At 38.3% G+C, this 142,692-nt stretch overlaps 12 protein-coding genes and 1 non-coding gene across 16 annotated transcripts; 7 read left to right on the top strand and 6 right to left on the bottom strand.

Annotated features, from left to right (window-relative positions):
- The first annotated feature begins 2,916 nt into the window (after positions 1-2,916).
- Positions 2,917-4,640, top strand: LOC122014367 (anthocyanidin 3-O-glucosyltransferase 7-like). Its single transcript, XM_042570583.1, has 2 exons — positions 2,917-3,536; positions 3,616-4,640. The coding sequence occupies exons 1-2, from the start codon at positions 2,939-2,941 to the stop codon at positions 4,509-4,511; spliced, it is 1,494 nt and encodes a 497-aa protein (XP_042426517.1). The 5' UTR covers positions 2,917-2,938; the 3' UTR covers positions 4,512-4,640.
- A 16,149-nt stretch (positions 4,641-20,789) lies between these two features.
- LOC122016825 (histone H4) lies at positions 20,790-21,344 on the top strand. The gene has a single exon (XM_042574241.1). It carries the CDS (start codon positions 20,858-20,860, stop codon positions 21,167-21,169), a length of 312 nt encoding a protein of 103 aa, XP_042430175.1. The 5' UTR covers positions 20,790-20,857; the 3' UTR covers positions 21,170-21,344.
- Positions 21,345-21,821: 477 nt separating this feature from the next.
- Positions 21,822-21,892, top strand: TRNAG-CCC. The gene has a single exon. It is a non-coding gene; the product is annotated as a tRNA-Gly (tRNA).
- A 4,936-nt stretch (positions 21,893-26,828) lies between these two features.
- LOC122014454 (probable receptor-like serine/threonine-protein kinase At5g57670) lies at positions 26,829-28,826 on the top strand. Its single transcript, XM_042570685.1, has 7 exons — positions 26,829-27,147; positions 27,240-27,500; positions 27,587-27,744; positions 27,833-27,912; positions 27,996-28,131; positions 28,208-28,360; positions 28,482-28,826. Exons 1-7 carry the CDS (start codon positions 26,940-26,942, stop codon positions 28,626-28,628), a joined length of 1,143 nt encoding a protein of 380 aa, XP_042426619.1. The 5' UTR covers positions 26,829-26,939; the 3' UTR covers positions 28,629-28,826.
- A 2,124-nt stretch (positions 28,827-30,950) lies between these two features.
- LOC122017545 lies at positions 30,951-33,224 on the bottom strand. Its single transcript, XM_042575190.1, has 3 exons — positions 32,960-33,224; positions 32,707-32,886; positions 30,951-31,390 (listed from the first exon to the last, which is right to left on the bottom strand). The coding sequence occupies exons 1-3, from the start codon at positions 33,145-33,147 to the stop codon at positions 31,192-31,194; spliced, it is 567 nt and encodes a 188-aa protein (XP_042431124.1). The 5' UTR covers positions 33,148-33,224; the 3' UTR covers positions 30,951-31,191.
- Positions 33,225-34,694: 1,470 nt separating this feature from the next.
- LOC122016681 (neurofilament heavy polypeptide-like) lies at positions 34,695-36,592 on the bottom strand. 2 transcript variants are annotated; one of them, XM_042574062.1, is made up of 2 exons: positions 36,289-36,592; positions 34,695-36,082 (listed from the first exon to the last, which is right to left on the bottom strand). In XM_042574062.1, exon 2 carries the CDS (start codon positions 36,067-36,069, stop codon positions 34,795-34,797), a length of 1,275 nt encoding a protein of 424 aa, XP_042429996.1. In that variant the 5' UTR covers positions 36,070-36,082; positions 36,289-36,592; the 3' UTR covers positions 34,695-34,794. The 2 variants fall into 2 exon arrangements, with proteins under 2 accessions (XP_042429996.1, XP_042429997.1); XM_042574063.1 differs by having other exon boundaries at positions 34,695-36,079.
- Positions 36,593-36,695: 103 nt separating this feature from the next.
- On the top strand, positions 36,696-44,240 carry LOC122016680 (general transcription factor 3C polypeptide 5-like). The gene is made up of 14 exons (XM_042574061.1): positions 36,696-36,922; positions 37,008-37,251; positions 37,360-37,452; positions 37,610-37,700; positions 38,285-38,351; positions 39,193-39,235; positions 40,167-40,338; positions 40,549-40,647; positions 41,611-41,679; positions 42,444-42,594; positions 43,187-43,391; positions 43,477-43,610; positions 43,699-43,729; positions 43,932-44,240. The coding sequence occupies exons 1-14, from the start codon at positions 36,764-36,766 to the stop codon at positions 44,105-44,107; spliced, it is 1,734 nt and encodes a 577-aa protein (XP_042429995.1). The 5' UTR covers positions 36,696-36,763; the 3' UTR covers positions 44,108-44,240.
- Positions 44,241-68,669: 24,429 nt separating this feature from the next.
- LOC122015522 (WRKY transcription factor WRKY51-like) lies at positions 68,670-70,017 on the top strand. Its single transcript, XM_042572468.1, has 3 exons — positions 68,670-69,480; positions 69,559-69,684; positions 69,764-70,017. The coding sequence occupies exons 1-3, from the start codon at positions 68,798-68,800 to the stop codon at positions 69,906-69,908; spliced, it is 954 nt and encodes a 317-aa protein (XP_042428402.1). The 5' UTR covers positions 68,670-68,797; the 3' UTR covers positions 69,909-70,017.
- A 12,626-nt stretch (positions 70,018-82,643) lies between these two features.
- Positions 82,644-88,757, bottom strand: LOC122016676 (coatomer subunit beta-1-like). 2 transcript variants are annotated; one of them, XR_006121174.1, is made up of 5 exons: positions 86,436-88,757; positions 84,292-84,801; positions 83,605-83,690; positions 82,937-83,520; positions 82,644-82,851 (listed from the first exon to the last, which is right to left on the bottom strand). XR_006121174.1 is itself a non-coding variant. In XM_042574057.1 (4 exons), the coding sequence occupies exons 1-4, from the start codon at positions 88,485-88,487 to the stop codon at positions 83,313-83,315; spliced, it is 2,856 nt and encodes a 951-aa protein (XP_042429991.1). In that variant the 5' UTR covers positions 88,488-88,757; the 3' UTR covers positions 82,644-83,312. The 2 variants fall into 2 exon arrangements, 1 of the variants encoding a protein (XP_042429991.1); XM_042574057.1 differs by having other exon boundaries at positions 82,644-83,520.
- Positions 88,758-102,391: 13,634 nt separating this feature from the next.
- Positions 102,392-103,219, bottom strand: LOC122014161. Its single transcript, XM_042570341.1, has one exon. It carries the CDS (start codon positions 103,217-103,219, stop codon positions 102,392-102,394), a length of 828 nt encoding a protein of 275 aa, XP_042426275.1.
- A 4-nt stretch (positions 103,220-103,223) lies between these two features.
- On the bottom strand, positions 103,224-104,549 carry LOC122014160 (protein SMAX1-LIKE 4-like). Its single transcript, XM_042570340.1, has 3 exons — positions 103,456-104,549; positions 103,284-103,370; positions 103,224-103,230 (listed from the first exon to the last, which is right to left on the bottom strand). The coding sequence occupies exons 1-3, from the start codon at positions 104,547-104,549 to the stop codon at positions 103,224-103,226; spliced, it is 1,188 nt and encodes a 395-aa protein (XP_042426274.1).
- Positions 104,550-127,211: 22,662 nt separating this feature from the next.
- Positions 127,212-129,556, bottom strand: LOC122017173. Of its 2 annotated transcripts, none has more exons than XM_042574713.1 (3): positions 129,177-129,556; positions 128,654-129,005; positions 127,212-127,650 (listed from the first exon to the last, which is right to left on the bottom strand). In XM_042574713.1, the coding sequence occupies exons 1-3, from the start codon at positions 129,239-129,241 to the stop codon at positions 127,636-127,638; spliced, it is 432 nt and encodes a 143-aa protein (XP_042430647.1). In that variant the 5' UTR covers positions 129,242-129,556; the 3' UTR covers positions 127,212-127,635. The 2 variants fall into 2 exon arrangements, with proteins under 2 accessions (XP_042430647.1, XP_042430646.1); XM_042574712.1 differs by having other exon boundaries at positions 127,212-127,580.
- On the top strand, positions 129,290-130,964 carry LOC122017172 (transcription factor bHLH35-like). The gene is made up of 5 exons (XM_042574711.1): positions 129,290-129,420; positions 129,556-129,727; positions 129,819-130,037; positions 130,129-130,299; positions 130,663-130,964. The coding sequence occupies exons 1-5, from the start codon at positions 129,350-129,352 to the stop codon at positions 130,759-130,761; spliced, it is 732 nt and encodes a 243-aa protein (XP_042430645.1). The 5' UTR covers positions 129,290-129,349; the 3' UTR covers positions 130,762-130,964.
- Positions 130,965-142,692: the final 11,728 nt, after the last annotated feature.

Raw genomic sequence — 142,692 nt, 5'->3', positions numbered from 1 at the left:
GAGGGTGGTTGGTCAACTTCCTGAGAAGAGGGAGGGGAATGCATCGTGTGGGGAAGCGGTTGGCAGAACGCGGGTAAGACAGCGTAAAAAAGAAGGGATAGCATGGAGAAGCGACCTTAAGGCTCCTTATAAAGAGGAGTAGCAGCTAAGTCAAAGCAACTACGTGGGCGCGGCGCCCCAAGCGACTGGCGACGCAATACATGAGGCATGGCATCCCAAGCGACGCGACACAAAAGTTGACGCCTGAGGCAGGAAGCAGGGCGCGCAGAGATATGCTGAGGTCATAGAGATGTGCTGAGGCAGAAGCACAGAGATATGCTGAAGTCTCAGAGATATGCTGAGGTCGTAGAGAGGTGCGAAGGTCTAGTTAGTCAGACTGTCGTCCTCCTTCGACTAGACTTGTGAGGGAGGCTTGTGATACGGTTGGTAATGGAGGGGCCCATGAGGAAAGGGTTAGAAAAGTCAAGGCTATATGGCGGTCAAAAGTCAAGAGGACGTGGTGGTCAATAGTCAAGGTGATGTGGCAGTCAATGGTCAGGCTGACGGGGCGGTTAAAAGCAAGCAGGTGTGATAGTCAGAGGTCAGGCAGGCTGGTCGATCAAGGGGGCAAAGCAGCCGGAAAACGAGGAAAGTCGTCAAGCGGAACACAAGTCACGGGTCGGCATCGGCAAGGCTGTCCCGAGGGAGTCCGAGCTACAAGCCCTTGATTCAAAAGGACTGGAGGTACAAGTCACGGGTCGGCATCGGCAGGGATGCCCAGAGGGAGGCTGAGCTACCGGCCTGTGATTCAAAGAACTGGAAGTATAGGCCAATGGGTCGAAAGCAACAGAGCTGATCAGAAGCAGCCCGAGCTACAGACCTGCGGTTGAGGGCCATGAAGTACAAAGCGCGGGATACAAGTCGGCATCGGCAGGGATGCCCAGAGGGAGGCTGAGCTACCGGCCTGTGATTCAAAGAACTGGAAGTATAGGCCAATGGGTCGGAAGCGGCAGAGCTGATCAGAAGCAGCCCGAACTACAGACCTGCGGTTGAGGGCCATGAAGTACAAAGCGCAGGATACAAGTCGGCATCAGCAGAGCTAAGTCAGAGGCCAAGAACTGGAAGTATATGCCAATGGGTCGGAAGCGGCAGAGCTGATCAGAAGCAGCCCAAGCTACAGACCTGCGGTTGAGGGCCAGGAAATACAGAGCGCAGGATGCAGGTTGAAGATCAGCGTAGTTGTGTCTAGACAGCTAGGGCTGCAGGTCTGCGAGTTGGAGGCCCGGAAATGCGAACCACGGGTGCAGGCCGATGCAGGACACAATGGATCGGAAGAGCTAAGTAGCACGGGTGCGGAGAATCTCAACGGTCCGCCGAAGAGAGTCATTACATATCAACACTGCGGGCGAAAGCGGAGATTCCTAAAAACGGAAAGATGCTTGCACAACAAATGGCAGTACGACAGGCGTCCGGAGGGAAGCGAAAAAGCCCAGCGTCTAACGTTTTTTCTGACAGGATGGCAGGTTCCAAAAGGGGGAGGCATAAAAGGCGAGAAATCCCTCGTATGCAGGTACGTGCATACACTCCCTCGTCACTTTTTTCCACAACTGTTTCTTTTTTCTTCTTCTCTTTGTTTTTTTCTGGGGAAAAAGGACCTGACTTAAGCGTCGGAGGGCCTGATCCGGGGACTTTTTCCCTGGGTTTCGGTCTCTAACGTGAAGGGGGAGATCGTCTGAGTGTGCGCAGGGTCCTGCAGCAGCGTCAGCCACCCGTGGGAGCCGAATCACCCGCGACTTCCTGTCAACAACCAGGCCACCGCGACCAGCCTCCGTTTGACTCAGCCTCCGGACGAGATCAAATAGGATACGTTATTTGAATATTATAAAAATTAGGTACATAATTCAAATATTATTTTTTTATAACGATATCCATATCTTATAACTGGATTAATCCAAGAATAGAGGATCTCACATTATATTTTACCTATCTAATAAATTTATAGTAAGCATGACAGCTCTTGACCTCGTACACATATTATCACAAATTTGATCGCCGCATATGTCTCGTGGTGATTCAAATATTATCATGTTACAAATTTACCAAATGATTATCAGCTCAGCTATCCCGAGTGATGATTCAAATATTATCTAAACCTGTTTAAGTGTTTAAAAACATTTGGAATCGTTAAAATTCTTAATGATTTTTTTTCTAATTTTTTATATGCTACATCATAGACAAAAATATATTACTTTCTTCATAATAAAAAGAACCCTCTCTATAAATTTTATTATTAATTATTAACCCTACTCATATCGTTAATTTCCAAGAAAAAATCAAATTAAAAATCTGGAACTAAAAATCTTAAATGTCATGCCTATAATAATTCAATTTTTTTTTATTATTTTTAAAACCTCTTTACAAATCTTGCTTTGGATGTTCTAAGTAAATGCCAATAGGCAACAGCTTGGGCAGTTACGTGTGAAGCTGTGCCATCTGATTGATCAGTGATCGAAACTGCTAACGCTCTATAAAAAAAAAAAAAAAACAAAAACAAAAAAAAGAAACAAAAAGAAATGAATGCCCTAGACCTTGGTAGCGCCTAGCGCGTACCGAGGGCTTCCATAATGGAAACCATAATAAGAGGGAGCTCCATGGTTTTAATACGGAGCCGGTCCTTCGTTCATTTTTTTTAATATTAATTTTTTTAATTTTAATTTTTAAAAATAAAAAAATAATATATTAAAAAAATTAGTGTGGGATTTATATGAAAGAGTTGTTAGGAAATTTTTTTATAATAAAAAATATATAAAATTTGTTTACTTTTAAATATGATAATAAAGGAGATGTTTTAAGTACTCCGACACTGTTACGTGGACGCGCAATCTTCACACGATTAGCTGTTAGGCATTAGGTAACACGAGGAACCACGCCATCCGACGAGGCGGTGGTGGAAATTTGTATGCGTGTCTGTATATATACTTTATCGATATCCGCTGTTTTGTTCGTCACACACTGCTCGCCGATCTCCAACTGCACCCACCATCGCCAGTTCGCCACCGCCATGGACTACGTCAGCACTCGCTCCTGCCCCTCTCGGCACGTGGTGCTCGTCGCCTTTCCCTTCGGCACCCACGCCGCCCCGCTCTTCGCCCTCGCCTGCGCCATCGCCGGTGCCGCGCCTGCCGTCTCGCTATCCCTCATCAGCACCCAGCGGTCGCTCGAGTCCCTCCCCCCGGCCCCCGTCAGCCTCTCCCTCGTCCCCATCGACGATGGGCTGCCGGAGGCGGCGGATCCTCCGGCGAGCGAGCAGGAGAGGATCTCGCTGTTCCTTTCGGCCTTGCCGAAGACCCTGCGGGCGGCGATGGACGCGGCGGTGGAGAAGGCGAGAGGTGCGGTGGCGACCTGCGTGGTGAGCGACGCGTTCATGTGGATGGCCGGAGATGAGGCGGCGGAGGTGGGGGCGCCTTGGATCGCCCTGTGGACCGGCGGGCCCGCGTCTCTGTTCGCGCATCTCCGGACCGATCTGCTCCGGGACACCGTCGGCGTCGGCGATCAAGGTAGATTACGTTCATGGAGCGCCTTAGTGTCGTCTTATGCGGCTCGTCCATTGATTAAATCTCGAGTAATTAAATGTAGTCATCGCTCGGCACGACGAATTGCTCAGCTTCGTCCCTGCTTTATCGGCGCATCGAATCCGCGACCTCCCCGAGGGCATCGTCTCCGGCGAGATCGACTCCCTCTTCTCGCGCCTCCTTCACCGAATAGGCGAAAACATCCACAAGGCCGCCGCCGTCCTCTTCAACACCGTCCGCGGCTTCGACCCGGTTATCGATGCGGAGATGGAGCTCTGTTTCCCAAACCCCCTGCATCTCGGCCCTTTGCACCTCCTCGCTCCGCCTCCGGCTTCCTGCCCCGCTCCTGATGCGCACGGCTGCCTCCCGTGGCTCGACGGCCACGCCACCGCCAGCGTGGCCTACGTCAGCTTCGGCTCAGTCGTAACCCCGTCACTGGAGGAGCTTGCGAATCTGGCGCAAGGGCTGGAGGCCAGCGGCGCCGCGTTCCTCTGGTCGCTGAGGGAGCGCGCGAGGGAGCTGCTGCCGCGGGGGTTCTTGGACCGGACCAGGGAGAGGGGCCTCGTGGTGGGGTGGGCGCCGCAGCAGGACGTGCTGCGGCACCCTGCGGTGGGGGTCTTCGTGACACACTGCGGGTGGAACTCGGTGCTGGAGGCGGCGGTAGCCGGCGTGCCGATGGTCTGCCGGCCGTTCTTCGGCGACCAAAGGCTGAACGGAAGGACCGTCGCGGCAGTATGGGGTATCGGGGTGGGGTTCGAAGAAGGGTCGATGACGGAGGAAGGGGCGGTGAGGGTGCTGGAGACAGTGCTGAAGAGCGAGGAAGGAAAGACGATGAGGGCGAAGGCCGGCGAGCTGAAGGCCTCAGCGGCGAAAGCGATGCAACCGGACGGGAGCTCAATGCTTAACTTTAATACCCTTTTGGGCTTCGCAATTAATAGTTTAACCAAACCGCACAAATAATTATGGAAATATTTATTTCACCCTTCTATAAACAGCAGTCCGAAAAAGGACGTCATTTAAAAATATTTTCATATTTGACGTGACTCCGAATAATTGCAGGAATCAAATTTTATGGACGTTTGCACTTGACAGTCGATCTTTTAATTTACCTCTCTTAAAGGAGACGGCTTACCAAGTGTGAGATGAAATAATCACTTTTACTGTGAATTTGAACAGATGGTTGTTAATTTCTATAATACTATATTATCATATACTGGTTTTATTTATTAGAGAATGATAATTCATTAAAAATAAAATTTTAATAAGTAAAATCAATCAAGAGTACATGGTGTCCACTGTATTTTAAATAAATACTATTTAATTATAGTAGACGGTAAAAATTAACTATAAGTTGTCGTAATTGTTATCTTCATCCATATTATATTTCCTATTCAAAATTTAAAATTTAGATCATATAAATTATTTTATTAAATTTAGATATTCAACTTTTATGGTATTATATCTTTACTTTTTTATTTCCTTTATTTTTTTTTCTCTTTTTTCAAAATTAAATGATATATTAGGTGGTGTTTATTTGAGTTTAGGGATAATAAAATGAATTTATTTTCAAAAATTGTGTTTAGTTGATGAAAATGGAATTAAAATTTTTGAATGAAATTCAAAAACTTACGTATTGATGAAATCTACCACCTCTTCCCTTGAGTTTTGACGAGAATGAGAATAAGTATAAAATTTTGGACAAAATACCCTTAGGGTGCGTTTGGTTCAAGTTATTATGTATAACCTTAGTTATGTGATTACCAGGTAATCACATAACCAAGGTTATGGGGAATAAAATATAACCAAATATTGTTTGGTTCAACTTAGGTAATGCAACAAAAACTTGTTTGTTTGAAGATTTTAATGAATACCTTAGTTAATATTTTACCGTATTACCCTCCGTTACAAAATCAACTAAACATATTATTATTATTATTATTATTATTTATTTTTTATGTTTTTTTACTTTTCTTTTTCTTGTATATTTTTTTACGTTTTTATGTGTTTTTTATTTTTTTTAATGTTTTTATATTTTTTATATTATTTATATTTATATTTTTTTATATTTTTACCGTTTTTAAATTTTAAATTTTATTTATTTATTTTATTTTTAAATTTTTAAATTTTTATAAATTTTTTTTTAAATTTTTTTATGTTTTTAAAAATTTTAAATTTTTTTAAATTTTTAAAAAATATATATTTTTTTTAAAAAAATTAATTTTTAAAAAATTTTAAATTTTAAATTTAAATTTTTTATTTTTTTAAATTTTTTATTTTTAAAAATTTTGAAATTTTAAAAAAATTTAAACATTTTTTTATTTTTTTACATTTTTTAATATTTTTTTACATTTTTTCTCTTTTTTCCATGTTTTTTCTTATCGGAGGGTATTTTTGGTAAAAAAAATTCGTTAACCCCGGAATCAAGAAAAATCTTAGTTTTCTGAGGTTTTCCGATTCCGGGCTGCATGACCCTTTTGCTGACGTGTCGGACATGGAACATTACTCGGGAATCATCGAATACTTAAACCAAACAAGGTTTTTGTTGATAACCTTGGATGGATAACCAAGGTTATCAAGAATAACCCCGAACCAAACGCACCCTTAATGTATTTGTTTAATATTTCTTTCATATCACTCTTTTCTTTTCTCTTTTATCATACTTTCTCTCTCCTCAGTCTATCATCACACTTTATCTCTTTTTAATCTCTCCCGCAATACACTCTCTTTACTCATTTCTCTCATCACACTTTCTCTCTCTTCATTTTCTCACATCACATTTTCTCTCTTATGACACTTTTTCTCTCCTCATTCTCTCTAATCATACTTTCTCTCCTCTCGGGACAGTCTAGTGGCTAGCACATGAGGTGGTGCTACCATTGTTGGTTGCTACTGGGAATATCGTACCGGTTCCCCTGTATAAAAATTTTGTACAAGTCCTGAACCATTCCTATCAACCTATTATATTCTTTAGAAATTAAATTTGAATCATGAACGGAACTTAACATTATTGATTCCAAATTCAACTTATTTGTTCTTAGTGGTTTGGACTTGGATCGCAGACGATGCTTAACATTATTGATCCAAATCCACCCATGTTACAAATTCAATTAACTATTAATTTCAGATATTGGCTTCCAGGTTAAACATGGCGAGACACTAGGTCTTCTTGGGTATGGGAACATCCACCACTTCTTAGACAAAGTCTTTCAACGAAATTTAATATTTAATTTCCTTATAATAACCCTAGGTTTAACTAAAAAGAACAATCGTATCACAAGTTAAAAAAAAAACACAAAATCGAAAACATAAATTCGATAATCCTAGATTCATTAACTTCTTGTATTTGGTATTTCAAGATCTAAATAAAAGGATGAACTAGTTATGATGCAGAAACTAATAACTAGTTATACCTTTTATAGCTTATAGACCTCACGATCTTCTATCGTATTCTTCTTTTTATCTTGGACGTCGTGTGGGCGACGATCTATCGAGACAAGAATCCACCCAAGCTTCCTTCTTCTCCAAGCAAGTTTCGGTCACCACAAGAACTCCAAGAAAAGATGAGGTTCGACCACCGCCACCAAGCTCCAAGGGATGCTAGAAACAAAGCCTCTTTTCTCCACTTCTTCTCCAAGCAAAATCCGGCTACCAAGGACTCCCCAAGAGTTGATGTCGCGGGCCACTAAAGAAGAAGAAAAGGAGATGAAGAAGGATGAGGGTGTTAGGATGTATACTAAAAGCCTAGCTTTTGGTATAAACATTTATCTAGAAATAAGAATCACATTGGTCAAATGTCTACATTTATGATAAATGTAGTTGTTCAATTAATTTATATTGTAGATAACATGGTGTGTGGTGTCACACACAGAAGATTATGTTATCAGTACCTTATAAATTATAAACAGTAGCTCACGACCAAGATGGAAAGAACAAACCATTAGAAGGTCGTAGTGTAATTAGGTATTAGTTTATCTTAACTATATAATTACACTAGTACACTTAGAGTGTATTGAGTAGAACCATTAGAGGTCGTTTCTTTTATACTGACTTTATAAAGGAACAAAGACCTCAGTTATTATGGAAGTATGTGTTCTTAATCCTAATATAATAACAAGCACATATATTTGATATTTATTTCTTTAATTTATCAATGTGTGAGATTTAGTTTGATAAATCAATAAGACCGATAAGTTGGGAAATAATATCACTTATAGTGTGTGTTGTTGATTATAGAAGGAAACTGTGTCCTAGTAATCTAGGTTGAGAATGTCCTCAAGAGGAGCTCATAAGGATTGTCATGTTAAACCCTGCAGGTGGACTTAGTCCGACATGATGATAAGGTTGAGTGGTACTACTCTTGGACTAAGATATTAATTAAATGAGTCGTCAGTAACTCACTTAATTAGTGGACATTCGACATCTTAAACACAGGGAGACTAACACACTCATAATAAGAAGGAGCCCAAAATGTAATTTAGGATTGGTGCGGTAGTTCAATAATAGTTCTCTAGTGGAATGAATTATTATTGATAAAATTAAGTTGTGTGTTCGGGGCGAACACGGGATGCTTAATTTTATCGGGAGACCAAAACCAATTCCTCCTCTCGGTCCCTATTGTAGCCTCTTGTATATAGAGATTTATACCAACCACATACCCATCTTCTTACCCATCCAATGGGGCCGGCCAAGCTAGCTTGGAACCCAAGCTAGGGCCGGCCAAGTCCAAGTGGATGAGTCAAGTTGGTGGCCGGCCAAAGCTTGGGTCCCAAGCTTAGGTGGCCGGCCACTAAAATATTAAAAATGATTTTTATTAAAATTATTTCTTATGTGGATACCATGGTTTTAAAAGAAAGTTTAAAAATTAAAAATTTCCTTTTATAGCTTTCTACAAAAAATTAAGAGAAGAGATTCATCTCTTTCCTGATTTGTAGATTAAAAGGATGGTTTTAATTTTTTCTTAAAAACTTTCCTTATTTGTAAATCATCTACATGTTTAAAAGAGAGTTTAAAATTTGAAATCTTTCCTTATTTGTCAATTAAAAGGTGGATTTTAAATTTTTTAAAAAAATTCCTTTTTAACCATGTTCATGATTTAAAAGAGAGTTTAAAAATTAAATATTTTTTTTTATAAGTTTCTACAAGAGATTAAGAAAAGATTTGATATCTTTCCTTATTTGTAGATTAAAAGAGATTTTAATTTTTAGAGATAACTTTCTTTTTATCCACATGTTTAAAAGAAAAATTTTAATTTATAAAATTTCCTTTTTATTAACCAATCATGAAGGGATGAAAATTATTGGAGAAATTTTTTATAAATTTCTGGAGACAAATTAGGAAGTTTTAATTAATTAAAACTTTCCTTGTTTGTAGCTTTAATATGGCCGGCCATTATAATTGATGAGAAGAAAATTATTTTTAATCAAATAAATTTTCTTTTTCAATGGCAAAAGAATTAAGGAAGTTTTTATTAAATTTTCCTTATTTGCCAAGACCAAGGATTATAAAAGAGAGGGTAGAGGAGACTTCATTGTGAACATCTCTATTCTACTTTTCCTCTCTTTTCTCCTTGGGTGTGGCCGGCCCTTCTTTTTCCTCTCCTCTCCTTTGTGTGGCCGAAACCTTCTCTTGGTGGAGATAGCTTTGGTGGCCAAATCTAAGAAGGAGAAGGAGAAAAAAGAAGCCTCTTTTCTAGCATCCCTTGGAGCATTGGTGGTGGTTGAAGCTCTTCATCCTTGGAGGTGCTCTTGTTGTGGCCGAACCTTGCAAGGAGGAGAAGAAGGTGCTTTGGTGGTTTCTCATCTCGGAAGATCATTGCACACACAACGTCCGAGGTTAGAAGAGGAATACGGTAGAAGACCTAGAGGTTTTTGTTTGTAAAAGGAAAGGTATACTAGTATTTAATTTCCGCATCATACTAGTTTTATTTCTTTGTAAAAATATCAAATACAAGAGGCATGCGATTCTAGTATTTCGAATTAGTTTTCAATGATCGTTCTTTTGTTTTTCTTTTCCTTGTGATTTGATTGCTCCTTTTGGTTGACCTAAAGTTATTTAAGGAAATTAAATATTAGCTTTCCTTAAAAGGCTTTGTCTAGGCGGTGGTGGTTGTTCCCATATCCAAGAAGGTCATGTGCCTCGCCATGCAGTCCTGAAAACTAATTTTGGAAATTAATATTTAATGGAATTAATAACCTAGATGATTTGGATCGAACGTGTTAAGTTCCGCAGAAGATCCAAGTCTAAACCTAAAAGAACAAGTAAATTAAACTTTGGATCAAACGTGTTAAGTTCCGCAGGCAATCCAAGTTTAATTTAAAAGAACACATGGTAGCTAGGAAAGGTTTAGACCTTTGTACAAAATTTTTGTACAGTGGAACCATTAGATTTTCCGAGTAGCAACCAACAGAGGGTCGACCACCACCAAGGAGGAGAGGAATAATAGAAGTATTGTTATAAGGTGAGGCACCTCTACCCTCTCTTTTATATTTCTTGATCTTGGCAAATAAGGAAAGTTTTAATAAAAACTTCCTTATTTTCCTTGCCATTGAAAAGGAAAATTTAACTAATTAAAAATCCTTTCTGGCCGCCCATATCTAATCCTCCAAGGAAAGAAAGTTTTAAACACAAAATTAAAACTTCCTAATTTGTTTCCGAAAATTTTTAAATAAAAATTTCTCTTTTAAAAATTCCCTTCATGGTTGGTTATAAAAGGAAACTTTTATAAATTAAAATCTTGGATGATTTACAAAAAGAAAATTTTTCTCTAAAATTAAAAGCTTCCTTTTAATTTAAAAATAAGGAAAGATATCAAATCTTTTCTTAATCTTTTGTAGAAACTATAAAAAAAAAGATTTAAATTTTAAACTCTTTTTTAAAATCATGAGGATAGTTAAAAAAGAAAAGTTTTATCAAAAATTAAAATATTCCTTTTAACTACAAATAAAGAAAGATATCAAACCTTTCTCTTAATCTTTTGTAGAAAATTATAAAAGGAAAGATTTAAATTTTAAACTCTCTTTTAAAATCATGACTTCCACGTAAGAAAATATTTTAAAAAAATAAAATCCTTTTATTTTAATGTGGCCGACCAATTAATCTTGGGTTCAAGCTAGGGTCGGCAACCAACTCACCTTGGTTTGGCCAACCCTAGCTTGGGCTCCAAGCTAGGCTTGACCGACCACCTTAAAGTGGGTATGAGTGGGTATAAGACTTTATAAAGAAGATGCTACGACAGAGACCAAGAGGAGGAATTGGTTTTGGTTTCCCGATGAACTTGAGCTTCCCGTGTTCGCCCCGAACACCCAACTCGAGTTCATCAATATATCTCATTTCACTAAAGAGTTATTATTGAATTACCACACCAATCCCATATTACTATATGGGATCCTTTTTATCATGAGTGTGTTAATCTCCCTGTGTTTAAGATATCAAATGCCCACTAATTAAATGAGTTACTGACAACTCACTTAATTAATATTTAGCTTCAAGAGTAGTACCACTCAACTTTATCATCATGTCGGACTAAGTCCACCTGCAGGGTTTACATGACAATCCTTATGAGTTTCTCTTGGGGACATTATCAACCTAGATTACTAGGACACAATTTTTTTCTATAATCAACAACACACACTATGAATAATATCATTTCCCAACTTATAAAGCCTCTTGATTTATCGAACTAAATCTTACCCATTGATAAGTCAAAGAAATAAATATTAGATATATGTACTTGTTATTATATCAGAATTAAGAGTACACACTTCCATAATAACAAATGCCTTGTTCTTTTATTCAGTCAGTATAAAAGAACTCACCTTAAATGGTCCTGCTCAATACACTCAGAGTGTACTAGTGTAATTTTATAATTAAGATAAACTAATACCAAATTACACTACAACTATTCCAATGGTTTGTTCATTTCCATCTTAGTCGTGAGCTACTATTTATAATTTATAAGGAATTGATAACATGATCTTCTGTGTCTGACACCACACATCATGTTATCTACAATATAAATTAATTGAACAACTACACTTAGCATACAAATGTAGACATTTGACCAATGTGATTATTTATTTTAAAATAAATGTTTATAAAAAACTAGACTTTTAATATACGCTCTAACAACCATGAGGTCTGGAGTTCGAATCTTGGCAAAGCCGAGGTAAATGTTTCCCTTATGTGCTAATCACTATTCCAAAGGCTAGTAGCCGTCCGTGATTTACCTCTTCCATGTTGGCCCTGGGATGGGTTGGCGGGAGCGCTAGGGGCGAGCGTATTTGCCTTTTGCCACCATGCTTTCTCTTCCATTGCCCCCACAAGTTGAGTTGGTAAGTGGCAGGTTGATTGCCACATGAGATCTTGAGGTCGAATTTCAGGCTAATAGGGTGTAAATCCCTACAACCTGTGTAAACTCACCCCACTTGTCACTTGCCTTGTCAGTTATCGTGATTTACCTTCTCCCTGTTGGTCCTGGGGCGGGCTGGCTTATTCGCCTTTTGGCCACGTGCTTTCTCTCCCATCACACTATATTTTCTTATTCTTCCTCATTACAATTTCTCTCTATTCAATCTCTTCCATCACATACTCTCTCCTTATTTTCCTTTTATCATACTTTCTCTCTCTTCTTTATATCCCATCACATTTTTTCTCTCATCATATTTTTTCTCTCATCATACTCTCTCCCATTGAGACCCCACGAGCTTAGCTGAGTTGGTAAGTGACAGATTAATTGCCGGATAAGGTTTTAGGGTTGAATCTCGGGACTACATGGCATAAATCCCTATAATCCGTGTAAACTCACCCCACCTGTCACTTGCCTTCTCAATCATCGTGATTTACCTTCTCCGTGTTGATTTTAGGGCCGACTAGCGAGGGTGTTGGGGCGAACATATTTGCCTTTTGTCTGATGCTCTCTTCCATCACAGTTTTTTTTCTCATTTTCTCTTATTATATTTTTTCTCTCTTCATTCTTTCCATCATACTTTCTCTCTCATCACATTTTCTCTTTCTTCATTCTTTCCTATCACATTTTCTCTCTCAATCATATTTTTCTGTCACATTAAACTTTCTCTCATATCTAATTTTTGTTCTTATTTTTTTAAGGATATAAAAGAAAATTTTAATTTTTATTCCTATTTAGATTCCTAAAAAAAGAATCAAACACTACCTTAATATTTAAAAAATAAAATTTATTTTCTAAATTTAAAAATATATTATTTATATAATCTAAATTTTAAAAATAAATAAAATAGATTATACAAAATTTTTGTTACATAAAATCTAGAATTTAAAATAAATTTTATATTCAGATAAATTGACATGGATACTAATACTTGCAGCAAAAGGTGAAATCCTTACCCCTAGGACCCCCATCGATCGGACCCATGATCATTATGAGAAAAATAAATCATAACACCCGAACTAATATGGGACAGACCGGGTGAACATGGATACTAATACGAACCATCAGTACGTATTCGGGTACTTACCTTCAAATGTGACGTCAATTTAACTCTTTTGATTTTTGATTTTTTTAATCTATTTTTAACTATAAAAAATGTCTTTTTTATTTTTTTTTTTATTTTAAGATTTGTTTGAGGATCCACGTAGTATACCTACAGGGCTACAGAAGCTCAGGTATGTCAGTTTAACCAGCCGATCCGGTACAGACAGTACCCTAAAGACAGTGTATATTTAAACTTTTTTTATTATGATTTTTTTTAAACTTCCTATTATGTTTACTTTTAAAAATTAAGGATTGAATTATAATATTAAGTAAAAATAACAATTTTTTTTTTTTTTATGTGTACCCACCCAATTCTATCACTCTAGAGTGTGCATCTAATTTTTTAATATTATAATCTAATTTTTAAATTCTGAAACTAATTTTTTATAACTGTCAATTTAAGAAAAAAATTATAAAAAAATAAAATAAATAAAAAATGCCTTGCGCGACTTCGCACTGTATACCTACGGCACTGTCCGTGAGGCAGGATCAAACCCTTAGGTGGGTCCATCGTATCGTACGGCAGGTACAAGAAAAGCGTGGCGATCGAGTATTAAAAAAAAGTGTAATTTTGGGAAAAAAAATAAAAAAGGCAAGCCCAAAAACTTCTATTTATGTTCCAGCCCCGCCTCGCGGCCTCCGAGTCGTCCCTTGCTCGCTTTTTTTTTTTTTTTCCTTCCCTTCTAATTCTCGACAAAGATCGTCTTTTCGGGTCTTCGGAGAGAGGTCGGAGCATGCAGTGCGAAAGCGACCTCGTGGCGCACGGAGGCACTGAATCCTCGATGAAGAACGCGTTCCCGTTGGGGATGCGAGTGCTGGCGGTGGACGATGACAGAGCTTGCCTCAGAATGCTCGAAACCCTACTCGGACAATGCGGATATCGAGGTTGATTGTTTTTCTTTCGCTGTGGATTCGTCGTCGTTGATTTCTTTTGGTTGTCTACCTTTTCTTTTGTTCCGTATCTGGGGCTAACGCCAGGTGATTCTTGGTTTTCTTTTTCAGAAAAAAAATCGTGGTTCTATGATTGCGGTTGATTATTATTTTTTTTTTTACCTACAGAGACCCAAAAAAATCTCCGCTTTAAAAGGTTTTGGTGAATTGAATGAAATAGCTGTGTCTATTTTTTTTTGGCTCGTTAGGTTTATGTTTTTCAAGAACTCGGCGATAGAAGTTGAAGGAGTGCGTTGCTTGGGTTCTATTTCAACTCGTCTTAGAATCACGAGAATGACTAGATGGTTCTGTATCTGGAAACCCATAGATATTCTTCAAAGTTTGTGAAGAAAAAATTAAAGGCCAATCTTTGACTAATAGTCTTATCTTAAAATTCTCTGAGATGACTTTATTTAGGTAGAAATTCCAACTTTGTTTTCCGGTAGCATATGTCAGTGCGTGAAATTTGAACTTGATGATGCACAATTTAGGAAAAAAAGGAGCATTCATACCATGAGAAATCTTATACATGAAATCTGTATAGTTCATCAATCTCAAAGTAAATTAATTACTCAGGGATCTACTTCGATTAATGTGTCCAAGTAAACCATTTCCTGCATTAATTATTCATTGGAAAAAGGTTATCTCAATTGCACTAACAGAGTACAACTTGCAGTTACAGCAGTCCAACACGCAATGGCAGCTTTAGAACTTTTAAGAGGGAACAAAGGCTACTATGACCTTGTGATAACTGATGTTGAAATGCCTGACATGGATGGCTTCCAGCTTTTAGAAATTATTGGTCTTGAGATGGACTTGCCTGTGATCAGTAAGTTTACAAATGTATGTTATAGAACTCTATTTTGTTTTGTTTATTTTATAATATGCTGTTGTTTCTTCTGCAGTGTTATCCATCAATTCTGAAACCAGCTATGTAATGAAAGGTGTACTTCATGGGGCTGTTGACTACTTGGTGAAACCTGTTAGGATTGAAGAACTCAAGCTCATATGGAAACACGTAATCAGGAAAGCACTATCAGATAAGAAGGGGAGTAATGAACTGATCGGCAATAACAATGATATTAAGGCACATGAGGATGAATGTTTGAGGATTTCAAATTCGTGCATCAATGAAGTAAACAAGGGCGAAGATTGTGCTCATGAAATAGCAAAGCATAAAAGAAGGGTCTCAGGTGGTGAAATAGCAAAGCATAAAAGAAGGGTCTCATGGTCCACTGATTTGCATTTACGTTTCATTGCAGCTGTTAGAACTTTAGGCGTTGACAGTAAGAGATCAAAGTGCTTTATATTTGTAAATCATAATTAGTCAAACTTGTGTTTAATATCTCTAGAATCTCAATTTGCTTCTATATATTTCACAGGGGCTTTACCTAAGAAGATACTTGAACTCATGAATGTTGAAGGACTCACTCGAGAGAATGTTGCAAGTCATTTACAGGTCTGTCCTTATGTTCATTATGTTACCTTTTATTTTGAGTGAAAGCCTTGCAGATTTAGTTTTCCTTTTTGAGGGATTTTTTTTCTAATATCTAAATTCTGAAATGAGAGTTTTACACGTTTCAAATATTTATATTAGTTAAATTATTTATCTTTTCAGATCATTGCTTATTTTAGCGATTTGCTTAGTTATTCAGCAGCTTATATATTTGCTTGGGTCCTTATGTGCAGAAGTATAAAAAAACTCTGAAGAGGAATGATGGGTGTCATTTTAACGGCCTCAGTGTGGATTCTTCAAGTTCTGTTTTTTCATCCTTTAGCCAGCAAGCTCATGCTAAAACAAGTTCTTGTAAAAAATTCAGATTGGGTGAGTATCAGGAAGATAAAGTGATTGCTTCATCAGATCCTCCCCATACTTCCTTTGGGAGCTCTGTCTCTTCACCGTACCGGCAATTTGCTTCACACTCTCAAGCAAGCTTGAGGCCAGAATATCTTTGGTTTCCCTCTGATTTCTCAAGTCCAGAATTGACTTATGAATCATCCAGGCTTGATGTTTTCAGCTATCCATCCCTAACTTCAACATCTGATCCAGTTGATATTTGTCCAACTACTCAGACCAGTACGAGCAATCAAGACCTGAATTCATATTCCCAGTTTCACTGTCCATCTAACCAATTTTCTGTGTGGACGTCATTATACAACAACATAGAACTCAATGACTCAGCACATCTGAATACAGAACTGTTATGTAAGTTATTTTGGTCATGTAGCAGATCCTCTTCATTTTTTTTTTGCCTACTTTTCTATCAAAAATTCACTCTTCAAAACCTTTGAATTTTTTCCCCAGTAATTCTAATTTTAGATATATTCCTTGGTTGCATTGTAGCTGACATAGGTATTACAACAGTGGCAGGAGGCGACATTGTGGACATGCAGATGTTTGGCGAAGTGAATTTCAACTATACTTATCATTTAGAGTCGACTAAAAACCAATCTGAGGATTCACCAACAGAAATGCTGTTCCATCTTGACCGATGCAGTTCTGAAGATGACCTTAATACTATTCTTAAGCAGGTATGATTTGTTGTTTCTTTATGATTGTGAGTCAGCATTATAATTGATTTACATGATAATATCATTAAAGGATGTGTTTCAAGTGTGATAACCTTTAACTTCTACTGTTTTCCAACCTTTTGCACTTTAAAGTAATTATGGGACCCAAGTTAAAAATAGGGTAATTTTGCATGCAGTCCCTATTGGCAAACAGATCTTTGCATGTAGTCCCCATCCATGAAAATCTTTGTTTTCACTCCCCAGTCAAACATCTTTACCTAATTGCCCATGATATTTTTAGGTACAAAAAGTCTAAAAATCAGTATAAATCCTCTTAAATTGAGTATATTAACTTAGAATCTAGTATATTTTCTATCAAATTGAGTACGATTCTTTTTTCACCTCAAAATATACTCGATTTTAGTTTAATGTGCTGAATTTAATATGAATTATACTCATTTTTAGACTATTTGTACCGAAAAATATGAGGGTTAATTTCAATAGAAAATATACTCGATCCTAGTATAGAGTACTAGATTATAGTATAAAGTGCTGAATTTAACATGAATTATACTTATTTTTAGACTTTTTATACCTAAAAAATAAGAGGGATAATTTTGATAGAAAATATACTCGATTTTTAATATAAAGTACTGACTTTAAGAAAAATTATACTCATTTTTGGACTTTTTGTACTCAATTTTGAAATTTTGTACCTAAAAAATTTGAGGGGCAATTTAGGTATCAATATTTGCATGAGGGAGTTGAAACAAGTAATACTTTGCATGCAGGGAGTGGAAACAAAGTTTTTTGGACATAGGGATTGCATGCAAAGTTAACATTATGATTGGAGATTTTTCTCTAATTTACCGTTAAAAATATATTGTTTGTTTCTTTGTATTTTCTTATTTTGTTATATTCTCTCTCATGGAATAGTAAAGCTTTATGCAAGGAAGTTCCTTTTTTTTTTTTTTTGTCTTCCCTGTTAATATGTGGTTTCTCAACAGTTGCTTTTAGTATTTCTTTGATCATTTGATGATTCTCCCTTATGTCTAGTTCAACTTCTCAATTGACAACCTAATTCAACAACAACAAAAAACCGTAAATCCTAGTTATTGGGGGATTGGTTACTTGGATCGTATGCTATATAGTTGAATCTTACTGAACTATTATGGCCCAAGTTTATAAATTCATCCTTAATTTTCTTAAAAAAGAGTTTTTTCAGTTCCCTCTATTCTCTGTTACTCTAGTAATCGATTCAATTCATCTAACTATAAAATGTAATGATAAACTTTGTTCATTTTTTTAACATCCAATTATCTTTTACTCCATCCCATAGTTGTTAAAAGCAAACACTTCGCTCCCTTAAGCGCGAAAAGCAGCTAGGCACAAGCCTTGTGCTTCAGAGACCTAGGAAGCCCACGCTTCACTGTGCTTTGCGCAAAAACACACACGTTCACTTTTGCACAAACCGCACATTGTCTACGTGGCTCAAGCGAGGGAGCTCCCTCCTACTATAGGTGGGAGCTCCCTCATTTTTGACAAGAAGCTATTCCTTGTTTAGGGAGTCGTTCCTTGCCTTTTTATTTTTTTAGTTTTTTTTTAAAAAAATAAAAATAATAAAATATCAAAAAATAATAATGTATGAGAAAATGTGGGACGCATGAAGAAGTTCTTGGGAGGTCTTTCTTATAGTGGAGAGATGTGTGAGGTTTTTACTTTTAAGTTGGCGCTAATGTGGCATCGAGGGAACTCTTAGAGAGCTCTCACGATTGTGGGTGCTCTAAACTTTCTCCTTTTTTGTAGTTTAAAGCCCTAGACCCTCTTAAAATCGATCATTAAGTCAATTGGTCTGCCTTTCAGCACTAGAAGCATTTGCCTCTCGATCATTGGTAAGTTATTTTTTTTTTACTCTTTTGCATATTCTGACGTTCTGGAGGCGTCATGGGATACCTTTGGCGCTATAGGAAGCGTTGCGATGCTCGTGGTTACTGTGGGACTCTAGACGATCGAAAACTTAGGTTTGCGGATTTGATTAATTCTCCCAACTAAAATGGGATAGTTCGAATATGTTTCATAAATCGTAATTAAATTATCTCAATAAAATATATAATATATATTTAAAATTAAAAAAATTCTAATAAATTTTATTAATTCATATCAATCAGATTTATATTTTGATAATAGGTCTTTTGTTCATTACACTTTTTTCCCGTAAAATATGCGCTTAAAACTACAAGACCCGTAGACGGGATCCTCTGGTCCCGTCTGTCCTAGTCCGTCCTTGGATCAGGGGCAGTGTTTGGAGGGATTCAATGGTCCCCACCTGTTTAGCATATGGGGATCATTGAATTCCTCCAATTATTACAGTGGGCCAGGGCCTGATCTGCTTTTAGCGTACCAAAGGATCCCTGCTCGAGTGTTTTTTTTGCGTCTTGCGCTTTTGACAACTATGCCCCATATATATATATATATACCTTAGTGTTCTTATCTTTTTACCATATCAACTTCATTTTTCATATATGCTATTTCATAGTTCCCAACATTGACTCATAAAATATGGCTAATTTGTAGATTTTCTTAATTTCCTTTAAGCCAATGACGGGCAATCCACTTCATAAGTTCCTCTTGCTTTTGACCATCCACCAAAATTCATTAATAATAACCTTTTTATAGCTAAACAATAGACTGGCGAACTGATGGATATTGATTCTCTCTAGTTCGCCCATGGGCAATTTCCTTACTTTTCAAACCAATGTCTCAACTCGTTAGCTTTTCTGTTATTCATTTGCCTAAGATGTTAACGTTTTCTAGGATTCTATGTCTTGCCTTTTCATCGAACGAAGACACAATTGGCCACGACCATAAAGCACCTGTTGGTTTACTAATTCTTCAATGCCGAAGCAACTATATATTGGAAATGTTTGGCTGGATCCCATTATTTGAGCATAAACAGTTTATTTCATCTTTTCTGATACCTTTAAGATCTCACCAGGAGAATTAATTTCGATGAGTTACTTTATGCCCGCCGCTACATTTTGATTTCTGCCTACAAATAAAGCAAGTTTATTACTCTTAGCAAGTCTTTGCTTTCTTGTGTCTTTCATCATTTTTAACTGAGTTAAGAATCTTCCACAGGAATCACATTCTGACTTTTATCTATGTGCAGTTTCTACAGTAGGAGTGCGGCTAAGCTAGTTAGCTTACAATGGCCTGTTGCTGCTAAATTCTCAGTAATGTCCTGTTGCTGCTCAATTCTCAGTGCTAGTCGGCAATATGAACTTGTACGAGTATGTTTTTACGTCGAAACTGTCAAGGAGATTTGCTTAGTTGGTCACTTCACACTGTTCAAGCTTTGTGTCCCCATGGATCAAACATTCTTCTTCCTATGGTTAAGATATTGAAAGCTGAACTTCCCAACTCTGAGGTTTTACTATGTATCTATGAAGATCGATCAGTTGAGCAGCTGTGATCGATCCAGAACAGTCAATTAAGATGCTAGAATAGAATAATAGATTGGATAATTGTATAAATATATGAGGTAGAGAGAGATTCTTTGATGTAGGCTAACACCCGACACTGAAAACTATCAAGTGATTCATTTAAATGATTAAACGTCGTTTGTACATTTAGAGTGATTAGTAGCTCATCAATCATTAATTTGTAAAAAAAATTAAGAGAAATATCAAATGGCTGTATCTATTTTTTTAAAAATTAAGTGGACGACCTTTGTGATTTGATTCCGAAAATATCTTTTTATCCAACTTTGTTATAGTAATTACTGATAGCTAACAACGTGTAGTAGAATTAGTAGCTGTTATAATGAATAAAAGTTATCCAGTAATTATTACAATATGTTTAAAGTAAGTTATTTATATTATGTTTAAAGTGAGTTTAGGATTTAAATTTTAGGGTTATAGTAACTACATGATAATTTCTATAATTATTTTAAAATAATTTTAATAAAATTTAAATAATTTCTAACAAAGTTGATAAATATTATTTTTACATAATAGTATTTAAAGACTTTTGTTTTCGGATGAAGGGATATTTCGGGAAAAAAACAGCGTCCCTTTTATTTTCAATATTTTTGTCGTCCAAATATTGAGGGAGAAATCAATAAATTGATTAAGCAACTCTTCTGAATCCGCTCGTCGTTGTTTAGACCAATGAGCAGCCCGGATTTCTGATCGGATGGTAAGGAATGAAATTGATGCTCTTCCCACGGATCGCCAACCCATCCGACAGCCCACGCTGCTCGCCGAGTCCCTCCTCTATAAATACAACCCAAATCGGCTTTTTTCGTAGTCTATCGCTTGTTGCCCCAATTCGTTGAAGCGAGAGAGAGAGATCGATAATGTCGGGCCGCGGAAAGGGAGGAAAGGGGCTGGGGAAGGGCGGCGCCAAGCGCCACCGCAAGGTCCTCCGCGACAACATCCAGGGGATCACCAAGCCCGCGATCCGGCGACTGGCGAGGAGGGGCGGCGTCAAGCGTATCTCCGGCCTCATCTACGAGGAGACCCGCGGCGTCCTCAAGATCTTCCTCGAGAACGTCATCCGCGACGCAGTGACCTACACCGAGCACGCTCGTCGCAAGACCGTCACGGCCATGGACGTAGTCTACGCCCTCAAGCGCCAGGGCCGCACCCTCTACGGCTTCGGCGGCTAAACTTCATCGATGTCAGATGCTGCAAGGGATTAAAGGAAGCATCTTGTCAGATCGTCTATTGTATCCTAGGAAAATGAACCTCGAGTGTGCTTTTAGTTTTGTTCCATCGAATGTTGATAGATGTGGTTTTCAACTTTTCCTTAGAAGCTAATGGAACTTTGGTTTGGCGTAGCAATCTGAAAACTCGCCTTTTTTTTAATCCGTTTTTGCAACTCTGGATGGTGAATTGCTATGCAATTTACTGATCAAAATGAGCTTGCTTCAAATTTCTGCGAAGCATCTTAGATTATACATCTTAGATAACACCTTTGGGCACTCCAATTCCTTGCAGGATAAGTCAAGCAGGACAATCTTCTTTATCGATGTACAGTGATTCAGTGAACTCTATTGGATTACTGTTCTTGAGCAATTTGAGTTGGTAAACTGTCATTGTGAAGTTGATGTGGGAGATGGAATAGGGTGCGTACGCTACTTTGATATCTTGAACACTGCGTCGTTGCACGAAAGATCGTTGTATGTAAAGAAAGAGCAAGATTCTTTACAAATCTGATATCCTAAAATCGGTTCTTCAAATTGTTTCTTAGTAAATGTGTTGTGCATTCTTAGCATTTGAAAGATTGTAGAGAGTAAATGTAGGCTATTACATCAACAGGCGCATCTGGTGTAGTGGTATCATAGTACCCTCCCACGGTACTGACCGGGGTTCGATTCCCCGGATGCGCACTTGTTTTTACCTTAAAACTCTTATAATTTTGGTTTTTTATGTTTCAGAAATAAAATATAATTGGTTTCGTTGAAGCATATAGAAAAACATGATAAATAAAGAAACAATTCTTTCTTCTGCCAATTAATTTTTCTCCCAAAATTTTTTAAAAACTTTACTCCAATTTCACGAGGATTCTCTACGACAATCTAATATTACAATGATTCTTTTAGTACGTGAACTCAGTTCATGTTGGTTTAACTTAGGGCATGATCCTCCTGAGCCCATTCCCAGACAGTTTATTGAAGATCATAAAACTTCATCATTTTCACTTTGTTACTCTGCTCTCTAATTCTTTTTCTTCGTATTTGACTTAGCATTGGAGAGGTCAAGCTAAGACACGGCTTAACCCCTTCTAACGTCTTTTCTTTTTAAGTCTTTTCCGTCATCATCGACAATCAACCCGACAAGAAACAACCCGTAATAAGCCTACTGGCTAGAAGCTGACTCAGCGAGAGATGATCTGTCATCCGCTAATCCGCTAGAAGTCGACCCGTCATAAGTTAAGTCGACCGAGCAAGAGTCGACCTGCTAGATGCCAACCCGACATAAGTCGACTCAGCAGGAGACGACCCACCATAAGCTGACCTGCCCGAAGTTGATCCGTTCGAAGGCCACTCGCTAGAATTCAACCCAACAAAAGATGATTTGATTGCAGTCTTCATCCTTGATCTTATTTTGCATTACAAAAAAGTTATTTCACTCGAATCACAAAGATTGTTCTTTTGACATATCAAAATCATTAATCTTTTTGGAACACGGAGTTAGAAAAATCTATGACACAACTACGAGATGAGATCATCTGTATGTCCTAGATTCTTGTATCTTCATATATCTTTACCAATCAGATAAATTAGATCATATCTCAAAGATGTAGTGTAAATCATGCGGATGTCATTGTTGATGCGGAAAACATCCGACGATCGAACTTATATTTTGATTATGTCAAAGGGATCAAAGTTAATATGTTTTGTTTTCTGATGTGTTGAATGAGTTTTACTGGAAAAGTCCTAAGTATACTTAGGCAAAAATTCTAATTACGGTTAGACAAGTGGAAAACCATAGGAGACGGTAACCCTAGGTCATAGGGGTGGTACCCTATTCAGAAAGTCTTGACGGGTCGGAGCTTCGGACAAAAATCTTGAGGGTGGTAACCCTAGGTTAAAATCCTGGTACCGTGAATCGGGTAGAAGTTTAGACGGGTCGTGGACCGGGCGTCCAGTATGAAGACCGGAAGCATCGAGCGCCGAGCAAAAGTTCTGTCGGTCTGGAGGACCAAACTGGTAAAAGGTAAAACTCTCCTGAGTGGAGTAGGTGAGGGTGCGTTCCCCGGAAGAGGGAACAGTAGACGTTGGTTCGACCTAGGGTTTCTGGTCAGAAATCCGAAGTCAGAATCGGACAACCGGGATGCTGTCAAACATTTCACTTACTATGTTTACATCTGTTCTAACTTTGTCTTGCAGAGCATGTTGTTGTTTTGGAACTAACGTGTTTTACAGGTACAAAAGGAACAAGCTAAGCCTCGGATGAACAGTGTTCAAGGCGCTTCCATGGAATTTGGAGGCGCCTCGGGTGCAAGACTGAAGTTGGCTGTGTAGAGGAGCTGGAGGCGCCTCCATAGAGCTTGGAGGCGTCTTGGACTGCTTCTTGGAGGCGCCTCCATGGGGCATTGGAGGCGCCCTCAAGCGGATAAGAGACAGTGACGAAGGCTTATCACAGCAATCAACTCGGGATATAATTTTGGATTCGAGGCGCCTCCATGGGGCATTTGAGGCGCCCTCAATGCCCAATAAAAGGCAGTCTCGAGGCAGCAACAGGGTAATCAATTCTCAAGTTATCTTTCATCAACGCGCTGCTAACAAGACGACCTAGGAGTGCTGTTTCAAGTCACCGACAACTCGGAGCTTCATTTCCTTAATTTTGTTATCGGTATTGTTTTAATTTGAGCTGTAACTGTTATACTTGTACACTTTCTCGATATTATAGTTGTTGCTCACCGAAAGCGATCAACGATCGCGGGCCTTGGAGTAGGAGTCGTCCTAGGCTCCAAACCAAGCAAACCCTTGGTGTCTCTCTATGTTTGTACTTATTCCGTTTATCATTTCCGCTGCTTTAACTCGAACGTTTTCTGAATTCGAAGTGAGTGAAAGCCACGAATGTTATTCACCCCCCTCCCTCTAACATATCTCGATCCAATAGTCATGACCGTCCGATCGATAAAGAAACATAGAGACACAAGAATCTAGGGACAGAAGATCTCATCACGTACAACTATAGTGAGCACAGTGACATTATTGATACGAGTATCAATGCAATCGAGCCAATTGATCTCCTCAAACACCAGCAACATTGATGAAGGCAGTGACTTATTATCAACCATCGGTTCCACTCGTTTACTTTATTTATACAAATAGTTTTAATTAAAGGACGAGTTTTACACATGTTTACTAATCAATCATATATTTAAAAATACTCCAATCAAACAAATCCTTAATTTGTCCTTTTAGGTGTGCAATTGCATAGATTCTCCAATCAATTCGATTCATTGAATGAACCTGACTAATTAATCATAACCTAACGCTTAAATGAATTAATCAAATTCACAACCAATGCAATTAAATAAGCATTCTTTAATTCCCAATGCCACAATTCACAATCAACTCTTATATTTTTTTAATCACTATTTAATTACTTCGATTTGATTTGGACATTCCACCGATTTATTGTCCATAATTTAATTGTACAAAATGTCAATTAAATCTTGTCCTAGTATCTTAGATTAGAGTTAAGTTCATTCCATTCTAGATGATAAGTCATTTAAAAAATGTTATCCGTGTGAAATTAATAAGTATGGAGAATTTTAAGCAACAATTTAACATGAATTAGAATCGAATTGATGTTAACACGTAGGAAACTATATATTTTTTTTGTTTCTTCAGTTGCAGCAAAGGCCTCCTAGGATATATAAGGGAAGTAAATTACAAAGACTTTGCATGACATAGTGACCCTTTGCATATATATATATATGAAAAATGATTTATTGAAGGAAAAATAGACATCTAAAATGGTGGACCTATAAAAATGAAAATAATGAACTATGAATTTATGTATGTATGTATCCTTGAAATTTTTTTCCTTATATATATATATTTTGAGAATATTTTTTTTAAAGTTGAATTATATAAAATGGTTTTCAGTTTGGTTGTATTAAAGCATATTTTTTGATAATTAGGGTCAATTAACTGACACACTTTTAGAGGTTAAGTTGCACAAACTTTAAAGTGATAATATATATATTCATAAAATTTAAATGGTCACCCAATCAATGGACCATCTCACATGATGCATTTGTGATTTTTTAAAGTGGAATGATAGACAGATAACTATTTGATTTCCTAGTTTGTGGAGAATAACGATTGAGTTTAAAGAAAAATAAATGAAAAGATTTCTTCAAAAGTAAACTTAGGAAAAATATAATGTATTTACGTTAACATAGTTGACTAAATTTTGAAAAAGATATAGAACATACTATGGCGATCATGTTTGAGCCAAAGTAAGATGAGCATCAGATTATGTTTTAATTAAAATATAGTCCACTGTTAAAATAATACTAGTATTGTTTTTTAAAAATAATAAAAATTTTAAAAATAAAAATACATTCGTTATCCATATATATAAAGGGTGATAAATATACGTACATAAGTATTAGACCCATGATAAAATTAATTTTTAATTATTATGTCAGAGATATCATGTATCTATTACTAAAATAAAATCGAAAAAAGTTCATAGCAAACATTCCATCAATTCAACATTTTTAAGTTAATCATTATTATTAAAAAAAATTTATCCATTAATTTATGGAATTTGAGATTTGATAAATATACAAGAAACTATGAAAATATCATGTTGATGTATCATTGGGACGGATTCATGTGCCCTCCGATTATAGTATAGTGTTAAATTGCCATTTATATATTCCTAGTTTAATCTTTAGCTAAGAGTGAATCCTCTAGTCCGTAATTTACGGATCAGAAGATGATCCCTTGTATAGGATTGGATAATTTAGATGGACCTTACCTATTTACAGATGAGATCCATTCAAATGATCCAATCCTATACAAGGGGTCATTCTCTGATCCATAAATACGGACTAGAGGATCCCACCAGAGCTAGGGGTGTAAATGAACTAAAGGTTCGCGAGCTATTCGCAGTTCGATTCGGTAAAAAGCTCATTCGAGTTCGTTCGTTTATCTTATTGAGCTCGAGCTTAAGGATATTCGGCTCGTGAGCTCGCGAACATGTTCGTTTATAGGCTCGCGAGTAAAAAAAACAAGCCTTAAAACGAGCTCTAAAACGAGTAAAAAATTTGAGCTTTAAAATGAGCCAAAAACGAGCCTTAAAACCTTAAAACGAGTCCGAAAATGAGTCCGAGCTCATTTAACGAGTTAGGCTCATTAATTTTGATAATCGAGCTAATAACGAGCCGAATTCGAACAGTTCATGAGCTTGATAATTTCAAAACGAGTTGATCTCGAGCCTTGTGATAAAAGTTCGATTTGAGCTCGAGCTCAGCTCGAGCCCGTATATAACTTAAATGAGTCGAACTCAAGTTTAATACTGTTTGACTCGTTTACATCCCTAACCAGGGCTAAGGTATATTTCTAAAGATTTTTTTTTAAAAATGAAATATATAATCATAGTGAGTATTTTTCAATGTATTATGGCGGTCAATGAAAATCCGATAATAAATATTAGAGACGGTGAATAAAGTTAAAGAAATATTGTTTTTGAAAAATAAAATATTGGACTTGTGATATCTTGTGTGACAATTTAACCTTTTGCATTAAATGCTTCCTTTGCATTCCTTGGAAAGCAAAGCATCTCCTCAGGTTTTCTATGTAAACTGTATGAGAATCCATTAATGCCATTCCATCTCCCCCTCTCCTCCGCCTCCGCCTCCGCCTCCTCCCTCATCTTCAGTTGCAGAGAAGAAGAAGAAGAAGAATGAGGCAGCTTTACATCCGAAGCCGAGGTCTCAGACGCCTCCTCTCCTCCATCGGAAGGAGTAGGAGCAAGGAAGAAAAGTGCAAGGAGGAGGACGCCTCCGCCTCCCCTGTTCCCGAGCCGCTCGACGAGAAACCGCCGGCCAAACCGAGCTGGAGATGCTTCTCCTACGAAGAAATCTACAAGGCAACCGACGGTTTCCACAAAGGTCAGTCTTTTAAACTTCTCCGGCCATGTTCCGACCCGCATTGTTCTTCAAAATACGATCTTGGCTAGTGACTGCTGGGTTTCCGTCCGCAGATAACCTGGTGGGCAGAGGCGGGCACTCGGAGGTGTACCGGGGCGTGGCGGCGGATGGGCAGGCGATCGCCGTCAAGACTCTGATGCGGGATTCGTCGGACGAGCAGAGGGAGAAGGATTTCCTGACTGAGCTCGGCACCGTCGGCCACGTCCGCCACCCCAACGTCTCCTCCCTCCTCGGCTTCTGCATCGACCGCGACGAAGACCTCCACCTGATCTTCGAGTTCTCTTCTCGCGGCTCTGTCTCCTCCAATCTCCACGGTAACTTCAGCACGAACCAAACACCACCCGCGCGGCACGATCGACCTTCGATGGATCAAAAAACTGTCTTGTCGATGTACTTACAGATGAAAATTCACCGCCGATGCCTTGGAAACTGAGGTACAGCATAGCGTCCGGCGCCGCCAGGGGACTTCATTACCTGCACAAGCAATGCCGTAGAAGGATCATCCACAGAGACATCAAGGCCTCCAACATCCTCCTCACCACGAATTTCGAAGCTCAGGTAGCAACCGCTCGTCTCTTGCTCGCTGCTAAATCAACCATTAGTGTGTTCTCCAGGCCAAACCCAAAAAGGAAATCCTCCGTCTCAGATTTCAGATTTCGGCCTCGCTAAATGGCTCCCCTCCCAGTGGACTTACCGCGCCGTCGGCCCGATCGAAGGCACATTCGGGTACACATCTCCAACTTCGAACTCAATTCCAGCTCAAATTAGCAATCCGATCAGATAAACAAAGTCGATGACGACATCCACAGGTGCTTGGCGCCGGAGTACTTCACGCACGGCATCGTAGACGAGAAGACCGACGTCTTCTCCTTTGGCGTGTTTCTGCTAGAGCTCACATCGGGAAGGAAGCCGGTCGACGGCTCTCACAGAAGCTTGCTCAGCTGGGCGAGCGCCGCCAGCCTTTTTTCTTCTTCTCTTTTTTCTCATTTTCGATTAATTAACCAGCCGCTTTAATTTGCAGGCAAGGCCCTTCGTGAAGGATGATTCCACAATTCAAATGCTGGTCGATCCAAGATTAGCAGATGATTACGACGTGGAGCAGCTCAAAAGGCTCACCTTTTCAGCTGGCCTTTGTATCAGAGCTAATGCAGCTCTGCGACCTTCCATGACTGAGGTAAAATTTGAGCTTCACTGACTTTTGTCACTGCTTGTTTGCCTCTAGTCATCCCAAGCTTCCCTTTGTCCTCACAGATGACTGCCGTTGTGTATATAAAAAACTATGTTGGTTTTGGCAGGTAATGGAGATCTTGGAAGGTGGCGAGATTTCACAAGATCGATGGAACATGCCTGAGGAAGAGGAGGAAGAGTTTTGGGGCTTCGATGATCTTGATGACGACGACAGTGATTGTCATACTGCATCTGCGAAGTCAACTGGAAGTTAGGGAACACAATTTTAGTAGTACTGATGTAGATAGTCATAGTTAGTAATGTTGTAAGGTTGATGCATTATCTTAATTTGAGTCGAGGCCTTCGATCACCAAATGCATGTCTGATTGCTGTAAAGAAGGAAGATTGAGGCTAGTGGAGCAGGATGTAGTAGTCTCTTTTGGATAGGAAAATGGAGCAGTTTTGATTTAAAATAGGCTAAACAAGTGATACTAGTGAAGGCTAAATGATCAGTGGTGGTAGGTTTAAATGCCTACTCTGTCTGTTTGGAGAGAAAAGTTTACATATCTGCCACTTAGACATTAGTAGGAACTACTGCAAATTTCACATACAATTAACAACAAATCATAACATGGGCATTAGTGTTCTTGCCAGTAGCTGCAAGGGATTGAGAAAAGGTGATTCACTCATCCCTCATTGTCGATCCCATAGCGAAATAAATTAAGTAAATTATGGTAACCGAGCGGTTTTTCTAGGTGGAAGAGATTTTATTTTTTAAGAGATTGTTCTCCTGGGATCCGATTTCTACTTTCACATGGTATTTTACCACCTAGTTACCAACTCGACTATGCTCGTGGGACAGTAGGTGATCAAACGTGCCAAAATTGACTCGCTTATCCCAAATGCCACTCACCGTCGGCTCCATTGTGAGTTGAAGGGAGTAAATCATGTTAATTGAGCGTCCTCTTTAGGTGGGAGAGATTTAATTTCCCAGGGGATTATTCCTTAGGGGATTCAATCTCTATCCTCATGTGATAAACTGATAATCTATCACTCAAGTACTAACTCGGCTTTACTCGCGGGGGTAACAGATGATCAAACATGTGGTAAAAGGTGACTCGTTCACCTTAAGTGCCCCTCATCGTCGGCTCCACAACAAGATGAAGGGGGTAAATCATGATGATAGAGCTGCCTCTCTAGGTAGGAGGGATTTTATTCTCTTAGGGATTTGATCTCTGCTCTCATGTGACAATCTACCACCCCAATACTAACTCGGCTATACCCATGGGAACAACATATGATCAAATATGTGGCAATCTACTACTTAAGTACCAACTCGGTTATGTTCGTGGGACGGTAAGTGATTAAACATTGATGCAAAACGTGATAACGCTCATGCTAAGTGCCCCTCATCGCCGATCTTATGGTGAAATGAATTGAGGTAAATATGACAGAGAACCTTCCTAAGTGGGAGAGTTATTTGCTGCAGTTGCGACTCAAACCCTTACCCATTGATGCAAGTCCACTTGGGTACCAACTCAATATGCCCTAAGAGGATTAAATATTGATGCAAAAAATATAATAACGCTCATGCCAAATGACCCTCATTGTCGACCCTTAAGTAGGAGAGTTATTTACTGTAGACGTGACTTGAACCGTTGCCCGTTGATGTAAATTTACCACTTGGATACCAACTAAGTTATGCCCGGGGAGCACAAGGTGATCAAACATTGGAGAAAGGTAATACCAACTAAGTTATGCCCGGGGAGCACCAGGTGATCATTGGAGAAAGGTGAAGTTGTCACCTTAGCAACCCCTCCATGGCAGCCCCACACCTTTTGAGAGACGATAAATTACGGAGGACATTTGCTCTAGCACGACCCTATGTATGGGGAAGTCAGATATCCACAACGACCCTATGTATGAGGAAGTCAGATATCCAATGAGATATTTTATATCCACTTAAAGTTGACCCTAAAATTTATTGGAATAATACTAAGTGATCAAACATATGTCAAAAAAGAGAATAACGCTCATATGAGACGGTTAAGCATCGTTGGCCTAGTTATACAACCAAGTGATCAAACATTGTAGCATATGAGATGGTGATGATAGGCAATGCTGTGTCTATTTGTTGTTATTTTTTTTTTCTGAAATTTGAAGTGATTTTGAGGTCTCGAAATCAGAGGACCTCATAATTACGAAACTAATGATATCTGAATCATACAAAGGACCACAAAATTCTAAGCTGTATGTATGAACCAAATGAATTCATCATTGTGTGTCTAAGTTGCCCTCTTAAAACTTGCAAAAATCTGATCTTCAGAACCTGCAAATAAATTTCAGTAACTGTCTTCATACATTAATTGGGTGGAGGACCAACAAATCTTAAATTTGAATATCATAACCAGAAACCAGTAGAAAAATTTAGGAACATGAATAACAATGTGAAATTAGAAACCTAGACGCAATGTTCACAGAAGAAAAAGTTATATCATGGGAAAGAACAGACCTGCTGCTGCTACTGCTGGTATATCATGTGAAACTAGAAACCTAGATGCAATATTCCTTTATTTGTTTGTATGAATGAAATAATATTACAAATGAAATACAGAAATATCTAAATGCTTAGTCATAGTTTACCTGTACATGGTAATGTAAATATTACAGGAGCTTGTTGTTTATGTTACAACAAGTTGCTCTACTTAAATGAGTACAATTAGATTCACCGAAACTATATCAGCTTTAAAGCAATTTTTTCTTGCGTACATTTACTTACACAACTTGACAAAGGCATCAATACTCACTGTCTTCATAATCCTTCCTCCCAAAAACTCTTCAAATCGCAGCAGCTACAGCACCAAGCACTAGAAATGCAACGAAGATGTCAAAGGCACCACCCACATCTACTGCAATGCCTGGCCCTGGCGTAAAGAATGTGAAAGGTGACCAGCCCCATCGACCGTAGAATGGAGCACCATAGCCATACCCGCCAAAAAATGGTGGTGCAATTGGGGGGTTGACATAGATATTTGTCCTGAATAATGGCATCATCATCAGTCATTTCTGGTCCTTTAGTTGAAGTATCATCGTGTTAATACCAAAGGTGATGTCTATTCTGCAACAAAGTTTCTGTGGATACCCATATCAACGTACAAGGATACATGAAGTAAAGTCCGTGAAAACACAAAAGTACTAAGGAATAATCACATATTGCAGCTCATAGTCAAAGAGCAAATACAAATGTGATATCAGTGTGATGTTCTGCCACATTACATTACATATTCTCTATTTGGGGCAAAAGCAACAACAAGGTTAAACCTCTCCCAGTTATGTTGTTATACAATCTTGTACTTTTGCATAAAAATTCCAACAACCAAGTCTCGGTGTTTCGTACTTTTGTATATTGGTGGAAAATCCTCTGGACCTATCTAAATTATTTATCATTAGATCAAGCCACTCTTGGTTGACTACCCACTTATCAATGATGAGAAAATAATGATATTTTCCATATGGTGTGCAAAAAAATAGACAGCTTTTGGGGCTAATTTGTCCTTGGTTCCAACTGTAATTCTCATAGTATCCTTAACTTGTGATCTCAGCCCCTAAACAGGAAATCTAAAGCAACGATCCCAAACTATTGCTGGGCCATTGTGATTGTTCTAGAATGGTAAGTGGGGAAATTCTCAGTCTTGTGTGAGCTTTATGGATAAAGCTCATTTACAGGGATTCTCAGGAGTGCAGAACCTAAGGATCTTTGAAGCTATGTAACATCCTACCTCTTCTAGACAGCTATTCATGAACTCAATCGAGTTGCAATTGTGAAACGAGCTTTTGTAGTCACTTACAGAGGGTGTTTTCAATTTCTTTCTTGTCTATCATTTCATAACCAAATAAGTTCATCTCATTAACCCCATGTGAATGCAGTTTACTGTAAACCAATATTAGTATATAAATAAAGTTTCTGAGCTCCGCTCAATTTCACTTCAAAAAAGAGCTTACTCGCACATATATTTTATAGATGCTAATGACCAAGAACAGTCAAAGATGCACTAGAGCTGCTAGTAGTTCATAACCTAAATCCACCAAATTGGAGAATAGAGAATATACCAAGTGGACAATACTTGCAGAATCTAGTCAAAGTTTCTGAGTAGTAGAGTAGTATATAGCCTGTAATACCATTGATTCTCAGTGAAATAATTCAACCAACATTCAATTGGCATAAAGGATCCCTCGACCAACTCAGTGAAACAGAAAAATGGCTTCTTTGCTGGGGGTAGACCTTGCAATTTAGCCAAAGCGAATAAAAAAACCACCTAGGGATTTCCAACGACTCAGTCACTCTTCGATTACCTTGAGTTGTTAATCCGAGGGTCGGAAACCCTAGGAGCGACAGATCGGAAGGCCTGGCCGCCAACTCTGCCGCCAGACTTCGCAGCCATCGCTGCCATCGGATCCACACTACCCAGCGCAAGCATCCCAGCCGCTAATGAGACCATCGCTAATTTCGCCAACTTCGCCTCGTTTTCCCCACTGCTCAGTAGAAGAAAAAGGAGTACAATAAGATTCACATCCAATTTGCTAAGCATCTCCAAGGATGGAAGACCTCGATGCGCCATCGCCGATGGAAGACCTGAAGGGCACCAGAAGGGTCCCGTGTAGCCTCTTGTAGTTGGGGAAAGGCGGGAGCAGGCTTCCAGTGAGGAAGGAACGAGGAGAGGAGATTAAAGCCATGGATGGTTGGAGACTTCGGACTCTTGCCGCTGATAATGTAGAAGGGTTTAGGGCATCCATAACCTCTTCATATGAACTTTTTCGTTGCAACACTATGGCAGGGAGCTCCTTCCCACCTGCCAAGTCCACAATGGGAGCTCCCAGGTGGATGCTTTATTAGAGATCAAATTTGCTGTCCCTAAATTTTTCTGTCCAGTGTTCTTTTATCGATCGAACGGATTAAATTACATCTCAACGATGTCTTGCAAATCACAAGGATATTACACACAACTTAAAGATGCCATGATGCCTTAAGATGTAATTTGATCCGTCCGATTGGCAAGAGGACACGGGGACAGAGAAATTTGGGGACAGAGGATTTGATCTGACTTTATTGCCATGGTAAAAATAGAGGAGCATCCACTTGGCGCAAGCGCATTGGCTAGTAGAAGTAATTGTCAAAAGAGTTGATTCGCTCCCTTAACGCCTTCGCTGGTTATCCTTAAATCAATACGGAAAAGATAAATCAGGAATGAATTGGACAATTGAATAATACATGGGAAAGAGAAAAGAGATTTTATTGTGAATTAGATTTTAATTTTATATTGAAAATTTCAAGACATTGTTATTGATTTATATTAATTCATAAGTATTAATATTGTGAATAATGTATGGAGAGTGATTCTCTTTCACGCATAGACTTATAGGAGATGCAAATTCAGATTACACTAAATTAAGTTGGCTCATATGCGATCATGACATGTACGTGTCAGATCATTTTTGCTATAAGTTCAAATGCATAACTAATATTAATAGCATATTCATAACCTCTCGGGTGAAATGACTGACTATGCTAATGTTTTGATCTAGATGATAATGTCGTTTAATTGACCATTTAACACCTCTAAAATGGTTGACGCTTTTATATAACGAGGTTAAATCTTGAGAAAAATAAAGAGAAGGGAATGCAATAGTAAAATAGAAAATCCTACACTTTCATTCTCCGTCTTTCTTCGCTGTTGATTTATTTTGATCAGCAGTTATCCGATGATAGCACCTAGGTACATTCTTAGTTTATCATGAACAATTGGTGTTAGATTATGATAATGATTTCTTAATTATATCCTGAAAAATAAATATCCATCATAATTTTAAGATATTGTTGGAGGGAGATAAATCTATTTTAAGTAAATTACATCAAACTTCGATAAATTCTTTTTGGGTCTTGACAAATATCTCGGTTCCCTGTTTTGGTGGACATTTCAGCCCCGTGCTTTGACAGACATCTCAACCTCGGATCGTAGTCAATCTTCCAAGCAATCCAATCATCTAGCTCATCTATCTTTGCTCGACGGTATGAGATTATCTCCTTATGCCACTCAACCATAAATTAAAATTGAATTTCCATTTCAATTTAATAATTTCTCCTGAAAATTATCTAATAGTAATGAGCAACCGATAAATTAAAATTAAATTTCGATTTCAATTCAATAATTTTTTCTCTATCTCCTATATGAAAATTATCTATATACCGATCTTTCGTTATTACTTATTCTGGAAATAGTTATAAAAAAAAAGGATTATAAATTAAACAAATAAGATAGAAGAAAGAATCCAAAGCATTCAACACACAACTGTACATGAATCATCACCACTCCAATTAATGTTTAATCAGCAGAGAGAAGGAGAAGGAGAAGGAGAAGGAGAAGGCGGCCACAACCCTGATCTCTAAGTTGAATCCGTTGGCTCTTTGTCGGAGGTTGTCTCCGGGCTTTGACCAGGTTGACCTTCATCCTGCAGCGAGATGACCGTCTCGAATGCTCCGACCAGAGCCCTCACCTTGCTCTTCCTCTTCTCCAACAGTTTGCTCCAGGTCTCCTCGATCACGTCGTTGCTCACCTTCTCCTCTTTCTTCTTCGCCTGCAAGAACGTTGGCTTCTTAAACACCATCAGCGTCGGCGCCGCCTCCCCTCCGTTCTCATCTAGCGCCGCCCTCCTAGGCTCTGCCCGCGCCGGCGCTGGAGCCTTTCTGGCATGATCTGCCTCGGCCTCAATCTTCTCCGTAGTTGACTCTGCCGCCGGAGATACGTCGCTTCCAGTCTCCTCGACTTCGACCGCGCGTGGTTCAGTCATCGTTAAATTCGCGCCTTCTGTTTCATCTCGGCGAGGCTGTTCGATGCTCTCATCAGCCGGCGGTTCCTCGTCGGAAATCTCAAGCACTCTGCTTCCGTCGAGATTTTGCTCCGGCGAACCGTGCTGCTCTGGTCGTTGAGATTCTAAGTTTATATTCTCTTCTTCGATGGCTTCGTCAGTCTCAGTGAGTACTGTTTCTTCCTTGGTTTCGGCTTTTCCCTCGACGATGCCATTTTTCTCACCGGAGACATGGCTTTCCGAGCAAGTGACGACGAGATGAACTGGGTCAGTTGTAACCGACGGCTCCTCAATTGATGCTGCCCTTCGGGTAGCGTCGGCCGCCGAAGTACTGGACGCCTTTTGTCCGGTCACGACGTTTCTCGCTGGACTACGCACCTTCGCGGTCGATTGAGCCCCGCCAACGCCGGCCCTCGGAGCTCTGATCGCTTTCTCCGATACGCTCCCTGGCTTTGAAGACGCTACAACCCGCGAAGCGGTGGAAGTGGCAGGTTTCGGCGTCTTAGCTTTGGCGGTCGCATTCGTCGTCGACGGCGACTTAAGAGGTTGGCGTGACGGAGACGGAGGCTTCTCCGCCGGCTTTCTAGCTGCACCCGGAGTACGCGATTTATTGGCGGCTGCGGGTACGGCTGCAGTTTGCGGCGGGGTACGGGTTCTCCCAACTTTGGCGGCGCTGTCGGTGGCGGGTCGAATCAAAGGCTTGCGCTGCGGCGTAACAGTTGTCTCCCTCTGAGGCGAACCCAAGGCCGACGGTTTGGCGGCGCGCCGCCCGTAAATCTCATCGGGACTGGTTGGAGACGATGAGATCGACGTAGTCTTCTTCAGGTGAGCGCTTGCTCTCGAGGAAGCCATGCCAAGTCAACTACTGTAGGATCGAAATAAATTCCGAGAAATTACTCGGATTTGCAACGCAAAAAATCGAAAACTTTCCGTAACAAACAAATCAATTAAAGAAAAAGTAAAGAAGAAGACGATAAGATATATATCATCAACAATTCTTTAAAAAAAAAAATCTCTCCACAAAATCTATCAGTAAATCAATAAATTAGAGGAATATCATAATCTTTGCACCTGGAGAGAAACGATGATGAATCCATGATCCTCGAAGCGAAAGGGGATTTTTAATTTGCAGATTGTTCGTTAGTTTTGTTGTGGGCGAGAAGGAGGAGAGAAAAAGTCGGGCGGGTTGTTTCCAACGCCAATCTGTTCAACGATCGAGGGGTTCGGACCGGGTCAACGTTGGACTTTTAATTTTTCTCGCATAGAAAAAAAGTGGTTGACTTCACTCTATGCGCCAAGTTAATTATTATTTTTAAAATAATATTTAATATTTATAATTCTAATTTGTTAATGATTTTTATATAAAGGGTAAAACGGTCATTTGAAATATTTAGGAGTATTTTTTTAAGAAACAGCAAACTATGGGGGCGATTTTGTCTAACTAATATTTTTCCTGAAAAAGTTAAATTTATTTCGATCTCTTCCGCTACGAACATCCTTCGTGGGCCTCCAAAACCCTCCGGCGCTGAGTTCCTGAGTCGAGTACATGGGCGACGACCAGGGAAAGCCCTCCGCCGTGATAAGAGACGGCGAGGTCTCCGGCGTGCTTCCGGAGGCCAGCGCCTTCTCTGTACACTACCCGGGATACCCTTCCTCCACCGAGCGCGCCATCGAGACCCTTGGTGGCCTCGCCGAGATTGCTAAGGTATTTACTTCGCTTAAAGCTTCGATCTTGAGAGGTCTGCATTTCTATACTTCGCCGGTTGTAGATGTGCTTTCCTTGCCATTAGGCGCGGAGCTCGGAAACTACTAATTTGGAGCTTCGCTTTCGCCCCGAGGACCCCTACTCTCACCCGACCTTCGGCGAGATTCGTGCATCGACGAGTCTTCTCCTCAGGATCAGGAAGACTAGGGGCGAGGAACAATCGCACTCCAGCGGGGCAGGAGAAGGCGGGCCCGTAGTGGAACCGCCGGGAGAAGAGAGTCTTTCGGCAGAGATTGTTTCACGGGTGAATCGTGCTTATACTTTTGAAGGTGGGTCTTGCCTCTAGTTCAGCCGTTTATTTATCTCTGGAAAGGACAAGTTTTGTTTCCTTTTTTTTTCTTCTGGTATTTATGCTTAATATCTGGGTGGTGCTGCAGGAATGATAGATTACCAGTATGTTATTGGCGTTCATGCTGCTGAAGCAAGAGGAAAGAAGCGACCTTGGACGTCTGATGAAGAACCAGAACTAGGTAATGCTAATTGATCTTCTTGAATTTAACTTATGATTATTATTTTGCCCATTCTCTGAGTACATACAATTAGATATCGTTTTCCCTCTATCCAAATTAACTCTTTGTTGCTAATTCCTATAGTCTAGTAGTTGACCATTCATTTTTTTTAATACAGAACAGGATGGTATTGTTGACATGGATGGAACAGGTGTGATGATGTTAGTTCCACCACTATTTTCACTGAAAGACAGGCCAGAAAATATAGTGTAAGATAGTCTTCTTGTAATTATGTATCACTTACCCTCGTTCTTTATTGACAAAGAAGTATTTGCTAGCTTACTCATTTCTGTATTCCTGTCCCATATGAGGCTCTGTATATGACTACTAGGACAAGTTGCAACTAGCTACTATCATTCTTTGCGGCTAACAGTTTTCTTTCATGATTTAGCTATATTAATGGCATAGAACATGGATGGATAACTTTCCATGTATTTAAATTTGATTTTTGATTTATCAAAATTCATGCAAATATCTCCTAATGATGTTGTACCCAGCATTTGGTTTGCTAAAAAAGAACATAAATTGTTTTTTTTTGTATGGAACTGCATGTTATTGTTTTTGTTTTATTCTTGCAGTTTTTCCTTTAAGAACCATTTTTAATTTCTTATATACTGTATATCCTAACCATTGACTTGCTCCTACTTCACATGCTATTTGATGCCAGAACTAATTCTTTTGCAGTTAATGCTATCTCATTCTATTTTTTTTCGTGATGGCATCTCTAGCACCCAATGCTTATATATTTATGGAGTTAGATATCCTAGCTTATATCTACTCTATAATGATGCAGGCTTAACCCACCAGCAAAATTGTTCTCCAAGAGCATTCAAAAGGGAGTCATGGAACATAAGTGGGAGGTACCTTCCATTGGATTTCAGTGCCAAACCATATTTAGTGTTTATATACATATACACATCATTATTGACTGTTCACATTTCATTATTCATGCAAATCTCACTTTTGCAAGGCTATCCAAAATCCTTGATGACTGATATTAGCATTCATGCACAATCGTGCATCACTCCATAAGGACATATAAGAAAAGACCATTTGAAACACTATAGCATGTCTGAATGAGACTTATGGTTTAATTGTGTTGACTCTCAGGTCCAGTGATACCTGATGAGAAAACTTTTCTGTGAATGATATAATAAATTTGTGCATGCTTAATTTCACTAATCATCATCTCCGAATGGAGTGCAATGAAAACCCTGAAGAGTAGGGAAATAGCAAGCACCCTCTTTCATTTTTACATAACAATGCTGTCAACAATGTTGTCAAGGGGGGCCAAGTAGTCCACGATCAACATATACAAAATATCCTATACTTTTTTTTTGTCTTTTCATGACAATAGAATGAATAGATAGAATCATGAGATTGCGCAAAAGGGTACAAAAAAAAAAGTTTATTGGTTGTTTTTGTTGGGGTCAAAATTGATGTGACTTTCAAATTGATTAAACACTTCAAGTTGTGGCTTATGAATCCTTGAACATCCTTTCTGATTTTTTCTTTGATTGTTTCTTAACCATCACATATTCTACTAAAGGTTTACTGAAGCTTGTTTTATACTTCAGTGGTATTATCTTCCAAATTGTAGCTTTCCATGGTTTTTTTACCCCACATATTAGTCTGACTTTGATCTTCCATGCCTTATGCATATATCTCTTTGTTATTAAATGTGTTTTCTTATTTTTGCAGATGTACATTGAGCCCTGTCTTGCAATCTCTTTTGAAATAGAAAATATCCTTTTGGACATTTGCCTCTTAATGTTACATAGGAACTTGTATGGCAATTCATCTTCTTGTGTTTTCTATTAAACTGAATTTGACTTGAGAATACTTGTTAGCAATCATTTTGTTGGAGCCTACATGTGGTTAGTAAAAAGCATTTTCTTTTTAGTCATTGTTATTAGATAAATAGATTCTTGACTAGGCAAGACAGTCCATCCTATAGAAGAAGACAATATATTTGCTTTTAAGGCCTGTGTTTACAATGCTTACTTATTTGTGATCGCTTGATTACCTATTTATTTGGTCTTTCTTCAGCTTGAAATGATCTTTGAATAAGTTTCCATATCCAGTGTACCATTTGCTTGGATATGCTTTAACATACAAATCCTGATCTTGATCTCGATTTGGCAAACCATGAGTGAACAGAATGTGCCTTTAATTCTAGTTCGTTTTCAACTTCACGGAGTCACTAGATGAAATTTGATAACAAATATGGTTCTGAACTGAAACTCAAGAGACCTTTTAATACATCTGTATAGTGATGTGGATATTGACATTCCAAAGCTGAAGTTAAGGATAATTAGCTTCTGTGATTGTACATGTTTAGATCATCTGACTTATTGGTGGCAACAAGTCATGCGCTGACCTCGGGCGCCCCACACGACCAGTCCCACAGTCATTCGTAGAGACTTTTTTTTTGTCTTTTGAACAGTGACCATTGCATAGGAACCTTGTTAGGAATTGACCTCTAGACCTCTTGGAGTCTTGGTGGCAATGCCCCATGCAGTAATCATCTCTCCGTTTTGTGGAGACTAGACCATCTAACTTATTGCTTTTATTTGATCTATCTCTTCAAAGTTGGGGATTTTGTTAGTCAAAATACTTCCCATGATTTCCATTGCATTCTTTCCTTTTCTTTTTGTCATCCTTAAGGTTCATAAAAATTCCTAAATTGTTTAACTGGGAAGCTCACATTTCAAAAGACACAATTGAATGGGAGTGCCAGTTTGCTGTATCAAATCTTTTCAAAGAGAAACCAATATGGCCTAGATGGTCACTTTATGAGCGCCTACGGCATGATGGCCATCAGGTTTCTGCAAACCATCTGAAAAGGTATTTCTTTTCTTGTTTTCTAAAACATTCTTCACAATAGACTAGAATTATTGAGATGGCAAGATGATTCTCATATGGCTCAGTTTAAAATTACAGTTTATCTTGTGCTCGTTGTGTACGATGCTTTATATTTTGCTGTTATATTTTCATTATGATATGTGATTATGACATTTTTTTAGCATTTTGTTCATGATTTCTTGATATTCTCAGGCTTCTCTTTAGAGCTGGATACTACTTCTCTACTGGACCATTTGGACGTTTCTGGATCAGAAAAGGATATGATCCTCGCATTGATCCTGAGTCACGGATGTAAGAAACATTCCTTTTTCCCTTAATTTATGCTTTTTTCTTTCCATGAGGATACAAAAGACTTTATACTGTGTTCTATAAACTAACTGATAATTTCAACATCATATAATATACCTTTTGTACTTCTCAACTACTTGTCAGATATGAAAAATTCTTGCTAGTTTGTGGATGGAAAAAAATATCGTATGCAATAGCTACTATTACAGCATGTATCTACTTTTAACTTTGTGTATTCATGTCATTCATAAGCATAGTGCAGTAGGTTGATTGGCATTGTAATAGTTTTTTTTTCAAGGCTTTGTGATATGCCTGTCAATCTCATGTTCTTTCTTTTAATATGGTTTTGGTATTATACTTGCTATTAGCTATCATTTCATGTGATGCTACATGGAATTCTCTCTTATCCATGTACATATCTTAATCTTTGAACTACGACTCTCAAGTGGTAATCTGTGAGCTTGATTTTAATTTTTTCATCTTGTTACAGGCCTTTTGTTTGGATGTCAAGTCATTTGTTACACTACATGATTGTTGTTAATTATTTGCAGTTTGCCCTTTTCCTCGCTGTTGTTCATTGTGATTAAGAAGACAATTTACCTTTTCTCCTATTTTTGATCCTGTCTTCAGAATCTTCTGAATTATGTGATGTGCATTTATTGCCCTAAGAATTAATGATAAGTTGCAATACTCGTCATACACACGAACTTGCCCTTCTGTTTGATAAAGGCCTTGTTATGGATATATTTTTTTACATGTGTCTAGTGAATGTCGCGGTATCCCCGCGAAGTAGTTGTTTCCTTATATGGATTTGTTAAATGAACTTCAAAGGGCATCTAGTTAACTAATTAACAGTGTTGTAAGTCTATTTTTTTTCTTCTTCTGAATTTATTTTTTCTATTGCCTTTCTTGTTCATCTGCTGGATATTCTTCTCATTTGTCAATATGTCATATTCCTTTCAACAGATTCCAGAAGGTTGATTTTCGAGTGCCTCTGCAATTAAGATGTTCTGAGATTACGAGTTCAAAAGCTGAGTGAGTTTTATCTGTCCATGCTGGATTTTCTCTAACTACTGTTATGATTTATTGCAATTATATTAATTTTACTTGAGAGAAGCATGATAGATCTCCCTAGTTCAGTGGTTAAGGTAGTGGAATCTCCATAATTCATGGATATTCTGATTTTTTGGAGATTGGTAGCTGCTGTTCAAAAATGAGATTTTGAGAGGAAGCTGAATTTGCAACATTCTAGAATATTTGTAGAACAAGTAAAAAAAGTTTCATAAAATTCAGGATTAAATCATTGTTGAAACAACATCTTCTGCTGAAATAGTCAATTTTTGGATGAAGTTTATTCATCATCATCAGACTACCATTATATCAATTTGTAACTTTGTATATAGCTAAGTAGTCCATATCTGCTAGAAAGGACACTTTTTTTCTATGATCAAGCTTACTTCAACTTTCTATATCTAATTGAACATTCTAGCAGCTTCAAGCTTGCTAGCTGAAGTGTTTACCAAGTCCAATTTTAACAAATTATTTGGGTTAGTACAATACTTTTCGAATTGCCCTGTAGGATGTTTCCTAACAGATCTCAACTTTGTAAAATCCCACAACTAGTAAAACAATAATCAAAGTTGGTTTTATACCCAAGGTCTTCCTAGCAGTCAAAGCAATGACTTATTCATGTAAAGATACATATGCATCTGAATGCGTACCTGTACCTCGATAAGTTGCTGATTTTTCTTCTTGTTGGTTAGTGAAAAAAAAATTCCCTATACTTTATAATTTGGTAGGATTGAACATGCACCAAATCCGACACAGAAAGAGCTTTGCCACTTTCAAGTATGGCCTTCTAAGACTTTCACTTGCTTGCAACTCGCGGAACTAGATGATGACTATATTCAGCAAGAAATAAGAAAGCCTACACAACAGAAAACCTGTACAGTAAGTTTTGTCCTCTGTTTTTTTTTTTGTAAGTTAATGTTTGTGGATAAATCATTAATGATCATTGTTAAATTATTCTTGAGATGGCAAGTTTGGTAATCATCCTTTAGAGTTCAAGTAAAATTCATGCTAGCCTCTTCAAAAGAAAACTTGTATTTGGAAAAGGTGTATCTAGTAAAAACATTACAGAACTCAAATATTATCATGTAATTATTATTTATAAACATCAGGATTTTGGAGTGTAACTGATGAATCATGTAACTGATATTCGATGAACTTACTAGTCGGATTTGAATTAATCCTCTTCCTCCACTGTGTATGTGATTAGCAAATGATGGTATATTTATGGTTTTGTCCAGTTAGAACAAGTTTGAAACTTCAATTAAGGAGACAATTGCAGAAACTAAGGTTTTTAATTAATCAGAACTAAGGTTAAATATATGAAATGTAAATTTAGAAATTAATAAATGAAAAAAAAATGATGTTTGCACTAGACAGATTTTAACATCTAAAATTCTTCTTCTAGAAACTTTCTACTGGACATCTAAAAGAATGTTTTTTTACCTTTTTTGTTTGTTTTGTTTTTGTGCAGGATGAATCAGGTTGGTTTTTAGGTTCAATTCTAAGAATCCTGAGATTACATGTGAGTCTCCAGTACCTGTCGGTATGTCCAAATAAAGCTGCAGCAGCGGAGTTGATAAATTATACACGTGAACTTCTAGCAAAGTGCAAGAATGGACTTTCGATCAGAAAAAAGAAGCCTAAAGTTGCAAAAGAGGATCAACTTGTAGAGAAAGGTTTGCCTTTTATTACATTGAGGCCTTATTGAATTGATCACTTTATTTTCTGGTGGAATATTGTAATCTATGTTATTACTTACAGATACCAATTGCTTGGCTGAGGTGAGATCTACCCCATGTAATGATCAAGGGCATGCAAATCAGGATGCTCTGGAGAATATTTATACCGACAATGAAGAGGAGGAAGAATTCGATGGATATGAATCACCAACCCTGGTATATTATTGTCTTTGGTTTTTCCATGTACGTGTGATTTTGATCGTTTATTATGCTAATTATCTCTGTGTGAAATTTCTGGCTATAGGCACGCGAAGGTGGCATCTTCCCTGATAATGGTATCACTCTATCCCTACCGATCATCTTCCCCCGCCAAAATCTACCTAAAACTTGCATGTTCAACAGTTTGAATCTAGTAACTACGATTGAAACTAGACGCTTCTCATTCAAATATATGATCCTTAGTCGTAGTGGTGTATTTCTATATGTTATGGATACAAATAATTTTGCAATAATTGGGAGTTCCTATATATTAAACAGATGAAATGGGAGAGGAAGTACCAAATGCTTACTTGGAGGAGCTCTTGCGGGGTTTTCCATTAAGAACTGAGTATCAACAACCCGACAAAGCCCTAGGTGCCGACGGTGGCAGCGATGGCGAATACCAGATATTTGAACAAGACAGTGATGACAATGAAGATCTATTTGCTGACTAGGGGGTTTCTCTCTTCTTACAACACCACCATGTAATTGCTTAGCTTCTCTTCTTTCATTCAAAAACAATCATATTGGTTTTTCTTTGTATCACATATAATGTTTATTCTAATCCAAAGCTGAAATTAGAGACAATTCTTATGCAAAATTGTGATCGGTTTTTAAGTTGTTTTTTCGGCAATTTATTAAACCATGTGAGCAAGTTTTTATTATTATTCACTTCACATACTCGATCGCATAGTTTCAAAATACTTAAATCGCAGTGTAGTTTCAAAATACCCTTTCTTTTGCTCTTTAGGATTTGATCTTGGAATGATTTGGAGTTCTTTTAACTTGAAAAGGTAAAATATATGCACCGAAAGGGGGATTTTCTCTAATTGTAGGGAAAATTTACATGCAGTCTCTATTGGTAAATATAATTTTACATGCAACCCTTATTGGAACAAATCTTTATTTAAACTTCCTAGTCAAATATATTTACCTAATTGTCCTTGATATTTTAAGTATAAAAAGTCTAAAAATAAGTATAATTCCTCTTAAGTTCAGTATATTAAATTAGAATTTAGTATATTTTTTATCAAATTGAATGCGATTCTTTTTCCATTTCAATTGGATGAAAAATATACTAGATTTTCTTTAAATAGTACTTAATTAGATAGAAAATATACTAGATTTTATTTAAATGGTATTCAATTGGATGAAAAATATACTAGATTTTCTTTTTCCTATACAACCTCTTTAGGCGCTTTGCTACTCTTCCCCAGCGATTTCAGGCAACGCTGCGACATTGTTCTTTATGCAACGACGTGGAGAAGGTGTTCGGCACAATGTCATAACCAAATACTACTCATATTGGCATAAGACTGCTCCATCGGTCTCCGCACCTCGTGTTTGACAAATATTTATCGCACTACTCGAGCTTTTCAGAATGCTATCGTCTTGTTAAAATCCCCATTTGAAAATGCTTCCAAGGTTAACAATCGACGAAGTTCGTCATCCCAATGGTCACCCATCAAAAACCCAACGCACCATGGTTTCTAGATCTTCATTAGCTTGGAAGACTTAGGAAGAATTTGGTAGGAAGCATCCTCTTCATTGGTAGTTCCGATGCAGCTAATAGTTCATTGCTTCTCAAAAACCAAGAATGGTCAATGGTACCCAATTAGAAGATATTATGTCTTGCTTCAAGCAAGATCACATTTGTTTTTGTCTGAAATCGATGAAAATATATAACTGATGAGATGAGTTGCGTTGGTTGCAAGGGGACCTTGAAGTGGGGGAGTCTAAAGTTTCGAGCTAGCTTACTAAGCCACAGGAGACAAGGGGAGAAGGAAACTTTAGTAGACAGGTCAAGGATAAATCTTGGCGTAGTCATTTCGATGCTCAAGTTAGTTCGGGGCTAAATCCAAGTAATCGTGAAAACAGTGGTGATGAACAGTGAAAATGTTGGAGAGCTTACCTATGCATGGAGAATGGACCCCTTATATAGCACCTTTATCCTTTGCCCATGTAACGAGGTATCTCATTATCATAATGTAACTCCTAATGTAATTTATCTTACCGCCATGCCTAATGGTACCTAGTAGTTCCATCATAGGGATGGTAGAGATGTATCAAGTATGGGTTGCAAAGATACATTTTATGGATTTTTCTCACAAACTCTTCCGTGGCATTAAATGAGACAATGGATGGATGGGTCAAACATATTAACATACCTTTAATTGATATTATTTAGTAGTGCACATGTGTCGTTTAAGAAAAAGTCTTATGGGCCCGTAAATGAGAAATTTGAATCTGATGGGTCTTCAAGGAGTTTGAGGTCTTAATGGGCCTCCAGTGATATTTCTTTGGCGGAGTCAACCTTGTTGGAGTCCGATCAAACTTGGTGTACCACCAGATCCGATCGACTTCGGAAGGTTGAGTGTTCGTGAGGTCTTTGTAGGGAGGTAGGACTTTTAATAGACTTAGAGCGATGTTTGACGACTCAACTACCCTATAGGTTTAATCACTTGAAGGCTTAGGGAATCTATGAAGGCTTAGGGAATCTATTTTGCGACATGTCCGATCGGCTCTAGAGAGCTACGCCCCTTAAATGTCCAATTGGAACCATCTGACCGGTAATGTCAAGAGAAACTTCTCGTGTGCTCATCAAGGGACTTGGGATGCTTGGTTACATATGTTGGGCTTTGTGGTCATTACAAATGTTCACTCAGCTTCATCCGATCGAGCTCTAGGGAACCATGCCCCTACTCCTTCTGAGGGTTTGACTTGTCCTTGCGATTGGACTTCAAGAGCTAGCCTGAAACTCGAATGTTTAAGTTGACCTTTCTTGGATTTTGACCTTCACGTCAACTAGCATACCTAACTTTATTATCCGCTGGGGCTCCTACCTTATTCGCCGTATCACAAGCCTCCTCTTCAGGAGGCTACCAACTTGACTGACTAGACCCTTGTGCTTCATTGCCTTTTGCCATCTTCGACTGAACACCATGCTAGGGTTAATGTCATTTTACTATCCGTACTTTAAATCGTTATACTTGAGTCTTGAAAAGGGGCGTGTCATATGTCATAAATGTGCGGTAAGGCACACACGAGTATTTATAGTAGTAATGATTGGATTGATTGCGTCATCCCATCCTTAATAAATGCCATTAGTATTCTTTCGCCACATGGATAACACATGCAAAAAGTGGTATATTTGAAGCGACAAATAATTGTTGGGATTTGAAGCAACGACCGATTATTGGGCTTCAATGACTGTGATCTCATCCAATCTGGTTGCTTTAGATAGGTTATAACTTCAGCTTATCACATCAGAGTCCAAGTTGAAGTCGGAGAGCACACGGAGGTGATGCACACTGTTTGATTTAGATAAAAAGACTGTGGAGGCCAAGGTTTTAACCTCCAAACTTAACAAGCCCACCCTAACCCATGAATCCGAGCTAGTGAGTAAAATAGCTGAGCTGACGGCCAAAAAGGCTAACCTGGCTTCTCTTAAAGCCGAGATGGAAAGTTATAAGACTGGAGAGGCCGAGCGCTGAGAAGCCAAGAGAGTGGAAAACCTTTGGTCCTGGGACTTCAACAGGCTTTTGAGCCAAAGAACAATAAAGATGTTTAGATTCGGCATAAAAGGTACCCTCAAGCAGCTGAGAGAGGCTGGTCATCTCACTATCTAGCTCCCGCCAAAGTTTGCCGGCCTTCAGAAAATTTACGATGACATCCTTGACGATGTCTTCTCCGATTTCTCTTAGTACCTAATTCTAAAAACATTCTTTCTTTTTGTTTGTAAAAATGTAATGAACTTTGACTTTACTACTTAGTCTGTTTTTGGTAACTCATATTTCTGTTATTCATTTATTTTGATGTTGTACCCGCTGGAGTATTTATCAAGTATAATGATGATAGTATTAGATGAGAGCCTTATACGAATCACTTAGTGAGGGTACAAACGAATTTCCTATTGTGCGTCTAGGCGTGAATGCCAACTGACTATCTTAGTGCGAATGTTGGCTTTGCCAACCAACACTATGCAGTAGGGTTGAGTCAGTGTTCTCCTGCTTTAACATAGAGTGAGTGGATGAATATCTTAAGGCTGAGGAAGCGACTGATCATTTTGATGTCAAGCATGCGACTAAGAGTGAATTATGATCAAATTTCCAAGTATAAATATGATCGTCGATTGAGCGGCTGAATGCTATAGAGCCGAACGAGTAGGAACACTGAACTGGCGACTGAATACCATTCTTGTAAAGGCACATGGGACCATGCTTGTAACTCATTGAGAAATGGTCCTTTGGCCTGTAAGCATAAATGTATGAGATAAACATATGACCATATAGTCGTTAGGTGCGAGGGATCCCACTTTTAACTTGACCCTAAGGCACAAGAGTCTACAATTTGATCATACTGGATGGTCGTTAGGCATGGGGAATCTCGCTTATAACTTGACCTTAAGGCATAAGAGTGTGGAATTTGAATCGACCGGATGGTCGTTAGGCACGAGAAACCTCGTTTATAACTTGTCCATAATGCACAAGAGTCTAGGACATTATTCGACTGGATGATCATTAGGCACGGGGAACCCCACTTATAACTTGACTCTAAGGTACAAGATCCTGGAATTTAATTCAACTGGATGGTCGTTAAGCACAGGGAACCCCACTTATAACTTGGCCCTAAGGCACAAAAGCCTGGAATTTGATCCGACCAAATGGTCGTTAGGCACAAGGAATCCCGCTTATAACTTGGCCCTAAGACACAAGAGTCTAGAACTTGATCCGACAAGATGGTTGTTAAGAATGGAGCTTATAACTTGACTTAAGACATAAGAGTTTAGGATATTATCTGACCGAATGGTCATTAGGCATGGGGAACCCCATTTATAATTTGGCCCTAAGGCATAAGAGTCTGAAATTTGATTTGACCGGATGGTCGTTAGGCACGGGGAACCCTGCTTATAACTTATCCCTAAGGCATAAGAGTCTAGGACATTATCCAACTGGATGGTCGTTAGGAACAGGAAATCTCGCTTATAATTTGGACATAAGGCACAAGAGTCTGGACATTATTTGATCAGATGGTCATTAGGTATGGAGAACCCCGCTTATAACTTAGCCCTAGGCACAAGAGTCTGGAACTTGATCAATCAGATGGTCGCTAGGCACAAGGAACCCCACTTATAACTTGGTCTTAAGGTACAAGTCTAGAATTTATTCAACCAAATGGTTGTTAGGCATGAGAAACCCCGCTTATAACTTGGCCATAAGGTATAAGAGTCTGAGACTTTATCTCTTTGAGTGAAGTTGGCCTACATTCTCATTAAGCACAAATACTTAACAAGATATACATGTAGTACAAGTATACCCTCAAGTTCGATAGGGTTGAAAATGATTGACACTCCATGGTCAGTCCAAGTTCTTCCAGTTAACATCCTGGAGATTATAAGCACCTGAAGCAAGTTTCTAGATGATTTGTACAGTCCGCCCCATTGAGGTTCCTGTTTGCTAACGTCTCCAACTGGCCTGATTCACTTTCACACTAAATCGTTAACTTAAAAGAATCTGGGGATGACTAATTTTGTGTCATCCTTTAATGATACACCATTAGCTGGGCGGCTACTTTTTCTATGCTTTCACTAACCATATCTAGTTCCATGAGACATCGATCGGAGTTGTCTTCATCATATAGTCGTTGCTAATCAGACTCTTGACCAACCTCTATTGAGACTGTAAGTACCCCATGGTAGTTTTGATGTGATCAACTAAGTCAAGTTAGGTCCTATTATATTTTGATGTCTTATGTCTAAGTGTGCAGGAACTTAGGAGCACAGGAAGTTGAGTAAAAGACGTAACTAGCAAGAAGGACGACACATGAGAGAGTTGACGGACTCGGTACGTCAGAGGGACTAGGTGCTGCTAAAAAGTACGTTGGTAGACGAGAAAAGAGCGCGCAATGTTTCTGAGGGATGAGAAGCTGAGCGGAAGCTTGCTAGAGGAGAAGGTCGGAAGATGGGCCCGGGTGAGCCCAATTCTGGATGGATGAAATCACCAAAGCGAGCAGAGCAGCGGAAGTGATAGTAGTTGCTGAAGGAGCCTTCAATGGTATTGAAGACACCCTCACGCCTTTCTGGTGGAAGGCACCTTCAACCCTTGAAGGTGCCTTCGAGCCTTTCATGAATGTGCCTTCAATCCTTTGAAGGAGCCTTAGACTGAGCAAAATTAACCGTTAGTGAAGATAAAACCTTATCTTCGCTTGCCTCGCTGGAGGTACCTTCCAGTCTCAGATAAAATTTTTCATGGGCTATAAAAAGACTCCTAGACTTAGAAAATAGTTAACAACTCAAGTATTCGTTTCCTACCTTATTCCTGAATGTTTAAAGAGTGTAAGATGCTTCTCTACCTTCAACGAAGGAGATTTTTAGTGCTTTCTTTTGCGTTGGATTAACAACCATCTAGGTTGTAACCAAGTAATTTTTTTACCTCTTTCTTTTTAAAGTTGTTCATTTAATTTGTTGTTATAACTATGCTACTAATTAGAGTTGGAAGTCGAGAAAGGTTTGTAATTGTTATACAGGCAATTCACCCCCTCTTTCCGGCCTCCAAGGGACCAATAAGTGGTATCAGAGCGAGGACGCTTCAGAAGGACAAACCATCAACTGAAACAAAATCAATGGTCAGACCAAGCCTCTTTTTGCCAAAGTTCGAGGGGTAGTTCGCACACTGGAAACGTCGAATGGAGGTATTCCTAAAATCCAACTTTGAAATTCTTTTAATAATTAAGTATGAGTTTGCAGTTCAAAAAGATCAACAAGGCGTAGAGAAAGAAGAGTACCTCTGGATGAAAAAGGAGCAAAGTGATTTCGTAACCAACAACAGAGCGGAATATCACCTTTTAAGTGTATTACCACCTCAAAAAGTAAATCACATCGGAAGTTACACATCGGAAAAAGACCTTTGGGAGAAGTTCCTGGAACTCCACGAAGGAACATCTGAAGCGAAACTCACACGACGGGACATTCTTCAGAACAAACTAACGAACATCCATCTAGAAAAAGGTGAGAATGTAGCCGAACTGCATGCGAAGATCAAGGAGCTTATCACCAAATTAGGCAACCTCGGTGAAATGATAACCAACCGGGACTCAGTACACTACGCACTAAACGCCTTTCCCAGAACTCCTGAACGGACTTTGATCATAGATGCCTATTACATCTCGAAGGACCTGGAGGTAAGTACCCTAGAGGAATTATTTTCAACTTTAGAATTACATGAGACTTAATGTGTAGGTACAACAGTAGAGTCAAGCCTGAATCTGACACCAAGTGTTGGATCGAGATGCACATAAGAGAGGGGGGTGGGGTGAATCATGTGGTTTTCAAAATCTTATCTTTTCGATTTTAAAAGAAACAGAGTACGAACGCAGTGGAAAAGAAAAATATGAAAAGCAAGCACGAGAAGAACACAAGCAGTTTATTTGGTTCGGAGCCTTTGGCGATTCCTACTCCAAGACTTAGGTCCCGCAGACGTATCGATGGGTAATTTACTATGAACCTCTTCCGGTACCTTTGGAAGAGGAAATCGAAATACAAAGAAAAGTTAGAACAAGTGCAACACCCTGCACTTCTCCTTTTGCAGTAATTAATTACACAAATCAAAATTTACTGACACTTTTTGGACTCGAAGTGGGAGCGCTCATGTCGATGTTGGTCTATCGGCCTTAATCAAAACTCCTTGGAGCAGTAATCGATCACATCAGTCTCGCAGCAGAGTAGTAGCAGGAACCCAGAGCAGTCGGAATCTCAAATAGGCGCGTAGTAGTTCGTATAGAAGTTGTTGTCCATTGCCTTCTTGAGACAACCTTATAAAAGGCATGGAAGGCGTCTTCCATAGCCATGGAAGACACCTCCAATGAGGTAAACTTGATCCCAAATAGCCCGGTGCTTATCCACGACTTTGGCCAAAAGTTATCTTGAGGAAGACGCCTTCCATAGCCGCCTTACTGCTTGAAGGCGCCTTCAGACACTATTCATCCGAAGGTAATTTTCTCTGCAAAACCATGTTAGTCCAAAAATACCTTGCAAAACAAGTATTAGGATAATTTAATATTAATATAGAGTAGTAATTAGTTCCTGTCCTTTCAGGATTAAGAACTAGTCAAGGTCTCAGCTTAGGGATCCCAAATGGACCTAAACTAGACCGATGTCTACTGTCCCTCCAATCGGGATGCGTCCTCACTTGGTCACTCTCCTCCAGTAACTTACCTTAACTTACCAGTTTTGCCAGACATCCGGTCAGCCCGCCGACCTGTCTGGACTTTTCTGCCAGCTATTCGGTCGGCTCGTCGACCTAGCTGGTCTTCATGCCAGCTATCCAGTCGACCCGTCGACCTAGCTAGATTTCGTACCAGTCATCCGATCGGCCCGTCGATCTAGCTGGATTTCATACCAGTTATCCGTGCAGCCCGTCGACCTAGCTGGATTTCGTACTAACTATCCGATCGGTCCGTCGACCTAACTGGATTTCCTGCACACTTAATCAAGTGGTTGGATTACAACAGAACCTAACTTAACTTGTTTGTCATTCATCAAAACCGGGGTTAGACTGTTGTGTAAAATCGCACTAACAATCTCCTCTTTTTTGATGCAATGGCAACCTGGGTTAAGTTAGGGGAAAAATGCAAGCATAAACATGATATGGTTTACGTTATTCAGATTTTGATTTGATTTATTTCAACTTAACCCCATAACCCTCCCTCTTTGGCATTCATAAAAAAAACAGGAGTAGAAAAAATTGCTAGGGAAATTAAGAAAACAACAATGCTCAGGATTACTTTGAGGGAGGAAGAATAAAAAATGTATACCCATGAAAACTTGGATAAAATATGTTTAAAGATAGTTTTGAAACTACTTAGTCTTTCAAAATGATGAAGAAAACAACTTTAAAATTTTAAAGTTAAAATAAGTTTTGAAAAGAACATGTTCAAAACTATTTTCAAAGTGTTTTGTAAAGTATATTTTAAAAATATTTTAAAGACATTTTTCAAAATGAATTTTTGTATTTTCACAATAGTAGTAAAGTTGAAACTACTTGTAAAATTTATTAGCTTTAGTTTTGAAAATACTAAGTTCTCCAAAAGAAACTTTAAAAGTTTAAAATTAAGGTTTGCCAAAACAAAAAAATCAAAATACTAAGTGTTTAACAAAATTGAAACAATTTTTAAAATAATTTTTTAAGACATTTAAAAATAGATTTTTGAATAAAAGAAATGTTTTCAGAATTTATTGATTTATTAGTCCTCCCCCTGAACCTGATATTTATTTTTAAAATAATCGAATCAACTATAAATTGTCTTTGACTGTCTAACCATTGGTTACTAATTAACTATCAGAAGATAGCAGTGTTCACTTGGTTAGTTAGGTTAAGTCTTTTTATCCAGTTAGTGTTTGACTAACCTGGATTACTTAACTTAATTACTGTAAATTTGATATTTAACACCCAGACTTATTTTGATGCACTGATATAAGCATCTTAAGTCCAAGCAAGCTGTCTATGTATCTCACCCATTTCTAAGTTTGACAATCACAAACAAGGTAGTCCTAATGTGTTGGTGAGATGCTCAAGTCCTAGATCTATAGGAACATGCTTTCTATGGGTTTGATCTAGACTAAGGCTAAAACTGATTTTAAAAATTCTAGAAATCAGGGAATTTTGAGAAAAATTGATAAGGAATTTTACCCTAGAATTTGAAATTTTTTTAAAATAATTTTTGAAAAAAATAATGATCTTAGTTTATGAAACACATTCCTAATTGACGACGTAAATTGCTAAATTCACTTTCATGAACAGGTTTGGTGAACATGTCAGCTAAGTTTGACTTGGACTCAATGTAAGTGAGTTCAATGTTGCCTTTAGCTACATGATCCCTGATAAAGTGGTGTCTAATCTCGATATATTTGGTTCTTGAATGATGCACCAGATTTTTTGTTAGATTATTTGAACTTATATTGTCAATCATTACTTTTGTATTTGTTAAATTTAAGTTAAAATATTGTAGAGTGTGCATCATCTATAGCAGTTGGGCAACACATTGTCCTATTGCTATATATTCTACCTTAGTAGTAGATAAGACAACACAGTGTTGCTTTCTACTAAACCAGCTGACAAGCATGGACCTAGCATCTAACATCCACCACTTGTACTTTTACGATCTAGTTTGCAGCCGACATAGTCTGAGTCAGAGTAGCCTATTAGTTTAAAATTGGATGTTCTAGGATACCAAATTCCTACATTTGAAGTTCCTTTTAAATATCTGAAAATTCTTTTTATGTTAGTCAAATGTGATTCTTTAGCACAGGTTTGGTATCTAGCATACATACTAACTGCAAATAAAATATTTGGTTGACTTGCAGTCAAGTATAGAAAGCTACCTATGACACTTTTATAATATTTTAGGTCAACTAGTTTTCCATTTGAGTCATGTTAAGGTTGTGTTAGTGGTCATTGGAGTTTTTATTTCTTTGGTGTTTTTTATTCCAAAATTTTTAAGCAATTCCTTAATATATTTTTATTGGTAGACATAATTTCCTTCATTAGTTTGTTTAATTTGTAAACCTAAAAAGTAAGTTAGTAGTATAAAAAGAAACTACCTCAAATGGTCCTGCTCAATACACTCATAGTGTATTAATATAATTTTATAGTCTAGATAAACTAATACCAAATTACACTACAACCACTCTAATGGTTTGTCCATTCCATCTTGGTTGTGAGCTACTATTTATAATTTATAGGGATCTGATATCATGATCTTCTGTATGTCTCCTCACACCATGTTATCTACAATATAAATTAAATGGACATCTACACTTAGCATAAATGTAGACATTTGACCAATGTGATTTTTATTTCTAAATAAATATTTATACAAAAACTAGGCTTTTAATATACATTCCAACGGATCTGACGTGACAATCGATTGGGAGTTCTAAAAGTGCAGATATAAAGGCGACGACGAGTTCAAATGCTAGCTCTCTCTTCTCCATCTTCTTCTCCAGTTCTTGGAAGTTTTGGGAGGAAAAGTGTTGCTGCATTTCCCATCTTCAAGAGGCATTCAAAGTAAGAAAAGCTCAAGGATTCAAGGTTCAAAGTGTCAAGTCATTTTTTATTTGTATTTACACTTTGTTTCCTTATTTCGAGTTGTATTTTCTTGTTCTTGAGTTGTAGAGGTTTCTCCATCTCCAATTGTTCTGAGAAGGAGTTGTTTTCATAGTAGAAAGTGTGCTCGGCGTGGATCCTTAATTATTCACCTTATCTTGAGGTGGATACCAAGTAAATCCTACTTATTAGCATCGACAGCTTGTTTTGAGTTTATTCGTTACAAAATCAACATCAACGAAGCAAGCTAGCGAGCAAGATGAGCTATTCAACCCCTCTAGCTCTGGAAGTGACATAACAAGTGGTATCAGAGCGAGGTCTCTCTTTACCGGACTCATCGTCGAAAGGGCAATGAGCTAAAGGTTGAAGAAGTTGAAACCCCAAATTTCAACAAGTCAAAGACTTCACCAAGATGAGGTCAACTTCAAAATGGATTTCTGAGATGAACTCGAATATGACACAAGGATGCCTTCACCATTCACATCAACGAGCTTCTATTCTTGGAAATTAAGGATAAAAAATTTTCTTATGATGGAAATAGAGAAATGGTTTGCTCTAATGGAAGGCTTTCAAGCTCCAAGAGATTCAAAAGGCAAACTCATCAAAAGGAGCAAATGGAGTCAAGAACAAGTCCAAAGATGTGAGGCCAATGATAAGTAACCAAGCTTTTGGATAATTTAATGCTTAGTAACATCTTGAATAGGATAGGAGAATTTGAAGATGCCAAGAAGCTTTGGAGCAAATTGGCGAAGATCCATGAAGAACCCTCCACTGCACCAAGTCAAGAAAAATCCAAAGAGGACAACTCATTGGATCAACAAGAAGAGGACTCCAAGGTTGAGAGGTGCTCAACATCAGAAGAAGGAGACCAAGAAATTTCATCCTCAAAGGAGTGCAACAAAAAAGGCAAAGAGGGAGCATACTCTTTGTTTCATGTGTAAGAGGATGAAGATGAAGAAGCCTCCATCTCTAGGATTGAGGGGGGAGCGTTACTCATTGACACTGAAGCAAGAAGAAGCTTCTACTTCTGGGTCAAATGGAGAGGAAGAGGATGTCACCTCCATAAGTCAAGAAAAAAAAAAAATCAAATGGAGGATCATGTGCCACCTCTACAAGCAAAGGTATAATAATTTCAATTATAAATAATAAAAGTCATATTATTTACTTTGAGTGTAGGGAACATGGGTATTATAAGAGCAAGTGTTCCAAATTGGCAAAGAAGAAGGGTCAAGTGGCATCAAAGGGAAAGGAGAAGCCCAAGAATGTCGGCCCCATGGTATGCAAGAGCAAGGAGCACATTGTGTGCTTCTTATGCAAACAAAATAGACATTACTGGAGCCAATATCCAAAGGAGAAGAAACCGACCAAGCTCAAAAGAGGAAGCTCGAGTTAAGGAGAGCTTCTAAGGAGAAACCCAAAGTATCATTTATTGAGCCAATTCCTTTGAGTAATGATAAAAAGTATGCTAGAAATAATTTATATCATTTTAATGCTATCTATCATGAAAATAGAAGACATGATAGGATTAAAGAAAAATATATAGCTCTTCATGCTAAGATTACCTCGCCTAAGGTTAGGAAGGTAGATAACAATCTAGGTAAAAATTCTAAGGATTTTAGATATATGCCTAGAAATAGAAATACTCAAGGACTAAATGAAAAATTAAAATCTAAGAATTTAAGGATGGAAAACCAAGTAACCTCAAGACTTGATAAATTGAAAAAGATCCTAAAAAGAATGAAAAATATTCTTAAGGGGTCAAATGAGCGAAACCTAGGTTTAAAACATCAAGAGTCATCCAATGGCCATACAGGTTTGAGATATAAACCTAAGGTTAAGAAGGATGTGACATCTTATCATAGGGTTCCATATAGCTATGGAATCAATCCTAAGTTTAGGGGTCAAGTCAAAGATACAAGGAAAGTTATCCCCAAAAGTATTTTTACCAAGAACAACGTGACTAAGATTTCTAAGAAGCCTAAGAAAGTCACCAAGAAGGTCACAAGGGAAACTATCCCTAGAGTTGACCTAAGTGAGTCAAGTGGACCAAGACTTCAAGAAGCCTAGGAAGGTTATTAGAAAGGTAACTAGGGAAGTTATCCCTAGCGAGTGCCTAGAATACCCAAGGATCACTAATAAGTTTTGGGTTCCTAGAAGTATATTCTCTACACCCTAGATGAGTTTGAAGAGTGTTAACTCTAATTGAAGGGTAGTTAACCCAACTTTGATGAAGTTGATATTTGGAGAGCATTTTCAAGGTAGCTGTATTCTTGAAAATGAAATGGATTATATTGGTTACTCTTTTGAAGAGTAAATGTGTTAAAATTTGATGAATTGAACTTAATTTAAATTGACACAATTAGGAAAGAAGCAAAAGAAATGGCAAGTTGGGATTTTGACATTTGCTTAGAGGGATAAGAGTAATATAGGATAATTTCCTTTAATTTAGAAAATTATTTAGGGATACTTAGATAGATAATCTAGGTACATTTATTTATGCTAAATTACCATACTTTGGTTGCCCATCATATGCCATGACATCATATTTTATATTTATGTTTATTATGAAAAATAAAAAAAATACCATGTCATGTCATACATACATCATGTAATAATAGTATATTTTCTTTTGAAAGTTATTCTTTTTGATGTATACCATAACTCATCATGAATTATTTTAAATTTCTTGTAATTAAGGACAATGACATTTATCAACAAATGGTAAAGGAATTTATCAACAAGTAACATCCTATGTGGATGTTCATAAATTAAAATACCTAGATAGATATGCATGATCCCTTAATTTAGGGAAAACTAATATCTACATCTCACAAAGACTATAAAGTGACTTATATGAATTTTTAGTACACATTAGATATAAGTGAGATGTTAAGATGATGAACAAGACTCAAGATGTTGATTTAGTGCATCCATTTGAGTTGTAGCTTCATCAAAACACATAGTTATGTATCATCCAATCATTGAGAAAGCTAATATACAAGTCATGTGTATTGAGTCCAAAGAACATAGTTGGAAATTAGTTTTCAAAATCATTTAAAATATATTTTGGAAAACCTTGGTGAAGACTATTTTTTTATAGTAATCACCATTGAAAAATTAGACACAAACTAGAAGAAAACATTGAAGTTTTTATGAGTTTTTAAATTTATGTCAATCTTTGAAAATAGGAAGTATTTTCTTATAAAATTATTTTTCCTTGTTAGTATATGTCTTAAATAATGTTTACAAGAATTTTCATATTTTTTAGAATTTTGTAGAATTATTGGGGCATTTCAGAATTTTGACTGAAATTCGATTTCATAAATTCAGACCCAATCGATCAACCTATCGATTGGGAGAGTTCAATCGATCAATCGATTGATTGAACTGGGTTTTCTCCTGAGCAGAAGCTCACGGAATCGATTAGCCGATCGATTCAACCCTGCTTGGATCGATCAATTGATCGATTCAAGAGGATTTCCCGCGAACAAAAGCTCATGGAATCAATCAGTGGATTGATTGAATGACTTCAATAGATTGAGTCCCAACTTCATTCGATTGGAAAGGCTAATCTTGACTGTAAATGTCTGATTTCATCATACTAAGTCATTTTTAGTCGTGATAACCATTTCTAACCCCTTAAAATATATTTATATATATATAGGGGTGGTCTTCTTGATGAAAACTATAATGAATTGATTAAGAAAGACTAAGTTGAAGTTTATGTTGAGGTTTGCATTCAAATTTTGATATTTGAACCTAAAAACTTCAAGTTTTGGGCTTCCTAAAGTCTTAGGAATTCCAAGTCATTGTTAGTGCAATGACAGAAGTTTGGAGCATGTTTTTAGGGGGAGCTACTCTTTAAAGACATGAAAATTATTTTCACAAAACTTTAGAAGGGAGTAAAACCTTCACTGTGATGAATACTCTAGGATGAACATTGTGAAGTGGTTAATGCTCAAAGGAGAGCATTGGAGATAATGAAGGGTATCAGACCTTCATTATAATGTTGTGAACAACGAGTGAGGTTGTGAACAATGTATGATAACTCTTATGGAGAAGAGTTTTTGATGTGTGCCAAAGGGAGATAATATAGGGTTTAAGTTAGGTCTTCATTACCTAAAGGGGAAGTTTGCCCTCTAGGAAAGGGAGAAAATGAAGGAAACCCTCGTTCATGCTTTGGCATAAAGAAGAATGTGAGGCTATTGGATTATCCTAACTTAAAGGTATTGTCCAACATAAAAAAAAGAGAGAGATTGTTGGTGAAATATTCCCTAGGTCAAGGTTGACCAGGTTGACTAAGCTTGAGTTGGCTCAAGCTTGAGTCTTGATGTGGATTTTGATATTTGACAATATATAGAGATTGCAGGTGTAATAGTCCATTTGGGGAGATTGTTAGAATAATTTCCCACTGGTCAATGTTTGACCAGGTTGACAAGAAGAAGAGTCAAGTAGATGAAGGTTGATGGGATACTTGACTGGAAAAGTCCTAACTGGAGGTTAGGCAAGGATAAGTCCAACGAGAAGGTTAGTAGAAGGAAATTCAAGTGGGTCAGTGTTGACCTGACACTTGGTGTTGAAAGTCCTGGTGAGTGAAGCCGGGTGAAAGACTTAGTGAGTGAAGTTAGGCAGATGAAAAATCCTAGTGAGTGAAGCTAGGTGAAAGACCCAGTAAGTGGAGTTGGGCAGAGGAAAACTCCTGGTAAGTGAAGCCAGGCAGTTGGAAAGTTCTAGTGAGTGAAGTTAGGCAGTTGGGAAAATCCTGGTGAGTAAAGCCAGGTGAGTAAAATCATGCATGAGAAAAATCTAAGTGGGTCAAGGAGGACCGCACAACGAGAAAGTCTAGATAAGTCAAAGGTTGACCGAATACTTGGCAGTCGTAAGTCTAATAGGGAGTTGGTATAGAACTAGGAAGTTCAGATGTAGCAAACTTCCGAAAGCCATAACTTTTGACTCGGATATCGGAATGAGGTGATCTCGGATGTGAAATGAAGCTCGTTTCGAGCTCTACACATTTTGCTACTTGCCAATCGATTGGTTGATGAAGAAATGATGCAAAATGTCTTGATCGATTAGGTAATCGATCAAGATCTTCCCTAATCAATTGGGAGAGTTTGGGAGCGAACAATGAGGTTTTGAATTGATTGGGTGATTGATTGAAGCTGCCAATCGATCAGGTGATCAATTAAGAGCGTTTCTTTGTGATGAACAGTGAGTTTCCCAATTGATTGAGAGAAGATTTCTGCGAAGCACAGTGAGAGCACAGAGGCGCTCTGAATTGATCGGTCGATCGATTCAAGCCTCCCCAATCGATTAGTCAATCAATTGGGATATGACCGTTATGCAAGTTATGAGGTTTGGACGGTTGGGATCATTGGGATCTGATGTGGCAATCGATTAGGAGCAGACCCAATCGATTCAGAGCCCTAAAAGCACAGATATAAAGACGACGATGAGTTCAAATGCCAGCTCTCTCTTCTCCATCTTCTTCGCCAATTCTGGAAGTTTTGGGAGGAAAAGTGCTACTGCATTTCTCATCTTCAAGAGGCATTCAAAGTAAGAAAAGCTCAAGGATTCAAGGTTCAAAGTGTCAAGTCATTTTCAATTTGTATTTACATTTTCTTTCCTTATTTTGAGTTGTATTTTCTTGTTCTTGAGTTGTAGAGGTTTCTCTATCTCCGGTTGTTCTGAGAATGAGTTATTTTCATAGTGGAGAGTGTGTTCGCCATGGATCCTTGGATTAGTCACCTCATCTTGAAATGAATACCAAGTAAATCCTACTTGTTAGCATTGAGAGCTTGATTTAAGTTTATCCACTGCAAAATCAATATCGACGAAGCGAGCTAGCGAGCGAGATGAGCTATTCACCCCCTCTAGCTCCCGAAGTGACCCAACAGTAGCATTTTATCTTTCTTTTTCCTTTTATTACCCTGCACTTGATAAAATTTATTAATTTTAAATAATTTTTAAAATTTTCTTACCATGATTACCATTTCGTCGTCATCGAGAGAAGATTCAGAATCTCGTTTGTCTGTTTTATCTTTAAGGAAATGTTGTACTTTGGCTCATTCTTCAGATTCGCACATCTTATTTCATGGATTTTAAATGTTGAAAATAATTCTTCTAAAGTACTTAATTCTAGATCTTTAGATATATAATAAGCATCTACTAATGATGCTCATTCAATAGTCCTAGGAAATGTGTTAAGCGCGTACCTTAGCGAATTTCTGTTGCTTACCTTTTTTCTGAGATTCGAGAGTTCGGTGATGAATTCCTTTATTATTGAGTGAAGGTGTGCAACGATTTCTCCTTCTTCTAATTTGATGTTGTTGATTTGGTTCCTGAGCAGATCCTGTCTCGCGACTTTTGCCTTAGAGGTTCCTTCAAATAGTTCCAGGAATTTCTCCTAGAGCTCCTTGGTAGACTCGTAGACTCCGATCCGGTTGACTTTTTATGGTGGTAAGACGCTCAGCAAATGAAATTCTGCTTTGCCGTTTACCACAAAGTCGGCTTGCTCTTTCTTCATCTATTGGTATTCTTCTTTACCCTCAAGTGATACAAAACAAAATTGTAATACCCCGGTTCTGAGATTCTGGTTAAGTATGATTTAAAAGGTTAGATGGTACTATCCATATCACCAAAGTGTACCTTCCTTTTCGGAAGCCCAAACTTTAGAACTCCAAAGTTAAGCGTGCTTGGCTTAGAGAAATATGAGGATGGGTGACCTCTTGGGAAGTTTTCCAGGGTGCGTGCGAGTAAGGACAAAGTACGCTGAAAGGAACTCTGGTGGTCTGTGGAGCTAGTCGTCAACCCGATGAGCAAGTCTGGTGGTGTTCCCGGTTTTGTTCGGGTGGGGCCCACCCGGGCTGGGGTGTTACAGATGGTATCAGAGCGACCTTGCGACCGTGAGTGCGCCTATGACAGGAGCACCCAGGGCACCACCTAGCGAGGGAGATTTTGAGATTTGTCTGTAGTGTGATTCGTGGTTACACAACGAGGACGTTGTGTCCTTAAGTGGGGGTGATTGTAATACCCCGGTTCTGAGATTCTGATTAAGTATGACTTAAAAGGTTAGATGGTACTATCCATATCACTAAGGTGCACCTTCTTTTTCGGAAGCCCAAACTTAAGAACTCCAAAGTTAAGCGTGTTTGGCTTGGAGAAATCTGAGGATGGGTGACCTCCTGGGAAGTTTTCCAAGGTGCGTGCGAGTGAGGACAAAGCACGCTGAAAGGAACTCTGGTGGTCTGTGGAGTTAGTCGTCAACCCGATGGGAAAGTCTAGTGGCATTCTCGGTTCTGTTCGGGTGGGGCCCGCCCGGGCTAGGGTGTTACAGAAATTTCATTATTAAAAGTAAATCGAAATCTGTCTTATAGAATACCCCTATCTTTTTCTTCCAGTTCACGAATTCTCCCTTGAACTTTGGTGGGTTGATGCTTGGTTCGGCCATCTCTTGTGCTTTATTCGATGGTTAGTCCTCCTGAAGCTGTTGGACTCTGATACCACTTGTTGGTCCCTTGGAAACCAACTAGAGGGGGGTGAATAGCCTGCACAATAAAAACAAACCCTTCTTGACTTTATAGCTATATCAATATAAACACTTGTACAAAAGAAAACTAATCAAAGAAAGAAGAGGCTCAAAAATTTTACTTGGTTACAAGTACGGAGGTTGTTAATCGAAGGAAGATGAAAAGCTCACTAAACGATCTCCTTCATGCGGAGAAGCCTCTTACAGTGGTTGAAGCACTCAATTACAGAACAAGACTGAAAAGGAATCAATTACAAGTGTTGTTCTACCTTCTGAGTCTAGGGAAGTATTTATTGTCCTGGTCGAGGCGCTTAGAAGGGTTCTAGGTGCCTCGAGGGAGATAAACTTTTATCCCTATCATAACGGCTCGCGACACTTGGTGTTTGGATGAAATTCCTGGTTTGGGTGCCCAGAAGGGTTCAGGGCGCTTGGACCGTGCAGATAAGGCTCCCCCTGGGTGAGGCACCCAGGGGTCGTCGAGCTAATCCGGATGCCTGGACCAGGTCCAGATGCTCCGAAACAAAAGTCAACCCTCAGTTGAATTTTCAGTCCGGGCCTTCCGCTCTGGTTTCGCTTGCATTGGTTTGGATCTTTCACTCCGGTTTCACTTGCTTTAGTGATTTCGGCCATCTGGAATATGGCTTACCCGAACCCAACTTCCGACCTTCTCAAGTAAACTTTCGCTTCAGCTTCTCATCCCTCAGAGAACTCCGTACGACTCTTTCTCGTCCGCTCGTGTACTCTTCCACAGCACTTCGTATCTCGGATGCACCAAACCCGTTGACTCTCTCCCGTGTCGTCATTCTTGCTAGTCGTGTCTTTCGCTCGACTTCTTATGCTCCTAAATTCCTACACACTTAGACATAGGGGTTAAATATCAACATGACCTAACCTCACTTAGTTGATCACATCAAAACTACATTGGGGGCAGTAACATGAGCCTTGATGACCTTCTGGGGTTGATATTATATATTGTATTTAATTAATTCGGTGGTCCACTTGATTAATTGCCTTGATACTTCTAGGTTAATAAGCACTTTGCCAAGAGTGCTATTGGTTAGTGCGATGATGGGATGAGAGAGAAAATAAGGTCATAGCCTTCGAGCTACCAAAACTAGCCCAAATGCTAACTTCTCAAGAGCGGTATAGTGACATTCAGTATCTTTTAATAAATGACTTAAAAAGTTTACTACTGTTGCGCATTATTCTCTTGTCTCACTAGGATATATCCAACAACCCCATCCATAGTGGGCAAGTATACCCATAGTGGTTCTCCAACCACGGGCTTAGCAAGGATAGACAGATGTGATAAATAGCCTTTAAGTTCCTCTAGAGCCCAGTCACACTTTACATCCCATTGAAATTTTATGACTTAGTGAAGTATCTTGAAACATAGGAGGCATCGATTGGATGATCTTGAGATTACCCGGGACAATGTAGTGATTCATCCAGTCAGCTGTCGTTTCCTTCAGATTGTGCGGCGGAACCATGTTACGAAGTGTTTGTGCTTTGTTTAGGTTGGCCTCGATCCCTCACTCGATCACCACATAGCCAAGGAAATGACTACTTTTAGCTCTAAATAAGTATTTGTTAGGGTTCAACTTGAGCCCATACTTCCATAATATGTTGCATGTCTCATCAATATCTATCGCCAGATCTATTGATCGATAGGATTTAATCAAGATATCATTAACATATACCTCCATGTTTCTTTTGATTTGATCTCGAAAGACTTTGTTCATGAGCTGTTAATAGGTGTCCCTTGCATTTTTTTAGTTTGAACGACATAAAAATATGACAATAAGTTTCATTGGCAACGATGAAGTTAACATTTTCCTGATCTTCTCTGTCAAACAATACCTGATGATAACCTTGATAAACATTTAGCATGCATATTAACTCACATTCGGAGGTTGAATCCACCATTTGATTAATGCGGGGTAAAGGATAATAATCTTTTATTTTTGGTTTTGGATACTAGCACCACGTTGGCTAGCTAAACCAGGAATTGCACCTCTTGAATGTGACTTGCTTCTAATAGCTTGTCGATTTCCATTCGGATAATCTTATTCTAATCGACACCAAAGTCCCTTTTCTTTTACGTAACTGGTTGGGCATCCGGGATGAATGGAGTTTATGTTCCATCACGGTTGGTGATGTACCCATGATTTCCTGTGGTGTCCAAGAGAATATATCATTGTTGCATGTCAAACATATGACCAATTCCTTTTTGAGTTCTGGGGACAGGTCAGCTGCTATCTAAGTTATGGCATTCAATCAGTTTAGGCAGATATGTACTTCTTTTTTCTCTTGAAGTGGGGCTAGGGGTGTATCATGTATCACATTTACCCCTACTTGCTGGATCTTAAGGGCTTTGTGTGCTTTGGTTTTGATGACATCCACATAACACTTCTTTCCCCCAACCCTCGCGAAAACCCCTCTTCTGTCAAAAAGTCTCTTCGTGAATAGGCCATCCACGAAAACCATTTCTTTGCGAAAACCCTCTCCTCAGCACCCTCTTCTCCACGAAAACCCTCATTCGCCCACTTTTATAGCGAGTGGCCGAAAATGGCACAGTAGTTTATCCTCTAACATTTCTATAGTGAAAGATGTACCTGGCCGTTCAGAGGAATCCCTAGTGGTAGGGGTCTTTCCTTTTCTAGGATCCCGAGCGGGAGCATCTATGGAGGAACATCCCTGGGGTCCCCAGGGGTCATTCGAGATGCATAGGATCTTCAAATGACGTTTGAAACAAGGCCCGATGATACATGATCGGGGATGGTGGGGCAAAGGGGAAACTTGTCGGTTGCCATGGAGTGGGGCGCTGATCGGTGGTTGCGAAGTAGGGGGAAAGCTAATCAATTGATCTGGCCCTGCCCTTCGGTCCGTTGTGTGGGGTCTGATTATAGATAATGCTAGGGCATTTGACAAAGGAAATTCGGTTTCCTATTGTTGTTGTGTCAACACTTGCGCCTTCGCGACTACTAGTAGATCAAGATCCTCTTGTGTTAAGGTGACAATTATGAGTCTTCTAGCTTCTTTCATGTTCACATTTCATAATAAGGTTTAATTTTCACAGATGGCGATAAATTTATTTCTGTATGAAATCAGTGAAGATGTACAACTAGTGAGGTGGCATGCACACTAATCACAAGGGGACCTTGAAGTGGGGGAGTCCAAAGTTTCGAGCTAGCGTGTCACGCCATAGAAGACAAGCGGAGAAGGAAACATTAGTAGATGAGCCAGGGATGAGTCTCCGGCACAGTTACTCCAATACTCAAGTTAGTTCAAGGCTAAATCCAAATAATTATGAAAATAATGGTGATGAACAATGAAAACATTGGAGGGCTTACCTACACGTGGAGAAGAGAGCACCTTTGCCCTTAGCCCATATAATGAGGTGTCTCATCATGATATTGTAACCCCTAATGTAATCTATCTTACCCCATGGCTAAATGATACCTTGTAGTCCCATCATAAGGATGGTAGAAATGTATCTAGTATGGGTTGCAAAGATACATTTCATGGATTTTCTAACAAACTCTTGGGTGACATTAAATGAGATAATGGATTGATAGGCCAAACGGATTAAGTAGTGAACACGTGTCGCTTAAGAAAAATCTTGTGGGCCCATAAATGAGGAATTTGAACCTAGATGGGCATCCAAGGGTTTTGAGGCCTTAAGGGGCCCCAGTGATGTTCCTTTGGCGGAGTCAACCTTGTTGGAGTCCGATAAGGCCTGGTGTACCACTAGATCCAATCGTCTTTGGGAAGTTGAGCGTTCGTGAGATCTTCATGGGGAGGTAGGACTTTTAGCAGACTTAGAGAGATGTTTGACGACTCAACTACGTACCCGATAGGTCTTAGTCATTTGAAGGCTCAAGGAATCTATTATGCGCCACGTCCGATTAGTTATGGAGAGCTATGCCCCTTAAATGTCCGATCAGAACCATCTGACCTATACTGCCAAGAGAAACTTCTCATGTGCTCATCAAGAGATTTGGGATGCTTGGCTACATATATTGGGCTTCGTGGTCATTGCAAGTGCTCGTTCGGCTTCATTCGATCAGGCTATAGGGAACCACGTCCCTACTCCTTCTAAGGGTTTGGTTTGTCACTCCGACTAGACTTCAGGAGCTAGCTCGAAACCCAGATGCTTAAGTTGATCATTCTTAGACTTTGATCTCAACGTTAGCTAGCATACTTGACTTTATTATACCTCATTCGTTATATTCACATTTTTGGTCAAAAATTATTTCTTGTCGAAAAATAATCTCAAGTAGTTTTCATAGGCAAGATAAGTCTCCCACGTCTCATAGCTTCATTTACCTCTTATGGCCTATACTTTTTCAAATGCTCTTATATCACGTGATAGTTATTCGTGTCGAGTGTAAGTCATTTACCTCCTAAGGGTATATTCGCTGCGACACGAATATACTATTCTTTCTGACTATACCCAATTTGCTTGCATACACCTAGACCTAATATAGTTTTATCTCCTATGTGATCATGACTTACACTCGCCTGCATTATCCTCGAGAAACTTGACATGACAACTAATGTTAATTCGAAGATACAAATTTTCCTGACTTGTATGGTGTCTCCTTGGCAAAACTTAGCTTTAATCATGTTGCCTTAGAGGGGTTTGCTTATAATTTATTTGTAATATTCCTATTTGCATGCCTAGACTTTGATGGTCTTGCAATGAGGTAATTTCTCTCCCTTTTTATGTTAAGAGTTAACTAGACTATACTTTCCCATCTCCATCGACACTTGATAGGTATGAGATCAAGCTTATTATTTTTTCTCTGACTCTACCAACACTTGATAGTTATGAAATTGAGTTTATTTTTCTCTCCCCAATTCCACCGACACTTGATAGTCATAGGATCGAGCTTACTATTTTCTCTCTGACTCTATAAACACTCAATAGTCGCAGGATCAGGCCTACTATTTTTTCTCAAACTTCATTGACACTCAGGCCAAGTTTATTATTCTCTCTCTGACTCCACAAACATACGGGAGTCGAGGGATCAAGCTATTTTCTTAAATTCCACATATACAAAGGAATCGAGATATCAGCCTATTATTTTCTCTTGAATTCCATAAACATTCGAGAGTCATGAGATCAAACTAGCTATTCTCTCCCCAGCCCTACGACATTCGAGAGTTGTGGGATTAAGCTTGTTACCTTCTTCCGATTGAGATAGGGCATCTGAATCCTCTAGTCTCTATACAAATGTCTTATGATAGGCCAGAATCTCCCTAGTATTGGACTAGCGGCTCCACCAAAACATACCTTATATGACATATCAAAATTCTCTTAGTCTCATACTAGCGATGGTACTGACACATGCCCCTCGACTCTCGGACTATTCTCTCCAATTTTATCAGTATTCAATTCTTTCTCTAACTCCACGAATATATAGGAGATCAAATTTATTCTTTAACCACGGAGGTGGAAGATGTAGGCCCTCTCCATCATGAGTTCATGACGTCCGAGATCGAGAATGTTTGCTCGACGTACGACATTGCCGATCACGAGGAACCTCGAACGCTCGTCGTGGGAAGCTGGTTCAATTCAAAGAGCAGAGAGGAAGGAGGTTCTCGAAGGAATCCATGAGAATCGCAGTGAATGCAAAGAGGAGCTTTTGTTAAGAGTGAGATATTATTATTGAATCGGGTAAATGAAAATTTCCATCTCACGAATCGGACGGTGATCTCCAAATCACAAGGTAGACAGATCCGACGGATATGATGTAGACACGTATTGAAACTCCAGCAACAGAACATAAATAGTTTAATTTTCAAATTTTATCTCAATGATCGACGGTAAGATTGAGTCATCTCTGATCCAACGACCCATAATGATCTACAGAGTCAACAGCACGGACAACTGCCCAATACAGCGCTTTCGTCCGTTATCTCTATAAATTACACCCAAGCCTTTACCTATGGATCAACCTCCACACATTGAGTTGGTATTCAATTGGGTAAATTTGGTATGGCCTGGGCACGTTTGGCTCTTGACGGGTGGGCCACTGAGAAGTGAGAACGCACCCACTGTCACTGACTCGCGGCGGCCTTTACTTTGCCCGCAAAAGTCCTCCCTCCTCCAACACCCACTACAACATGCGATGTCACGTCTACCGAATCCAATTAATATTGGCGCTCTGCCGCATTAATAAATCTAATAATAAATCGAATTCACCACCAATCCATCCATGGTCAACGATACAGCTGCTCTCTATCCACTTTTGCCATTTAGCATCGAATCATGATCACGGTAAGCAAGTGGGTATTTGGGTAGGATAAAGAGATCTAGCCGTTCAGGGAAAAGTAATGTCGTTCCGATTAGGGATAAAATCCCATCACGAGAAAAAAGTGGCTTTGACTCCAATTAAACGGGTGGTCGTCTTCCTCCTCCGTCGGGGTAGATTCGAAGGTGCTATAAAGAATCCTCCTGCCCGCCTTCGTTAATCTCTTCACTTGGATGCTGGCTTGGAAGGCGAATCATGGACGTTGGTCTGATGGGATACGCCAAGATGGACGACCAGATGGCAATCCAAGAGGCGGCCACTGCGGGGCTGCGCTCCGTGGAGAACCTCATCCGGCAACTCTCCGGTCAGCAGCAGCAGCAGCAGGTCGACTGCCGGGGAATCACCGATGCGGCCGTTTCCAAGTTCAAGAAAGTCATCTCCATCCTCAACCGCACCGGCCACGCCCGCTTCCGCCGCGGCCCTTCGTCGGCCGGGAAGTCTTCGATCCTAGAGGCGGCTGGGAAGACGCTGTCCCTGGCCCCCATGCCGCTCCGGCCCGTCAAGACACCTCAGCACGCGCTTCCTCCCCGAGGATTGACTCTCGACTTCACCGAGTCGGAGGCCGGCGGGGAAGCCTCGCCGCTCGGTCAGTACGGGGAGAAGGAGCGGTTTAGCATCTCGACGCCGATGTCTTCCGCGACGTCCTCCTTCGTGTCGTCCGTAACAGGCGATGGCAGCGTCTCCAAAGGCCGCGGCCAGCGCGACAGCGCTTCCCTCCTCTTCCCTCTTCCAACCGCCTCTGTTTCTACCAGGAAGCCGCCGCCCTCGTCTTCGCTCAAGCGGATTTGCCTTGAGCACGGTAACGAACACTCTCACTCCGGGCAAGTCGACGGAAAGTACGCCGTCTCCGGCGACCCCTGCCACTGCTCCAAACGAAGGTAAAGAATTCAACAAACAGAGGCTAAGCAAATCCTTACACATCGATCTCCAGTTCAATTATGTATCTTTTAAAGCAGGAAATTGCGAGTGAAGAGGACAATACGTGTGCCGGCGATAAGCTCGAAGGCGGCGGACATCCCGCCGGACGAATTCTCGTGGCGCAAGTACGGGCAGAAGCCGATCAAGGGGTCACCTTACCCACGGTAAACTCCTCTTAAACCCGTCCGATCTCTATCAAAGAGCTGCAATCCGATCTAACTCTGTTTATGATTCATATTTCAGGGGCTACTACAAGTGCAGCTCGCTGCGCGGCTGCCCGGCGAGGAAGCACGTGGAGCGGGCACTCGACGATTCCTCAATACTAATCGTCACCTACGAAGGCGAGCACAGCCACACTCCGACGGACGGAACCGCCGTCGCCGGCTGATGCCGAACCTACATCCTCTGCGCCTCCTTTTTAAATTATTATTATTATTATTTTGAAGTTTTTTCCTTAGAATTTGCCATGACTCAGTGTTGTGATGCATCAAGAATGTTCGCTGAATAAAAAACTAGGAAAATTCAAGGAAATGTTACTCTCTGGTTGGGAGAGGGTGAGATGGATAGGAGATAGATTTGAGATCGCGGTCATTAAAGTCAAAAGATGCTGACCCAATTGCTGCTGTCGTTGACCTTTATCAGCTGAGAACGGTAGTTTACAGTGGGTAGTTTACAGTGGGCGCGATGGCAGTGCATGAGAAATGTGGCCATCATTTTCTTCTAATATCTTTAAGAAACACTCATTGAGCAGATACTTATAAACCCGACGACAGTGAATCAACGGATCCAATATATCTGTAGAAAAATTTAAAGAATTAACTGAATTAAAATTTTATCTAATTAACTTTAATTTATCTGCTCAGATAACCTCACTATATAATTTTAAATTATCAGCGGATGTTGGTTTCTACTATGTACTAAGTGTAGATTGTAGAGCGGATGAATGTAGAGCGGTCGAGTACAGAACGATTGAGTGCAGAGTGGATAAATGGTCGAGCAGCTGAGTGTAGAGCAGCTGAGTGCAAAACGTAAAGTGGTCGAGTGCAGAGCGCAGAGTGGCCGAGCGGATGAGCACCGAGTGCCGAGTGCAGAGTGCAGAGCGACCGAGAGGTAGAGCAACCTAGAGGCAGAGCGGCAGAGTAGACAAGGGCAAAGCGGCCTAGAGGCAGAGCAGATCAAGAGGCAGAGTGGACCGAGGCATGTGATGGATGAAATTTTCTTGAAACATATTCACCCCATCTCTGACTGTACTTCAAGATTTTCTAAGGTCGTATGTTTCGTAGGATATAACGGTTAATCATGATACACATCACGGGTGGTCACAGCGAACTGAGACACACCCAACTACTATTAGGGGTACACCGTCGAGCAAAAGATGTACAACAAAGAAGGAGGAGGGGAAATATAGGTGGAGAACTTTAATTTTTTGTGTGAATATTTCTCATGATCGCAACCTCCTAATATAGGTGCTCTGACCAATGAATAACGTTTAATGATCGATTAATGATCATTACTTGTCGAGATTTGAAACGCCAACGTTCACATACTTAAATAAGCAGCAAAATGACTGGTGCAGTCGACTGCTAAAACATGCAGTCAACTGGTGTAGTTGATTGCTAAAACATGCAGTCGACTGCTAAAACATGCAGTCGACTGATGCAGTTGACTGCTAAAAGTTGCAACCGACTGGACTGCACCTTGTTACACACTCACACTCATCCTCTTCGGAGTCTCCCTTGAAGTCCTGTTCCTCGGCCTTCGTCCCTCAGATGCACCCGAGCCCGCGGCTCCTCTCCGTGCCATCCTTCACCTTGCCTTGAAGTCCGCTTCCCTCAGCTCCACTCCGTTGCTTCTCGTCCAGCGGTCCCTCGGATGTCTTCTACACCATCCTTCATTGACTCAAGGATCTGAGCCCTAGGATGAGCTTCCCAAGCTTAGCTGTACCAAACTTCTCATGTGTGTTTCACCAAGTCCTGCAAGACCCAAACACACATATCAAACACATATGAAAGTCTAACTTAAACTCTTTGACACGCACATTAAAACCATGATCATACCGATCAAGCATAGGTCGATTGGACCAACATGATCGACCTAATATAACATTGTATGCTGACGGGGCATCTACCATAATGAAGTTTGTGGTCCTTGTCCTCTTCAAAGGCTCCTCGCCAAGTGAAATGGCTAGCTTGGTCTGACCGATCGACAACACTTCGTTGCTTGTGAAACCGTAGAGCGGGGTTATCATCGGCAGTAGTTCATTTCGGTCGATTTGTAACTGATCGAATACCTTTTTGTATATGATGTTCACCGCGCTCTCTGTATCAACAAAAGTTCGAGAATTGTATAATTGACAATTACCGCTCGGATAATCAATGCATCGTCGTGAGGGATCTTATTCCTTCCAAGTTTTTGGGGACGAAGCTGATTTCAAGTCCTTCAGTTTTTTCCTTGCTGCAGCCAATAGCATGTATCTCGAGTCGCCCAGCATGTGACTTCCTTGCTCGATTAGAATCTTTGTCGGTCGGTCCTCCTGCGATCATACCTATCTCTCCCCCCAGCGACGTTACTCTGATTCTCTTCCTCCCGTGCCGATGGTTCGTTCCGCTCGACGAAGCCTCGAGCGGGACTTCGAGCGTTTTGACCCTGAGGCTGATGGTGGCGTGGTTCAGGCATTGCCCTTTCTCCCTCTCTTCGAACAATTGATTTGTGCTTTTGTCACCAATCAGGTGATGGTGATCGACGGTGATATCCCCGCGGGGCTGGCTTGCTGGCTGCGAGGTAATAGCAGTCCTGGGTGTTGTGCGTCGCCGACTGGTGGAAGGAGTAGAACATCGACATCCACACCTTGTCTCTTTCAGCCTTTGGACGAGCGGCCACCACATGTTGTACGACATGTGTCTTGGGCGGCGAGGCCCCTTGGGAGGTTAATGGCTGCTTGGCTGACGTCGTTCAGATACTCCTATCGGCTCAGCATGCGTCTCATTCTTCCTTGTCGCCTGGGCTTCTTCCACGTTGATGTATTCATTGGCCTTCTTTTGTAAGTGCCCAAAGTCCTTCGGCGGTCTCCGTAGGAGCGAATGGAAGAACTCTCCTTCGGTGAGCCCTTGGGTGAAGGCGTTTACTAATATGTCCGAGGAGACCGTCAGGATGACCATCACCATTTAATTGAAGCGCTGGATATAGACCCTTAATGGCTCTCAAGACCCTTGCTTCAACGAGAATAGATTCACACTCGTCTTCTGATGGCGGCGACTGCTAGGAAAGTGATATAGGAAAGCCGCTTAAACGTCCTTGAAGACATGGATCGAGCCACTCAGCAACCGTTTGAACCAACATTACGCCGATCCAGATAGCATGGTGAGGAAGACTCGACATTTCACCCCATCCGTATACTGGTGAAGTGTGGCCGCGTTATCAAACTTGGCCAAGTGGTTGTTGGGGTCGGTCGCTCCATTATATTTCCCGATCGTTAGTGGAGTGTAATGCTTCGATAGAGGATCGTTTAGAATTCCCTTCGAAAATTGTTGATTGACCCGTTCGAGCTAATCATCCTCTCGAGGTGCCTTCCCTTTCCTTGTGTCTCGAGCGGGTGCCTAATCCGAAGATAATCCCCAATCTCTTTTCGCTCGGCCCCTCTATTCCGCTAGAGGCCATAACAACGCTTGATGAATGGGACCGGTGCATGAGGGGCTTTCCTATAGGTGTCAATCGACCTCTTGTTTTGTTCCCGAATGTCTCGGTCCTCTCGCTCATCCTGGTGGCCTGCCGTGGAGTTTGCAGGCTCCTATGCTTGACGCTCGGATAATACCGGTTGGTGCTCAACCAATACTTGTTGTTGCTGTTGTTCCACTATCTTTGCTGCTCGAGCTTGTATCAATGTGTCGAGTTCCTCTTGAGTTAGCGTCACCGTTGTGATCCATCCAGCGTCTTCCATCTTCTCGTTCGGATGTAGACTACGTTCCCACAGATGACGCCAAAATGATCCTGTCCCAGAGCGTGAAAGTTGGAAAGTCGGGGAGGTGGCAGTTCCACTGACCGGATGAAGATCTCGCTCCTATCTGCAAAACAAACCAAATTAGGGAAGGGGTTTCTGGCGTTGGCCCTCCGACACTCAAGTTAGAAACAGAAGGAGAGGAAATGAAAATAATAGAGGCAGAGATCAAAAGTTACCTTTCTTCATACCTATCATACTCTTTTATACCTGTTTTAGTAACCCTTCATATGCCCTTGTTTAATGATATTGATTGCAGACAGAAGACATTTTTGTCTTGACTTCTCCGCATTCAATGATAGATGGAGTGTTCTCTTTTGTTTTCTCTTCATCGTATGAAGTATCCATTTTTTTCTTCTTTTATTATATCGATTCACTATTCACTGTCAATGGCATACTCTGAGCCGGACGGGTGACTTGCTAGGCCCGCTCTTCTGCCGATCGAGCTGACTAGACGTTGTTTCTGTTGGAACCCCAAGGTGTTTTGATGTGATCAAACAAGTTAAGTTAGGTCCTGTTTTGTCTAACCCTTGTGTCTAAGTGTGCAGGAGCTTAGGAACACAGGAAGTCGAGCGGAAGACGCGGCTAACGAGAAGGACGACACGGGAAGTGAGCCGACGAGCTCGGTGCGTCTGAGGGACGAGGTGACCACGGAAGAGTGCACCGGTGGACGAGAAGAACGTGCACGGCGTTCGAGGGACGAGAACCCGGGAAGGAAGGCTGCTCGAGGAGAAGGCCGGAACTTGGGTTCGGGTGAGCCCTATTCCGGATGATCGAGATCACCCAAGCTAGCGGAACCGGAGTTGAAGACCCGGACCGAGACGAGTCGAACCGAAGCAGAGCTACCGGACGAAAAAAGTCAACTAGAGTTGACTTTTAGGGTCCGGAGCTGACCGGGGTGCCCGGACCCCTTCGGGGCGCTCGGAACCCGGAGCGAAGATTTTGACCAGATCGAGTTTTGGCTCGATCTGATTGTTGGGGGATAAAATTTTATCCCCCCAAGGCGCCCGGACTCTTTAGGGCGCCTCGACCAGTGCTATAAATATAGCACTGATTAGTACAGATCATTTAACTCACTTGTAATCAGTTTCTTAGTGCTTTATGTTTCTGTCTGTGCTTTCAACGCTGTAAAGAGGCTACTCCGCCCGAAGGAGATCGTCAGATAGTGCACCGTATTCGTCTTGGATTAGCAATCTTCTTATTGTAAACCAAGTAAATCTCTTGTGTCTGATTTCTTTAATTAGTCTCTGTTTCTTTTATTACAAGTATCTATTATTAGTTGAAAATCCGAGAAAGGTTAGATTTTTATTTTAGGGCAATTCACCCCTCCCCTTTTGCCGACCTCTAAAGGGACCAACAAGTGGTATCAGAGCAAGGCGCTTCAGGAGGACTAACCGCCGATCGAAGCAACAAGATGGTCGAACCAAGCATTGTTCCACCGAAATTCGAGGGGGACTTTACACACTGGAAGCGTCGTATGGAGGTATTCCTAAAAACTGATTTCGAAATTCGGTTAATAATAAAGTATGGCTTTGTAGCTCCGACGAATCAGAATGGAGAAGAAAAAGAAGAGAGCCAGCGGACAAAGAATGAGCAGAATGATTCCGTAGCGAACAACTGTGAGGAATATCACCTGCTAAGTGTGTTGCCACCTCAAGAAGTCAACCGCATCGGAAGCTACTCGTCGGCCAAAGAACTCTGGGAGAAGTTCCTGGAACTCCACGAAGGGACATCCGAAGCAAAACTGGATAGAAGAGACATCATCCGGAACAAACTGACGAACATCCGTCTGGAAAAAGGTGAGAAGGTAGCCGATCTACACGCGAAGGTAAAGGAATTGATTACTGGTCTCGAGAACCTCGGTGAAACGGTAACAAACCGGGACACCATACACTACACACTCAATGCGTTTCCTAGAACTCCAGAATGGACATCAATCGTTGACGCCTACTATATTTCAAAGGACCTGGAGGTAAGTACCTTAGAAGAATTATTTTCTACTCTTGAATTACATGAAACCAGGTGTGCAGGAACAACTAAGGATTCAAGTCAAATAATGACACTAAACGCAACCAAGAAAGATGAACTCGAGTCAGACTCAAAAGAGGATCAGGAAGCGTATATGGTAAGAAATTTCAAAAAGTTCTTTAGATCTAATAAGTTTAAAGAAATGCAAAATAAAAAGAATCCAAGAAATAGAAGAAGGATGCGTTGCTACCAGTGTCAAAAGGAAGGACACCTAAAAGAGGATTGCCCAGAACTAAAGAAGGACAAAGGCAAGATTCCCAAGAAGCATAAGAACCTAAAAGCTATTTGGGACGACACTTCATCATCTGAGTCCGAGATTCAAGAATATGTCAGGCTGGCACTGATGGCAAGCTATGAAGGACAAAGTACATCGGAACCCAGCATCAATGAAGGGGGAGCGACCTCATATGAGAGCAGCGAAGTAGGGGGAGATTCAGGCTTCAAGTCTGATATGGTAAGTGAGGTATGTCTCTTACCCCCTGATCAACATTACTTTGGAATTAAGTCTATGGCAAAATCCATGTTTAAGTTAAAAAGTAAAAATACTAAATTAAAAAATGAAAACTTAGAAATAAAAAGAACTTTAGCAAAATCTTGTCTAATAGAAGACTTTGATAAAATAAGGTTTGGAAATGATAAATTAAAAGAAGAAATTGAAAAATTGAAAAACTCTACCTACTCAAATATTTTTACTTTTAGAAATTATAGAGGTTTAAATTGGTACTATAGGTTTCATCAAAGTCAAATCAGAACAATATCAAAAGCCTATATACCTAGAAAATATTTAATTAATCTTGTAGGTAAGAACCTCTATTGGGTTCCGGAAATATGTTTAACTTGAATTAAAATTAAACTTAGCATTTTCAGCGAGAAAGTTAAACAGATAGTTTCTTTATGAGGCTTTGTCTAAGGAAGTGGTTGTTGCTCCAATAACCAAGAAGGCCTAGTGCCTCGCCACGACCTGGAAGCCAAAATACTGAAATCAAATATTTAATTAACTTTCTGGAAAAAGTATTAAAGTTAGAGTTAAATAATGCTTTAAAGTTTTTAAACATTTATTTTGAAAATTTTGTTTAACTTAGAAAATGTTTCTGTTGCAAATAATACTTTAAAAGAGTTATTCAATTTGTTTTAGAAAATATATTAAAAAATATTCAAATTTTTCAAAAACTTAGAATTTTTTTTTAAGTTAGAAAATTTTTACGTTATAATTTTTTTCTTAAAATTTTGTTTGAAAACTTCGATTTATGTTAAGAAAGTGTTTAAAATTTGATTCCTTAGAATTTTTTATTAAAATTTTTTTCTAACTTCATTTTTTTTTAAGTTAGAATTTACCTTAAACTTGTTAAAAGGAACCCTATTTTCTATGTGATCAAAGGGGGATAAGAATGTTAAGTCTAGGGGAGGTATATATTTTAAATATTGAAAAATCTTTGGACTTATTTGCATATTAACTATTTTTATTGCATATGTTTACCCTATCTTAACTTGGGTTGCTCACATTAAAAAAGGAGAGATTGTTGGAACCCTAATGTGTTTTGATGTGATCAAACAAGTTAAGTTAGGTCCTGTTTTGTCTAACTCTTGTGTCTAAGTGTGCAGGAGCTTAGGAACACAGGAAGTCGAGTGGAAGACGCGGCTAACGAGAAGGACGACACGGGGAGAGAGCCGACGGGCTCGATGCGTCCGAGGGACGAGGTAACCGCGAAAGAGTACACCGGTGGATGAGAAGAACGTGCGCAGCGTTCGAGGGACGAGAAACCGGGAAGGAAGGCTGCTCGAGGAGAAGACCGAAACTTGGGTTCGGGTGAGCCATATTCCGGATGGCCGAGATCACCCAAGCTAGCGGAACCGAAGTTGAAGACCTGGACCGAGACGAGCCGAACCGAAGCAGAGCTACCGGATGAAAAAAGTCAACTAGAGTTGACTTTTGGGATACGGGGCGCCCCGGAGCAGATCGGGGCGCTCGGACCCCTCCGGGGCGCCCGAAACCCGGAGCGAAGATTTTGACCAGATCGAGTTTTGACTTGATCTGATCGTTGGGAGATAAAATTTTATCACCCCCAGGGGCCCGGACTCTTCAGGGCGTCCCGACCAGTACTATAAATATAGCACTGATTAGCACAGATCATTTAACTCACTTGTAATCAGTTTCTTAGTGCTTTACGTTTCTGTCTGTGCTCTCAACGTTGTAAAGAGGCTACTCCACCCGAAGGAGATCGTTAGATAGTGCATCGTATTCGTCTTGGATTAGCAATCTTCTGATTGCAAACCAAGTAAATCTCTTCTGTCTGATTTCTTTAATTAGTCTCTGTTTCTTTTATTACAAGTGTCTGTTATTAGTTGAAAATTCGAGAAAGGTTAGATTTTTATTTCAGGGCAATTCACCCCTCTCTTCTTGCCGACCTCCAAAGGGACCAATAGTTTCCTCCAAACGATCGATCGGATAGCAGTTCCTCCGATCGACCTATGTAGCCCCCTCTTGCTTGAGCAACGCGATTGAGCCTCTGAACCCTGACGTTGACCGTTTTGACTTTGACCTCCACCGTGGCCATTGAACCATGACAGGTGGGCTTCTCCTCACCGTCACATCATGAATCATATCAGGCCCAACGTGGAGATTTTTTTACTAGTTCTTTCTTATTATATTTTAACATCTTTTGGAAGTCAAAATAAATAATGGATAATATATTTAAACCCCTTAAAGAGATTAAAATCCACTTATGAACCTAGAGAGATCTGATTGCGCTCATTTTAGTTTCTATAGATTTTTGATGTTCCAAGGAATTCAAATATGCTATCCATTATTTATTTTGACTTCTAAAAGATGTTAAAATATAATAAGAAAGAATCAGTAAAAAACCTCCACGTTGGGTTTGATATGAATCATATCAGGCTCACGTGGACCTAATAAATTTCAAAAGTGATAATTTAAGAAAACCTGTGATTAAAGGTTTTAGTTTTGAAGATGACAAGCTTATGCATGGAAATTGGGCAAAAAAACCCCCACAATTGATATCATTCTTCTGTTCTTCATGATCTTTGCATTGCGTCACAGTGCAATTCCTGAACCAGATGAGAAAACTGGTGAATTTACTTATGAAACATAATTACCACATGAAGTTGCATTTCTTGTTGCTGCTAGGGAATTTGGCTTTGAGTTTTGTAAGAGGACTCAATCTAATGTATTCATTAGGGAGAAATATTCATCTTCTGAAGATTTTATTGAGAAGTAACAATTCAGTTTGTATGTTTTAATCAATAAGTTTTCTTTTTTATGAAGATCTTATCGATTTGATATTTTATTCTGACATAGAGAGTTCAAGATTCTCAATTTGTTGGAATTCAACAGAGAATTTCTATAAATGTGTGTGATGTAAGTGGGAAAAATTTTCTTCTTTACAAAGATGCTGATAGGTATATCTAATTTTTATGCAAAGGATTTTTTTTTATTAGAGATGTGATTTATGTGAATTATGTTTTTAGTCCGATCTGAAATCACATCATGTAGGTGGTAAATACGTTACTAATATTCAATTTTTCAAAAAAAAAAAATATTTTTTTTGTTAAGCATCATCATATTTTAGCTTCTAGAATATCTTAAAATTTAATCAGGAAGAATCAACAAAAATCCCAATTGTGAACTTGATATGAATCATATCAAACCCAACTTAGATGGGCCTGAAATGATTCATATCATGCCCAACATATGGGATTTTTTACTGATTATTTTTTATTATATTTTAACACCTTTTAGAAGCCAAAATAAATAATTGATAGTATATTTGAACTCCTTGCAACATCATAAATCTATAGGAATTGAAATGAATGTAATTAGAGCTTTCTAGGTCTATCAATGGATTTCGACCAAAATCCATTTATGAACCTAGAGAGCTCTGATTACATTCATTCAATTCTTGTAGATTTTTAATGTTACAAGGAATTCAAATATACTATCTATTATTTATTTTGACTTTATAATGTGTTAAAATATAATAAAAAAATAATTAGTAAAAAGAACCCTCCTTGGACCTAATATGATTCATATTATTAGTAATGAAATTATGATATTAAGAAGTTATTTTAATTTAATTAATCTAATTAAATAGTCTAATTAACCAAACTACCCTAATTAATTTAACTATTCTAATTAATTCAATTTAATTTATCTAAATAATCTAATTTAAAAATTAATGTAATTAATTTAATTATCCCAATTAAGCTAACTAATCTAATTAATTCAATTTAAAAGGGTAACCCGGCGCACAAAGCTCCAGCTATACGGTATCCCGGAGAAAGATCCATTATACACAGCCTTACCTTACTTTTTGCAAGAGGTTATTTTCAAGATTCGAATCTGTGATCTTTTGGTCACAAAATAATAATTTTATAGTTACGTCAAGGCTCTCCCTCAATTAATTCAATTTATTGAATCTAATTAATCGAATTAAACTAACTAATCTAATCCATGTAATTACCTTAACTAACCTAATTAAACTAATTAATTTAATATAATTAATCTAATTAACCAACTTAACATAACTAATCAAATTAACCTAATCAATCTAACTATTTTAATTAATCTAATTCAATTATTCTAATTAACCAAATTAAACTTAGCATTTTAACTTATCTAATTAAACAAACTAACCAACTAATCTAGTTAACTGAATTAATCTAACTAATCTAAATAATCTAATTAATTCTTTTAACTAATCTAATTATTATATTAGTTGAATTAAATTAATTAGTTAATTTAGATCAGTTAAATTGAATTAATTAGATTAGTTAAATTGAACCCTAAACCTATACTCTATATCCTATATACTCTAATTTATATCATGCCTAAGTTGAGCCACAGATTATGCTCAACGTAGAGGTTTTTGTCAATTCTTTCTTATTATATTTTAATATCTTTGAATAGTTAAAATAAATAATGAATAGCAGAAATTTTTGTCAATTCTTTCTTATTATATTTTAATATCTTTGAATAGTTAAAATAAAGAATGAATATTATATTTGAACTCCTTGTAACCTTAGAAATCCATAGGGACTAAAATGCGTGCAATCGGAAATCTCTAGGTCCATCAATGAATTTTGATCAAAATTCACTAATGGACTTAGAGAGCTCCAATTACGTCTATTTCAATTCCTGTGGATTTCTGATGTTGCAAGGAGTTCAAATACGCTATCCATTATTTTTTTTGACTTCCAGAAGATGTTAAAATATAATAAGAAAGAATCAGTAAAAAAAATTCCACGTTGGGCCTGATAAGACTCATATCAGGCCCACACATGAGGATTTTTGTCGATTCATCATTATTATAATTTTACACTTTCGTAGAAACCAAAATAAATAATGAATCAATTTCTATCGATTTCTGATGTTACAAAGAATTCAAATATGCTATTTATTGATTATTTCGATTTATCTAAATGTATTAAAATGTTATCAAAAAATCAACTAATCTTTAAACGTCATGAGTCTGATATGATTTGTATATCAGGCCTATGTTATACATGCACGCATGAAAAAAAAGAGAGGAAAGAGGAAAGAGGAGAGGAACGGAAAAATAAAAATAAAATTGGTTGCATGTATAAAAGAAACGAATAGAAGAGAGAGTGAAATATACATAGAAAAGAAAAGGTATTTGTTAGAAAGATAAAATGGAAAATACATACATTTAAAAGGTGCATTATTTAATAAATATTAAATCTACATGTCGTTTGGTAAATTGCCGATTCCATTATTAAGAATAATAATATATTAAAAGAAAATTTTTGATTAGCTATTAAATAATTAATTAACATATAAAATTTTAACAGTGTAGATGGTTAGGATCCATAGCTCTCATTGTGAGACTTGGGTTCGAATCCGACAACCAATGGTTAAATGGACCCAAACCATCCGACAATCCGAGTCAACGGGTATCTGAACCCACCAACAAAAGTTTTTTACATCTGTAAAGAAATTAAAAACCTAAATGAACCACCCTAGCCCGACGACCTAGTTCAACGTATAACCGACCAGGTTCTGAGAACAATGTAATTTAAAATTCCAAGACAATAAATAAATGATAATCCTTATTGACTATTCCGGATAATGACCGGACTCCATATAAATTTTCTATTAACTATCAACATAAATTGAAATACAAGCGGTAATCAATTTAAAATCCCAATATTCTTTTATTACATTTCTCATTTAAAGAAAAAAATTCTTCAAATATATCATAACTATGCATGAAATCATAAATACCTAGATGATAATCTGAATATCCTATCATAATGATAAAAAAAGCGAATACGCTCGTCTCCAACACTCTCACCAACTCATCCCAGGACCAACACGAAGGAGGTAAATCATAAACAGCTACTAACCTTTAGAATAGTGACTAGCACATAAGGAAGACATTTATCTCGACTTTATCGAAATTCGAACTCTAGACCTTATGATGACAACACCTCATACGCTAGTCACTAGACCCATCCGAGGGGACAAAAAACTAAGGTAGGATAAACTTTTTAACATGACTGGGCCCACCGCTTCGCAGCCCCATACCCTAGAAACCCCGAAGAGATTTTTTGAGGAGCTTCAGTACCACGTATCCGACAGATAAAAAGTTGATAAGAGGGCTCGAACTCGACGCCTCAGTTAACATTACCCCAAATGGAGACTTTTTAATTGATAATAGTTTGCGCAAGTGGAGGTTCGAACCTGACATCCCAGTCAATAGATAACAACATCATAATCAGATATCCTATAATGACACTATAGCTCCGGATAAAATCCCAAGACAACAGGATTATTATAGGGTGGGTCATGATGATTGATTTAGAAGAAAACCTAGTGCAATCTAATCAAAGCCTGTTTGATTTATATATAATTAAAGATAATAATTAAACTAGTTTGTTCCACAAGACAACATAGCACAACACTCTATTTTGATATCTGCAGGAATCTACTACCATCATCGATTCATGGCCCAAAAACCATCATTGATTCATGTTATCATCCAAAATTAAATGCTAGATTTTGAAGTAAATTGTACAAGTCAAATTTGACGGCAAAAAATAGAAGTGTTATACAAAAAAGAAACATCTAAACAAGGTACTATATTGATCTATCAACTCAATATTTTAAGTTCAACAAGTAAAACTATGATTATCAGTAAGTAGTGATTGAAATTACCAACACTCAAAAAATAAATTACAGAATTGTGAATACCAAAAGAACCTCTGTAGTTATCAAACAATACCAATACCAACAAGACTTCAGATAACTTTGATAATCTTTGGGGATATATTTCTGTATCAAAGAACAAATAGCAGTTTGTATACTTGAAATGCTGAGTATATACTGAATTCATGATCAGGTAGAAATAACCATTTACCTGGAAAGTTTATGAATCATGAGGCCGGTGGTAGGAGGCAAGACCCTTTGTGTTTTAAGAGTATTGAAACAACAGCATGTAGCCTGTAGCTCAACTCCAACAGACTTATAATGTAACAAAAACCCTTCTTCGACGACATGAAAAACTTACGATTGCATGCTTTATTAAATAGTAGATGCAAGGGCTTTCGATGGATTGAGCATAATATCAAATCCGTGTGTACATTTACACTACAAGCAGTGCCAAGAGCTGCTGAGACTACCACTGGTAAGGGCATTGTAAGGCAAGGAGCAAGAAAACCGCTTGAAAAACTGACAGGAACACCAAAAACTTTTTCAAAGGGATTGAACAAGATAGGATTTGGTGCTCATGCTCATTAGTTACTGCCTCCCTTCTGTTTGAGGGTGATTTTATCTCCAAGACTAAGGGCAATGCCTTGCGTCTTGCTTCTGATCCTGATGTAACCATTCAGCTTCCTATCAGCCTGCTTCTCTACACTTATGTTGACCAGAGCATCCTCTCCAAACACACTCTTTGCATACAAGTTTGCAGCAAGGAATCCACAGTTCCCATCCAGAGCGGATCTGAAATAGAATAAAAAGAAGTAAAAGATATATCTTTCATAGTAAATGACCAGTAAGAATGATTCATGTTCCAAAACAACTTACAGAGGTGTGAGGCACTTCATGTTTGTTGACTTGATGATGTGATTCAGAAACTCCCTTTCGTCTTGTATTATTGTGTTCACTGCTACCTGTAATTTTAAATAATTTGTTCACATGCCAACGTAACACAAGCAATTAGACAAACAGACATGACAGCATATACTCAACCAAATTATCAGTTAATAAATAATCCCAATGCATAAATTAAACTAAAACTGACAAGGATCTTGCCGAGAATTCATCAAAATTACAAACTATGATCTCAAAATAAAAAACTGGAGGTTAGAAAAAAGCATTTCCCTTTTGACAAATACACTTCAGCATTAGGATGAACATCAAGAAAATTTTACCTCACAAGATTTTTAAATCTTGTCAAAGAAAAAAAAAATTAGACTCTTCCCACAAATACTAGAATAAAAAAAATCTTGAGACCTAACTTTCATTGAGTCAATCATTGAAAAATTCAGGATATGTGAAATATGTCAAGAACTATGTGATAAAATTTGATAGTTGCAATTGTTCACACGAAATGAATCATCATAAGTGTGTGTCCCTAACAGTGAAATAAGATGCAATCATTCAGAAATTAAATAAATCAATATCTGTATCTTGAAAGTGTAAACACGGTAAATTATAATAGTAGATGCATAATTAAGAAATCAATGATATCACTTGAAGAGAAATAATTACCTTGTTTTCCCACTCAAATTCTGCCCACATATTCCTGAATGTCACATCACTACAAGTAGCAGGAGATATGTAAGCCATGATATCAATGTGGATGTCATTGAGGACGACAACAGTTCTCTCATGCACATTTGAAGTCTCATAGACAATATTGCCAAATATCACTCCTGTTTCTGTGGAAGAGACCTTTATATTAGCTCTGATTTGTTTGCTTGACTCTGGAGCTAGAGTATAATTTTGTGGCCGGTCTACAAGCTTGAGGTCTCCCATGGTTGCTAACTCCAAACATAGGTTCTGAAGGGTTTCCTTTGTTCGATTAATCACAGTGACATCAAGGACAATATCATAATGATGAACTGTCACAAAAGATTCAGCATAGACAGGATCACTAAATCCAGTGAGTTGAAGAATTCTGTTCAACTTATTTGCATCATCACCATCTTTCATAAATTCTCCAGTTGCACGTTTTAAGTCATCCTGAACTTCATCTTCTAACTCAAGCTGGCTCATGCCCTGTAAACATCAATCAGTAGAATAAAAGTGAAGGTAAAGATTTTTATAGTTATAGCAACAATTTAGAACATATCAATAACTTCCAGTGTTTTTTAAATTTGTTTTGTATAGAATCAATCTAAAATATCCAGCATGAACACAGACAAAAAAAAAAATCTAATATTACATGTCAAGAACTAGGAGACAAAAATGATTTACAAGCAAGATCATAATTACAACAACTTTTAGCCAACCCCACCGAGTGGGATAAGACTTGGTTGTTGTTGTATCATAATTACAACAACTTTAGCAAAGAAATTACCTAAAATGGCTAATCAAAGAAAGATATGCCAAATGTTTGGCTGTGAATGATCACTGGAACAGACTTATGTGGGTTCTTATCCTTTTATGTTTGAAAAATGTAGACCTAGCAGATTGTGCAAATAGAAGGACAACTGCTATCTATTCTTATTTCTCAAATTAATACAAAGTTTTGACGTGCATTCGTTCTTCCAAGGAAACTACAGATGAATTCATAAATGTAGGAAATAATGACATATGGCTAAACAAAGAAACTTCACAATTAACATATGTCAAATGTTTGGCTGTGATTGATGATCATAGGACCAGAGTTTTGTGGGTTCTTATCCTTTTTATATATGAAATATGTAGATCTAACAGACTGTGCAGATAAAAGGACAACTGGTAGCTATTTTATTTCTCAAATTAATACAAAACTATTGCAAACATTCAGCTCTTCAGAAAACAAAGACGAATTATTAATGTAGGAAATAGTAACATAAAACCTTTTCAAACAATAATACTTTCAGTTAGTGACAGGCATTTTAGGTTGAATTCGAAAAGATTGTTGGGCATGCATCTACAATTGAATTAAGTAGGGAGTGACTTCATACTATCGCATGTTACTGCAATAACAAAGTCACTTAATGACAATACCCATGAAGGTATATAATAAAAAATTCAAACTTTCACGAGTGCAGGAACAAAGTCAATTAATCAATCACATAAACTTGGACTGTCCATTTATGAAAACATACATGTTGACCCGAAACTCAAATTTCACATGGTCAAAGCCAACTATATGAAACAACACTAACAAGAAATTATCATCATCCTTGTAGTAATATATATGCTAAAGAAAATTTTCGATATCAGTGACAAATGAACCAAGCTCAGGCATGTTTAAGTACATGGTGTAAGCCTAAGAAACCTTGAAAATAAATATTCATGGTGTATGTCATTTGCTTACCAATATTTTGCTAACTGTGAGAATAAAATAAACTCAGAAACTTGAATATCAGTAAGAACTAAAGGTTTTTAATTTAAAAGAACTAAAACTACGTAAATGAGATGTAAAGGAAAAAAAACGGTAAAGGAATATCTAAGATGAATAGATATGGAATTGTTGTAAGATTTTCATATATTTATAATCTATTGTTCAATAAGGAATTATTTACAAAAAGTAGCATTAATAAGAATAAAATTAAATGGTAAAATGAAGAGATCTTCTATAGTCATGTTTGGTAGTTGATTGCTTCTTAGGCTAAAAGAAAAGTTTTATAATACTCAGCTTATCAAGAGAATGTAGATGATCTTTCATTGTCAATCAAGAGAAATATATCTGAAGTGATTACCTTGCGACTCTTCAGATGGTAAAAATCAATAAGATCATCAGGCTGGGCATAGGAAATCTGGGCCTTAGCTTTAATCGCCTCATTTTCTTGGAATTGCTTCTCTGCAAGCATTGCTGCAAAACTCTGGCGACATGACTGCGAGCATATTTTCCTCACATCATCACCAGTGTTGCAGAGCAACCTTATACACAGCACAATCCTGTCATACGAATCGTTATCAATTGGGTGCGGAAGAAATGATGATTGCCCCAACTGCAACATAGAAGTCATGATTAGCACAGCGTCAGTGCATGCTTTGTTTGCTTCAGCCTTTGATGGTTGGACCTCCTCCAATCTCAGAACAAGCTTAGTCAAAGTAGAAGCAATAACTGCTCCTACAAAGAAGTCGCCAGACAAGATTAATGCCCTAAGATTTCCAGGTGAAGCCAAAGATCCAGGAAGAACTGTTGGCGCTGACAAAGCAGTTTCCAAGGCAGCACTTTGTGTTGCATATGTGCCATCTGCAAGAACCACAGGCCGTCTTGAAGAGACAGTAACAGAAGAATTAACCTGCTGGAGTTTCTTTGAAGCATCAGCTGTCTCCCCTTCCTCAGTGGCAGTGTAGAAGGGAACGTCTCCGAGACACTGCTTAATTGTAGCAATTCCACTCTCCACCTCTGAAAGCGAAAGGCAGTACTCACCAATGATCCACAGAGCACATGAGCAAACTCTTGCAGCACGAATCTGGTAAAACGTGTCAAGCAACCTAGTTATTACCGAAACCCTGAGCTTATGGTTTGTCTCAATTATCTCTCTCACGAAGAGAACAACATCGATAGCAGAAGCCACATTAGAATCTCCAAGGAAATCCATCAACAAATGAACGACTGTACTAGCAACCTGAGGGAACTTGATCGCGCATGAATGGATAGCCTGCACTAGCATCTGCTGGTATTCCCCATTTTTATCGAGTTCAGTGCTCTGGGTCTTTACAACTTCTTTCTTGAGTGTGAGCACCACCTCGTCAATGTTCCTCGAGGTGATCAGCTCAAGGGTAATGTCCAACGTCTTGCGCCTGATGTCAAGATTCGGACTTGATAGTGCACGGAGCACATCCATAATCATCTCCACCATGATCTCCCTATGTGACGTCTTCAGCTCGTTGAGACGATCAAGCACAATGAGTTTCACATTATTGTCACTCTGCGATTGTAGGAGCCGGCAGTAGGTGTTAGCAGCAGCCCTGATGGCTGTGGGGGCCGATGACAAGGAGACAAGGGTGCTGGCGCACTCGTAGACTACTGCTTCAGATGGGCAACTGAGGAGGGAGATGATGACCTTAATGTGCTTACCCTTCTCCCCTGGGTTAGCGCGGCAGACCTTGCGGATGAGGTCCAGAGCGGCCATCTGGAGGAGGTCGCCCCAGTTGGCGACGTGGTCAGCTTGGGACAAGAGGTATGCGACCGCCCGCGGCTGGGCGCACGAGGCAAGCATAAGGAAGGCATTGCGTCGGGCAGAGAGGTCCTGATCGGAGGACAGGGTCTTCTCGATCAGTTCAGGTGCATCAGGAAGCAGCTGCTCCCCGGTCGGAAGGCGGTAGATGGCAGCGATGGCAAGGAGCGCGTGGCGGCGAATAAAGGGATGGCGATGATCGAGGTTGGTAAGGACGGAGGGGACAAGCGGCTCGAGGATCTCAGGCTCAGTTAGGCGGCAGAGGAAGCGCAGCGTGACGCCGCGGATGTACTCATTAGGGTGCTGCAAGTTGTTGCGGAGGTTCTGGCAGATGAGGATCATCTCCGGAAGCACGCGGCCACGGGCATCCGTCTTGTCGATTATCTCCAGGTAAAGGAGCAGCAGCTTCTGCACGGTGTGGTCCTCGGAGGGGAGGACGTAGCGGACGATGGTGATGAAGAGCTGGGGGAGGGATTCGCCGTTGAGGAGGAGCATGATGGCTTTCTTCAGGGCATCGATCTTGGCCTCCACGTCGTTGCCCTCGAGAGCCTCCTTGATCTCGTTGGCCATCGCCTGAGATCTCTTGTCGAAGTGGATCAGCAGCGAGCACGACTTCTCCATCTTTGCTCCGACGCCTACTTCGCCGGGAAATTTCCTCAAACCCCTAGATCCGTGTTGGAGCAGGCGGGTCGGAACTGAGGGTAGTGAACAAAGGCAGGTAACGGGTGAGATCTGAAGATCAAATGGCTCCTGCACGAAATTGCCGACGAATTCCGGTGGAGATTTGGGTCGCCAGCGATGGGACGGTGGTCGGAAAGCGACGAAGGAGAGTGAGAAGCGAAGCGGAAGACTTTAGACTTTAGGTGGATCTAACGCTAAGACGCCTTTCTTTGTTTTTTTTTTTCCTTATTTTTATTTCAATTGAGTTCAACTTGTAAGAAATAAGACAACAAAAAAATTAATCATATTATTGAATCCAAATTAAATTGAGAAATAAATACAATATCTTATATAATTAATTATAAGAAAAAAATCTAAATCATAAACTGAAAAGATAAAATACTATATCTAAATCGTAAACTGAAAAGATAAAAGATTAAATTGTCCTCAAGGCTATAACAAATAATTCTAATAGATTATATAATCTAACATCTCCCCTGAAACTTAAGATGCTACAGCCAGAAGCCTTCAGGGAATCACCAAGAAAAACGCAGAAGTCAGTGGTAGATTTGCGATCTGTAGGATCACCAGCCCAATCCGCATCAGAGTATGCACGTAGCTCAAGAGATGACGTAGAAGGAAATAAAAGACTTTGAAATTGAGTGTCCCAAAGATATCTGAGAATACGAAGAACAACAGCTCAATGAACTGTAGTTGGTGCAGCAACAAATTGACTAACCATATAAACAACATACGCAATATCTGGACGAGTCACGGTGAGATAAGCTAAGCTTCCAACAATAGTTCTGTACAAACTAGGATCCAACAAAGGTGAGCCATCAGATGGAGAATATCGAGCATTAGTCTTAATAGGAGTATCAACAACTCTATTATCAGTAAGACGAGCACGCTCAAACAGGTCAAATATATATTTTGACTGAGATAAAAGATAACATTTCGGGAAATAAGCAACCTCAATGCCCAGAAAGTAGCGTAGTATACCCAAGTCTTTCATAATAAAACAATGAGCCAACTCAGACTTCAAGGAAGCAATTCCATCAAAATCATCACCAGTAATAATCATGTTATCAACATATAATGATAAAAGAATATGACCTGCATTCGTACATCTGATAAACAATGTTGAATCATGATTACTAGGATGAAAACTAAACGAAGTAATAACTGTAGAGAACTTTTCAAACCAAGCACGAGGTGCTTGTTTGAGACCATAAAGCGCTTTACGAAGCCTGCAAACTTCATCAGGTTTGTGTGAAATACCAGGAGGAGGTGTCATATAAACTTCTTCATGAAAATCACCATTTAAAAATGCATTCTTGACATCCATCTGAGATATTCTCCATCGACAAACAGAAGCAACAGCAAACAGAGTATGAACAGTTGTCATTTTTGCAACAGGAGCAAATGTTTCTTCATAATCCATGTCATACTTCTAAGAATATCCTTTAGCAACAAGACGAGCTTTGTATCGTTCGATAGATCCATCAGATTTAGTTTTGATCTTATATACCCAACGAGAACCAATAGTATGTTTTCCTGGTGGCAATGGAACCGTATCTCATGTATGACTCTGATGCAAAGCAGTTAGTTCCTCAGTCATAGCACTCTGCCAAAGTGGATTACAAACAGCTTCTCTATAGGACTCAGGCTCAGAAAGACAATGAATAGATGCAACAAATGAAGCAAAAGAATGGGAATAACAAGAGTAAGCAAAATTCGGTAGTTTAGTAGACTTACGAACACGAGTGGATTAACGACGGTGGAGAGAAGGATCATCTGCAACCTCAGGAGATAATTGGGTAGTGGCAGAAGGAGGAACATGTGGAGCAGATATCTTGGGAACCAAAGTACCAGATTCAGTTGAACTACTAGTAGGATTTGTGGGTGAATCTTCCTCAGTATCAGTATTGAAAGGATCAATGCAAAGCAGATATGACTTTGTCATATTATGCGAACTAGCCGGAATAGAAAAGAATGGAATATGCTCAAGAAACACAACATGACGAGAGACATACAATTTTTGACTAACGGGATCAAAGCAACGATATCCTTTTTGACTAACACCGTAACCCAGAAAGACACAAAGAGCAGACCGAGAGACTAACTTATTACGCTCTGCATGTGGACGAAGGACAAAGCAAGTACAACCAAAAACACGCAAAGAAGAATAGACAGGAGCATACCCATACAATTTTTCAAAAGGTGACAAACCTGAATTGTGTGATGTTGGAATTCTATTAATGACATGAGCAGTAGTAAGGATTGCTTCCCCCGAAAAGGCATTAGGAATATTGGCAGACAATAAAAATGAACGGGCTGTTTCAATAAGATGTCTATGTTTTCATTCAGCCACGCCATTTTGTTCAGGAGTATCTGTACACGAGGTTTGATGAATAATACCATCAGAAGCAAGTAAATGTGAAAATTGATTCGAAGTGTATTCACCCCCCAAATCACAACGAAAACACTTTATGACACTAGAATGTTGAGTTTTCACAAGAGCTCTAAAGTTGTTGAAAATTGTAAGATAATCAGACCTGTGTTTCATAAGATAGACCCAAGAGTAACGAGTGCAATCATCAATAAATGAAACATAATACCTTGACCCCCCTTTTGTAGGAATAGGAGAGGGTCCCCACATATCAGAATGGATAAGATTAAATGGAGCAAAAGAAAAAGAAAGACTTTTAGAAAATGGTAAGGCAGAAAATTTGGCCAGTTTACAACCACACAATCAGAAATATCAGAACTTTTTAAAGGTCCTAATGCTCCTGTAGAGGCTAAAAACTGCAAACGAGGCGCTAAAATATGACTTAAGCGAGAGTGCTACAAATAAAAATCAGAAGATGAATGATTTAGATGAAAAGACGATAAATCCACACTCGAAGCTACAACTTCTAGTAATTTGAGTTGATCTAAAATATAGAGTCCTCCTTGCCTATGGCCTGTCCCAATTAGCCTCTGAGATTGCGGGTCCTGTACATAACAATTGGATGAAGAAAAAGAGACTAGGTATCAAGACTCACATAATTGACTAACAAAAACAAGATTTAAAATAAGACTCAGAATATAATAAACATTAGTAAGAGATAAAGAAGATATAACAATTGAACCAACACCTACTAATGACATAGGAGTACCATCAGTAGTCACAATAGATATAGATGAAGTGGGAGAAAAAGAAACAAAAGATGACATATGATGGGAGGCACCAGAATCCAAAATCTATAAGGATGAAGATATACTTGAAATACTTGACGACGACAAACCTATATGAGAGGAAGCTGATTTGACAGAGGGTTGTGAAGCAAGGAACTGTTGAAACTGCTCAAACAAATATGAATCAGATTTCCATGAAGCATCTGCACAACCAGACATGATGACAGAGCAAATAATTCTCAGAATAACCAAACTGTAAGGATATACATTTGTATGATCTGCAAAAACTGATATCAGGACGACCCGTGGTCACACAAAGAATCTGAGACAGAAAAGGATGTCAAATGTAGAAATCGGCAACATAGGACGTCGGCGCAATCGATATAAAATAGATGTCAGCGTCGAAATCAACAGCAGCAGGACAGAAAATAGATGTCGGCGCAGAAATCAATAGCAGCAATAGGAGACGCCAGCAGCAACATGAAGCAATAATAGGGGGCGGCAGAAAAAATTAGGTTAAAGAAGGAAAATCGCTCTGATACCATGTAAGAAATAAGATAAGGGAAAAACTAGTCATATTATTGAATCTAAATTAAATTGAGAAATAAAGAGTACAAGGCCTTATATAGCTAATTACAAGAAAAAATCTAAACCATAAACTTAAAAGGTAAAAGACTATATCTAAATCCTAAACTGAAAAGGTAAAAGACCAAATTGCCCTTAAGGCTATAACAAATAATTCTAATAGATTATATAATCTAAGTTATATAATCTAACACAACCAACAATGACTTTTTCCCCAAATCAGATTAGAAGCCGATCTAATTGGATTTCAAGTGATTCGAGGGAGACAGTAACTACGCAGGTTCAGAAAAATCATTTCGACAATTGAATCTGGACCTCTCGATTATGAAATCACGCTCCCCTAGCTATGCTACGTCCTGAGAACAGAAACTATACTCTACAAGGATATTATTACTGAGAGCACAATATTTAATTTAAAAATTTGATATTATGATTAAAATTAAAATTATTAATTTTCTTATCCTTTTCCAAGTGAGTATATTTTTTTTGTATTGCCTTATGTTTATTATTATACTTAGATAGCATTTGATTGTGTGATAGGATTACTGAGGGCATAAATTTGCATGATAATAATCTTTTAATGAGGATATTTAGTAAACTATGATAAAATTATTTTTATTTGGTATGATTTTTATGGTAAGGATAAAAGTACGGATTATTAATTATATGCCTAAAATATCTCCATATTAGTAATTTTTAGAGCAAGGAAAGCATAAAATAAGGATAAAAACACCCTTTTAATTAGTTATCAAGCTTTATGTTCAATTTGAGATTATTAATACCTCCTTTGAAGTGAGATTGATTTTCCAGTTGATACAGTAGTTTAATCAGGCTTTACAATTATCATTGTCTTTTTTAAAAATCAATCAAATATGGATTTAACTTAACCAATCAAATATGGATTTAACTTGTAATCCTATCCTAATCCACTGTACCAAATAAGGCCTTAATGTTTAGATTATGTTTCTACAAGACGTTTTCATCTCGAATAAATTTACAAATAAGAATCAAATTATTATTATTACTACTGCATCTCAATTTCTATATTTATTTAATTGTACTTAATTTATATATTTTTATTTAACTAATAAATTGTTAGATTAGTATTTATTTCCATTGTACTATTATTCTATTTATTTAACTAATAAATTGTTAGATTAGATTTAACTAATATATTTCTATATTTATTTAATTGTACTTAATTTATATATTTTTATTTAACTAATAAATTGTTAGATTAGTATTTATTTCCATTGTACTATTATTCTATTTATTTATTTATTTTAGTTATTAGTTCGTAAAATTTGTAATGTTATTCACCTCTTCTAGCGTTGAGTTTGATCCTACATAAGACTCGGTAACTAAGTTAGTCCTGGTTAAGTCAAATCAGTCTGACTTACAATCGAGCTTAAGTCAGGGTTGACCCTGAGGCATGTCACCCGAGGCGATGGCCAAAGACCATTGATTTTTAAGAGCCCCTAAATTCGACATGCATATATAATATATATTATATATACTTAGATTGTTTTAATAAAAACCTAAAAAAATATATTTGATTAGATTATTTTAATAAAGGTTTAAAAATATATATATTGTTGAATTGTTTTAAATAAAGGACCAAAAAAAATATATTTTCTATTAACATTTAAGAAAAAAATCTAAAAAAAAAAAGAAAGAAAAAAAAGAAGGAACGTAAAATCCTTTTTTCTCCTTCTAATATTTTATTTCTTGTACAATTCTTTTTCATTAATTTGTTTATAGAAGTCATAAGACTCTAAAGAGTAAAGTATGAATTCTGGACGCTAATTTCCTCCCTTCTTTTCCTCTGAATCTCTTCTTATTAAATTAAAAAATTATTAATTTTAGTTTTACCAACATCATCATTCATCAATATATAAACTTATAAAATAAGTTATCTATTTATCTATATTTTTTCTTATTGTCAATATTCAATATTAATTTTTAATATTATATTGGAGTCAATATTTTATGATTTTTCTTATAGATTTAAAAGAGTTTAAATAAGTCATCCTAATTTTAATCATCAAATAGATTATATCGATTGCTTCAAACACAAACCAGGTTTTATTATTCTTTGACTATTATTTGCACTGCTTGTGTTTGTTTCATTGTTAGCTTTGTTGCTAGTTTTGTGTGTTTTATTTTTACACTTGAAATTTATAGTACAAACATGTTTCTAAAAAAATATCTATCTTGGAGTTAGAAAAGAAACAAAAGAAAAAGAGTGGAATAGATTATTAAAACTTATAAAGGTGCTTTTTGTAAGTTTTTTAAAGCTAGCTCTTCAATTGAAGATTCAGTAGATGAATTATAAGAAGAAAGTCAAGAAGAACTAAATGTTCATATAACAAATGAGCAGCAATCGAGGACTTAAGAAGAATTAAATGATCATGCAATCAATAAGCCGGAAGAATTAAGAGAAAATGATGAATGAGCAGGAAGAATTGAGAGAAAATGATGATAATGATTTGAATGTAAATTACTTGACAATTTTATGTAGAAAAATTTAATTTTGAAGACCTTATTGATGATTTTGCTTCTCAAAATATTATAAGATATATATTTTTTTAATAATTATTTCATACTTATTTTTTTGTATTTGTAGGTATTATACTTTTTGGAGAAGCTTAGGAAACATATTTTGTATACTGTTGCACTTTTTGAAGAATCTTGAGAAATAAATTTTGTATGGAATTTATCATATTTTAAATGAATATATTGATTTTTAAATTTTTCTATTAAATTATATTCAAAATGTACGTTAGTATAGAGGTCCTTTTTCTCTTTTCGCCTAAGAGCCCCCAAAAGTCAAGGTCGACCCTAGCTCAAGTCAAACCAAACTGACTTGGTAGAGCTCGAGTTAGCCAATTCAACTCATAATTGAGCTCAACACAAGTCAACCCGACTCCCAATCAAGCTTGAATCAATCCCACTAGGCTCAAGACTAAGCCAGAAGGTGGAGCCATGCAATATTAGTCCAACCTAGACGTGTGGGAAATGTGGTGTAGACACGTTCCCAATGCATTGACGAATGTGTCAAGTATCATACAAACATGATCCAGACATGTGAGGCTGATGCACAAGATGTACACGGAGTGTTGGGTAAGGACTATCCCTACCCTCTTAGGACAATATAAAAAGGTGCATACTCACCCAGGTATAGGTACATGCACAACATGTTATTCCCTTTTTGTCTACTTCTCTTTTATTTGTTGGATCGAAAGCGCTAGAGGAGGGGGGGTGGGGTGAATAGTGCTCATGGCTATTTCGTTCATTTCGAAAAACTCAGAATAATGCAGCGGAATAAAGACAAGAAACCAACGCAATCGCTAACAAGTTTCTTTTACTTGGTTCGGAGCCTGTGGCAACTCCTACTCCAAGGCTCACGCTCGTTGGGCGTTTACTTTGGGCAATCACTATAAGCTCGAAAGGTTACAATTCAGATTTACAATATTAAACAGTAATGAAATTATACCGACAACGAAAATAGTAATCTTGAAGCTTCTGGTTGTTGGAGACTTGTTGCAGCTTCGTTGGATCATTCTTTGAGCAACACACGGAAGAAAGGTTGTCAAATTGTCTTGTACCCTTGCTGCTGCTCGAACTGGGCTTAAGTAGCTCGTAGAGGGTGCCTCCAAGCCTATGGAGGGTGCCCATAACCCCGCTGATTTCGCAGCGTGGATAAGCCCTGACTTCTTCGTCGCTTATTTGCCCGAGGGCGCCTCCAACCGTATGGAGGGCGTCCTCCACCTTCATCCAGGGCACCCTCAGCTCCATAGAGGGCGCCCTCTGCCCTGCTGTGCGGAGGTGTTCGGCTAGTGTACCCGAGGCGCCTCCAAGCTCCATGGAGAGCGCCTTGGGTACTGTTCATCCGAGGCTTTATATCTTTTTTCTCCCTGCAAGATATGTTAGTCCAAAATATAAAATATATCCTGCAAAATAGAGTTAGACATAATACAATAAGGTTAAGATAAATATCTTACAGTCATCGGAGTGTCTGGTTTTGACTTCGGATTTCCAACAGGCAATCCTAGGTCGAACCGACGCCTACTGTTTCCTCACCGGGAAACGTGTCCTCACTTACTCCACTCAGGAGAGTTTACTTTTTACCAGTTGATTCTCCAGACAAACTAGACTTTTGCTCAGTGTCCAAAGCTTCCGGTCTTCATGCTGGACGTCCGCTCCACGACCTGTCCAATCTTTCATCCGGTTCGCGACACCAGGATTTTAACCTAGGGTTACCACCCCCTAGGATTTTGCCCCAAGCTCTCGACCCACCAAGACTTTCCGCCTAGGGTTACCACCCCCTAGGTGTAACGACCCGGCCCTTTGGCCTCTTGGGTGGCCCTTGCGGCGACCCACTGGCGGCCCCTTATGTCGTCGGCCCATTTGGCGACCTCTAATGTCGTCGACCGACGACCCTTGGCCGTGCTGTTACTCACTAGGACTTTCCACCCCTGGCAGTGGATTTTTGCCTCCCCCAGGATTCAAACACTAGTACTTAAGCCTGGAGGATTAGAGTTCGAATCCTGGGGTAGGCAAAAATCCACTGGCCAGGGGTGGAAAATCCTAGTGAGTAACGACACGACCAAAGGGTCGTCGGTCGACAACATGAGAGGTCGCCAAGTGGGCCGACGACATAAGAGCCGCCAGTTGGGTCGCCACAAGGGACGCCCAAGAGGCCAAAGGGCTGGGTCGTTACACTAGGGTTTTCCCTTTGCCTAACCGCAGCTAGGACTTTTCCTCACCTACTTCCACCCTCTAGGGTTTTCCACCTGCCTAACTGTAGGTAGGACTTTTACCTAAGTACACTTAGGACTTTGCTGCAAACTCATTCAAACACATTAGATAACAAAATAACTTAACTTTGAACCCTTTGATATAATCAAAACACAGGTTCGATCATCGGATGTTTCATTCACCAACAATCTCCTCCTTTTTTATTATGGCAAACAGTTCAAAGTTAAGTAAAACATAACAATAAAATGAAAGAATTTAAGCATAAGTATCATGAGCATAAATACAATAATTTTGAAAAAAAAAAACTTTGTGCTTCCCCTTATGCTTTTTTTTTTAAAAAAAAATATTTTGACTTTCTTAACTTTGACTTCTCTATCCCCTTTTGACATAAATAAAAAATCATACTAAGTAAAGAGAGGGTTATAAAAAAGAATATTCTTTTTAACTTTAAGTTCCCCCTGAAGGATAGCACTCAGTGAAATTTAGCTTTGAAAATAATTTCTTTTAAAAAACTTAGCTAAAGTAGAGAATTTTTTAAAATACTTAGTTTTTTCAAAAAAAAAAACTTAGATAAACGTAAATTTTGAAACTGCCATAGCCTTTCCAAAGATGATTTACCTAAATTTTTAGTTTTGAAAATACTCATATTAAAAAAAATACTTTGATAAATTTAGTACTTTCAAAACTTAGCTTTAAAAAACCTTTGATACAAAGCTTAGTTTTCAAAATAAATTAATTAAAAACTTAGCTTTTAAGAAGACTTTGATAAATTTAAAAACTTAATTAGGAGTACTTAAAAATTTTTGATAAAAGCTTTAGCCAAAAAAAAATTGATAAAAACTTAACTTTAAAACTATTTTGATAAAAAAAAACTTTAGCAAATACTTAGTTTAAAAAAAAACTTCCTTTTTCAGAAATATTTTGAACTTTTTAACTAAAACAATGTTTTAACAAAATAAAAATAAAAATTAAAGTCTTTAAATGTCTTTGCACTCCCCTTTAATTAATACTAAGAATATTTGAGGGTTCTAGAGTCCAAGTATGTAAATTAAAAAAAATATAAATGTTATTATTTATATTTATTTTCCTAATTTTCCATCTCACTCATTTTATGTTATCAAGCATGCTCAACTTATGAGTGAGTGTGAGACAGAGTTAACTTTATTTCAATTTTAACAATATTAAAAATATTGAAATTGAGATTTAAAATCTAAGTTTGAATTTCCAATGAGTTTGAATTTAAAATATGAGTAAACATTTAATTTTTTTGAATATTTTGAAAATATATTAATTAAGTTTGAAATTATAATCTTACCTATTAACTATTATTAAGATTTTGAAAAATTAAATATGATTTAAAAATTAATTATCATTAAGATTTTCAAAAATTAAATATGATTTGAAACTTAATTATCATTATGATTTGAAAATTGATTTTTGTAAATAATGATTTTGAAATTATATAAAAAAATAATTATAATTTACTTTGATTAAAATTAATTAGCCTTTTGAAATTAATTATGATTTGAACTTAATAATAATTAACTTTTTGAAATTAATTATGATTTTAAAATTAATTAAGTTAACTTAATTAACTTGGGTGTGATTAATTACTTTAAACCTAGGTCCATCTCACTCTTTTCTATATTTTCAATCAGGAAGCCTTAATAGATTTGTAAGATGGTTAATTTAATTTTCAATTTAAATTATCATCTAAGGATTGATTTACATTTGAGTTAGACTCAAGTTTTACAGTTGACTTAGTCAATTAAATAACTATTTCAATGATTGGCTTCAAGGTTGTGGCGAGGCACTAGGCCTTCTTGGGTATGAGATCATCCACCACTTATAGACAAAGTCTTTCAAAGAAATTGCATATTTAATTTTCTTTCTGAACCCCCTAGGTCTAACTAGTCAAGTGTGAATCAAGCCTAGATACTTATCTAACCATTCTAGATTATACAATTAATAATCATGATTGACATTTATCAATTTAACATATGAATGGTCATGGATCAACCAAGTCAAGCAATTTATTAGTTAAGTTAACAAGTTTAAGTTAACTTTTGAGTTTTAATTTAATTTAGTTTAGATCTAAGTTAATTGAATTTAAGGTTAGATTTAAGTTAGATTAGATTTTAGTTTAGGTTAGATCTTATTTAAGTTTGTTTTATAATTAAAAGGTACTTGATTATAGCTTGGTTTGTAGGGTTTAAGTTTTACCTTAGACTTGTAACCAAGTCTAGATCTTGTGGATTAGTTAAATTATTAATAATATTTTCTAACTTATATATTTTATTTTTTAAAATATTACTTTGTTTCTCTAATTTTCTAAAAGTTAATTTCTTATGTTTATTAAATAATTTTGAGTTATTCTTATTTAGATTTGAATCAAATTTATTCGTTGTATTATTAGCATGCTATCTAATTTTCTAGAGAAATCTATACTAGAGTAAGTAGAATTAGTTAGGGGACAAACATGTGTTGCAAAAATTAGATTTTCATGTAATGTAAATTTACTTACCTTGATTTTCCCCCCTTAATTTTTGGGTCTTCTTTCTGGACATTTACTTTTGCAGTGACCTATTCATTTGCACTTGGAGCATTCAATGTGCTTCTTCCATTTCTGAATCAATTTCTCCTTCTTCTCCGGTTGTGCCGACCGAATCTTACGAGTAAGGCACTTGTTTCTATAGTGTCCTCTCTCCCTACACTTAAAATAGGTTATGTGAAATTTACAATTTGAATTTACAATTTTACTTTTTAGATCCATGATAGGATTCTCCCCCTTGACTGTTGCCATCTCGAATTTAGACTCAGATTCAACTATCTCTTCTTTGGCCATCAGTGCTATGAAATTGGTCTGATCCGATTCTTCTGAGTCTGGTTCGGAGGCTAACTCTGGGGATTCATACTCTGATTCGAACTCAGGTTCAACTTGGTCTTCTGGTTCTGAAGGAATCTAATGAAGCTTTATCGCCTTCTCCCAAAGCTCCTTAGCATTGTTGAACTTTCCAACTCGATCAAGCTCTAAATTTGTTAGTCCGCATAGGAGAGTATATGTTGCTTTTGCATTTGCCTCGAATTTTCTTCTTGTTTGTGCATCCCACTTGTCACAGGCAATGGGTACACATTCTTTAGTGGGGAGAATAAATCCGATCTAGACTATGGTTCATATCTCCACTTGGGTTTTCAGTTGGAGTTCCATCTGGTCTTTCCAGTATCCGAAATTTTCGCTGGACAAGAGTGGTAGGCATGCGGTGCATTTCCCATCTTGGTAGGCCATTAAAAAGGAATCTCGCACACAAAGAAAAAGAAAAATAAATGTTCCAAGACTTAGTCTTGGATTAGTAGTGCAGGAGAAAGATAAAAATAACAATTCACTAATTTCGAAAAAATAATAAAATATTAAAAAAATATTATTTCAAACTTTTGAAAATGTGATATTTCGCTAATGCTGACCAACGGTGAAAAGATGAAAATGAATTTTTCGAAAACAGTTTTGGAGGGGAAAAAAATGAAAACAATTTTGAAAACAGTTATTTTTAACAAAAACGGACGAAAAAGCGATGAATAAGAATGCTCGAACGGTAGTTGTACTAATTCAAAGCGACCCCGCTCTGATACTAATTGTTGGATCGAAAGCGCTAGAGGGAGGTAAATAGTGCTCGTGGCTATTTCGTTCGTTTCGGAAAACTCAGAATAATGCAGCGGAATAAAGACAAGAAACCAACGCAATCGCTAACAAGTTTCTTTTACTTGGTTCGGAGCTTGTGGCGACACCTACTCCAAGGCCCACACTCGTTGAGCGTTTACTTTGGGTAATCACTATAAGCTCGGAAGGTTACAATTCAGATTTACAATATTAAACAGTAATGAAATTATACCGTCAACGAAAACAGTAATCTTAAAGCTTCTGGTTGTCGAGACTTGTTGTAGTTTCGCTGGATCATTCTTTGAGCAGCACACGAAAGAAGGGTTGTCAAATTGTGTTGTACCCTTGCTGCTGCTCGAACTAGGCTTAAGTAGCCCGTGGAGGGCGCCCTTAACCTCGCCTCCACAGCATGGATAAGCCCTAACTTCTTCACCGCTTATCTGCCCGAGGGCGCCTCCAACCGCATGGAGGGCGCCCTCCACCTGCATCCAGGGCGCCCTCAGCTCCATAGAGGGCACCCTCTGCTCAGCATCTAAGGCGCCCTCTGCTCCATAGAGGGCACCTTCTACCTTGTTGCGCTGAGGTGTTCGGCTAGTGCACCCGAGGTACCTCCAAGCTCCATGGAGGGGGCCTTTGGTACTGTTCATCCGAGGCTTTATATCTTTTTGTTCCCTGCAAGATGTGTTAGTTCAAAATATAAAATATATCTTGCAAAACAGAATTAGACATAATACAATAAGGTTAAGATAAATATCTGACAGTCATCGGACTGTCCAGTTTTGACTTCGAAATTTCAATCGAAAATCCTAGGTCGAACCGACATCTACTGTTCCCTCACCGGGGAACACATCCTCACCTACTCCACTCAGAAGAGTTTACTTGTTACCAATTGATCCTCCAGACCAACTGGACTTTTGCTCAGCGTCCGAAGCTTCCGGTCTTCATGCTGGACATCCGCTCCACGACCCATCTAGTCTTCCACCCGGTTCGCGACACCAGGATTTCAACGTAGGGTTACCACCCGCTAGGATTTTGCCCCAAGCTCTCAACCCGCCAAGATTTTTCGCCTAGGGTTACCACCCCCTAGGGTTTTCCCTTTGCCTAACCGCAGCTAGAACTTTTCCTCATCTAGGGTTACCACCCCTTATGGTTTTCCACCTGCCTAATCGTAGATAGGACTTTTGTTTAAGTACACTTAGAACTTTCCTGCAAACTCATTCAAACATATTAGATAACAAAATAACTTCACTTTGGACCTTTTGATATAATCAAAACACAGGTTCGATCGTCGCTTATTTCCTTCACCAACATTATCTTCTTCTTTATCTTGTGATCGGGGAGGGACTTGATTTGAGTATCAAAGGGTTTAGACAAGGTCCACCTTGACCTCCCTTCTATCTCTTTTCCTATGTTCTCAATATTTTTGAATACATTCACCGCCATTGGAGACCTCTCATGAAGCTGAACGTGTTCTCATCGGGTGTCTCGGGACCCTACATTACTTGACCTAGCTAATCCAATAGCGGCCGATCCGATAACAATCAATCTGATATAGAGCGCGAGAGGAGCCGACTTGACTCGTATCCGACCCATTAGAAAGACTCGATTTAGATATTAGTGGAATTTTTTACGTAAACAAAATGTTACAACTTAAATATTACTGCCATCCACATTGTATTGTACCCTATTTGGCAGCAGGGAAGCCAAGAAACCATGCATTTTGGAGTCTCTCTCTACCTTGCAAACTCAACCTCACGTTCCCGCCGCCATCTCGAGCAGTTTGTAGATTCGCACGGATCACCTCTCTCGCCCACTTCTCGAAGAAGCTCTCGAGGAAGAAACCAGACGCCTGCATTAGCTCCTCTGCCACTTCTGGATCGACAACCAGATTCCCCTTTCTGACCTTTCCATTCTGCATCTCCTCGAACGCTCGATGGAGCTTTGTGAGAAGACTGACCTTCAGTTCCTGGTACTGACCCACCCCGGCATTTAAACTGAGCTGAACACTGGTTTGCAGAAGCTCCCGTGGGAGATGGAAGCTGATGCATTCAGTCTCCTCCTCTACGTTAACATACGGTTCGAAGTTAAGATCGAAACGGCCGTGATCTTCTGTCCGCAGCCTCTTCGAACTCCTCTCAAGATCACTGGATGATGATGCATCTTCATCCCTACTGACGTCATTAGCACTCTTTAATCTGGTCACCTGAGAAGTTGTCAGTATGAAGATCGCATCAGCTAAGCAAACTTCTTCTCCTAAACCGTCCTTAAAAGATCCAACTTTTAAGGCATCTGTGAATGGTTTAACGAAATGATCGCTCATTCGATCGATATCCTCCACCAAGACTATGCATTTCTGCGCCGCCCTTCTTATGGCACCCATGACGATCTTGCAGCACGAATCATCTCGCTTAATCCGTATTAGCTTATCCGTCGAGCCAAAAATGGACCTGGCCATGACCAATGCTACTCTTCTCTTGGCGATGTAATCGCTCCCTTTAATCAGCAGTGCCATGACCTTATCGCCTGTAGAACAGTCATGCAATGCTTTCATGATTGCAGGAATGCTGTTCGATTGCCAAGGGATTTCCTCTTGCAGTTGGCGCTGCAGATCGAGTAGTTCAACGGGGAGTTGGCAGATATTTGACACCCTCGAATCGAGGCTACTGCAAACATGAAAAATGGATGCATTTAGTCTATTAAATCTAGTGTTGTTTGAGATCTTTCAGATTTCGATCACTGATATCTCACCTGGAGGCTTGGAGGCCCAAGCCAAGCCAACCTGAGGGAACCACCACAGCTTGGAGGGACCATAGAATTTCGAGAGAAGGCTGCCTTGTTTGGCACTTCCGGTAGGTGCCGTAGCTTGCGGTGGCCAACAGCCAGACCCTGTTCTTTGCGCTGCTATTGAACTCAGAGAGCAGGCTGCCCATCGCAGCAACCATGTGCTCCGTTGCTTCATCATCCACTGCCCAACTCAAGTCGCCTGCGTAGATGATGATGCCATTTCTACCAGATGCTAGAGAATTGATGGTTCTTCGGAGATCAGATACCTTCGATTCCACATCGGCCTTACGCATGAGCCGGAGGTGGGAAGGGGAGAGTTGTAGATTCATGAAACTGGCGTGTCTGAGCTCGTCGGGGATCTCACTCCTGCCAAACCTCCTCATCAGCTCGGCCACAAGGCCTTCCAACGAAGAGCCAGAGTCCCCCACCACAACGGTGTTGGTGCTCCCCTGCTTCCTGAGCATCGCTTCTATAACCATCCTCAGGTCCTCACTCAGCGACGGCGAGGACTGGCTCAAAGCATAGGCATCTTCCTCGAGATGGCTCTTGATGCATCTGCTAGAGAAACCGGCCTCCCTCATCACCCTACTCACACTGGGGTCGTCGAGAATGGAGAGCATGAGTTGTTCCATTCCCACCTTGATGGCCAACAGAGGCTGCTGTTGGTCGAGCTCAATGCTGCCCTTTCGCTGGTTGGCCTGGGCCCTCTTGATGGCTGCGATGAGAGAGTTGGAGAGGGAGGGAGGGGAAGGTAGGAGAGCGCCGGAGAAGGGAGAGGTGGCGGCGGGAAGCCTGTGGAGAGCCACATTGAAACAGAGCTCAAGAGCTCTGCAGTGGAGAGGGTGGTGGAAGGCAGAGGGGCGGTGCGGCTGGGACTTGAGGCAAGCTCTCCTGAGTAAGTCGGAGGAGGCAGAGGAGGAGCTGATGAGGGTGGCAGCAACATGGAGGGGTGTGACCTGAGCATGGCCTCTCCTCGCCGCCAGGTCGAGGGAGAGCTTGAGAACTGAGGCGACCTCAGCAGTGAGGGCCTGGTGAACTGCACGCACTCCAGTTCTCATAAACACCATCTCCTATTGCTCCTTGATGGATCTTCGAGAGTCCGGAGCTTGCGCAAGAACAGAGAGTCGTTGTGATCAGAGCATTATAAAGCATGATGAGCTCCCCATGCACTTCTAATTACATCATCATCATCTCTCTCAGGCTTTTTTTTTTTCTTTTTCTTTTTCTGTTGTGGTTGCCGCCGTGGTTTCCAAAATCGTCATCCAAATGGTAGGATCTTAGAATCCTGCGATCTGGAAGTAACAAAATGATCTGGAAGTGTTTAGAATGGTTGTTTACAGTGGAGTGGGAGCAAGTTCGATAGGTTCCGAAAGAAGGGGCCATGATTTTTTACTAGGATTAAATTAAAAAAATATTATTTAAAGTCTTTTTAAAAATTCATATTTTATATCTGAGATTATTTTCCTCTTTTACAAAATTAAAAAATTTTCAGTTTTAAGTCTATTTAAAATATTTATTTAATTGACGTTCGACCATTTTTTATTTCAATAATATTTTCTTTAATTTCTCCCTTCAAAATTATGAGTTTGGATACTTAAATGACGTTTGATTATTTGTTAGGAATTAGAATGGAGATATGAATCATAGTATAATAGTATAATGGAATGAAAATGAGTATAAATATGAATATTATTTTTAAAAATAATATTTGATTAGTGAAATATTTTCTATTAGAATAAATTAAATTTTCTTTTTTTCCTTTAGAGAAAAATAAAAAAAATTAGATGTGAAAGAAAGTTGAATCTGATGAGAAAAAGTATGATGAGTTCTCCTTACACTTCTAATTACGTCGTCATCATCTCTCTCGGGCCTTTATTTTTTCTCATGTTGTGGTTGCTGGCGTGGTTTCTAGAATCGTGATCCGAATGATAGTATCTTACAATCCTATGATTCTGCAAGTAACAAAACGATCGTTCCGATTTAGAATCGTTTTTTTTACAATGGACTCGGAGGAAGACCTTGAACGCGTTCAAGCGAAGAGGTCTTATAACACTCGTTCACATTAATTTTAATATCAAGGAGTGTTATAAGAGCATCTACAACGCTATTAACGTGCCACGTGTTAATAGCAATATAGTATTATATATATATATATATATATATATTTCAATCCGTAGGCATTTAACGCGTTCAATTTCTTAACCGTGTTAAATGCTATAGTGTATCTATAGTACATCTATGTAGATATTAATGTTGGAATATTAACAGCATTGCAGATAGCCTAACACATTAATGTATCACATTATAGGTGCTCTTATGAGATTACACTTTTGGAAATTTATACTGTGATTTTTTTCTAGTGTAAAAGATTTTGTTAGTTTTAAGATTATTTAAAATATTTATTTAGTTGACGTTGGATCATTTTGATTTTCAAAAATATTTTCTTTAGTTCCTCCGAAATTATGAGTTTGGATACTTGTATTAGGTTGAATAATATGTCTCTACAAGATTATTTTCGTATTTGAACCAACAAAATTAATAATTTTGACGCATTGGCCTTTAAACGGGGTCATTTTGGGGCCCTTTTCGGCTCCAAACCCTACTGATCCGTAGTCCGCGATCAGACCCAAATTAATCCAAGTATGATTGTTACAGTAGTTTTGTGTTCTGATTACATCCTCCAGGGTTATCCGGAGTGGTTAGTGCGTAGAAGATTACCCAATGAGATTGTAGGTTCGAATCATGAGGTAGTCAGGGCGTAAATCCCTGGTCCCCGTGTCCTTCTTCCCACTGCGCACTAGCTTCTCCGGTTACTGTGATTAATCTCTCTCGCGAACGTTATCGCCTTTTTGCCCAATTCTGATTCCTCGCTTTCATTTTCCGCGCCTCCATTTGGCTTAATTAATTCGTCTCTTCCTGTGGTCGCTTAAGATTCTGCAACAACACTGTCAACGTGTTTTTTATCTGAGCGGATCTAAAAAATACATAGATTACTACACAGTGCTTCTTAATTTCGTAGATCCAATAAAATGCAGAAGAACCACCCCCAGCCCTGCTCTGCTAAAAATCCATACAAAAGCAGTACTGCATGGCACGATCTATCTCAGAAATGTCGATGCAGTGTGCTTGTGAACACACAAAAACCCTCAAAGAATCAATCAGAGAAGGAAGGAAGGAAGGAAATAAAAGGTTGGAAATTTTTTGAAACTTTTTGCTGAGCTAAAAAAACACATAAATATTTGTGTACCGATGTCTCCTCTTTTTCTCACTTTGGAGCAGCCGCCAGACTGCTCTCTCCCTGTCTCGTTGGAACGACAATTGCAGAGACGCTGCTGCTGCCTTCTTTCTCCCTTCTCCCTAAGTACCGAAAAGCATGCTCATGTCTGCTCGACATGCGTCACTTTGGTACGTGCAAGAAATGAAATGATGAACAAGATACAGATTTGCATTCAAACTCGACAACAGAAGTTAATTTGTCTGAATGAAACAAACATAATTTCCAGGATAATCCACTGTCCCCCGACTGTGAAGTGAAATATCAAGCTTATGTTACGTTCCTGTGCAAATTATTTTCCCACTCATTTCTTGTGATCAAAAGGTAGCTTTTTGACCGATGTCCTTTGAGTTTGTATTGGGAACTGTGAAAGATGCTGCTTGTTCCTACCATTCGTATTTCTTGCAGGCTTATCGTTTCCAATCGAGTTTGTTCCTCCCGTCCCGGGCCGTGCATTATTTTCCAGCTTCATAATTATTTAGTTTCGTGATGTTTGAAAGAATCAAAGTACTGTAGTTGAGAAAGGCAGTGAAAAATATCCTTTCAGGAAGAAAGAAAAGTGAAAAGATGAGAAGGAACGAACTCACAACAGCAGCAGCAGCAGCAGCAGCAGCAGCAGCTGCTTCCCTGCATTTTGCCTGCTCAAATCCAACACTCTATGTCAACAATCAATGAAATGTTGTATGCATTTCAATAAACTCACTCCTGGGACATGGTAATTTAACTCTGAGAGCAAAGTGTTCATGCTAGAATTGTCCATGCCCAACCATCTGTCCCCAAATTTCTCTATTCCCGTGTCCCCTTATCGATCGGACGGACCAGATTATATCTCAAGGATGTCTTACACATCACGAGGATACTGCACACATCTTAAAGATGTCATGATGCCTTAAGATGTAATTTGGTCCGTCCGATCGGCAGGGGACACGGGGACAGAAAAATTTGAGGACAAAAGATTTGATTTACAACCAATGTAGGTTTTTTAATCACAGCTTTTCTCTAAATTTAACTAAATAAAATTCATTTAAAATAAAAGATAATATACTTTAACATCAACATGCAAAAAATTAAATAGTTTTAAAACTCTAACCATGTAATGATAAAAATAATTTTAAAGTAATGATAAAAATTCATATACAATGACATAAAATATTCAGAGTATTTGAAAATTTTTTATAACGGTTACATCCTGAACCCTAAAAATCACATGATTCAATCAATTTTTTTTCTTCTCTTCTTAGTAACTTCCTTTTGATGACTCCCAAGGAAGAGTTAAAAAATCTATTAGGGCATCTCCCATCTCTGTTTTTTCAGAGTGGGCATCTCCAATTTCAAAGCTCTAGATGAGTGTTTTTTTTATCCCTACTATGCCTCATTAAAAACATTAAAAACTCCACTGCTCTTTTCATTTAAAAAACCTTCCAATAACTTTTTCCATGGACTCTACACTATCAAATCGCCCTTGTTTATTTTTTTTTAATTTAATATTTCTATGGCACCACCCACATTCTAAATTTTGAGAGAGAAGAGTAGTCTTGAAATTTCACTATTGTTCTTAAAATAAAAACCTTTAATCTTATGCTCACAATGATTCAAACTTGTTTGTTCAGTTTTTTTTATTTCACAACCTCTCAAAAAATCTTACATTGAGATGATAAGAAGAAAACCAGAATCTAGTTAAATGCTGTTGAATAGTTCGCTGTAAAACAATTTTACTCCAAGTTTGAGCTCCAGCGGAGTTTCAATAACTCATTGAAATAATGAATAGCTTCTGAAACAAAAAAGAAAAAAAATTAATAGCACGGAATCAGAATTGCCATGGCAGAAACAGACATAAATCAGATAAAAAGCAGAGTGGACTCTATTCATGTCCTTTCCATTGGCAAGGAGAAAGAGTGAGAGAACTTGATAGATTATTTTTCTGGGGTTTTCCACCTTTCTCGTTCATTGGCATCGTGATTTTCAAAGGAAGACGCAAAGGGGAAGAATGAGACAGGGAACAATGAAAGAGAAGAGGAATTAAGTGCACTTGGAGGGTTTGTGGGCAATTCAGCAGGACGACAGGACAGTCATGCAACGCTCTTGTCCTTCTGCCCTTTCAAAGCTTCCTCCTCTGCTTGGATTCTCTTCTCTGTCCATGGAGGTTATGCTCTTTGCTCCACTGGCTCAAGACTCTTATCATTCATTGTCTTTCAACCTGAAAAATCTATCTGCTTTGATGGATGAGCTTAGATAAATTTAATTCTACCTACTATCAAGATAAATCGGGAAGTATTACGTAGCAAACGACTCATCAGCTTAGTATTCTTAAATCAACAGCCTATTAAAAATATTTATCTGTTAATGTTTTGAAATTGGGATTTGTAAAATTAAAAAATATCGCTGCACCATTGTTGGGGTAAAAAAAAAAATTGTTGACCTAAATAATTTGATTTCTGAACAAATTAATTTGTACTTAAAATGGAATAAATAATATGGTTTAAGATAATGGCATTCAAACAAATTAGTTTGACTTAAAACAAGTTGATAAGATTAGATTATAATAATATATTAATAAAATCAAATCTCTTTTAATAAATTTACTACACGTCTCCCAAAAGCTTCTTTAATTAGCTTGTTTTATGAGCAATCTTCGGTCAGTAAATATAATTTTTGTGACGTTTATTGACTGACCAAAACCCACATTTTTTTTATTAAAAAAAGAACAAAGAATACTTTTACAAATTGAGTCAATGGAAAATATATTTGGATGTACGCCAACTACCTAAATTCTTTTTATTGGCATTTTATAATTGATATTATAAATATTTTGCTAAAATAAATAAACAGATGGAATCAAATAAAAATCGTGTGACTTTTCCTTTCTATATCAAAATAAACCAAGTAAATCTCTCAACATATTTTTAAAAATTTCATAGAATCATATGGTAAAAGAGTTGGGAGAGATAAATGGTGACTACTAGTCATTAGTATAAATAATTAAGATACGAAAGAAGATATGCTAAGATATACTGAGTTTATATCCAAGATTTTATATGATAATATTCTATATCTTAATCACTTTCCTAAGGATGTCTAAAAATTTCATAGAATCATGATGTAGCATGAACATGTTCTAATTATTTTTAAGACATAGCTTTGGTAGACATATGTCTCTTTCCAATAGAAAAATAGCAATCAACCACACGTTTATTTTAAAAATTAAATAGTAAATCCTTCTATTACTAGACAAATTATAATTTTTAATTATTTTTAAATAAGTAAATATTTATATATTTAATCAGTAAAAACAGAGATGTACAATATTCATCTTCAACCTTCTAGGATAGAGTATAAATTTGAATAGATGTTCAAAGTTTTATACGTATCTGAATTTTCTTATACGTACTCTCTATATGCATCCTCTACCTTTCAAAAATAGTTTTGTTTCTAGTTCTTACATGTCAAACGGGTCAATCTGTAATTATAGGTGAGGCGGGCTACCATCCTATTGGACTAGGAAATTCTCAATCGAATCTTAGGTGGCTTACCGGTTTGGTGAGTTAACTCATGAGTATATTAAAAAGTAAAATATATATAATAATGGTAAATTTTTAAGTTTGAGTTGTAAATTAAATAGACGAAGCTCATGAGCCTATTGAATTTCCATTTTAATTATAAGTTTTGAATAAATAATTCTCAATTCATGGGCCAACCTAAGTCAGCCATGGGTCGGGTTGTGAGGCCCGCCTAGGCTCACAACTTGAGCGAATCAATCCACTTAGACTTATTTTTAAATAGATTAATAAAATTTTAATTCAATTCACTTAAATTATTTAACTAGCTGAATTAATTTAAAGAACTCAATTCAAATTGACCATCCTAAGGGTGCGTTTGGTTCGGGGTTATTCTTGATAACCTTGGTTATCCATCCAAGGTTATCAACAAAAACCTTGTTTGGTTTAGGTATTCGATGATTCCCTAATAATGTTCCATGCCCGACATGTCAGCAAAAGGTCATGCAACCCGGAATCAGAAAACCTTAGAAAACTAAGATTTTTCTTGATTCCGGGGTTAACGAATTTTTTTTACCAAAAATACCCTCCGATAAGAAAAAAACATGAAAAAAAGAGAAAAATTATAAAAAAAAAATTAAAAATGTTTAAAAAAATTTAAAATTTAAAAATGTATTTTTAAAAAAATAAATAAATTAAAAAAATAAAAAAAATTTAAAAAAATATAAATTTTAAAAATAAAAAATAAAAATTTTAAAAAATTAAAAATTTATAAAAATTAAAAATTTTAACAATTTTAAAATTTTAAATTTTTTTAACAATTTTAAAATTTTAAAAATAAAAAAATTAAAAATAAAATAAATAAATAAAAATTAAAATTTTAAAAATGTAAAAAATAAAAAAACACATAAAAAAGTAAAAAAATATACCGGAAAAAGAAAAGTAAAAAAACATAAAAAAAATAAATAATAATAATAATATTATTATTATGTATAGTTGGTTTTGTAACTGAGGGTAATACGGTAAAATATTAAATTAGGGTATTCATTAAAACCTTCAAACAAACACGTTTTTGTTACATTACCTAGGTTGAACCAAACAACATTTGGTTATGTTTTCTTCCCCATAACCTTGGTTATGTGATTACATGGTAATCACATAACTAAGGTTATACATGATAATTTGAACCAAACACACCCTAATAATCATCCATATATTATATGGTGAATCATATGTGCATTATAACCAAGTGTTACCAAGTGTCTCACCCTCGTCAAAATTTGAGTGTCTCGATATTGCTGCTTAAAAATTAAATATTCTTTTGTAAGAAGTCATCCAATTTAGAAATTCAAATCTCTTAGTGCCCTCTTAGTCTATTATACGATTTCGACGCTTTTTATCTAATAAATTTAACTGAAAAAATTATCATCTAAATTATCTTAATTCCGTATCTCAATTATTATTTTTAATATATTTTTACTTTATCAATGTATCTAATTAAATATTTTATTCTTGGAAAAAAAATCTAATAAAATACATTGATAAAGTAAATAAAAATAAAAAAGTTATAATTTATATACGAAATTGAGATAATTTAGATAATATTTTTTTTGAATGAATTTATTAGATGAAAGATATTGAAATCATGTAGCGAATCAGGAGGAGTCCATAGCATCTGAATGGAAAATCATCTCCTTTTGCAAGTGAAATAGCCTCTGACATTTCTCCCTGTTTGTGATTGGGCAAGCTAGCGGTCTCTGGTGGCCAGCTCCCATTAGCTAGCAGTTAAATTGTGAAGGCGTTAATAAGCTAGACATACAACTTTCACACAGTGTTTGATTCATGGTTATCTAGTCTCTATCCTCATGAAATACTTATAAGCTCTATCAACCTCTTTACCTATCTCTGCTTAGTATATCTCATTTTTGATGTGCAACAACTTCTTAATCAATGGTGAGTTAATACACTTAACCTATCAAATCCATAGGTCTGCATGCCTCATGTCTGTGTGATGAATCCACTTAATTCACAATGAGTTTTGCATGTCCTGTGATACGGCTGACAATGGAGGGGCCCAAAAGGAAAGGATAAGGAGGGTCAAGGTCATATAGCGGTCAAAAGTCAAGATGATGTGGCAGTCAATAGTCAAGGTGACTTGGCAGTCAATAGTCAAGCTGACGGGGCAGTCAGAATCGAGCATAGGGGATGGCCAGAGGCCCGGCAGACTTGTTGATCGAAGGGGCAAAGCAGTAGGAAGACAAAGGGAGACGACAGGCGAGGTACAAGTCACAGGTCGGGATCGGCAGAGCTGTTTAGAGATGACCCGATCTACAGGCCTGCGGTCGAGGGCCAGGAAATACAAAGCGCAGGGTACAGATCGGGATCGACAGGGCTGTTTAGAGATGACCCGATCTACAGGCCTGCGGTCAAGGGCCAGGAAATACAAAGCGCAGGGTACAGATCGGGATCGGCAGAGCTGTTTAGAGATGGCCCGATCTACAGGCCTGCGGTCGAGGGCCAGGAAATACAAAGCGCAGGGTACAGATCGGGATCGTCAGAGCTGTTTAGAGATGACCCAATCTACAGGCCTGCGGTCGAGGGCAAGGAAATACAAAGCGCAGGGTACAGATCGGGATCGGCAGAGCTGTTTAGAGATGGCCCAATCTACAGGCCTGCGGTCGAGGGCCAGGAAATACAAAGCGCAGGGTACAGATCGGGATCGGCAGAACTGTTTAGAGATGACCCGATCTACAGGCCTGCGGTCGAGGGCCAGGAAATACAAAGCGTAGGGTACAGACCGGGATTGGCAGAGCTGTTCAGAGTCAGCCCGACTGGCAGGTGATGCTTAGAGGTTGGATCTGATCGGAGGATGCGAGGCAGATGCAGGCCACAATAGATCGGATGAGCTAAGCCGTGCGGGAGTCGGGGAATCACAATTTCCCGTCAAGGGGTAATCACTACATACCAGCGATACGTGCGAAGGCGGAGGTTTCGGAATGAGAAGATGCTTTCACAACCAATAGCAGTCTGACAGATGACCTTCATTACAAGACAAAACTCATGTGTAAAGGCGGAGGTTTCGAAAACAAGAAGATGCTTTCACGATCAATAGCAGCACGACAGGTGTCCGAGACTACACGACAAAGCCCAGCGTCTAACGCTTTCTGACAGGATGACAGGTTCTAGAAGCGAGAAGGGGGCATAAAAAGGAGAGGCTTCTTCATACGCGGGGAGCACTCTCTCGTCACTTTTTTTCCACAACTTTTCACTTTCAGTCAGTTTTTTCTGTCTCTTTGCGTTTTCTGGGGAAAAAGTACCTGACTTGAGCGTCGGAGGGCATGATCCGGGAACTTTTTCCCTGGGTTCTGGTCTCTAACGTGAGGAGGGGGATCGCCTGAGTGTGTGCAGGGACCTGCAGCATCGTCAGCCGCCCGTGGGAGCCGAATCACCCACGACTTTCCGTCAGCAACCAGGCCGTCGCGACCAGCCTTCGTCCGACTCAGCCTTCGGACGGGATCACTGGATATGTCATAAGACTCTGGACAGTAGAGCCTTGTTCCATTCCTTTAGGTTCCAAGTCCATAGCCTCCTTCCTCATTCGGCTTGCAAATTTATGTCCAAGATATGGGGGTGACTAGCTATCCATACAAACCCTCTACATAGTACATAGATTCTATCAATGATGACATGTGATAGTGAGAGGATAGAGAACCATAAACACTCAACTCCCTGCAAGATTGATGCTATCAACTCTAGTTTACCGCATACGAAAGTGTGTATTGTGCATGGTCAGGACTTGATTTTACTGATAATGGTATCTACTAGCGTGTAATCTAAAATTCTGAGTTTCATTGACACTAATGGGATACTCAAATATCTGAATGGTAAGATGTCTATTTGAAAGCCCGAGAATTACAATAGAGCATCCCTGACTCGCTCATCCACTCTAGCCAGGTATATCTTGGATTTCAATTGATTTGCATGCAAGTCTGGTATATCATTGTGGCAGCTCGTCTCCCGCGTCTCTGTCAATTCGTCTCAAGACTAACACGGAGGAGATAAATCACGGGCGATTACTAGTCTTTGGAATAATGACTAACACATAAGGAAGGTATTTACTTCGGCTTTATCGAGATTCGAACCCCAGACCTCATTGTGACAACACCTCATGCGCTGACCACTAGACTCATCTGAGGAGACTGAGGGGACAAGTCTACTATATTATGAAACTACTCCAAATTGTTCATCATGATACTCGCATATGATGTATCTCCTATTTGCATGGGGCGTTGCCACCAAGAATTTTAAAATGTTGATTCTAAAGAATGAAAATACAAAAAATGAAATCTATAAATTGTAAACACTTAATAGTGATCTGTCGAAGATCTTATCCTTCGTGTGCAGTTGGCGACGACAACTAGTGACCGTCGTCGCCAACTAGTGACCGTCGTGCTTGCCTTCTTCTTGCTAATAATATCCTTTATAATATTATACTTAATTTCTATATATTTATCTTTACTATAAATTTGAGATCCTTAGAAAAAATTATAATAACTTAATTATCACAATGTACTGTAATAGGATTTTCACTATCCTTAATCATCTTTAGATATTTTAAGAACCTTTTTAACTAGACAATTTCTTACACGTTGATGTACAAGTCACATACTTAACTTCCATTATTAATAAGACTACACAAATCTACTTTTTTCTATTTCATGAGATGATATTATTATTCAGTAAGAAGATATATCCAAATATAAAATTTTTACCATTAAAATCTTCTATTCAATCCATATCTATAATTCTTCAGAACAGACTCATCTTATATTCTTAAAAAAGTAATAATAATAATTTACTGTCTCTTTAAAATATCTCCCACATCTCCCGCTGTAAAAAAAAAAGTTAGCATTTTTTTTAATTAATGCATGTTGGTAGAGCATATGTTAGAAAAAAATGTTAGTTTTTTTTTAATCCATGTTGAAATAAATTTTTGTTGTTCTCCATGCTTTGGATCGATTAGGCTTGAATCATTAATTGGGCTTGGCTCGAAAATTGGGTTTGGGCAAAGACCCCATTGGAATAGTTCTTATTAGATTAATTCTTATAAGAACATAGGACCAAGCTAGCCATTCGAACTTGGCTGGCTCGAAGAGTCAACATTATCCTTAAACTGAGTGACTCGAGTTTGCTGAGTGGGTACATTGATCAAGTCAGCACCGAGTTGAATCGACTTGGACTTGGTTTTGATTTAAAGAATCTGACTTAATCTGACTCGAACAGACGAAGCGCAATGGCACTTGGGGTGCCTCGTGCCACTCAAGATAAAAGGCACCTTTTTATTGTAACAACTCGGCCCTTTGGCCTCTTGGGCGGCCCTTACGGTGACCCAACTGACGGCCCTTATGTCGTCGGTCTATTTGGCGACCTCTCATGTCATCGACCGATGACCCTTTGGCCGTGCCGTTACTCACTAGGTCTTTCCACCCCTGTCCAGTGGATTTTTGCCTCCCCCAGGATTCAAACTCTAGACCTCCAGGGTTAAATACTAGAGTTTATGAATCCTGGTAGCTAAGTGAGCGACCGCTCACTTCGCTACCAGGATTCATAAACTCTACTACTTAAGCCTGAAGGTCTAGAGTTCGAATTCTGGGGAAGACAAAAATCCACTGCCAGGGGTGGAAAGTCCTAGTGAGTAACCGGCCAAAGGGTCATCGGTCGACAACATTAGAGGTCGCCAAATGGGCCGATGACATAAGGGCCACCGCAAGGGCCGCCCAAGAGGCCAAAGGGCCGGATCGTTACATCAGAAGAGGATTCTCATGTGGATCCAATAGAGAATTTCAAAACTGATTTACTTGAGATTGCCTTAACTAAACCAAGGAAGATAGGGATTGTATTGATTACTACTACACTAGCGTCTTTTCTAGTGGGAGTAGTAGTGACCTATCTACTTTTTTAGATTAGTTCTAATCTTTTGTTATGTGTTGACAAACTTAAACAATGTTATGTGTTAACAATTTTTAAAGAATGATTAGTTCATTTAAATGATGAGTTCATATGATGATGTATTTATTTAATGGGATGTGTATAATATAATTGATCAATGTTGATTAGATTATATCATACAAATGATGAATAAAAATATAATTAATTACCATTTAATTTGGTAAATCAACTTAGATTTATATTGAGTCAATCACAAATTATATATATATGAATTACATTGAATAGCTAAATAATGTGTTTATTTATGATAAATTATGGTAACTAAGAATATCATAGCTGAACTCAATAAGATAAAGAAACTATATGATAAAGAAACTATATGAGGATAACTATTAGATATGACATATATCTCAAGATACAATGTATTATTAAGGAATAAGAAGTTTTAGAAGTTGTGAATCAATTTATGAAAGAACTTGCTGATGGTTCTACAACACAACATAAATGTGATATTGATGCCTATAATGCATGAAAGAAAAAGGACTATACTACTAAGGATGTATTGATTAATTTGATAGTGGATGATTTGGTATTTGAGTATGAGTCATTATCTTCAGCTCATGCAGTCTGGGTTGCCCTGAGAGATAAATATAGTAGAGTTAGCTTGAGGAAACTTTGTTAGCTGATAATTAAGTTTGACAACTATAAAAAGTATCCGAATATATGCATAGCCCAACATTTGAGAGAAATGACTAATATGAATCAGGAGCTAAAAGTTGCTAATCCTGAGTTGACTGATGAACAATATAGGTAGTTATCTATTCCCTTTTTGATTCTTGGGAGATGATGAAATAAAATATGACTTATAGTAAAAGTATCAAGACTTTTACTAATGCCTCACGCCATGTTGAACTAGAAGCGGAGAGTCTTGAATCCACAAGGATTTCTGGATAAATTTTTGTAGCTAAAGATTTTGTTGGAGCATTTGGATCTAAGAATAAGAAAACATAGTTCAAGAAAGGAAAGTGAAAGGGAAAAAAAGCTGGTGTCACTGGCACGGTTGGACAAGGCCCAATAAAGAAGAATTTTAAATGAAAGAAGTATGGACAAAAATCTAAAAGAAGTTGACTTGCTATAATTGTGACAAAAATGGTCATTTTACTAAGGAATATATTGAGCCAAAAAAGATTTAGTAACAACAAAACATGTACCACAAATTTGGTAGAGGTGAGCCTTTGCACCACCTTGTGCGGAACAATGCACCAACAAAACATGCAAACAAAAAGGGTCATCTATTGATGCTCTACAATAGATCCTGTTTCTTTCCTTTCGCATCTAGAAGATAATTGGAGCCCGAGGTGAGCCTTTGCACCACCTTGTGCGGAACAATGCTCCATGATTCACAATTGAGGAGGGTGGCACGAGCAGCAAGTTGATTAGTTGCACAGGCACTTGCGTGAAGCCGGTTGGAGGAGGAGATGTTGGGAACTCGGTCAGGCCCTCCACTCGAGTTCCCCGCTAGGTATGAGGGCCTGTCATTGATATCACTGGGTCGTTCGGCAAAGGACCTCCTGCTGCTGCTTGTTATTGTTGTACTAATCTCTGCGATCGAGCTGCTATTAGTAGCTCCAAGTCTTCTTGCGACAAGGTAACTGTAGTGAGTCATCCAGTATCTTTCATCTCCACATTTCAGGTTCAGGCAAAGATTCTCATAGACAGTAACCAAATTTGATTTTGTCTAAAATTAGGAGAAATGAAATACTAGGCGCGTGACTTTGATGTTGACCGTGAAAAGATTCCGCGAGAGAAACTGGCCACACTGATCAATCATGCATGCTAAGAAAAGAGAGTAGGGGAGAAGAGCGTTAGCAACCGGGCTAGACAGGGGTCTCCGGCGTAGATACTCGGATGCTCAAGTCAGTGACTAATCATAGAAATGAATGTATAAGCGTAGCCTCGTGTGCCTTCGCTTATAGATGAAAACTTTCTTTTATAATGTATTTTTTTTTTCTGTGCATGAATCTTGAGGTGATACCAAAATAGAACTGATCATTATAATACTTTAATACCTTTTTAAAAATGGACCGACCATTATTTTAACTTAATTTTTATCCGCTCATGCTCCCTCCTGAACATCAACTAGGAAGAAAGCTTACAAATTCATACTTTTGAACCCTTGCCTCTCCCTTCCGTAGGAGTTTCCTCTCTCTTCCGTCGGAGTAAACACATCGTATTTAAAATACTCAGCAACTACATAAACAAGATGCCGCTTCCTTTTTATGCTTTTAATAATAAATCTAGATTATTTTATTGATTATTTTTAATATGATCAATCTCAGTCTTATAATTTTTTTTTTATTACTCATCAAAATAAATCAAAACATGCACGCGACGGATAGTTCTTTTACGCTTCGACATTTGATTAGAAAACGCGGGACCTATTAATTATTGGACACGTGACTATTTGGTAGATGCCAAAAATGGCTATCGTCACACCTTTGACGTGCTTAAAAATTGATTTGACGCGGCTCCAAATATTTAGTGACGCATTGACACGTGAAATTATTTAGGCAATTTTAAATATTAAAAAAAATACTCAATTGTATTTTTTTTTTTCTAAAATCAATACTTGTTATTTAACTCGACACACCATGTGTGGGAATGCGCGCCCCGGTCCTTGAAGAATAAAGAGTGTCACACCATTGCTTGCAAGTCAACGTCAGCACAATCCAACTATTAAAAGCAACGGTCAAAGTCAAAAAAATCCCCTATTGGTAGAACAGTGTGCAGTCTACCTCAGAGTGACGTCACGATATATGACGACGGCAGACTTATTCAACTGTTCCCATTCAATCGACTGCGTTGACTTAAGCTAATTCCCGCATAGCACATTGTGATTCGCGTGCGGACAGTGGCCACGACACCAACAGATAAAAAGTAAGACAGCATATATTCCAAAGTAGAAAAAGAAAGAAAAAAAACTCTTTACAAGTCAATAAAAGTCAATTAAATGAATTTGAAGATCACCAAATTTGTATCTATTTTACTCGGCCGTACCTCAGATTTTAAATTATGTAAGATTCATGGTGAATTATAATTGATATAATTAATTAATTAATTTAAAAATATAAAGACGGTCAATATTATTTTTATAAAAATATAAAAATTTATTCAATATTCAATATATTTAAAAATACGGAAAAAATAGTATTAAAGTTGTACTTTAGATTTTTTTTCTTAAAATCAAAATATTAATTATCATATTGATTTTAATTTTTTCAATCAACTCTAACGTATATTAATTATAGAATCTATTAAAAATTCTTCCATTTTATTATGAGGAGCTGGTTAACAAATTTTATGATGTAAAATACTCGTTATGTTGTTGACTTAAAATAAGGTGAATAAATTTGTCAATTAAATAGATATATTAAATTTAATATATAAGTAAATAATATAATTATTATGTATAAAATATCATAAATCAGAAAAAAAATTACTTATTTGTTTCAACTAATTTATGACATAATTTAGAAATAATTATAAATTCTAAAATTTTTCATGATCAATAATATCAAATTTATAGTGATCCAATTACATTTTCAAGTGCAAATCTTGTGATCAAAATAAAAGGATAAAATTTCTCAATAAATCTATAGATGTGATCAACATTAATAAATTTAAATTTCTTTAGATTCCAAAGCACAATATAGTTTAAAAAATTAGATGGTTTCATCCTTGAATCTATTATTAAGCTCTTCAATTAATCAATAATATTAAACTGTGGGGGTCTGGGCGTCCCTCGTATGTTGAGTTGCCTTAGATGATATGAGGCATCTTGATTATTTTTTTTTTATTTTAGATTGTGTCAATAAAATTTTATCTTTAAAATTTTAAAATTTATAAGTTAGGTTATAGTATTAAGAATAAAAAAACTTTTAAATAAAAAAAATTAGGATGTGCACATATACGGAATAATAAAATTATCTATATATATATATATAGAAACGTTCCGCTGCGGAACGTTTCTTCCGGACTGCTGCGGACCTGCCCTCGTGGTAGGTCCGTGTCACTTTTTTTTTTGTTAGAGTATATTAGTTTTTTTCTAATGTTTTCCGCAGCCCTAATTTCTCCTTCGTCTTTCCTCCTTCATCGCGACGCGGCCGCAGAAGAGGAACACCCACAACCGCGAGGAAACTCCACAGATTTCTCCTTCCTCCTTCCTCGCGATGCGTCTGCAGAAGAAAAACACCCACAGCCGCGAGGAAACTCTATAGATTTCTCCTTCCTCCTTCCTCGCGACGCGGCTGTAGAAGAGGAACACCCACAGCCGCGAGGAAATTCCATAGATTTCTCCTTCTTCCTTCCTCATTTCTCCTTCCTCCTTCCTCCTTCGTCGCGATGCGGCCGCAGAAGAAGAACACCCACAGCTGCGAGGAACACCCACAACTGTGAGGAAACTCCACATATTTCTCCTTCCTCCTTCCTCCTTCCTCCTTCCTCCTTCGTCGCAAGGCGGCCGCAGAAGAGGAACACCCACAGGCCGCCCGAAGCTAGGGTTTCTGCCCCTTTCTCCTTCGTCGCGACACAACTGCAGAAGAGGAGCACCCACAGGCGCCTTCCTCATTCGTCGCGATAAGCTGAACCTAGGGTAACATCTTGAAGGACTTATACTTTGCTGTGTTTAACTTAGAGGACATCTTTAAGGACTTGTTTAGTTTTTCAATGCAACAGAGATAGAGGTTATTTATTTATTCTTATTCAATTTAGAACTTTTCTCTATCAAATTGTTTGCCATTTTTACTTTATAAAAAATAAGTTATAATTTTTATTTATTTATCTACTTATCTATTGTCAAATATAATGCGAGGACTCTCAGAAATGGAAGAAAATAGAGTTGATGATCAAGAATTTATTCCCCAAGTTGTAGATGATAGAAAGCCAAAAATTGGAATGGAATTCTCATCACTAGAGGAGGCATATTCGTTCTATAACCAATATGCACGAGAAGCTGGATTTAGTTCAATGATAAACACAAGCAAGAAAAATAAGATAACAAATGAAGTAACGTGGAAACAAATTGTTTGCTTTAAAGAGGGTCATACATATCTAATGCGGTAGAATAAACATGCAAAAGTTGATCATGTATCAAGGGAAAGAGCACGTGGCGCAGTTAGAACAGGTTGTAAGTCGAATATTGCATTTGCAAAGAAACAGACTGGACATAATTGAGTTGTCAGTAACTTCATAGAAACTCATAATCATCCACTCTCGATTCCATCAAAGGTGCATTTGCTACGGTCACATCGTAATGTTTCAGCAGCAAAGAAAACATTGACAAAACAGTTTTCAGAGGCCAATGTACCAACTTGTCAGCAAATGCGAATATTGGAGATAGAGTATGGAGGGCCTGAGGGAGCTGGTTGCACAGAAAGAGATATTAGAAATTTGGAGAAAAATTTAAGAGACGAACAAAAGGGTATTGATGCCGAAACATTGATAGAGTTTTTTACATCCGAGCAAGAGAAAAATTCAGCTTTTTTCTTTGATTATGAGATAGATTCAGATAACAGATTTAGTAGGTGTTTTTAGGCTGATCATATATTAAGGAGGGCATACAGTGTATTCGGTGATGTAGTTGTATTTGATACGACATATAACACTAACAAATATGACTTAATTTTGGCACCATTTGTAGGGGTTAATCATCATCATCAGACAATTCTTTTTGGTTGTGGGTTTCTTAGTGATGAGAAAACTGAGTCTTTTGTTTGGTTTCTTACAAAGTTCTCAGAAGCCATGCCTAAAGGTGCACCAAACATTATCATCACTTATCAGGATCCTGCTATGACAAAAGCAATTGCACAAGTTTCCCTCAAATGGTGCATCGATATTGTTTATGGCACATATTGAATAAATTCCCAGATAAATTAGACCCTTTGACTTTTCGAAATCACTATCACAGCATAAAGAACGTCATTGTAAATTCTACAAAACCTGATGATTTTGAGAAGTCATGGGAAGAGACTATCAAGGATGCTAACTTAGAGAAAAATGATTGGTTGTCCTTGATGTATGAATTGAGACACAGATGGGTGCCAACATATTTTAGTCATGTATTTTCTGCAGGAATGTCAAGTAGCCAAAGATCTGAAGGCTCACATGCATTTTTCAAGAAATATATCTCAAATAAGAACTCATTAATGGATTTTATCACATGTTTTAATAGAGCATTGAGACATCAAAGACACAATGAGTTAATTGCGGACCATATTGATATGAATGAGCAGCCCAGGGTTAATACAAGTTGGCCAATGGAAACTCAAATGGTTAAGCTGTACACAAAAAAGAAATGGCTGAAGTTTCAAAGTGAAGTGATCGAGAGTCATAGTTATTATGTGCAACAGTCATTTACAGGAGTTGCCTCAGCGGTTTACCACGTGATGAAATTTCAAAGTTCTTCTTCAAAATAAAGAGTGCTCACGCATGACAAACAAAGGGATTACATATCGTGTAGTTGCATAAAATTTGAGTTTGAGGGCATTCCATGCAGACATATGTTAGCTTTTTTTCGTATCAACCAAGTGTTTCATTTGCCTGATACGTATATACTCAAATGATGGACACGAGATGCAAAAGTTGGAGCAATATATGCTTTAGGGGAGTAAAATGTCATTGATGATCCAGATTCAGAAAGGTATTTGATGTCGAGGCATTCGAGGTTATCCTATAAAGCTTCCATGTTAGTTGATGATGCATCTTTGAGTAATGAAAGGACAATCTTCTTGGATGAACAATTCGATTGTATCTACAATAAAATTCAAGAGATGTCCATTAGTACAATATGCAGTGATAGAAGTCAAAGAAAAAAATCCATTGATGAGAGCCTTGGTATTATTGATCATTCTATAGTAAGAATAAAAGGATGTGGGAAGAGATTAAAATCATCAAAGGAGAAATCTACATCAAATTCTAGGCTTTGTCGTGGATGTGGACAACGAGGAGTATCACATGACAAGCGTAACTGTCCCAATTTACAACAAGGGTCTGTGTCATTCATTTTTTTCATTTTTTTATATGTTTTCTTGCAAATAAATTTATTTTATTATATTTATTATATGATAATGTGTCAATTATCAGATCGATTGAAAATAATAATCATATCAGTCTTGACGACACATATGAACTTGATTTGGGATCTATAGCGGGTACTATCAAAGTTTTAATTTGTTAAATTATAGTGATTTATTGTATTGAGAAAATGAGATTAATAAATTATCTTTATTGTTACAAGTTCTAGTAACATGCGCTAGGATGTTGTAATTATCTATGGTTAGTATTCATCTATTTCCTTTATTTGTATGTTTGATTGATTTAGTGCATTTTTTTGTATTGAATGCATACTTCTAAAGAATCTAGTATAGAATGCATATTTCTAACGCATACTGTTTCAGAATACATACTTTTTCAGGCTCTCTTTCGGAAGATTGCAGCTAGATTGCCCGGGATAGAAAACCTTTGTTCAGAAAAGCAGAATGACATGTCGATGTTAATTTGAGAGCAACTAATGCACACTTGTATCAGTCACAGTCACAATCTGGACAATTGATACCATGTATTTTATTTGGATTTAGTAGATGTAATTGAGTTATTTTGTTTGTTGAGATAATTGTTAGTGCAATATCATGGTTATTAATTTTAGTACTTGTGAGAGAGTTTATTCTGTGCAAGGTGGCATAGTGCTTGTGAGAGAGTTTATTCTGTTGTACTCCAGTTACATTGCACGGTAATAAATGATCAATAAATAAAGTACACATCTTCAACTTGTAATCAAAATAGCTACAAACAATCTACCGAGAAACACTAATCTATGACCACTTTTGAATTACTGTAATTGTATATATGCTAAGTCTCAGCATCAAATTAAAAATAAAGAATCCCAAAGGAGAAAGAATGTCTATCTTCTGATCTTGTGTAAATGCAAAAGAATATAACCTTTCTATCTAGAACACTATTAAAAAGAATGTATATGTATCTGATTAGTGAATTCTTAAACACTAGAGCAAAACACTAGAACAACATCCTCTGAGCCACCGCCGGATGTCATAACCAGCTCCACGATCAGAATTCGGACGAAGAGAAAGGAAAATTAATAGTACAAGGATATCTTGTTTTTCTGTTGTTAGACCTGAAAAACCTAAATCTCTCTCCTTTTTTTTTTTTTTTCCCTTTTTTCCTTTTTTTTGCAAGGGCCTGATATGGGGAGATATCAGGCCCACGTTGGGCCTGATATCTCTTTATATCAGGCCCAACGTGAGTCTGATATCTCCCCATATCAGACCCTTGCAAAAAAAAAAACAAAAAAGGGAAAAAAAAGAAAAAAGAAAAAAAGAGAGATTTAGGTTTTTCAAAACCTCTGGTTCACCACTAGGAATGCCGAAAATAACAATGGAGAGTATATTTGGATTCCTTGCAATTTTAGAAATCTACAGGACTTGAAATAGCTGCAATCTAAGGTCTCTAGGTCGATCAGTGAGTTTCGATCAAAACTCACTGATGGACCTAGAGAGTTCTGATTGCACCCATTTCAGTTCCTGTGGATTTCTAATATTGCATGGAGTTCAAATATGCTCTCCATTGTTATTTTCGACATTCCTAGTGGTGGACTAAAGGTTTTGAAAAACCTAAAATGTATGGGGATTATTTTGCTAATTCTTTCTTTTTATATTTTAAGATCTTTTAGAAGTTGAAATAAATAATAAATATCATATTTGAACTCCTTGCAGTATCAGAAATCCACAAGAACTTAAATGGGCTCAATCGGAACTCTATAGGTCCATTAGTGGGTTTTAACCAAAACCCACTGATCGACCTAGAGAGTTCAGATTACAGTCATTTCAGATCCAATGGATTTCTAAAATTGCAATGAGTCCAAATATGTTCTCCATTATTATTTTTGGCTTCCTAGTGGTGGACTAGAGATTTTGAAAAACCTAAATCTCTCTTTTTTCTTCTTTTTTTCCCTTTTTTCTTCTTTTTTTTTTTTGCAAGGGCCTGATATGGGGAGATATCAGGCCCACATTGGGCCAAATATCTCTTCATATCAGGCCCAACATGGGCCTGATAGCTCCCCATACCAGGCCCTTGCAAAAAAAAGAAAAAAAAAAGAGATTTAGGTTTTTCAAAACCTCTGGTTCACCACTAGGAATGCCGAAAATAACAATGGAGAGTATTTGGATTCCTTGCAATTTTAGAAATCTACAGGACCTGAAATGGCTGCAATCTGAGGTCTCTAGGTCGATTAGTGAGTTTCGGTCAAAACCCACTGATGGACCTAGAGAGCTCCGATTGCACTCATTTCAGTTCCTGTGGATTTCTAATATTACAAGGAGTTCAAATATGTTCTCCATTATTATTTCCAACATTCCTAGTGGTGGACTAAAGGTTTTGAAAAACCTAAAATGTATAGGAATTATTTTGCTGATTCTTGGTTTTTATATTTTAAGATCTTTTAGAAGTTGAAATAAATAATAAATATCATATTTGAACTCCTTGCAGCATTAGGAATCCACATGAGCTGAAATGGGCTCAATCCGAATTCTCTAAGTCAGTGGATTTTGACCGAAACCCACTGATCGACCTAGAGAGCTCAGATTACAGTCATTTCAAATCCAATAGATTTCTAAAATTGCAATAAGTCCAAATATGCTCTCCATTATTATTTTTGGCTTCCTAGTGGGGACTAGAGATTTTGAAAAACCTAAATCTCTTTTTTTTTCATTTTTTCCCTTTTTTCTTTTTTTTTTACAAGGGCCTGATATGGGGAGATATCAGGCCCAAACGTGGGCCTGATATCTCTTCATATCAGGCCCAACGTGGGCCTGATATCTCCCCATATCATGCCCTTGAAAAAAAAAGAAAAAAGGGAAAAAAGAAAGAAAGAGAGATTTAGGTTTTTCAAAACCTCTGGTTTACCACTAGGAATGCCGAAAATAGCAATGAAGAGTACATTTGGATTCCTTGCAATTTTAGAAATCTATAGGACCTGAAATGGCTGCAATCTAAGGTCTCTAGGTTGATCAGTGAGTTTCAAAACCGTACTTCTTTTCAAAGTAGCGTACGTCTTTTGGTAAATTTAGATCTCTACATGCGCCCTTTGGTAAATTTCCATAACCATTTTATTGGGTTTTTCATGTAAAAAGAACTTGCCAGATGGAGTAAACAATAAGAGGCATATGACATTGCGTTACAAAAGTATATTTGAAACTGAGATAAATATGTTTGTTTGGGTTTTCTGTTATGAAATTCCATAGTTCCATTGAAATATTTTGATGTTCATGACAAACATAAACATTTTGAAAAACTTAAATCTTTTTTTTTTCTTTTTTCCTTTTTCTTTTGTTATTATGTTGGGCCTGATATCTCTTCATATCAGGCCTAACAACAGAAAAACAAGATATCCTTGTACTGTCGATTTTCCTTTCTCTTCGTTCGAATTCCGATCGTGGAGCTGGTGATGATATCCGGCGGTGGCTCAGAGGATGTTGTCCATGGCTCTGTGTTCGGCTCCTTTTAATGTTCCCTGGTCAAGATTGGTTCGTGTTTTCAATTGTTCCAACTATTTTTTGATTCTTTAGCATGTTTCAAAACCGTACTTCTTTTCAAAGTAGCGTATGCCTTTTGGTAAATTTAGATCTTTACATGCGCTCTTTGGTAAATTTCCGTAACCATTTTATTGGGTTTTTCATGTAAAAAAAACTTGCTAGATGGAGTAAACAATAAGAGGCATATGGCATTGCGTTACAAAAGTATATTTGAAACTGAGATAAATATGTTTGTTTGGGCTTTCTGTTCTGAAATTCCATAGTTCCATTGAAATATTTTGATGTTCATGACAAACATAAACATCCATAAATAAAAGGATAGACCTTGGTTCTATTTCATCTCTTCAACAAGTTTAGTAATAAGCATAACACAAAACTAATATCCATCCATAAATTATAAAAAAAAAATATCAACATCATCCATAATTGCATTTCTTTATCACATTACAATACTAGTATTACTTAACTAGGCCAACCAACAAACAAAACAAGTATATAGCCAAAAGAATTAAGTTCACTATCACTAATATCCAGACCATAAACGGTACATTCCAATTTCCCATATTATGTCCAGGATAAGCAATGTGTTCACTCCCCACCCTTGACTCCACTCTTGGCAACATCCTAAAATGTATATCATTAGTGTATTCATTTTCAGTATCAGACCTCACCCACTTTAACCATCCATGATGCTTACATCCATAATATAGTCTCCCTGGGTTCTTGATCGATCTAGAGACCAGCACCAATGCTCTTAGTCCGCAGTCCCTGCATCACACAGTTTCATATTTGGTATGGTTGATGTTGTTATTACTTGATGATGTCATTCAAGCACAACCTAAAAAATAAAATTTGACTAAATTAAGCTAAACAATAGCAATTTGCTTAAGTAATGAGAAATCATACAATTTTATGAAAAATTTGACCAATTTACATTAAAAGTAGCCACAATTTGCATTAAAATACCTAAATTTTATGATACATCATATTTTATAATACCTAAATATCAATGTTTGCAGTGAGACAAAATTAATCCAATTTACAAGAAATTAGAATAGATTACAGTGTTTATAATATCAATCATATATCACTTAGGGTTTAATTAATATCTCCCTCACATAGGTATAGTTCTTGATTCCAAAATTCTAATAAATCTTATGCAGTTATGCCTAAAATTTACTCTTTTCCTTTGTCAATCTTGATGAGCAAAAAACTGGTGTTACCCTTTATTTCCCAAAGTTTAGTCCTCAATCTCCAAAAAGATGAAAAATAAGAAAGCAACTGGTTACTTGTAGACCCATAAAACCATCAATCGGAACTTCACAAGTATAAGACAGCTTTAGGAACTAGTATACAGGTGAGTTTGGGAGATCTTTAGCAAAGTGCTTTAAGGCTTCGAAGTACTTTGAGGTTCAAATAAGGTGTTTGGTAAGGATATGATCATGTTTTTTTTCTAATGCACAACCTACTCAAATCCATTTTTACAATATAGGTGAGGAACACTAGTACAACCCCTTCCCCAAAGATCATTCATAATTTACTGTTAAAATCAATACAGTGTAAGAGATGAAATATGAAGTCCTATAACAATAGAGGGCAAGAGAAAAAAAAAAGTGACGTCAAACAGTTATATACACACACCAAGCAGTTTAAAATATCTTTAATGAATCCTATATCACTTAGGGTTTAATCAATATCTCCCAGACAAATATTCAAGATATTATATATTACAAAATGCATAAATTCAAGATAGGTCACAAGCGATTTTTGAAAAGAAAACCAAGACTATAGGTCAAAAATGATTAGAGAACAGAAACCCAAGCAATGAGAAGGGGTTGTACCGTTAAGGAGAACAAATGGAGGGGAGTGAGGTGCAGAAAAACCCTAGCTTCAGCTTGGCGCGACGAAGGAGGAAGGCGCCTGTGGGTGTTCCTCTTCTGCGGTTGCGTCGCGACAAAGGAGGAAGGGGCAGAAACCCTAGCTTCAGCTTGACGCGGCGAAGGAGGAAGGGGTGGAAACCCTTGCTGTAGCTTGGCGCGGCGAAGGAGGAAGACGCCTGTGGGTGTTCTTCTTCTGTAGCCGCATTGCGAGGAAGGAGGAAGGAGAAATCTGTGTAGTTTCCTCGCGGCTATGGATGTTCCTCTTCTGCGGCCGCGTCGCGATGAAGGAGGAAGGACGAAGGAGAAATTAGGGCTGCGGAAAACATTGGAAAAAAATTAATATACTCTAACAAAAAAAAGTGACACGGACTTGCCACGAGGACAGATCCGCAGCAGTATTGAAGAAACGTTCCGCAGCGGAATATTTCTGTGTGGGTATATATATATATATATATAATACCCCTTTTATTCATAAGTCACGCACGTGGTTTTTAGAGACGCGGATTCGTGGTCTTCGTATCTCGGAAGCTCGATTACTTTCCCTTTCATCGCCTTCCGGAGTTCCCTTCCCCTCCTTCGTCTATAAATAGCGCACCATCACATCTCACTCCCTCCAATTCTCCTTCCTCTCTCCTTCCCCAATCGACAGCACAAACCATGGATATGGACGGGGAATACAGCAACTACTGGGAAACCAAGCGCTTCATCGACTCCGAGGAACTCGAGGGGTACGACTTCATTTCTCGATTTGCTCCTCCAATTTGTTGGCAGACATGAGTTTCTTGCTCAATTCTTTGTAGCTTTTGTTTTTGCCTTCTGAGCTAATTTCGCAGAGCTGCCTTCTGCTCTGGTTTCTTGTGCAGTTGGGGCTTCGAGGAGGCCATCTCCGGTGGCTACTACGACTCCAGCTCCCCGGAAGGCGGCGTCACGTCTCCTGCCGCCACTGCGAAGAGCATTTCCATGGAGAGGAACCGCCGGAAGAAGCTCAACGAGAAGCTCTACGCCCTCCGCAGCGTCGTCCCCAACATCACCAAGGTGATTACTACTTTACTTGCAGCAAACCAGCAAGATGATGTTTTTCGATCGAATTCTACTGGATCTGATCCATGTAAATCGAAATGATCAGATGGACAAGGCTTCGATCATAAAGGACGCGATCGATTACATCGTGCAGCTCCAAGACCAAGAGAGGCAGATGCAAGCTGAGATATCTGCGCTTGAATCGCTGAATCAAGACAGGGCTTCAACTGATCATGACCTCGACTTCTACGATGATCTGCAATTGATCCAGAGGAAGAAGAAGAAGAAGAGGATGTCTGCGTCGGAACCGATCCAAGTAATCGAAGTAAATTCTCTCTCCAAATTCTTGATCAATCATTGAAAAAAAAGGTACCTTTTTGTTCAGAAACTGATCCGTTTGGTGGCCATGAACGCAGCTCACAGTGAGCGAAGCGGGGGAGAAGACGATGGTGATCAGCATCACCTGCAACAAAAACAGAGACACCATGATCAAGCTCTGCGAGCTCTTTGAGTCCCTCCACCTCAAGATCATCACGGCCAACATCACCTGCGTCTCCGGCAGCCTCTTGCATACTCTGTTCGTCGAGGTGACTAACAATTTCAAATCCCCCCCTTTTCCTCCTACCATGACGTCGCTGCATGATCTCATAAACTGGTAGATTTTCTCAAATCTAAGAAAAAAAGAAAAATGAACTTGGTGCCGTTAATTGCAGGTGCCTTGCCTTCGAGAAACATGCTGCCTTTTTATACACATCATCAGATCCACTTTTCTCTTTTCCTCAGCACATGTTCATTAAAAAAAAAAAACTGAAAGATGACAATTTCAGCATGTTTAACTCATTTAGCACATGAATCTGTTGACACCAAATCAATGCCATTCACATGAACATTATGGAAACGACCTGTTTGTCTCACTGAGAATTATCTGATGAACATCTAACTGTATGCAGGGTGATGAAATGGGGACTGAACAGTTGAAGGAAAAGATTGAGACAGCAATAGCAGGACTTGGGAGCCCTAGGAGTCCTGTGAGTTCCATGAGTTATTAACATGGAGCAGAAGACAGCTTCTTACTTGATAATTATCTAATCTAGAAAGAAAGACAAAAAAAAAAATTCAAAATTGAGGAGTAAGTTGTGAGTTAATAATACTGCTCTTTTTCCAGCTTCTAACTCTGAGAAGAGGCTGTTGACTGGTGTCAGCCAGGAGCAGGAAATCCTTTTTGCTTCAAATAAATAATGTCTAATATAAATTAGTGGTGTTTGGTTTGATAAAAAAAATTAAAACTGAAAATATTTAATCAGTCGGATTAAATCTCATTCGTTAGAAGGTTTGCCCCGTCTAGAAGGCAATCTGTTTGGTATAGATAGGGTGCAAAGGTTAGCCCCAATCGTCAGCTGTGTGGGTAGGTGTGCGTAATAAGAATGCGTACCGTTCGTTTGTGCAATAAGTTCCATGGTTCGTTTGATCAAATCAGCATCATTGTGATTTTTATTTATTTTTTATTTTTATTCATAAAATTAATTCTTATTATTAATTTTATTTATTATTCTTTAATAATTAAATATTAAAAAATTGAAGATATTAAAAAAGAGTAAAAACTATTTTTAATATTTTATTAACTTTTTTTTATAATTTTATATTTTTTTTAATTAAAGTTTTAAAATTATAATTATAAATATGTAAATATAGAGGATTATTTATTAAAGTTTAAATTGTATTTTGATGCGATGATAAAGAGGGGTTCCATTAAAGATGGGTCAAAGTTAGGAAGAGTGGCTGACGTGAAGGTTAAAGTCAAAGTGATCAAAGGCCGGATTCAGAAGAGTTGTCCGAGTAGGCGTGCCGATCAGACTTGATCGTTCGAACGACCATCCTACGAAAACGTGTGATTGGGTTAACAGTACATATCGTCTTCCTTGCTTGTCGGACGGCATGTCCGGCCGGATAAAAGGTAGCCTTCCGATGGCAGTAAAGCCGAGTGGGAGATAGAACGATAACTCTGATCAGTATGACTGAACTGAGACGACTTAGACCGAGTGGCCGTCAGGCAGCCTAGAAGGGGACCCACCTACATATCTCATTGTACTCTCTTGGAAGTTTGTGTCATCAGCAACAGAGCATGTCCAGTATGCGAATCGTACTTTATAAGCTTCTAGTCTATCACGTCAGAGATTTACGTGCCTACTTAAGGAAAGGTGTCAGGGAGACTTTTTGATTTATCTTTTCCTAGGATGCTTTGGAAAATATGCATATGTTTTGACATGCGTGCACAGACACTAAATGATACTATAAAAAGGAGTTTCCATCAACTGACGGAGGTATACGATATATTGTTATTCTATACGCTCTAGTTATTGTTTATATTGTTCTTCTCTACTGAGCTGAGGGCTGACTTGACTGTCGGAAGGTTAACGTCAGGAACCCCTTCCCGACCCGACACTAACGCTCTTGATTTTGCAGGGTAGCGAGGAGTCTCCATCAAGTCAACTATAGAGCCACGTTCCTAGCCTACCATCTTCTCCGCTTTCGGACATGATCATATTTGGCGTCGTCTGTGAGAACGCACCTGCATCCGAAACTTAAAGATAGAAGACGCTGGATGACTCACCACAATAACGCTAACCCAAGAAGACTTGGAGATACTGATAAATGCCCGAGCCACAAAGATGATGCAGCAACAACAAGAGGCAGTAGCTGGCTGCCAAGCGCCGAACGATCCAGCTACGTCGGCGATAGGCCAACGAGATGACCAAATTAAAGAGCCCGAGTGGAGGACCCCGTCAGCCACAAGCCAAACAACAGGCCGACTAGCGCCTTCCGCGAAGCATCGAACGTGTCAATCCTATATAACCGGCCGTTATTTTGCGCACCCTCAGAAGAGCAGACTGGGCGGAAAGGACACAAGGATCTTCTTCTGGACGACTCCCCCGAGTGGATCGATAGGCAGTTCTCCTAAGAAATCCTCGACAATCAACTATCACTTTACTACAGATCACTAATGATCAGAGACTATACAGGGGCCACGGATCCCGAAGACCATCTGATCAAATTCAACACATGGTCACGCTCCACCAATATACCAACGGAGTCAAGTGCCGAGTATTTCTCACCACACTCTCTGGATCGATGCAAAGGTGGTTTAAGTGCATGTCGATTGGATCAATCTACCGCTTCAAAGACTTTCAAATGACGTTCCTTCAACATTTTGCTGATAGCCGCCACTACCAAAAAACGAATGTTAACATGTTCATGGTCAAACAAGGACTCAAGAAAATATTGTGGGTCTCCATTAAGATATTCAATCAAGTAATCATATTGAAAGGTAGATCCGTTATTTTAGCGGTCCCCTTAGTGCCGGTCCCATGAATCAAGTAATCATATTGAAGGTTTGACGCGAAATGAACTTTTTGGAGTTTTTAAGAATGTAACATTTTTATATACTAATAAATGAATACTCTTCATGTAAATGTATTTGAATTTTACAAGTTTAATGATGTACAGCGTGACCTAATGGATGATATTTTAATATATATGGCATTTTTATTTTTAATATATTGTGTTTTGATTTTTGTTAGCCTTATTTCATCTTTAATTAATATTGTGACAGATTCAAAAAATAAATTGTGTATAGGTAATAATAATGAAACAAATACCTATAATGACGATATTTTTTTATCATCATTATAGTTTTAAAAAGTATTAACCGTCGTTGTTGTTATTAATGATGGTACTTATTATCATCATTTTTATCATTAACGATGGTATTTAAATCCGTCGTTACTATCATTAATGACGGTAGTGAATACTGTTGTTAAGAGCTATTAACGACGATATTTTATTTCTCGTCGCTAATTAATTTTTGATGAGTACCTTTAGCTACAATTTTTTACGATATTTAATCCCATCGTTGATGAGTTTTAACAAAAGGAATTGCCCTTTTAACGATGGAAAATCCCGTCATTAAAGGGTTTTTTTAGTAGTGAGTGATACTATAAAAAAAGATTTCCATCTATAGACAGAGGTATGTGATATCTTATTATTTTGCACTCTCTAGTTACTGTTTAAATTGTTCTTCTCCACTGAGTTGATGATTGACTTGAGCATCGGAGGACTAACGTCGGGAAGTCCTTCCTAACCCAGTACTAATGTTCTTAGTTTTGTAGGATAATAAAGAATCTCTATCAAATTAATAGTAGAGTGATCATTCTATATCTTCTCTATTTTTTGATAGAATTATATTTAAATTAATTTAAAAAGAAACATAAGTTAAGTTATGTGCACACACAAAATAAGAAACAAACCTGGTCTTTTGGGAAAATTATAATTTAATGTCTTTTGAGAATAATGAAAGCTTGTTATGTCTTTTGGAAATTTTAAAATTTTATATGCACCCTTTGTAAATTTAATTTTGGATATGACTTTATAAAAAAAAAACGTACAGTCCGAGATAGGTATATAATCTTTCACTCCGGCAACTTTGACACTAGTGTCATAAGTGTATCATTCCACTGTCCAAGAAGGCTGCCAGTTTGTAAAAATTTAGTGATAATTGCTGTCAAATCTGATATCACTCCATTCTATGTATTTATATATATATATATATATTATTGGTGCAACATCCCTCAGGTTAAGATTGACTTGATTGACCTATCTGAGTCTTGGTTTGAGTTTAGATGTTTGACAATAAGAAATTGATTGAAGAAGAGTCAAGTAGGTCAAGGTTGACCGGATACTTGACTGGGAAGTCCTAACTGGGATATTAAGTAGATTGGAAATCCTGGTGAGTGAAGCCAGGTGAAAGCCCTAGTGAGTGAAGCTAGGCAGATTGAAAACCCTAGTGAGTGAAGCTAGGTGAAAGTCCTGGTGAGTGAAGCCAGGCAAGGGAAAATCCAGATGGATCAAGGATGATCGGACATCTGGTGTTGGGAAGTCCAAGTAGGTCAAAGGATTGACTGGATACTTGGCACGAGGAAATACAGATAGGTCAAAGGGATTGACCAGACATCTGATGGAAGTTCAAGTAGGTCAAGGGAGTGACCAGATACTTGGCATGAATAGAAAAGTCCAAGTGGGTCAAAGGGATTGACCAGACACTTGGTGGGAAGTCCTAGCAGGTCAAAGGAGTGACCAGATGCTATGCATGATGTACCAACGGGTCAAGGTTGACCGGATGTTGGTTTGAGAGGCTTGGGCTTGGTTTTGGGCAAAAACCAAGTGCTGGATCGATCAGTGGATCGATCCAGGCCTTTCCTAAGCGAACAGAGAGCCTCTGGATCGATCCGTGGATCGATCCAGATGTCCCAATCGATCAGTGGATCGATTGGGACGCGGCTGCTTTGCGCGATAAGCGCTGGATCGATCCATGGATCGATCCAGGCGTTTTTCCCAGAGCACAGAGGCGCTCTGGATCGATCCAAAGCCCCCCCGATCGATTGGGAACATTCGAATCGATCGGGATCCGACCGTTGGCGTCGATAAAGGCCGCAGGCGCACGATTCCTTCGGTACCTCTTCCCCGATTCACTCCAGATCTCTCGCGAGCTCCTCCACAGCACTCACAAAGCTCAGATCGCCAGTTCTTGAAGGATCTTGGAAGTGCTCCAAGTCAAGAGGCGGATCAAAGCCAAGAAGAGAAGCTAGGGTTAGGGTTTATACTCATTGTAAGCTTGTATTTCTTGTATCATTTCCCTCTCTTCTTGTATTGAGTCTTGTAGGGCTTCTCCGCCCTTGGTAGTTACCATAAAGGAGAGTTTTATTAGTGGAGGGTGTGTGTGTTGGTGTGGATCCTTGGATTAGTCACCTCTTGTGAGGTGGATACCAAGTAAACCAACCGTGTTAGCGCTGTGTGATTGTTTGTATATTTTCCGCTGCCATATCTTTGAAGAAACAAGCAACGCCGAGCACCGAGCGAACGCGACGAGCTATTCACCCCCCCCTCTAGCTACTTTTGGTCCTAACAAGTGGTATCAGAGCGAGGCCGCTCTTCACCGGAATCATCGCCGGAAGGGTCAAGCATAACAAGAAAAGCTAGAGGGTGGAGAAGTTGAAGCAAATTCATCAAAAGTCAAAGATTTCAAGAAGCTCAACTTCAAGATGCAATCCCAAGATAGACTTGGATTTGACACAAGGGTGGCTCCACCATACACTTCCACGAGCTTCGATTCTTGGAAATCAAGAATCGAAAACTTTCTTATGATGGAGATAGAGCAATGGTTTGCTCTAATGGAAGGATTTGAAGCTCCAACAAACTCGAAGGGCAAGCTTCTCAAGAAAAGCAAATGGAGCTCGGAGCAAGTCCAAAGGTGCGATGCAAATGACAAAGTGACCAAGCTTTTGGTCAATTTATTGCCAAGCACCATCCTTTGCAAAATTGGAGAATTTGAAGATGCAAAGGAATTATGGAGCAAATTGGCCAAGCTTCATGAAGAGATCCCCTCCACTGTACAAGAGCAAGAAGTATCCAGAGAGGGTGACTCTTTGAAGCAAGACCAAGAGGAGGACTCCGAGGTTGAGAGATGCTCAACCTCCGAAGAAGAGGAAATCCAAGAAGCTTCATCCTCAAGGGAATGCAATGAAGGGAACAAGGAGGGAGCATACTCCTTGTTTCATATTCAAGATGATGAAGTCTCCACCTCTAGGATTGAGGGGGAGCAATCCTTGGTGACGCCGGATCAAGAAGAAGGAGAAGCTTCTACATCCGGGTCAAGAGACAAAGAGGAGGAAGAAGATTCTACCTCCACAAGTCAAGAAAAATCAAATGGAGGAGAATCAAGGTCCGAAGAAGAGGAAGCTTCTACCTCCGGATCCAACGAAAATGCCACCCCTACAAGCAAAGGTATAAATATTTCAATTAATAATAAAAATCATATTATATTCTTTGAGTATAGGGAACATGGGCACTACAAGAGCAAGTGCCCTAAATTGGCCAAGAAGAAGGGCCAAGTGGCACAAAAAGGCAAGGTGAAGCCCAAGGAGATCATCCCCAACACAAAGAAGAGCAAGGAGCATATTATATGCTTCTCTTGCAATCAAAAGGGGCATTACCGAAGTCAATGCCCCAAGGGGAAGAAGGTGGTCAAGGCTCGAGCCTACCCCTTTACATTATGGTAAAAAGCATGATAGTTCTAATTTTTATCATTTTAATGCGATTTACCATAAGAATAGGAAGCATGAGGGCTTTAAGGAAAAGCATGTGGCCATACATGCCAAAACTACCCAACCTAAGGTTAGGAAGGTAGATGGACACTTGGGAAAGAACACTAAGGATAATAGATACAAGCCCAAAAACAAAAATGCTCATGGGTGTAATGAAAAATCAAAATCTAAGGATTTAATGATAGAAAATCAAGTCTTGAGATTAAGACTTGATAAAATGGAAAAGACCCTAAAAAAGATGGAAAATATCCTAAAAGGGCAAAATGAGCATAACCTAGGTTTAGGGATACAAAAGCCATCAAATGACCATAGAGGTTTGGGATACAAACCCAAAGCAAAAAAGGATGTGCCTAGTTATCATAGGGTTCCATATAGCTATGGAACAAACCCTAAGTCTAGAGGTCAAGTCAAAGATACAAGGGAAGATATCCCTAGAAGTATCTTTGCAACCAAAGTGACTAAGACTTCTAAGAAGTCTAAGAAAGTCACTAACAAGGTCACAAGGGAGGCTATCCCTAGAGTTGACCTAGAAAATGTGACCAAGGCTTCTAAGAAGCCCAACAAGGTCACTAGGAAGGTATCTAGGGAAGTTATCCCTAGTGAGTACCTAGAGCATCCAAGGAGCACCAATAGGTGTTGGGTTCCTAGGAGCATTTTCTCTACCCCATAAATGGGTTAGAGAGTGTCAACTCCGATTAGAAGGGTAGTTAACCCAACTTTGAGGAAATTGACACTCAAGGAGCATTTTCAAGGTTTGTTAACCTTTGAAAATGAAATGGAATTATTATTTACTCCTTGAAAGAGTAAAATGTGCCTAATGGTAGAAAATTGATTTTAATCTTAAATGGCACATATTGGGAAATTCATAAGAACTACCAAGTTGGGATTTTGGTATGTTCTTAGGAAATTTAAGGCAATCCGGGCCTTAATTTAAAAGTGCTACTTTTGTGAAAAATGAAATATGCCAACATTTGAGGATATGCTTAATTTCGACTGGCATAAATTAATCAAGGGGATTAGAAATGCCAATTTAGGCTTTGGCATTTTCTTGAAGCACTTTAGGGCAATCTAGGTTTAAATTGTAAGTTTAGCTAAGGTTTTAAGGATACTTAGATAGTTAATCTAGGTATATTTTATTTATGCTAAATCTTGCCATGATTGTTTGCCCATCATATGCTATGACATCATGTCTATTTTTGCATTCATGTTTTATTATGAAAAATCTAAAAATACCATGTCATGACACTCATACATCATGTAATTATAGGATATTTTCTTTTGAAAATTATTTCTTTTTGATGTATGCCATAACATTATCATTCATTAAGTTTAATTCCTTGTAATTAAGGACAAAAGACATTTAACAACACTTATTAACAAGTGACATCCTAGGTGGGTGTCTAATATCTCCAAAATGCCTAGATAGATATGCATGATCCCTAGATTAAGGGCAAAAACAAAATCTACATCTCACAAAGACCTATAAGATGACTTGTATGTCTTTTTAGTACACATTAGATACAAGTGAGATGTTAGGATGATGAATAAAGCTCAAGATGTTGATTTAGTGCATTCTTTTGAGTTTTAGGTTCATCAAAACACATAGTTATGTGTTTTCTCATCATTGGGAAAGCTAATGTACAAGTCATGTGTATTATGCCCAAGGAACATGATGGGATATTGGTTTTGAAAATGTTTTTAAAATGCTTTTGGAAAACCATGGTGAAGTCTATCTTTTGATAGTAATCACCATTGAATAGTTAGACACAAACTTGAAGAAAACGCTAAAGTTTTAGCAAGTTTTCAAGCTTGTGTCAATCTTTGAAAATATGATGTATTTTCATAGAAAACTATTTTTCCATGATTAAGTATGCCCTAAATAATGTCTACACGAAATTTTATGATTTTTGGATTTTTGTAGAATTTTCTAGGGGTTTCTGAAGTTGACTGAAATGGAATTTCAGCAAATATCAGAGCTTCGATCGATCCATGGATCGATTGGAGTGCCTGAATCGATCCGTGGATCAATTCAGAAGGCAAGTCTCCCGCGAGCAGAAGCTCGCTGGATCGATCAACCGATCGATCCAGGTAGTCTGAATCGATCAGTGGATCGATTCAGAAAGGTTCAATAGATTGGAACCCAACTCCAATCGATCCAAGTTGCTGATTTTGGCTGGGAATGCCTGATTTCAGCATCTTTAAACCTCTTTGAGTCTAGGTAACCATTCCAAACCCCCAAAATACATTTGTATACATACAAAGGATGTTTTCATGTGAAAACAAGGATGGATTGGTTAAGGAAGGCTTCATTGAAGTTTAGGTTGAGGTTTGTTTCAAATTTTGAGTATTTGAACCTCAAAACTTCTAAATCTGGGTTTCCTAAAGGTTTAGGGATTCCAAGTCATTGTTGGTGCAATGACAGAAGTTTACCACCATGTCTTTAGGGGGAGGGACTCTTTAAAGACATGAAAAATTTATTTTTCATGAACCTTGGAAGGTGGTTAACCTTCTTTAAAGAAAATGCTCATGTATGAGCTTTTGAACTTGAAATGGGGAGTGGATATCCTCATTATTTCAAATGGGAACTAAGTGGTTAGAAAATACTCAAGGTTGGGTATTTGTCTACATTGAGGGAGAAGTTAAGGATAAATGAAGGGTATGAGACCTTCATTATCGTGTTGATCACAACGAGCGATGTTGTGAACAACGAGGAGCAACTCTTCAGGGAGAGAGTCGTCAACAAATGGATTTGTTGATGTGTACCCAAAATTGGGGCAAGGGTTGATGTGTGCCCAAAGATGGGTTGATGTGTGCCAATAGGGGGAGAATGAAAGGACCTGTGAATGGGTGTAAGTTAGGCTTTCATTACCTAGAGGGAGTGTGCCCTCTTAGGGGGAGAATGAAGAGCTTAATTTATGTGTTCATCACCTAGTGGCATGAAGATTGAGGCTATGGGATTAGCCTAACTTACATGTGGTATTGTAAGTGTTATTGTGGTATTGTCAAACATCAAAAAGGGGGAGATTGTTGGTGCAACATCCCTCAGGTCAAGGTTGACCTGGTTGACCAAGCTGAGTCTTGGTTTGAGTTTAGATGTTTGACAATAAGAAATTGATTGAAGAAGAGTCAAGTATGTCAAGGTTGACCGGATACTTGACTGGGAAGTCCTAACTGGGATGTTAAGTAGATTGGAAATCCTGGTGAGTGAAGCCAGGTGAAAGCCCTAGTGAGTGAAGCTAGGCAGATTGAAAACCCTAGTGAGTGAAGCTAGGTGAAAGTCCTGGTGAGTGAAGCCAGGCAAGGGAAAATCCAGATGGATCAAGGATGATCGGACATCTGGTGTTGGGAAGTCCAAGTAGGTCAAAGGATTGACTGGATACTTGGCACGAGGAAATACAGATAGGTCAAAGGGATTGACCAGACATCTGATGGAAGTCCAAGTAGGTCAAGGGAGTGACCAGATACTTGGCATGAATAGAAAAGTCCAAGTGGGTCAAAGGGATTGACCAGACACTTGGTGGGAAGTCCTAGCAGGTCAAAGGAGTGACCAGATGCTAGGCATGATGTACCAACGGGTCAAGGTTGACCGGATGTTGGTTTGAGAGGCTTGGGACTTGGTTTTGGGCAAAAATCAAGTGCTGGATCGATCAGTGGATCGATCCAGGACTTTCCTAAGCGAACAGAGAGCCTCTGGATCGATCCGTGGATCGATTGGGACGCGGCTGCTTCGCGCGATAAGCGCTGGATCGATCCATGGATCGATCCAGACGTTTTTCCCAGAGCACAGAGGCGCTTTGGATCGATCCGTGGATCGATCCAAAGCCTCCCCGATCGATTGGGAACATTCGAATCGATCGGGATCCGACCGTTGGCATCGATAAAGGCCGCAGGCGCACGATTCCTTCGGTACCTCTTCACCGATTCACTCCAGATCTCTCGCGAGCTCCTCCACAGCACTCACAAAGCTCAGATCGCCAGTTCTTGAAGGATCTTGGAAGTGCTCCAAGTCAAGAGGCGGATCAAAGCCAAGAAGAGAAGCTAAGGTTAGGGTTTATACTCATTGTAAGCTTGTAAGCTTGTATTTCTTGTATCATTTCCCTCTCTTCTTGTATTGAGTCTTGTAGGGCTTCTCCGCCCTTGGTAGTTACCATAAAGGAGAGTTTTATTAGTGGAGGGTGTGTGTGTTGGTGTGGATCCTTGGATTAGTCACCTCTTGTGAGGTGGATACCAAGTAAACCAACCGTGTTAGCGTTGTGTGATTGTTTGTGTATTTTCCGCTGCCATATCTTTGAAGAAACAAGCAACGCTGAGCACCGAGCGAACGCGACGAGCTATTAACCCCCCTAGCTACTTTTGGTCCTAATATATATATATATATATATATATATATATATATATATATATATATATATATATATATATATATATATATATATATATGATCCAACAGTAAGGAGGGCCCCCCCCCTAAGCAGAGTCAACGCCTCGTCGAGGTTGAAAGGCAAAAGGTCAACCACAGGCGTGGGCCAGCGGATAAGGATAGGGGTGACCCTCAATTAAAAAACATCCTCCAGTATATATATATATATATATATATATATATACTGCGGATAAAGTCGTGCGAATCACTGCGGACTTGCCTTCCTGATTGGTCACCAGTCCGATCAGGGAACCTCCCGATCGGTCTCTGGACTGATCAGGAAATCTCCTGATCGGTCTGGTGACCGATCAGAAAATGATCGGTTCCCTGATCGGTCTGGTGACCGATCAGGCGGGCATGTCCGCAGCGGTCCGCTCGAGCTTTGTCCGTAGCATATCATCAGACCGATCAGACGGGCATGTCCACAGTGATCCGCTCAGATTTTATCCACAGCATATCATTTCTATATATATATATATATATATATATATATATATATATATATAATTTAACATCATAGTCATTTATCTGGAGCTCACTCATCTTCGATACAAAACAATTTATTTTTTATTGACCGACTTGTTGGGTAATTTTTAATTTATTTGCTACTTTCAAAACTTTCACACTAATAAGTCGATTATTCATTAATATCAACAAAGTTAGGTACACTTCATTAATATCAACAAAGTTGCTCAAAGGGAATTGGGAAGGTGAGATAAGGAAAGGAGAGAAATATTATTAGATCATTTGATTATATTTAGAGGGAATTGGGAAGGTGAGGATAACTGGATAAGGAAATTAAGGAGAGAAATATTATTAGATATTTGATTAAATTTAGTGCTATCAAAATTAAAATTATATGATAAATTAAGATGATAAATTAAAGACTTTTTAATTTCAGAATGACTATGACATTAAAATCTAGGGATGATAATGAATGGAATTTAGATAGAATTTTATATTTTTCGTATACATATTTATCTGAAATTGGATATCCATCATATACCCATATAATGAGATCAGATATCTTTTATATTAATAATTTTTTTTTCCATTCAATTATTATCCTTCAATAAAGCATCCGCTGCATAAACAAGATGCCACGTCCCCTTTACACTTCTACCACATTTATCACGCGACATTTGATCAGCAAACGCGGGACCTATTAATTATTGGGCACGTGCCTATTTGGTAGAAGCCAAGAATGGCTATCGTAACAGCTTTAAAAATTGACTTGACGCGGCTCCAAATATTTAGTGACGCATTGGCAAGTGAAATTATTTAAGCAATTTTAAATATTAAAAAAAATAGTCAATTCTATTTTTTAAAAAAGAATACTTGTTATTTAATTCAACACAGCATGTGTGGGAATGCGCCTCGGTCCTCGAAGACTAAAGAGCATC

This window comes from Zingiber officinale, chromosome 8B (assembly GCF_018446385.1).
Source record: "Zingiber officinale cultivar Zhangliang chromosome 8B, Zo_v1.1, whole genome shotgun sequence".
In the NCBI taxonomy this organism is placed as follows: domain Eukaryota; kingdom Viridiplantae; phylum Streptophyta; class Magnoliopsida; order Zingiberales; family Zingiberaceae; genus Zingiber; species Zingiber officinale.
The sequence above is the reverse complement of the archived record's forward strand: the minus strand, read 5'-3'. Positions and strand labels throughout refer to the sequence as shown.

Bases quoted from the DNA above. Each gene is read 5' to 3' on its own strand.
- LOC122014367 (XM_042570583.1), top strand. From the start codon at position 2,939: ATGCGTGTCTGTATATATACTTTATCGATATCCGCTGTTTTGTTCGTC. The intron at 3,537-3,615 runs GTAGATTACGTT...AATTAAATGTAG, and splicing joins CGTCGGCGTCGGCGATCAAG to TCATCGCTCGGCACGACGAA.
- LOC122016825 (XM_042574241.1), top strand. From the start codon at position 20,858: ATGTCGGGCCGCGGAAAGGGAGGAAAGGGGCTGGGGAAGGGCGGCGCC.
- LOC122014454 (XM_042570685.1), top strand. From the start codon at position 26,940: ATGAGGCAGCTTTACATCCGAAGCCGAGGTCTCAGACGCCTCCTCTCC. The intron at 27,148-27,239 runs GTCAGTCTTTTA...TTCCGTCCGCAG, and splicing joins AACCGACGGTTTCCACAAAG to ATAACCTGGTGGGCAGAGGC. The intron at 27,745-27,832 runs GTAGCAACCGCT...CCTCCGTCTCAG, and splicing joins CCACGAATTTCGAAGCTCAG to ATTTCAGATTTCGGCCTCGC.
- LOC122017545 (XM_042575190.1), bottom strand. From the start codon at position 33,147: ATGGATGCCCTAAACCCTTCTACATTATCAGCGGCAAGAGTCCGAAGT. The intron at 32,887-32,959 runs GTCTTCCATCCT...TCTACTGAGCAG, and splicing joins ATCGGCGATGGCGCATCGAG to TGGGGAAAACGAGGCGAAGT. The intron at 31,391-32,706 runs GTAATCGAAGAG...GCCATTATTCAG, and splicing joins CCTCGGATTAACAACTCAAG to GACAAATATCTATGTCAACC.
- LOC122016681 (XM_042574062.1), bottom strand. From the start codon at position 36,069: ATGGCTTCCTCGAGAGCAAGCGCTCACCTGAAGAAGACTACGTCGATC.
- LOC122016680 (XM_042574061.1), top strand. From the start codon at position 36,764: ATGGGCGACGACCAGGGAAAGCCCTCCGCCGTGATAAGAGACGGCGAG. The intron at 37,701-38,284 runs GTAAGATAGTCT...ATAATGATGCAG, and splicing joins GACAGGCCAGAAAATATAGT to GCTTAACCCACCAGCAAAAT. The intron at 43,392-43,476 runs GTTTGCCTTTTA...TATTACTTACAG, and splicing joins GGATCAACTTGTAGAGAAAG to ATACCAATTGCTTGGCTGAG.
- LOC122015522 (XM_042572468.1), top strand. From the start codon at position 68,798: ATGGACGTTGGTCTGATGGGATACGCCAAGATGGACGACCAGATGGCA. The intron at 69,481-69,558 runs GTAAAGAATTCA...CTTTTAAAGCAG, and splicing joins TGCCACTGCTCCAAACGAAG to GAAATTGCGAGTGAAGAGGA. The intron at 69,685-69,763 runs GTAAACTCCTCT...TTCATATTTCAG, and splicing joins AAGGGGTCACCTTACCCACG to GGGCTACTACAAGTGCAGCT.
- LOC122016676 (XM_042574057.1), bottom strand. From the start codon at position 88,487: ATGGAGAAGTCGTGCTCGCTGCTGATCCACTTCGACAAGAGATCTCAG. The intron at 84,802-86,435 runs GTAATCACTTCA...TGATGTTTACAG, and splicing joins ACCATCTGAAGAGTCGCAAG to GGCATGAGCCAGCTTGAGTT. The intron at 83,691-84,291 runs GTAATTATTTCT...TTAAAATTACAG, and splicing joins AATTTGAGTGGGAAAACAAG to GTAGCAGTGAACACAATAAT.
- LOC122014161 (XM_042570341.1), bottom strand. From the start codon at position 103,219: ATGGCACTGCTGATTAAAGGGAGCGATTACATCGCCAAGAGAAGAGTA.
- LOC122014160 (XM_042570340.1), bottom strand. From the start codon at position 104,549: ATGAGAACTGGAGTGCGTGCAGTTCACCAGGCCCTCACTGCTGAGGTC. The intron at 103,371-103,455 runs GTGAGATATCAG...TCATGTTTGCAG, and splicing joins TTGGGCCTCCAAGCCTCCAG to TAGCCTCGATTCGAGGGTGT.
- LOC122017173 (XM_042574712.1), bottom strand. From the start codon at position 129,241: ATGAAAGGGAAAGTAATCGAGCTTCCGAGATACGAAGACCACGAATCC. The intron at 129,006-129,176 runs GTGCGTGACTTA...TGTTTTCCGCAG, and splicing joins TCCGCGTCTCTAAAAACCAC to CCCTAATTTCTCCTTCGTCC. The intron at 127,581-128,653 runs GTACAACCCCTT...TGTGTGATGCAG, and splicing joins TCCATTTGTTCTCCTTAACG to GGACTGCGGACTAAGAGCAT.
- LOC122017172 (XM_042574711.1), top strand. From the start codon at position 129,350: ATGGATATGGACGGGGAATACAGCAACTACTGGGAAACCAAGCGCTTC. The intron at 130,038-130,128 runs GTAAATTCTCTC...CCATGAACGCAG, and splicing joins AACCGATCCAAGTAATCGAA to CTCACAGTGAGCGAAGCGGG. The intron at 130,300-130,662 runs GTGACTAACAAT...AACTGTATGCAG, and splicing joins TGCATACTCTGTTCGTCGAG to GGTGATGAAATGGGGACTGA.